This window comes from Mytilus californianus, unplaced genomic scaffold (assembly GCF_021869535.1).
Source record: "Mytilus californianus isolate M0D057914Y unplaced genomic scaffold, xbMytCali1.0.p SCAF_7, whole genome shotgun sequence".
Classification (NCBI taxonomy): domain Eukaryota; kingdom Metazoa; phylum Mollusca; class Bivalvia; order Mytilida; family Mytilidae; genus Mytilus; species Mytilus californianus.
The window spans coordinates 94,211,053-94,332,948 of NW_026262723.1; the positions used below are offsets into that span (position 1 = coordinate 94,211,053).

The 121,896-nt window shown below is 31.8% G+C and overlaps 2 protein-coding genes and 1 long non-coding RNA gene across 4 annotated transcripts; 2 read left to right on the plus strand and 1 right to left on the minus strand.

Moving 5' to 3' along the window:
• Nucleotides 1–30,205: 30,205 nt before the first annotated feature.
• On the minus strand, nt 30,206–69,039 carry LOC127708692 (bifunctional apoptosis regulator-like). The gene is made up of 8 exons (XM_052213807.1): nt 68,894–69,039; nt 66,434–66,742; nt 63,922–64,132; nt 62,321–62,474; nt 60,873–61,021; nt 55,738–55,896; nt 34,016–34,212; nt 30,206–31,019 (listed from the first exon to the last, which is right to left on the minus strand). Exons 2-8 carry the CDS (start codon nt 66,721–66,723, stop codon nt 30,848–30,850), a joined length of 1,332 nt encoding a protein of 443 aa, XP_052069767.1. The 5' UTR covers nt 66,724–66,742; nt 68,894–69,039; the 3' UTR covers nt 30,206–30,847.
• A 174-nt stretch (nt 69,040–69,213) lies between these two features.
• On the plus strand, nt 69,214–121,329 carry LOC127708671 (poly(A)-specific ribonuclease PARN-like). Of its 2 annotated transcripts, XM_052213772.1 has the most exons (23): nt 69,214–69,239; nt 70,899–70,976; nt 71,870–71,943; nt 78,925–78,992; nt 79,984–80,065; nt 81,229–81,289; nt 81,846–82,029; nt 82,904–83,008; nt 83,723–83,846; nt 86,066–86,122; nt 89,626–89,703; nt 90,033–90,076; nt 92,087–92,129; nt 93,010–93,085; nt 93,366–93,473; nt 99,493–99,562; nt 99,903–99,958; nt 102,480–102,566; nt 103,745–103,819; nt 104,570–104,720; nt 106,172–106,189; nt 120,457–120,587; nt 121,132–121,329. In XM_052213772.1, the coding sequence occupies exons 1-23, from the start codon at nt 69,221–69,223 to the stop codon at nt 121,185–121,187; spliced, it is 1,845 nt and encodes a 614-aa protein (XP_052069732.1). In that variant the 5' UTR covers nt 69,214–69,220; the 3' UTR covers nt 121,188–121,329. The 2 variants fall into 2 exon arrangements, with proteins under 2 accessions (XP_052069732.1, XP_052069733.1); XM_052213773.1 differs by lacking the exon at nt 106,172–106,189 and having other exon boundaries at nt 69,215–69,239.
• Nucleotides 75,961–77,053, plus strand: LOC127708768 (uncharacterized). The gene is made up of 2 exons (XR_007985377.1): nt 75,961–76,006; nt 76,173–77,053. It is a non-coding gene; the product is annotated as an uncharacterized LOC127708768 (long non-coding RNA).
• Nucleotides 121,330–121,896: the final 567 nt, after the last annotated feature.

Genomic DNA, 121,896 nt, shown 5'->3' on the forward strand with positions numbered 1-121,896 from the left:
AGTGGTAGGTGTGATATTTTCCTATTTTCTCTAATCTTCCTGGCCGGTGTGATATATATTAAGGTTTGACGAAAAAGATATTGTATAGCCTTTTTCCTTCAATTCTATGTTTTAACAACACGTTTGGTCGAACAATGAAAAAAAACGCAAACGGAAATCATTAACTCTATAAATGTCCCCTTTTTACATTCTAAAAATTCCCTTAACCACGCAGAATTTGTCCATTAATTTCCTTAATGGTGTTTGAAATTAAAACAAACATATTAGAAATTATTTTATTTTGATTTTGATTACTTTTTGAAAATTGAAATTTATTCTAGTCCACATACTAAAAAAGTTTAACAAAAATACCAAACTACAAGGTAAATTCAAAAAGGGGAAGTCTAGTAAAATTGACAAAATCAAACGTTATCAACCAAAGGAAAAAGTGAAAAACAACTGTCATATTCCTGACTTGGTACAGGCATTTTCAAAGAAAATAAATAGTGCGGATATCTCTCGATCTTAGGGTGAATAAAGGGGGGGGGCAATAAAGGTTCATGTCAACATTGTAATCCCTATATAGATATAAGAAGATGTGGTATGAGTGCCAATGAGACAACTCTCCATCCAAGTCAAAATTTATAAAAGTAAACCATTATAGGTAAAAGTACGGTCTACAACACGGAGCCTTGGCTCACACCGAACAGCAAGCTATAAAGGGCCCCAAAAATTACTAGTGTAAAACCATTCAAACGGGAAAACCTACGGTCTAATCCATATAAAAAACGAGAAACGAGAAACACTTATGAACCACATCAACAAACGACAACTACTGAACATCGGATTCCTGACTTAGGACAGGTGCAAACCATTGCAGCGGGTTTAAACGGTTTAATGGTACCAAACATTCACCCTTATCTGAAACAATAGTGTAACATCACAACATAGAAAGACACACTATAAAATATGAATTGAAATGACTTAACTCAATCAAAAGACATATTAACACCAGTGAGCATACACTGTACAAATTAATTTGATCTATGATACAATGTAAATACAAAATAAATAAACTAAGGGAAGAATAATTAAAGTAACATGTTATACAGCTGTGAAATGTTAAACAATTTAAGAAAAACAATATGCTTGAACAAAAATATCAGCCATTTGCAATTACTTTAAACACAGGTAAATGAAAATAATTTTGTTGTTAGGTATACGTGTACAGTTCAAATGGAGAAAGGAAATATATTTACAAAATAAATAATTTTGATGTTCATAGTACGAAGAAGTGAAAATTTATAGTAATACCAAACACTTATCAAAGCTGGTATATAGACCAGATATAACCCTGAATAACATTCAATAACAAAAAAGCATTACAATAAGTATCAACAGGTCAAATAAACAAGAACGTACGATTTGAGAGTACTCGCAGTTACTGACAGCTAGTTAAAAGCCAAAAACAATTAATAATAAAAAATCATGCATCAGAGACTAAAATCAACTAAAACAAAAGAAGACATGACTTGTGCAATGCCAACAAAATAATGTATCGTCAGGCAGTAGGATAGTTAGGAGTTAACCTCTTTATAGATCAAAATGAACGTGGGTGTGTCTTTATACATCCCGTTTGAAAAGAGTACAAATTTAGTTATGTTTTAATTTGCTGATGACAAAATCGATATTAGTACCAATGTAAACTATATTCAAAGATCTAATTACAACATTGGTAAGATAACCTTTACTAATAAGTTTGTTTAAAGGTTCGATGAGTTTACACGGATCACATAGTGATTTCCGCACTTTATGTACAATATTACCGTAAAATTTAGGATGTGAAATACCCTTTTTAATCAGTTTTCTACAGGTACAGCCAAATTTACTAATCAAATATTTGTATCTATGCAAGAATTTAGTAAAAGTTTTACGTAATTTATGGTAACGAAATCCCTGACTTAATAATTTACCAGTGATGCATTGATTACGTTCGTTAAAATCTATGACATAACTACACACACGGGCATAACGAACTAGTTGGGATATATAAACACCGTATGATGGAGCCAAAGGAACATCGCCGTCTAAAAAAGGAAAATTAACAATAGGGAATGGAAAGTCGTCTCAAAGTAAATTTTAGTATGGAGTTTTCCATTAGAGATTGAAATGTCCAAATCTAGAAAAGGAAAACTACTGCTGTTTATGTTAGATTTAGTTAAAGTAAGTTCTTTTGGGTAAATTTCGGTAGTATATTTAGAGAACTCTGGATTATTTAATGAAAAATATCATCTATATAACGGAAGGTAATTTTGAATGTATCAACCAAATGTAACAATGACGTGTCTTTACTGAGTTTGGTCATAAACTGAGATTCATAGCAATACAGGAATAAATTTGCTATTTAAGGGGCGCAGTTAGTGCCCATAGGAATACCTACTAATTGTCGATACACTTTATCGCCGAAACGTACATATATGTTGTCCAGGAGAAAATTTAAAGCTTCAATCATATCTTCACATTTCCAGTAAGTGTATCTCGCATACTTTCCTTTTTCTTTACAGAAAAAGGCTTTAAACGAGTTACAGCAAATAAATTTGTCATGAGATTTTTCAAAAGACCATTTAATTAAATATGAAAACTTTTTCTTGATAAGATTGTGTGGAAGTGTAGTATAGAGAGTAGAAAAATCATAACTGTCAACTGAATTAAAAGGACCATCAAAAGCATGTATTTTATCTAAAACCTCTAAAGAATTTTTAATACTCCAAAAATAATTAATACCATTATTTTCATAAGCTTTATTACAAAAGTTAATAATAAGTTCTTTGATAGTAGTAAGGGAGGTAGTTAGAAGCACTGGTAGATTGGTAGTAGAACACTTACTAGATGCGGAGATGAAACGAAATTTAAATGGTTTTTTGTGCAATTTAGGTAACCAGTACATAGTAGGGACTTTCAAATGTTCGGAAGAGGCTTTAAGCTGGGTAGTGGCAGTGATATGCTTGTTTACAATTTGACTCTCTGTGGAGCGTACGGACCTGAATGTAGATGAATTTATAATTTCGTTTTGGAGAACTTCCGTGTAGTATATGCGGTATACCACCACTACATTATTTGCATCTTTGTCTGCCGGTACGAACACAAACCGCTTTGCGAGTACTTGGAGTTTATTTTTTATTCTAGAAATGGGAATATCATGGACTCTATTACTTATTTTTTTTGTATTCAAAATGAGATATACGAATATTAACATTATTCATAATTTTATTCAAATAACTGTCTAGAGATTTTTTATCAGATTTTTCACGTTTACACCAATTTTTACAGTAGACAGACAGAGCGTCTTTAATGACCTGACGACACTGTTTCTAATCTATTTTAGATGGAGGACGATATTTCGGTCCTTTCTTAAGAAAAGTTATGACCTCACGGTCTTCGACGATGTTGAGGTCTCCTGTAAGGACATGACCATAGGGAACATATCTAAAACTAGATGTTCCCTATACATACTTTTTATGTATGCATGACTCAGCAAAAATTTAAATTGTAAAGGTTCACATCTAAGTTACCACTGGTTTATTATGAACAAAGCGACAGTTTTGATCATTAGCACTTACAATTACATTAATAAGTAATTGATAACTATTACCTCCCCATAAACCATCACGTCAAAAGAAGACTATTTAGACTCTTATTTTGATCCAATGTCAAGATTTTTTAAATTTTTAATTGTGTCCTGTCGTGCAACACTTTGTTTATCTCGAAACAGCGTACTTTTATCGCTAACAAATTGCATACACCATTCTAATAATTTAGTTAATAGTTACATTTACAACATTTTTATTTGTCTTACATTAAACAGTTATCGTTAGCAATTTATAGTTCAAACAAGGAAGATCGTATTTGAATCGAAAATTGCATACAACTGACAAAATTAGTCTCAGAAATTGATAATTAAAGTGTTTTGTATGTTCAGTTACTTAAAGCCCTACATTGGTACAGCAGCAGTTTGTGCAAAGTTTAAATGGCGATAACATTTTATCGTGTAGTTAGTACTTGGTTCTCTCTGTTGATTTTTAATTAATTCAATAATTGAAACATTCTGTCTGTAAACGTTCTGTTGGATTACGTATTATAGTTCGTCATTTCAAACTTGACGTCAATGGCCTGACACTATGATTGTTTTTGCAAACGAAATATTTGTCCTGAAGAAAGATTTTCCTGGATAAGTATAAAAAAAATTGAGCATGTTTCATTTCATTGATTATTTTCTAAAAAAAAATGAAAAATAGGATGTGTGGATACGATATATATATTATAATTTTTTCCATTACTGGAAATCAGTTTACGTCTTAAATTTTTTATATGAATAAATAAAAGTGAACATGTCAATGAGACACCTAAAAATAAAAACACTTTAAGAGGAGGTTGTTTTCTTTCGAGTTATACCATAGTATTAATCCGTTTTCACGATTATTCATATTTAAAGGAATACTTATGTTCAGAACAAATAAAATTAACAGCATATAACTTTTTAATTCTATAACCTTGTATGTATATTAGAGTTAACTAACAGCTTCATTTTTCATAAAAACAAATGTTTAGTCAGGATTTTTTTTATGCCATTGATAAATAAGGGTAGCAACAAGTCAGCGTTGGTATCAATGCAAGCGCAAAAAATAAAAGAGCATACTTAGATTGATAAAGTTCTAAGCATATATTATGTTACTGCTTTGAAACCAATTAAAAGTCATGTAGATCAGTTCTACATATCTCGTTTTTCTCAAAATGGGGTTTATTTATTTTCATTTTTTCAATATTCAAATACGTTACTATCGCTTATTTGGTGGACGTGATTTTCAACAACAATCGGCATTCCCAGGTGAACCAATTTTGCTCCTCTTCTTGTCGACTTGTTCCTTTATTCATATGAACCTGATTTCATGCAGGAGCTTCTTAGGAATAGAGAAATGAAGCTAACATTATCCTTTATCTTCTCTTTCCGCAATATAGATGATGTCCTCTCAATAAATAAGTTTGGTGACTATGTTGAACGCATCTATCCCATCGAATTTGAAATATCAAGGCTACAACAAATGCAGTTACTGAAGGTCGGTTGAGAACAAAACTTTGCGACAAAAGAGATGATTTCAGCTTCCCAATTGTAAACTTTCGATTTCTATGTATGTAGCAACATTCTAGCATTGCCTGCATATGGAGTATATATATCTCACGGTTGATACGATACTCCAGGCGTTTTCTATCGTGGTTTCTTTGATAGAGGGTTGCTACTCACAAGGAAGCAATTAAACCAAGAGTTCCCTTCGAAAATTTTACGGACGACATCACGAGTGTCACATGTGGAATATTATTGTTTGTCTTTTAGTCCTTTTCCTGATTTGGGACAGGCACATACAGAGTGTGGCGGGGTTAAACATTTTTGCGAGCGCCCAACCCTCCCCTTCCCTGGTATAGAAGTGCAAGTGCATAACGTAAGAGCAAACTGTAAAAATCAGTTGACAAATGTTATTCAGTCCAACAAAAGAGATAACTTTGGACGCATGTCTTCAATAGAAAATATAGGGTTTACCAATCTAAGGCCAGCAAATTGTCGATCTCTCTGATTTTATGAAATTGTGTTACTATAAAACATTTAAAACGACATCTAAATATTGAAAATGGCATATAAAACAGCAACAGTTACTATAACGCTACACGTTGTACTTTATATTTGGTGTTATTTTATTTTTTTCTTCTCCTCAGTTACAAAATAATCAATGATCCATACGTCATGAAACTACTCCAAATTGTAGTCGTCGATATTATAGTGCAGAACGACATTGGCTTCTATTAAATTGTTCCTTTGATGCCAGTAAACGAATTTCATATTAGTATATTTTGTTTAACCGATGATTCTGTATTATAATTGAAGTCCATCACGCATTGAATTATTGTTTATTAATGATAAGTGTTTGGTTTGTTCTTCCAGATGTTTTTTTAGTAAGTGAAAGCGTCAATATTTTAATCAAAGCATTATTAAAAAGAGACGCCATTTGGAATGTCAGACATAGATTTGTAGTATTTTCCCTGTTTGCTGTCTGCTTTCATCACTTTTGATAAAAATATTTGTTACAAAAGATTAAATAACTCGCATACATAAGTCTGTATATAGGACTATAAAAATAGCATTTCATTTCGTTATGAAGAATTTAAAAACCTTTCTAAGAGATATTTAAAAAAAAATCAAATTTGTAATTATATTTTTTTTTTTCAATTCTTATTTCAGACGGGAAATAAACACAAATTTGACAAGGTATATAATAATATTAGCTATCTTGGTGGGTGTTGAAAATTCATACACCCTGAGGCGCAACATTACTGCCGTGAAAATGCGGATATTGTTCTATTGAAATGTTCTGTTATAAAAACAAAAGGCAGAAGATACAAAAGGAAGTTTAGACTCTAAACTTGTATACTTTTAGTCCAGCTTGGGAACGTTTGTATAAGGCTTTCCATTTTCAAATAGTTTGACCACTAGCATCACTGAAGAGATAATAATTGTCAAAATGGTCATCTAGTGCAGTAAAATTGGTACCGTTTGATGCCATTACTATCACCTGAACGAAACCTCTGATGGTGGACTTTTAGTCCTCGAGGGTATCACCATAGTCCAGTAGATCAATACTTTGTAATGGCATGAACATACGGGTATTGGTTTATTGAAATTGGCTGTTATAAAACTAAGGAAAACATTTGAAATTCAGTAATGTATATCCCCAAGAATGAAATCATGTCGGTTTCCCGACCGACTCTTAAGTAGGATTTACCTTTAAGGAATTTTTCTGTCATACTAGTATCTACCTTCAATTGGCAGCGATTCTGTCGAAAAGAACATTTTAGTGAGCCGAACGCATTGAATAAGTACCATAAAAGGATGCCTTCCGTCATTTTTGGTTTCAATTTGTTTTCAATTGACTTAGTGAATAAATCTACATGCATTTCAAATAGGTTCCAATGCAAAACTAGCCCCCTAACCCTTACCCCAAAATCGTTTGGATAATATTGATATGTCCGAATACTGTTACCAAAACTACAATCAAAAATATAAACACAAAGAGATGTTTAGTTATTTCAGCTTTAGAGAAGATAGTTTAGCATAAACATCACTTTGAAGTTATCTTTTTGTAATATCAGGCAGATATTGAATTGTTATGCTGTAATCAATGACAATATAAACTTATCTAATACAGATGGGGAGTATCACTTTAAAATATATATATTATTAATAACGATTGGTTTAATTTATTCTTAATTCCCCTTTTTCTTTCATTGTTTACAATCTTATCATCTGAAAATACGTCCGTCATTAATGGAACACTATGCTTAATGGAAACAGCATTAAAAATAAATGATACATTAGCACATAAAACGATGCAGGAGATAATTACATATTTTTATTTTTGTCTACTTTTTGTACTTTAGTTTTTGATGCCAATTCACTTTATATTCTCGTAGCTATTACATTGTTCATATATTGAGTCTGACCATGAACAAAATCTGCGAAATATTTTAGAGAATAACACAAGCACAGTATTTTGTCGAAAACACATTATTAAGAGATCCGCATGTAAACAGTCAACTAGTTAAAATATTTCTATAATAATATTGATGAATATAAATTAAAATAATAAAAGCATGGATATATCTCTTTATGCGACTTATATGTGATATGTATGAAATCAAAAATTGTTTAATCATTTGTCGGTTATACAAATTTTCCGTATATTAGACAACGAAACATTAAGTATAATGAAAAAAATGAACTGAATAATACATAAAAATGAATAACAGGAATCGCTAAAATTACCGCACAGTACAATAGATCATGACAACCACCGACACCCAATTCCAATCATAAACAAACAACAACAAACAAAACGTGGTCCAAATAGGCTGACTTGATATATACTCTCAAATCGTACTTTCGTGTTAATTTGACCTGTTGATACAATTGGTAATGTATTTTTGTTATTTAATGTTTACTTATTCAGTGTTATATCTAGTCTCACTATTCTTAATATATAACACCTTTGATAAGTGTTTAGTATGACGATAAATTTTCACTTTTGTTCTCGTACTAGGAACAACAAAATTATTTATTTTGTAAAAATTTATTCCGTACTCCATGTATACCTTGCAACAAATTTATTTTTATTTACCTGTGTACGTTATTTCATTTGGCGGCATTTTGTCCAAGGTTATGGTTGTCTTTCTGATATTGTTAAACATCTAATCCCCTTGTTTTGTTAATTTTGTATTAACATTGTGTCATAGATCAAATTTCTTCGTTCAGTGTATGTTCACTTGTTTTTGTTAATATGTCTTTTGATTGAGTTAAGCCATTTCAATTGATATTTTATAGTGTGTCTTTCTATGTTGATGTTACACTATTGTTTCAGGTAGGGTGAAGGTTGGCGCCTATTATAACCTTTAAACCCGCTGCATTTTTTTGCACCTGTCCTAAGTCAGGAACCTGATGTGCAGTGGTTGTCGTTTGTTGATGTGGTTCATAAGTGTTTCTCGTTTCTCGTTTTTTATATCGATTAGACCGTTGGTTTTCCTGTTTGAATGGTTTTACACTAGTCATTTTTGGGGCCCTTTATAGCTTGCTGTTCGGTGTGAGCCAAGGCTCCGTGTTGAAGGCCGTACTTTGACCTATAATGGTTTACTTTTACAAATTGTGACTTGGATGGAGAGTTGTCTCATTGGCACTCATACCACATCTTCTTATATCTATGACTTGATATAGGCACACAATTTGTATTACAATAGTTTTACGTGTGACAAACATCCCTTTTGACTTTTCAGGCCAAATGTCTTAAAACTAAAATACACACAATTAAAACATGCACAGTGAAGCTACCAACAGAATGACCGATAACTCGAAAAAGTAGGATCAACATTTGCTACTGGAAGCTTGCGGTTGTTTGGAAACAGTCGGTAAACAAAAACAAAATAATTAGAAATAACACTCCAAACAGATTTCATAAAGTTTAATCATGAAATTTAACTGAAATCGACAACATTTGTGGGAGGTTGATAATTATTTTAAATCGCCACACCATCGGAAGAAATAACCATTTTCACGGAATTATTGATACTATAGGGTGAGAAATATCGTCATATATTATATATTACGAGAAACATTATAATTCAAGATAATATTCTGAAAACAACTTTATTCTTTTATAGTATTCAAAAGTCTTTTGTATCTGTAACCATGTAAAAGTAACTGTTGTATTAGTGTAAGGTTACGTTAATTAAAATCAGCTTCATTGGAACATATTCTAATCTAATAGTATAGGTTTTGAAATGTACATATGACGCAGCAAGAGGAACATCGGCGTCCCCCTAAAATAGAAAGTTTTGATTCAATTTTTCCAATTCGTACCAATACCCAATACAGTTTTGTCTAAAAATGGACAATATTGACTGTTATAGTTAGCTTTAATAAGCTATTAATACATTCAGCATATTCAATAAACTCAGGATTATAAACAGTATACTTTATTGTTAAAAATGTCGATTAATTTGTCAGAATTTTAAATTTTCCCTTTGTAAGGTTTTGCATGAAAAGATTCATAACAGTAAAGAAAAAAATCTGCAATTAGAATAGCGCAGTTAGTACCAATAGGAATTCCGATAATTTGACAATACAAATCTGCCGTAACGAACAAAAATATTGTCAAGCAAAAAATTTAAAGCCTTAATCATGTTTGAGCTTGTCCAGAAACATCGAATTTAAATAAGAAGATGTGGTATGAGTGCCAATGAGACAAGTGTCCATCCAAGTCACAATGTGTAAAAAGTAAACAATTACAAGTCAAAGTACGGCCCTCAACACGGAGCCTTGGCTCACACCGAACATCAAGCTATAAAGGTTCCCAAAAAGACTAGTGCAAAACAATTCAAACAGGAAAACCAACGGTCTAATCTATATAAAAAACGAGAAACACTTATGAACCACACCAACAAACGACAACCACTGAACAACAGGCTCCTGACATAGGACAGATGCATAAAAAAGCAATTTACAACATTTTAAATCTAAAGAAAGACCGTTTATCTATTTTTTTTTTTACATCAGATGAATTCATAACCCGATTCATCAAAAGCCCTTTCTGTTAATTTACGGTATGCTAGAATATGTCAACGTAGTTAAATGCGTGATCAATAGAATTTAGTTTTTGTATGACTGCATATCATTTTATTACACTCCCAAAATAATTGACGCCTGCTCTTTATTACAATATTTGATATTAAGATTTGTAATGTTATTAAATTCACTCATAAGAAGGGCAGACAATCTAATAGAGGTACACTTGCTAGAAGCAGAGTTAAAGCAGGATTTAAAATATAAAAAAGTAGATGTGGTATGCTTGCTGATGAGACAACTATCCGACAGAAAGGTAAATAACTACAGGTCATCACACGGCTTCAACAATGAGCAAAGCCCAATAGTTTAAGTCTTCGAAGTGATAAAATCTAAAACAATTCAAACGAGAAAACCAATGGTCTGATTTTGATAAAATGTTTAACAAAAAACATATATAACAGACAGCAAATTACAGCTCTTGGCTTGGGACAGGACTGTGTTAAACATGTTTTTTAGATGTTTCATGTAATTTAAGTAACCAGTACATAGTAAGGACACTGTGATTTTGACTTGATGCTTCCAGGTGTTCTAATGAAGCCAGTATTTGAATAAGATTGAGCCATTGTTTAGAGAGACACGAATTTACAGAAGGGATTATCAAAAACATCTTGTGAGCTTACCGTTAAATACAAACAGCAGGGATCATTGTTTTTAAAATAACAAAGATACCATTAAACCAACATTACAGCTCTCCTTATTTTTTTATAAATTTAACTAATAAACAATCGCATATTTATATTAGCATCATTTGTCATCTAAGTTTGGATGAACCGTTCGCCAAAATAGAAAGCAATCAAAAGTATAACATGAAATTTTATTTCATTTCCGAGAAGTATACCACTGACTCTAATTACTTGATGAGGTCATAAAAGGTCACTTTGTAGTATTGGTAAATTAACGAAATTGATTCAAAAGCATTATTATTGGATATTTTTGCAATAATTAACATAGATACGGGGTGGCTTAAATTTTTTGTTGGACAGTAATGAGACTATTAAAGTTCATGTAAAAAAGATGAAACCAATAATCAATAATTTCCAGTTTGAAAATATTATATAAAAAAAATGGTGTCGTAGTGCTACTAACTCATTGCCCAATACCCTACCTCTCCCTTTACTGACACACATGAACAAGTATTTATCATAAAACCCATAATATGCTAGAAATAAAGGATGAAAACTCACTTAAAGAGAAAGGATGAGGACACGTTTCTTAGTTTTTTATGTATGTTTTTTTGTACTTTTTCATTTCGTTCGTTCGTTTTCTTGTCCTTTCTCTCTTCTTTTGAAAAAAATATCGTAAAGGATTCCAAGCGGAACCCTGTGCCATGACTGCCAGTACTACTGTTATTGTTAACGTATAATTTTGACTGCCAGAAACTAATATAAAGATGTGGTATGATTGCCAATGAGACAACTTTTCACCAATCCACAAAGAACGAGAATACAAGCAACTACAGGTCACCGTAAGGCCTCCCCCAATTAGCAAAGCCCATATCATATAGTCAGCTTTGAAAGGCCCCGGCATGAAAAAATGTAAAAAAATTCACAAGAGAAAACCACTAGCCTGATATATGCTAAAAACAAAAAACGAGAAACAAATACTATAGTATGGCCGACAGCAAAAAAATGAAAACAAGATTTTTTTTATTCCATGCGTCCGAAGCCGCTTTTCTTGATTTACCTTCATCAGGAACGCTCAAAGCTAAATATTTGAAAGCCAAGAATTATAAGAATCGAAATAGTTGAAGAGCTATATAACCAAAAAGTATCTAAAAACATAGCCAAATCCATCTAAGGTAAAATTTGCCAGCAACTAACGTCAACTACTGAATGACAGGTTCCTGACTAGGGACAGACACATTAAAAATGTTTGTGAACACTCCAATCCAAATCCTTACCTGGTACAGTAGTGTAACAGCACAACATAAGAACAAACTGTAAAAATAAGTTGGCTTGACTCAACTTTATAACAAAATGACAACAAAAAACATAGTACCGACCTACGACAACTCGCCTGAAGTAACTGAAAGCTAGATCAAAGTCAATTGCAACTAATAAATAAAGAATGTTTCCCCGAACTAAAATATCAACCAGTACATATCCAACAAATTTAGTGTAACGATGTTATAAACAGGCTGAGAAAAGCATATCATAGTGCAATGCCAAAATAAACAGGTAACTATCGACATGATGTATGACTAGAAGTGTTTATAACTGTATAACTAATTTTTAGTTATGGTTTAATTTATTAAAAAAAAATCAATGTAAGTACCGAAAAAGAAATGTTCAAAGATCTTACTACGGTGTTAATCTCTTCAGTCAGAAATATATACAAAAATTGGAAAATTAAAAAGTTTTCTAAGGGTGATATCTCTTGCCGCTTATGAAGAAGCTTCTGTTCGAGTTTGTAAACGTCCATAAAGGTTTGACATAGTTATTCAAGTTTTAAAATCTTTAACCACAGACTGCAACAAAAAGTTTACTGCAAAAATAAAAAAAAAAAAAAGAACAAGTAAAACAAGTCCATTCATAAGTTCGGTACAATGAAAACGGACAACTAGATAAAAATTTTAATTTTACTCTAGATTTTATCTCTTTATTATGAAGAAGCTACTGTTAAAATTTTCTGAAATTCCATGAAGGTCTGAAATTTTTTTATTGATGTTTTAAACACACTCTAACCCTAGACTGTAACTTAATATTTACCCCTAAAATATAAGTCCATTTATAAGTTTAATACGGGAAAATAAAAAAAAAATAAAAAAATAAAAAACGTCAAAAACCGTAGATTCGCAAAATTCCATGAAGATATGACAAAGTTATTTAAAATGTCTTTTAATCAAACTTTAACCCTAGACTGAAAGTAAATATTGACTGCCAAAAAACTAAGTTAACTTGAAATATAAAAATTATTTTCAAAATTTTGCTTTCGATCATGAAAAAGCTTCTGTCCAAGTTTTTAAAAATTTCCATGAAGGATTCACAAAGTTATTGATGTCTTTGAATCAAAACGTCAACTTAAAACACCAAAAGTCAACAAAAAGTCTATATATCAGTAAAATACGGAAAAATTAGAGAAAACGTTTTCACAATATTGCTCTGCATGTTGTCTCTTTGTCATGATTTTTTTTTTTAACCAACTTGAAGTTTTGAAAAGTTCCAGGTTGGGCAAAAGTAATTGATGTCTAAAAATTTAAGCACAGTTAGCAAAATAAAATGTATATATGAAGGACAAACGGAAGAAATAACTGCCAAAAATTACTAAATATTGTCGTCTACATTAATATGTAACGCTAAATGACAAAAACTGAAAATTAAAATTGAAAATATAAACTTGACAGTTTTTCTATTTCTGCTGTCACCGAAGCTTTTTGTTTTAGTCGATAATGTTAAGAAAAATTTTATTTTGATTACTTATAATATGATAATTTGTTTTTCATGAAACATATGATATATATAGAATAATACATGGCAAAATCCGTATCGCATGCTGTTTCACCACGAGAAACCAATATCAGTCCCGAGGGCACAAGGTCCCGAGGGCTGATATTGGTCGAGTGGTGATACAGCATGCGATACGGATTTTGCCATGTATTGATCTGTTTATCATATATTTTAACAAAATCAGATTCATAATATATAAGGGGACAACCATTTGATTCTGAGGTGGGGGCCTGGTAGATTTTAGAAATAAATATTCTGGCCCCCATTTAGGTAAAAATAAATAATCTTGTCTTATCACACATGAAAATAAATATTCTGGCCCCAAATACATTTTTGTAATCATTTACAAAGGTATCCAATGTTAACAGAAAATCCGGAAAGAAGTATTGTCAGTGGTTGTTTTGAGGGATACGCAGTGAACACCCCCCCCTCCTTTTGACCTGAATAAATATAATTTTGTTTATGAAATCTTCAACAACAAAAAAATTGACTAGCTACGCTCGCCAGAAATTTTACCATTTTGGATAATAACACCCCTCTTTTCTTGGATTTACCTTCGATTGTAATGGGATTATATTTTCGTATTAATAGAATATATATATTCGAGACTTCATTTTGACTGCTCTATTTGTTTGAAGTTGTATGTGCATCCTATGAAAAGGTGATATGTATTACAAAAGATAAATTACTTTAGGGGGTGCATGAAAAGTTGATGCTGAGGGGTGGCAAAGAGGGGCAGATTTTGAGTCAATTTGGGGATGACTATTCTGGAAATAAATATTCTGGTCCTGGTCTGATTGAACATAAATAATCTGGCCGCCTTTATGTTTGATTTGCCAGCCCCACTCAAAACTAGATGGTCGTCCCCTAACAGGCTGGCGTTTATTTAATATGGTTACATTTCGTGTCATGCCAGGAAATACGACAACTGGACGTCATATGTCCAACTTTGAAGTCATTCGATATATGAAGTCACGCTCTGATGACATAACTTTGGAGGCCTATTGAAGCCTCGGAAAAAGATTAAACTATATAATCTTTGGTCTTTTATTTGTAAGAGGCGCGGTAATGAGTAAGTGATTGCATAAATTTAATATATGGACACATGTGTCCATCCGGCAGCATGAAGAGGGTCAACATCATTGTCGTCTTCTGAAATCTAAAGCGGATAACAACTGAGGAGTTGGGGTAAGATACGGGTTTAGCTATGCGATACGGGGTATGCGATACAGGGTAGATGATACAGACTGGATAAAAGAACCTTTATTAGATATACAAAACTTCTGTATTTAGTACTAAATATATGATAAATATTTATAGAGATTTCTAAATGGTATAAATTTGAATTTGAATTAACTGACATCCGTGTTATTTAAAATATTTATACAAGCGAACAGGATTTTAGTCAATAATGCTTAATGATAAAATGTCATTTTGAAACAGATAATGACTTTACTCTGATGAATCATAAAATATTTACATTGTTTTGAAATACATTTTGTTGTTATCCATTTTAATTAAAATTGGAATTTGCAACATCAATGTAAAAACTAAACTCCGTTACAGGCGAAAAAGGTTTGGTCTAGTCATATTTCAAAGCGTTCCAATCTATATGAAATGTAGTGTATATGTTTGATGCTTTGGTATATATTTTGATTTAAAGAGTTTAAGAAATTATGCAACACGTTTTTCTTGTCTCGCCTACGACGAAATCTGGGATCGCAAGCCTACTTTCCGTCAAAACATTAAGCTTTACTATAATTTACCAATATCATCAAAATTGCTGTTTTAACCATTTAACGAATTTATAATTTGGACATCTGTTCGGTATTATCCAATAATAATCTAGTGAAAGCCATATAGTACATAATACAGCGACTTTTAGAAAATTTTGGAACCCGTGACTTTTAGAAATAAAATAGCGTAAATTCAGGGGAAATTGACGCTATCTCCTTAAATATTAGTCATTTAAACACAATGCATGTATTAAAATCCAACCCACATCAACTAATTATTTGCATGGCATACTCTTCGCGTCAAAGATACTGAACAAAAACATTATTTCAAACTCTAAATCATCCCGGACTTTTTAATAAGTTGTGAATAAATTAAACAGACACTATCAATAAAATATTATTTTTAACAAGGGGTGTCGTAGATCATGTATGTATTTGCCACGAAAATGAGAAAGGACAATATGTGTTGTGGTGGTAACCTTTTAAATTCAAATTAATTACAAATTCTATTAGAAAGTTATGTTTAATTTATATAATTATATATATTAATACCGGCTCCTGGATATGTGTTGTGGTGGCAACCTTTTAAAATCAAATTAATTGCAAATTCTATTACAAAGTTAATATGTTTAATTTATAAAATTGTATATATTACTACCAGCTCCTGGATTCCTTTGGGTTAAAATTTACAAAATTGTGACGAAAAATTATACATAGCCGTTTTACAATGTCTCTAGGCGTAATAAAGTAGCAAATAGCATATTATATCCTAGTAGTTTAGACCTTTTGAAATCAAATTCATTACATAGCCTTTATGAAGTACTTTATAAAATCACTTACTATGTGTTCATCTACTTACTCGTTAATATAATGCTTGATGGCTACGAGGTAGCAACCCAACGACACAAAAAAAAAAGTTATCTAGATCATCTTTAAACAGGCGCGCAAAAAAGTGCTAAATATGGATACCTTAAAAACCGGAATATAAGTCGTTTTATAGAAAGTTTCCATGTGGGTTATATAATTAAAACATCAACAATCTGCCATCAACACCAAATTCCCTGAAACTAAAGCTAAATTTTGACATATAACAAAAGAAAGCCCCTGACGAGAATCTCGCCCAGTGGAACGCCTAATGCTACATGACAGAACTTCAAAGAAATCTGTACAGGAGTAGCTATCTCTAATATAGTATGCTAAACATAGTACATAATATTATACTAGAAAAACAATTGCTCAATGTAGTTAACATGCTTACATGAAATCATATCGTCATATATTATATTATAATATTGATGGCTTTATTTCAGAGTAAACTTAAATCAGTACATTAACAGTGCAGGAATGCACGTACTATGCCGGGAACATGCAAAGAATTTAATGCGAAAATCAGAAACTTTTCAGTCTTGTTTCAAACTATAAATTGTCGAATTAAATATGTTTATTCACCAAAAAAAAAAAAAAAATACCAGACGCAATGATTTAACAATTATGAAATAGTTACAAATAATAATGTGTTAGCATGCTTTCATAAAAGTATCCCAAACCCCATTGCTTAATTGAAAATCCCATTTTAATATTTGCATCCCTCTTGAACTCCATTTAAATTCATTTTGGAGCGCAAAAGTTCCCCTGACCCTGCTAGTCTTGAGAGCAATTGCTCAAATATTCTGCTAGAAGTAAAATATTCGTGCTATGTCTTTGAATTATTACTTTTTGTAGAAATTATCACAAAGTATCTACCAAAACCATATTGTTTTGTAGAACGTGTCAAAAGCAAAACACATATACACATGCGACATTTCGGTCAATGCTAATAAAATTATAACGTTGCATCGACATTTTGACTATAGTGGTTACATTTTAGGAGGAACCGTCAAATTGATTGAAATTGATGAATAATTGAAGACTTAAGTTAAGCTTTAAAACAATCAAATTTCGGAAAAAACATTTCTTTTTATAGTATATTGTGATGTTTGTCGAACTATCCTTAGACACGTAAACTGTTGAATACAATTAAAATGGTATATGATATGTGAAAAATTAATACGTGATCGTAAAGTATAATAAACTCACATTTTTATGTTGTGAAAATATTACAATATCGAACTATTGGCTGTTATATCTATGTCTTCGAATTTTCAAATCTTACAGTATTACAGAATTTCGAAAATGGCCGATAGACTTCGAACTTACTTCACAATTATACTTTCAACTTTAACGTCACGACTATCCTCTTTAGCAAGTTTTATCGAGTGCAAACACTCGTATTCTTTTCATGATTCGTTAAATAAATTTACAAGAAATGTGTCGATATCTTGATTTACATGTACTTTAGTATAGATATTGCTTATCTTCACTCTTGAAGTACTCAATTTACAATATTTAGTTGGATGATAGCGACCCTTTTACAAACCAAACGACACTGACAACTAACCGATAGGACTTATCCATACAAATGACATAGCTGTCGTATGAAATTCATTTATAACACGGCGTCAAACACTAAATAGAAGTGAAAAGCAGAATGCAATGCTACATACTTTTCAACAAAACACATTCTTTTTTTTATGTTTTCCGAACATAATTTGATCATTCAATGAAATGATAACTTTATAAAAGAGATAATTGAATTAAATGAGACAAAAAAAGTTAAATAACAAAAAACTCCAAGGAAAATTCAAAACGGAAAGTCCTTTATCAAACGGCAAAATCAAAAGCTCAAACAAATCAAACGAATGGAAAACAACTGTCATATTCCTCCTGACTTGGTACAGGCATTTCCTTATGTAAAAAATAGTGGATTAAACCTGGTTTTAAAGCTAGCTAAACCTCTCACTCAAGAGACAGAAATCATCAGAAATCTATCTATCGAAATAGTCAGTGCGAGAAGAGAAAATGCACACAAAATGTCTTATATCGAGGCCAACAACGATTTATTTTATATATGTAGCGATCTACGCAAATATTGGACAATACGTGGTACATAATTGTGAATAATCATTTGTTCAAATATTGTTAAAGCTATACTAATTAAAATTTTCGTTTAATTTTGTGAGGGAAATGTAAAATATTATGGATGACCTATAAAAAACAAATTTATGTTTTGTAAATACTGACCGACGATCAGGTCAATATAATGTCCGAACAAACGATTGTAACGTAGGCATGAAAACTAATAGGCAAAAATGTATGACCAATATCCAGCAAAGAGGATAAAACATGTCATGAAAAAATAGATTATAGATGAACTAAAATGAATTAAAGTTATGGGGTTATATCACTGTGTAGCATCAACACCGGATATAGGTACGCCCGAAGCAAAGAAACAATGATAGCAAAAAGTACCTATTCTAATCCCCGTACAATAAACAACAATTCGCCGCTATCCGCCATAGTTTATCCGCTCTATTTACATAAATTTCTCTGTGTAAAAAATTATTTATTTCGAAAAACAGTGTTGTTCCAGCTTAAATGTGATATACCTTTGTTCTACGAAAACGTCAAATGAATAGTTGGATGAATGTGTTTTTATCAAGTTTGAACTCTTCATATTGCTTCGTTGAACAGGTACCACCCTATCCGATTCTGACGATTTGAAGAGAGAGAGACAGCCAATTAAGGATCATAATCAGCCCTTAATAGTAGCTACATTAATAGGAATCAGTATCACAAAACTTTACTTGTCAACAAAACGTAGAATAGGACGAAAACAAGAAGAATTTGACCTTACCTGACTTCACATTTGTTTTTTCCACCGCTTCGGAGGTACCTATATCCGGTGGTGATGCTACACAGTGTATATGTAAAATCAGAAAGACAGTCATGAACCTAACAAACCAAAAGATATCTAGAGGTTAACATATTACATTAAGCATCAGACAAATGCTATATCATGACTGATCATAGATATGTACTAACAGCTTAAATGAACAAGGATTCAATATGATGAAAAGTACAGAAGTATTTTCAGCTTCAATTTAATGGTTGAAATAAGCCAGGGTATTGATCTTACCTGTTGGTCTTGGTTTTTTTTTCCCAGTTATAGTTTCCGAGATAAGAGGCAAAAACACGAAAAAATCGGTGTAAATTTATGAGCAATAACTCATATAAAATGTCATCCAATAGTTTCATCCAATGGTTTCAGTAATATTCGTAATTTTGTAGGTATTGCTGATAATTTTTGGTGTTTTTGGTTTCTACCTATCTATTATATTTGTTCAAAATAAAAAAAAAAAAAAAAAAAAAAAAAACTGGTCAAAAGTAGTCATATAAGGGCAATAACTATTAAAAAGTGTATAATAATATAATAATTGTGTTGTAAAAGGAAAGTATGAAAAATTAATACGTGATCGTAAAGTATAATAAACTCACATTTTTATGTTGTGAAAATATTACAATATCGAACTATTGGCTGTTATATCTATGTCTTCGAATTTTCAAATCTTACAGTATTACAGAATTTCGAAAATGGCCGATAGACTTCGAACTTACTTCACAATTATACTTTCAACTTTAACGTCACGACTATCCTCTTTAACAAGTTTTATCGAGTGCAAACACTCGTATTCTTTTGATGATTCGTTAAATAAATTTACAAGAAATGCGTCGATATCTTGATTTACATGTACTTTAGTATAGATATTGCTTATCTTCACTCTTGAAGTACTCAATTTACAATATTTAGTTGGATGATAGCGACCCTTTTACAAACCAAACGACACTGACAACCAACCGATAGGATTTCTTCATACAAATGACATAGCTGCCGTATGAAATTCATTTATAACACGCCGACAAACACTAAACAGAATGAACAGCAGACTTAGTTCTATAATTAATGCAATGTTACAGACTTGTCAACTGTTGAACAAAACACATTCTTTTTTTAATGTTTTCCGAACATAATTTGTTTTTGATCATTCAATGAAATAATAACTTTATAAAAAGAGATAATTGAATTAAATGAGACAAAAAAAGTAAAATAACAAAAAACTCCAAGGAAAATTCAAAACGGAAAGTCCTTTATCAAACGGCAAAATCAAAAGCTCAAACAACTGTCATACAGTGTTCCTCCTGATTTGGTACAGACATTTCCTTATGTAGAAAATAGTGGATTAAACCTGGTTTTATAGCTAGCTAAACCTCTCACTCAAGAGACAGAAATCATCAGAAATCTATCTATCTAAATAGTCCGTGCGAGAAGAGAAAATGCACACAAACTGTCTTATATTGAGACCAACAATGATTTATTTTATATATGTTGCGGTCATCGCAAATATTGGACAATAAGTAGTACTTAATTGTGAATAATCATTTGTTCAAATATTGTTAAAGCTATACTAATTAAAATTTTCGTTTAATTTTGTGAGGGAAATGTAAAATATTATGGATGACCTATAAAAAACAAATTTATGTTTTGTAAATACTGACCGACGATCAGGTCAATATAATGTCCGAACAAACGGTTGTAACGTAGGCATGAAAACTAATAGGCAAAAATGTATGACCAATATCCAGCAAAGAGGATAAAACATGTCATGAAAAAATAGATTATTATAGATGAATTAAAATGAATTAAAGTTATGGGGTTATATCACTGTGTAGCATCAACACCGGATATAGGTACGCCCGAAGCAAAGAAACAATGATAGCAAAAAGTACCTATTCTAATCCCCGTACAATAAACAACAATTCGCCGCTATCCGCCATAGTTTATCCGCTCTATTTACATAAATTTCTCTGTGTAAAAAATTATTTATTTCGAAAAACAGTGTTGTTCCAGCTTAAATGTGATATACCTTTGTTCTACGAAAACGTCAAATGAATAGTTGGATGAATGTGTTTTTATCAAGTTTGAACTCTTCATATTGCTTCGTTGAACAGGTACCACCCTATCCGATTCTGACGATTTGAAGAGAGAGAGACAGCCAATTAAGGATCATAATCAGCCCTTAATAGTAGCTACATTAATAGGAATCAGTATCACAAAACTTTACTTGTCAACAAAACGTAGAATAGGACGAAAACAAGAAGAATTTGACCTTACCTGACTTCACATTTGTTTTTTCCACCGCTTCGGAGGTACCTATATCCGGTGGTGATGCTACACAGTGTATATGTAAAATCAGAAAGACAGTCATGAACCTAACAAACCAAAAGATATCTAGAGGTTAACATATTACATTAAGCATCAAACAAATGCTATATCATGACTGATCATAGATATGTACTAACAGCTTAAATGAACAAGGATTCAATATGATGAAAAGTACAGAAGTATTTTCAGCTTCAATTTAATGGTTGAAATAAGCCAGGGTATTGATCTTACCTGTTGGTCTTGGTTTTTTTTCCCAGTTATAGTTTCCGAGATAAGAGGCAAAAACACGAAAAAATCGGTGTAAATTTATGAGCAATAACTCATATAAAATGTCATCCAATAGTTTCATCCAATGGTTTCAGTAATATTCGTAATTTTGTAGGTATTGCTGATAATTTTTGGTGTTTTTGGTTTCTACCTATCTATTATATTTGTTCAAAATAAAAAAAAACAACAAAAAAAACTGGTCAAAAGTAGTCATATAAGGGCAATAACTATTAATTGTGTTGTAAAAGGAAAGTATGTAGATCTTGACATTCTGAGTCTTCTTGTCCTGTCAAATGTTTCTATATTTTATGATTTTCAAGATATTAGTGCGTTTTACTGTTTTGTTTTTTCTTAGCAGGAACACAAAAGAGTGAACTCTATACAAGATACCTAAGGATCCTTCAGTCGATTTTTGGTTGAATTTTGTTTCATCTTTTCTGAATTTGACAACAAACCTCTCTATTCACCATATAAGAGAATAAGAAAAATATTCATACTTTCTATTCATCTGACAAAAAATTAAACAAAATAATAAAACAGAAAAAGGCATTTGGTTTGCAATGTTAAAGAAGCATATCTTTACCGTACATATTCTTTGTATCAACATTAAAGAAATATTAACATACCTGTATTGATGTAAAAAAAATAGTTGTCTTATATATATAATATGTTGGAGATCTGAAACAAGGATTTTGGCAATCTTCAAACAATTTTGTATATATACAAATCTATTTTTCTCATAGAGGGATATATTCTCTCTTCCGTTTGTTGAATTCTTGTTCAACTAAAACTGAAACAAAACTGAAAGAAGAGGCTCTCAAGAGCCTGTATCGCTCACCTGTAATTTTTTGCTTAAATCTTTCATCAATGATTATTTTTGCTTTTCAATATATATATTAATGAGTGGCTTAAAAATGCCATTTAAATGTTCTTTGTATCTGTCATATTTTTTTCAAAAGCAAAAAAATGCATTTCACCCCTATGTTCCATTTTAGCCATAGTGGCTATGTTTCTTGACGTACAAAGAAATTAAATACAAAATTTATACAAGATACTCTGAAACTCATTCAGCCCAAGTTTGGCTAAAATTGATTCAGCAGTTTCAAAGGAGAAGATTTTCTAAAGTAAGCAAACTAGATTAGATGAACAAATTGTGAAAAATTGTCTTTAAAGGACAATAACTCCTTAAGGGGTCAATTGACAATTTTGGTCATATGAAACTTATTTGTAGATCTTACTTTGCTAAACATTTTTGCTGTTTACAGTTTATCTTTATCTATAATAATATTCAAGATAATAACCGAAAAATGCAAAATTTCCTTAAAATCATCAAATCAGGGGCAATAACCTAAAAATCAGATACCTGATTTGGCTGATAATTTCAGGGTAGGTAGACCTTGCATAATGAATACTTTAAGTTCTTTTCTATTTTGCTCTAAATGCTTTAGTTTTTGAGATATAAGCCAAAAACTGCATTTTACCCCTATGTTCTATTTTTAGCCATGGTGGCCATATTTTTTGACGAAACAGAAAATAAAACACATACTTTATTCTAGATACCCTAAGGATCATTCATCTTAAGTTTGGTTGGAATTGGTTCAGTAGTTTCAAAGAAGAAGAAATTTTAAAGTTAGAAAACATGATAAATAAATTGTGTAAAATTGTCCTTGGGCAATAACTCCTTAAGGGGGTCAATTGACAATTTTGGTCATATAAACTTATTTGTAGATCTTACTTTGCTGAACATTTTTGCTGTTTACAGTTTATCTTTATCTATAATAATATTCAAGATAATAACCAATAAAATGCTTCGCTGAGCGCAGCTGGATATGACTGCAGAGGTCCAACCCTGAACAGTTGGGGCGAAAATGGACACAATATTCGTGCTTGATACAGGTCTGAATTCGGATTGTAATTAAATATTTGACACACAATAGGTTTCTGACACCGAATAACTGTAGTCAAAGAACTTAGAATTGGTTATATGATTTGAATTTATATTCAATTTTTTGCTTTTGCGCAATACACTATGCTGTTGCAAATTGACCCCCCAATCCCAATAAAAAAAAAATGAATTTACCCCCCCCTTTTTTTTTGCTTTTGTGAAATACACTATGCTGTTGCGTATTGACCCCCCAAAAAAATTTTTTTTTTACCCCCTCCCCTTTTTTGTCAAAAAAAAATATTTTAAGAAATTTTCTTTTTAATTTCTGAAATCTGAAATGAAAAAAAAAATTGCCCCTCCCCAATTTCTTTTTTACCCCCTCCCCCCCCCCCCCCCTTTTCCAAAAAAAAATTCTTTCCCTCAAGATATGGTCATAATCTCAATTCAAATTTCAAATGGAGTTTGCAACCATAATTACCAATTTCAATACATCAAAGTCTTAAATAGATAATTTAAAGGAATGTAAGGGAGATAATCCAACATTGTACAACATTGTACAATTTTGTTTTTGGATTACCTCCCTTACACTGTTTTTAAATTGTTCATTAACCAGGAAACCCTTGTTTATCCCCCTTTTTTGCCCCTTATTCCTAAACAGTTTCAGCCATAACCCCCCAAAGCCAATCCTAACCATCCCTTTGTGGTATGGAAACTTGTGGTATAATTTCAGAGAGATCCATACACTTAAACACAAGTTATTGTCTGGAAGTTACAAAAATGCTTATTTTTGGCCCCTAATTCCATAACTGTTGGTACCATAACCCCCAAAATCAATCCCAACCTTCCTTTTGTGGTATTGAACCTTATGGTAAAATTCATAGAGATCCATTAACTAAAACTAAAGTTATTGTGCGAAAACAAATGTGTCTTCAGACGACGACGAGGACGCCAACGTCATACCAATAGACGACCGAAAAATTTTTGCGGTGGTATAAAAACTGCAAAATTTCCTTATAATTACCAAAATAGTGGCAGCAACCCAACAATGGGTTGTTAGATTCATCTGAAAATTTCAGGGCTGATAGAACTTGACCTAATGAACATTTTTACCCCATGTCAGATTTGATCTAAATGCTTTGGTTTTTGAGATATAAACCAAAAACTGCATTTTACCTATGTTCTATTTTTAGCCATGGCGGCCATGTTTTTTGACGAAACAGAAAATAAAACACAAACTTTATTCTAGATACCCTAAGGATCATTCAGCTTAAGTTTGGTTGGAATTGGTTCAGTAGTTTCAGAGGAGAAGATGTTTGAAATAGTTTACACCGAACTGACGGACGACGACGACAGACGACGACAGATGCTAAGTGATGACAAAAGCTCACAGTTCCTTCGGAACGGTGAGCTAAAAAGGGGAAAAATAAATAAAAAAAAAAAGATTTGTTTTCAGATGTATATATTTGGCTCAATCTTCATCATGACATACAAAATATTTGATGAAATACATGATGCATGAACCACACAGTTATAACAAAAATAATAGTACAAAACAAATGTAAATATTCAGATTATGTTTAAGACAATCAATAGAGATTTAAGCCCAAAAAATGAAGAAACTTAAAGGGTGCCACAATAATTTGAACCAAAGGAACTGCTGCAGGATTACTAGGTCTAACAGTCTCCTTTTTGTCAAAACTGATATCACAACTTTGATCGTGCAGGTAATTTTTCTGCCATTTGTATCAGAATAATTAATATTTTTGCCAAAGATTTTGTAGGAATACAATTCTGATAGATATCAGGTGATAGCAGATCACTCACATGACCTTCTTTGCAGATAAGAATAATAAAGTTTGATGGAATGGATGAAACATCACTTATCACAGAGTTTTGAAAAGGTATTAGACAAGGAAATGACATATACTTTTTCAAGAATGCCTTTCTTTCTTAAATCAAAGTGCTTATGCACTGGAAAATTATGCTCTGCTTTACAAAAACAATGAATATGTGTTTCCAAGCTGTATGTACTAGTTAATCTATCTATATGCCAAAAATCATGCATTCATATTCAATTCAAATTTCGATTGGTAACAGAGCTTACTTTAAACAGGAGTCAAACAAGAGAATACACACAGTGTATCTTACTAGGTTGGCTGATTAAGATGTTGAAAGATTATGTGGTCAATGTCAAACTACATGCATCATTGCAAATAAAGTATTAGGATTTACTTGAAACAGAGACATATAATACAATATATGTCTCTGCTTGAAATAAATACATTAAAACCGAACTAGCCATCATACTAAATGTGACTCAATAAATGTGTATCATAAAAATGCCAAAGGTCAGGTGATCCATGTCAGATGAATACATTAAGATTTAAATGATTAAATAGAAAAAAAGAAGTGAACCCTACACACGGTGCATTACATTTGCGCACAAAAATCATTACGTTTGGGCGCAGCTATTGATTACATTTGCACGCATATTTTTACAGGTAAACTCAGGTAAATACAGGTAGATTATACTTATTTATTTATTTAGTTATTATTTTCGAGCAGGATAAGTTCGTTTTATAACGAACAAGCACTTAGGCTTGGAAATATAAACAGATAAAATGTAAAAACGTATCAAATATAAAGATTAAAAGTACTGATTTTACATGTTGTAACGTTCTGAATATTTAAAGTCAATTGCTTTAAGAAAACATAAAACACAAAAATACTATTAGCACATGGATATGCTGAATAAGATTGCTCATTGTAGTGCACATGGAATGATTCCGGGCCGTTTGTAGTATGCCTGGATTCTGCTGACGGTATAGTGATGCCCAAAGACTTGGAGGAAATAGAGAATCTGCTGAAATACCTTTGCAATTATTTATGGTCCATCGCCATGAAATATCTCTTGACTTAAGTGTTCTGTCGATACGGTAAGTAAATCCATCATAAACCAATGTTGTTTTCCTCTGACTTGTTTCTGACAAATGAAACTCCATGTTTGTGCCTTGACGCAACTTTACAAACTGACTTAAATAATACTAAAGCGATCACTATTCGCTAAAATTAGAAAACAGAGTACAATATATTCTGAAATATTCGCAATTAAGTTATATTTATGCCTTAATTTACAAGTATGTTCAAAATTCATCATAACTATAGTCATACTTATTATGAATTATCTTTATTTTACCTGTGTTACCTGTAAATGAATGTGCGCAAGTGTATTCAAAAGCTGCGTGCAAATGTAATGCGCCCCCTACACGTTGATTAAAGTCCAAATATTGTTGACTTCTTACTTATTGAAAACTGTACTGATCAGCAAGTCATAAAAATTTGAATAAACTTTATCAAGTCAATGAAGCAAGATAATAAGGCTGCAGACTTCTAATATGTCCTTCTGAAATGTTCAGTTTAAAACAATTCATGCAACTGCCATCCAACCTCCAGAAAAGAATATATATTTCTTGTCTCACAGACAGCTTGAAATCAGTAGTCTCTGAATTGACTTTTTATTTGTGTAGTTCTTTTGTTTTGTCTAGATGTGTAAACCTGTCCTACAATATCATATCAACATAAAGGGAGATGTCGATCTTTAAAAGGGATTTAGCTATGAATATAAATTAGACAGAGTTTGACAAAACATTTTTATAGCACACACAAAAACATTATAATAAGAAAACAGAGTTTGATTCTTAAACATCCCTGATAAATTTTTTCAACACCTGAGAAAGCATCATACATCAAATTATTTATGTATTTATGTATTAGAACTGGGGTGTTGGGCAATCTTAATCCTAATCCTAGTTTATCCACACATTTTCCTTTCTGAGAGTGCTTGTAATATGTCAAACTTATCAACCACTTTCATGAATTTGTTCCATTGTTTAACTTGTTAGCCATTTTCAGTATTAGATTTTATTAGGGAAAATGAGAACACAAACTGTATTCTATTTTTGTTGCTTATGATTATATTGATTACATATTCAATAAATCAATGGCTTTCTATCATTTTTATCTTTAAGTATTCCTGAAAATTAACCCAGAAACACACAAAATTTGAAAAGTTTGACTTTTGATGGAACTAAAGGATAATAATTACAACATCAACCATACATGTATTAACAACCAAGTTCCTTGATTGGAGTCAATTCTTCTTTCATTTCATTATAAAAAGAAAGAGGTCAGCAGTTGAAAACATGTCCCTTAGGTGAAAAATTCACCTGAATCAACCTACCGAATATATCACCTATGGTATACTGATTTCAATATTGGCTGGTTAAAAGATGTTTAGTTACAACATACATGGTTTTTGATGTAAAACAAGTCAAATATAAAATTGAACTTGTAATATGAAAATATAGCAAAAGATGAAAATAATGTATTAAAGATTTTAGCATAAGACTAAATGAAAACTAAAGATGTACAGTCATGTCTTCCACCAATGATACATGTCTATGAATGATTCACATTTACAAATAAATGAGACTGCAGCTGTCATTTTTGTTTACCGGTATTAATATAAAAATTAACTACAAAATAAATCATACTGAGTATTATAACCAATTCTACTAAAAAATAGGGTTACTTTAAAAAAAATTGATTGATTAAAAGCTCCTAAACATCCAGCAGCAAATACTACAGACATAATCAGCAATTTTTTTTTTAATGTCCTATGAACATCCCTGCTTTGTACTAAACTGATGTTCTGAGTACGATTTGCAAGGCAGTTGTCTGCAACATAGGATCCTACACACCCTAAGTTGAATAGACGTTCCTCTTACCCCTAAATCATATGTGCTTGGCAGAGATGCAGCAAATACCAATAGGGTTTCTGTTTTGATCCAACAGACATTTAAAACGAATCCTCCTGTACTTGATGCATGTATGCTACCATGGGACTATCATGGCAGTGGGCAACATTTTGTACTTTTAATTAAATAAATGGGGAATGTGTCCATGGGACACAGATGATGCCCCTGCTTGCATATCATATAAAGTTATAAAGAGACATAACTGAAGAACCGTATAAGTGACGCTACCCAAATTTGTACTTGATCTGAGTTTTGTGGTAATAAGTATTGTGTATAATTTTCATAACATTTGGTTGAGGCAAACTTAAGTTAGAGAATGGAAACGAAAAATTCAGCAATTTTTCCATTTATAAACGGGCATAACTCTAGAACGGTAAAAGTGACACCACCAAAATTCAAACTTGATCTGTATTTTGTGGTAGTAAGCATTGTGTATAAGTTTCAAAACAATTGGTTAAGGCAAACTAAAGTTAGAGAACAGAAACGAAAAATTAAGCAATTTTTCCATTTGTAAAGGGGCATAACTCTAGAATGGTTACAGTGACGCCACCAAAATTCAAACCTGATCTGTGTTTTGTTGTAATAAGCATTGTGTTTAAGTTTCATAAAATTTAGTTGAGGCAAACTTAAGTTAAAGAACGGAAACCAACTTTGGGATGTACGGACAGATGTACGTAAGGATGGACAAGGGTAAAATTTAATGCCCCCTCCGCTACGAGGGGGAATAAAAAGCAGAAAGAATTATAAATCTATAAATTATCATATTTCAAATGATAACAATACATTAATTAGAACAATAATAAATTTTAAGTACTATCTATGTATTGTTTTGGGCCCACAAACTAGGAAAAGTCCAGATTGCACTAAATTATACCTATCCTAAACAACTGATTGTGTCATATCTGCCAAATCTGCTATGTTTATACTTTTACTGTCACATTTTCATTTACATTTTTACACTAATTGAAAATAACCCTCTATAAATGTTGGGCACACAAAGAGCTTTTCTGGATTTACCTTCATCAGGAATGCTTGAAGCTTAGCATTTGAAAGCATGAAATGTGTAAACAGATAAAAACATGGAGAGCTATATGACCTAAAAATAGCTGAATTCCTCTACGGTCAACTTTGCTTTAGGGAGTTGGAAGCTTAGTTTCCTAATAATATCTTAAATCGTCGATGGGGAATATTAGAATAGAATGTTATAAATCATTTCAGTACCAAACACTGAATACCCTCGGGGACTAACAGTCTACCAGCACTGGTATCGACCCAGTGCAATTAATTGTCAGTAACACTTTATAAATTCTTGTGCATCCAAATGTTAGGAGATATATGACCAAAAGAGACCTACAAATAATAGACAAACTCATCTTGGGTCAACTTTGCCTGAGGGAGTTGAAGTGGCTATAATACTCATTATGTAACAGACAAATCATTACTGAAAAATATTTTTGTTTCTGATTCTCAAAGCAATACATCTCTTTCCTATATATCAATTCACTACCAACATATGATAAATCTTTGAAACACAGCCTATCATTGTTATTAGTTAATAGATAAAATATTCTTAACAACAAAAATAAATAAATGAGTAAATAAACACTTTACATTTCTTTTGATATCTGGACATACTTTTCTACTTTGAGTTTATTAAGCATGCCAGTCAATGTACATCACATTTACAATTGCATTTGATTACTTGGAATATAACACTGGTATAAATAAACATTGGATAAAATATTAGATGTTTCTTCCATTTGCTATCCTTATCTCATAATGCCAAAAATATGAAAAGAGAATAAAACAATAACAAAAGAAAAAATAACCAACAGGCCATACCAAATCATTTTGTGTTCTTAGAATTTTCTATGTAAAAATAGAGATGTGCAACTAATCCTTTAACATTGATCAATTGTCAATTCTTTGATGGTGAAAGGGCTCATCATATGACTGAGGAAACGCAATTCTTAAAAAAAAAAAAAAAAAAAAAAAAATAAATAAGCAACCCATCCCATCCAACAAAAAGATTTTCAGAAAACATAAACAATTTTATAAGCACTATTTTCATTACATAAAGAAGTATTTATTAGAAGAGAAGCATTATGTTATCATTATCTTTATGTGCAACTGTTTATCATATAATTTTGTACCCGATGTTTAGCCTCACAGGCTGGTTTTAGTATCTACTGTTATATTTCTGATCAGCAAAGTGTACATACATTTAATATTTTTTTCAGTTTAACTCTTGACTTCTTCCTAATGACCCATAACATAAAATTTCAAATTGAATTTTTCAATAAAATATTTAGGAGTAAGTGAGTTCAAAGAACAGCACATAAATTTGGTATGGTCTAATGAAGCACTTGGTATAACATAACATGGAAATATCACAGTTTCAGCCTTTCATAATTTTGTACAATTTTTCAAGGTTCGAATATGGTGAGAAATACAAGGCTACATAGAAGAAAAAATCACAGATCCAATTAGGAACAATTGGCCATACTATAATACAAACAACCATTCCAAGGACTCCTTTACCATGACTTTTCAATACTTGCATAGTATCTCTGTAAAATAAAGAAAATGTTATACAAATAAGAAGAAAATATAGAGCTAATTCTTTATGACAATGCTAACCAACAATAAAATGACAGTCACTATAGTGTTTTCAATAATTGGGTATGACATAATGTCCTCTGCCTGTAGCAGAAAAAATGTGAACTAGCATTATAAGTTATACAAAAATCAGAATTTGTTATTTGTAACTTGTCATTGATGACCTTCCTACTAAAAATAAGAACAATAACTGCAAGCACAACAAAATAAAGATCAGATCATTTTCACAAACTGTGTAAGTCTAAGTCTAATTCCATCAACATAAAGTCAGCAAACAAACCACAACCTGTATCTGTAAAATCTTTATCATATTACATACTCAGAATTGAAGCAATAGGGCCACACTTAAAAATATTTTGGTTTGCCCAAACCCTACCCAAAGGTAAAGACAGTGGGTAGGTAGGTAGGCATTTTCTTTTTTTTTTCGGCAAAAAGAAATTGAAGTGTTAGATGTTTTCTAGTCTTCATGCCTATCTGTTTAAAAAAAAACTTTTTTACATCAGGACAATAAAAGATTTTGAGTAGGCAGCTATTTTCTGGGTAGGTAGGGTTAGGGCAAACAAACATATTCTTTTTTATGGCCTAGTTCTTGCAAGATATTAAACACAAAAAGCTTGATAAATATATATATATATATATATATAATAATTTTCTTGGTCTAAAAAACATTATTCTGTCAAATATGTCATCCATCAACAAAATGTGTGCTCAATATATTACTTAAAATTATCCATCTGTATACTTAAATTCAGTACCATAAGAATTGGACAACTGCTATTTCAGAATAAAATAAAATATGATCCAGCAACAAAAGTTTAAGGGGCAAAAAATGTGAGGAAGTCAGACTTCAAAGAACAAATTTAAATTTTAGTCCAACTTGAGCTCCTTCAACCTCTATTTATTCAAGTAGAAACCAATATATTTGTTGTGATTTTTAATGTCAAGAATTCAAAGCAATACACTGGACTAAAGCATGTCTATAGATGCACAGCACTTGAACACAAGAGTCTCAATTATCTATATATATTGGCTGTGTGGGTACAATTGTAATGCCTCAGTGCAAGTCCTAACATGGGCTTGATTTTGCATACCAGGTAATGTATTTCACGAGACTTAAGGGTATATGACAAAATCGTCAAAAAATTTATTAGTTCACCAATTTGTACTTTTCTGAAACAATGAAACAAAATAAAAGCAGTTAATTGGTATTTGTTGAAATATACTCTCCATTGAATCATTCTAACTTGAAAACTGTAAGAATTGTGTGGACAATTCATATACCCTATGTGCAGACAGATGAAGGAAAAAACAAAAAAAACTGATGGATGGATGAAAATACAGGGGTAAAATATCAAGAAGTAAATGTCAGTATTTATGTCATCACAATTTTCAACCTGATTTCCCAGATGAATATATATAATCAATATAAAAGTTTTTTTGTGCCCAGGAAAATGACATAAAAATTTAAAAGAACAAAATTTATCAAGTAATAAACTGTAAACATAGAGATTTGTCTCGTTTGTGTGACTTTATCACAAAGTCAAACATTTGTCAACACAGCCAAAAAAAGAAACGACACACTTGAGTCTTTCTTCCCCGACAAAAGTCATAGGCGAGACGAAAACTCAGTATCTACAAATTCAAATAATGATGTTGATACCATACTAATACCACAACATCAAATGTCACGAAGTCATAAAAAACAATATGCTAAAGGCAACAAAACATTGTACATCAATTCTGTGTTTTATTGTATAAATGCTATTTCATTTGTATTTAAGTTCAACAATTTTTACCCAGTAACATATACCAGTGTTGCAGTTGAAGTGAAACATTTCAGAAAACTGACAAGAGAAATTGACATTTTATTAAGCTCATCAAAACATTTGTGGCAGATCATTTTTTTCTGAATATAGAAGTCTTCCCTCCAGACATTAAACTAATTGAAACAATTTCCCTAGAATAATAAATATTGAAAAGGTATGCAGCAAATGTATATTGGATAAGCCTACATATCTTCCCTGGTTATTCTTGAAAGGTCAAGCAAAAATAAAAAGCTGTATAGATTGATTTGATAAACTCTGGTATATTACTTATCTAACACAAAAAATAAACTATCAAAAATCCATTTAAAGAAATCAAAAAGATTTTATCTATGTGTATAAGAAATTCTAGAAATAAAAAGAAAGCCATACCAAAACTACATTACAGTGATATGATAACTAATATTTTCAGTACTGTTTATCTTATTATTATTTTATATCCTTTGTAAAGAAATACCTGTAACAAAGGAACTTTCACATATAGTGTGCCGATAATACTTGTATGACTGTCAACAAATGGACCAATACTGCAGATACTTTACTGGAAGCCACATTAATTTTTAAATCACAATCGCAACAATACCATTTCTTCTATTCATACCCTGGACTGAACCCATCCTAACATTATTTATAATCACACAGAGAGCTCACGATTCTTATCAATGACAAGGAAAACAAATAAACATAGAGTCTTGCAAACTTTCTCAATAAATGACTTTTAAATGTATCATTTTTTTTAGATTCCCTCTTAAAATACATGTGAAATGTTTCTATAATTGCATTTCATTAACACAAGCTTCTATTCCTTTATTATTATAGGGGCCTCGGTTGCCGAGTGGTCTAAGTAGTCCAACTACTGTATCACTAGCCAGTCAACACTGAGGTTGTGAGTTCGAATCCCGCACGGGCAGGTGCACTTGACTACAATCTTAATTGACTAGGATTGTCAGTTTTCCTACCAAAGGTCAGTGGTTCTCTCCAGGCACTCCGGCTTCCTCCACCAATAAAAACTGACTGCCACGAAATAGCACAATAGTGTTGAAAGTGGCGTTAAACACCAATCAATCAATCAATCAATCTTAATTATTATATATTTATTCAATCGAGGTTATATTTCAGCTTACCTCCAACCTCCAGACATCAGCCATCTGACATTTGCTGCCTCTATTACTGTCAGAGCTAAACAATTGACCAAAATGAATCTTGATGTCCAGAAATGTACACTAAGAAATTCCCAGGTAAACTGAGCAACCAAGAAGTATGGTAGAAATACTAACTTGGTGAAAAATTCTATCTTTTGGTTGGTGGACAGTGGTTCATACTGAAATATAAAAATAAGCTTAAATAGCTATGTATATACACATTTTTTTAACTGCTTTGTTTTACCACTTTCCTAGTTTGAATGGTAAAATTCATACAGTAACATACAACAGTGTTCAGGCCATATTCTGAAAGGTAAAAAACTCTTGCATAAGCATAGTAATAACAGTATACTACATGTCAAATATTATCATTCGCTTGTGCAGCTAAATAAATAAGTTACAAAAATATGGCTGTTTCTGTTTTTGGCGTAAAAAATTTAAGAACGTACAATTTTCATAATTTAGAATATGTGATTATGCTTCTTAATAGTGGGATACCTAAGCTGCTCAATTCCATCATTAATATGTCATACTTGTCCCTTGAAGATAAGTTTAGACCATAAGGATTTTATTATGACTGAATATCTGTTTTGTACAAAAGTATTCTATAAATCAATATCTTTGCTCTAAAATATGATTCATGAACAATAACTACAAAATATCAAAAACAAGTAGATGTTACAATGATATTAGTTACATTGCTATTATTTTCATGACAATGTGATCAAAACATTGTTTGTACTAAAATCACCTCTTTTAAGTAATCATCAAGCTCCCATGAAACTATTTATCTGGAAAAATGCACCAGCATTCAAGTACTACGCACTATAGACCTTGGTTTCAGTGGTGAAATTCTATGAGGTATCCATCTACAGATGACCTTTACCTGATGAAGCATAACATTTCAATGAATGAGTGATGCTAAGGGAGCTTTCTACAGTTTGACTGTAATGAAGCATACTACTGTTTGAATGAATGAAGCTTACTTTAGGGTTATCGTGACTTGATAATTCATTACGTATACTGAGGTTCTTAACCTTAATCACTCCTGTTGAACACCTGACTAGTGATAAGCTATGTTAAAACATTCACAGGAGGAGGTGCAATGTTATCAGTACAAATGAGGTAGAGGTTGAAGTGTTAACTATTGTCCAAACAGACATCAAGACTGCTGTAATATTTATATAACATCTAATACTGCACTCTTCTGGCAAATACTGGTAATTAAATGAGATTAAAAATATTTGCACTCAAGTATCTTTCAAATTATTAAAGTATTAGATGATTAGTTTATCCAGTAATTACATAACTGTTTTGAGATGGTGTTTGAAAATCTGTTTACTAACACATTTTAGCAGAATTTAAACCCGAAATACTAATTTGTTTAAAAGTTTTTTAGTCTTATTTTACAAAAATAACATCATCAAAGCAGACCATATCTTCATTCATTGCAAACAAGAATTAATTCATTGTAGAGATAAGCATAGCCCCACACAAATTCAAAGTATTGGAAAACAGGAAGTAGGTGTCTGATAGATCCGAAAAGCACAAACATGTTATAACTCATCACTGTTGAGCTGTTGACCAAATATGAAGTTATTCGGTTCAGTAAAGTATTGGAGAAATAATTGACCATTTTTTAAAAGTTCATTCAATATAAGGAAAAACTTAAAACTATTGGCAAACAGATTCTAAAAGTGCTCACACATTACAACTCATCACTGCCAAGCTGCTGACCAAATATAAAGTCATTCTGTTCTCTTTAGTTTTCCAGAAAAGTGCGATGAAAAAATATATGGACAAGCAGACCGGTTGACAAGGTGACTCTAATATAGCCCCACACTTCTAAAGTCAGGGTATAATTATGGTCAAAATACAGCCTCATGTGCATTTAATACATTAAATAGAAGCCAAAGTATATTTGACACAAAATTTTATGACAAATGAAATGGTTTTTAAGTTTACAATAGTGATTTTTCCTTTTCTAAGTAATAACATAATAAAATAACTTGTATGTAGTATTTACAAATCATAACTGGCATGCCTCTCAAGAGCATGTATAAACAAGAGTCCACACGCTGAAATGTCTCGCCTGCTTTACTGAACATTGATTTTACGTTGAAAGTTTTAAGAAGATAAAGGTTTTACTACAAGTATCACATAAACTTAACATTTTCAAAGATCCATGACAATTAGGTAAAGGACAGATAAGTCCTGTCAGACAGACATGTACACCTTAAAATTATACCATACACCAAATATAGCTGACCTATTGCTATAAGTATTTGAAAAACAGACCAAAACACAAAAACTTAACATTGACTAATGAACTATGAAAATGAGGTCAAGGTCAGATGAGACCTGTCAGTCTGACATGTACCCTTTACAATCATGCCATACACCACATAACTATTGCTATAAGTATTTGAAAAACAGACCAAAACACAAAAACTTAACATTGCCCAATAAACCATGAAAATAAGGTCAAGGTCAGATGATACTGGCTAGACAGACATGTTCACCTTACATTCATTCCATACACCAAATATTGTTGAAGAATTGCATATAGTACTTGAAAAACAAACCAAAACACAAAAACTTAACATTGACCAATGAACCATGAAAATGAGGTCAAGGTCGGATGAAACCTGCCAGTCTGACATGTACCCCTTACAATCATTTCATACACCACATATAGTTAACCTACTGCTTATAGTATCGGAGAAACGGATCTAACCACGTAACTTGAACCTTGATCACTGATCCATGAAATGAGGTCGAGGTCAGGTGAACCCTGTCTGACGGACATGTAGACGTTGCAAGGAACCCATATACCAAATATAGTTATCCTATTACTCATAATAAGTGAGAAATTCACATGACAAAAAAACTGTAATTTTTTTTCAAGCAATCGCTGAACCATGACAATGAGGTCAAGGACCATGGACATATGACAGACGGCAACTTCGTAACATAAGGTATCTGCAAATAAGGTATGAAGCATCCGTCTTTTACCTTCTGAAATATAAAGGTTTATACAAATAGTTTATGCACCTGCTGCAGCCTCCGCTGGATAGTAATACCTATGTCTTGCATACTGCGACTTTCGTCACAGACAAGACAAAAACATTATTAAGAGACCTATCACTGTCACATAAAAAGCTGCCCACTCAGTGTAATAAGCTTAAAAAGATCGGATCACTTCAAAAGTTTCAAATTGTTATCACCAATTGGTTTATTTTCATCAGGTGATTGTGTTATTAATGTTGGTAGACATATTTCCCTTCATGCTTCTAATCATTTACCATTATAGAAACATGATCAGCTTTGAAAAATGGATAAGACAATAGTAGTTCCATGTGAGACAGGATATGCTTGCCCTTCCAGATCACCTAATATCAGGTAAAAGGAGTATTATTGTTTAAGAGTTCTCTTTGAATACAGATCTTTGATTGTTGGTCAACCTGTCTTGTTGCTTTTTATCTGTCTCAATCATGTATTGTACTCTGGTAGACCTTTTTTTATTCCCCTTCCCATTGGTTCATTACTTTCTACCTAACATGAATTTGCGCTGTTAACACAACAATATATTGGGATTATAAGTGAAAAAAAAACAACATGATCTTTAATTAAAACTTTGACTATTGACAGATCAGAAAAAAAATATCCATAATGTCAGCTTATCAGATTTTTTTTACAGATTTATGTTTGTTTGTGTATTACATCTTATAGTATTAAGATATAGTTTGTATGATGCCTAACAAATATATGATTACATGTCTAGAGAAACAGAGTATATTTATATTGTTTACTGCATGTGACAGTCTAAGCTTGATGAGAGTTGAATCAGTAAGCAATAAACTGTTTATGGTTACACATATTGCTGGTTTAATTACTGATGTCTAATCTGCAAAACAAATATAAAATTAAGTACAATTAAGTTCAATTATGCAATAATGATATCTCCATACCAATTACTATGATAAACATGCTCCATCCTTATGTAACTAGCAGGGAAACAACTTATTTCAGATACCAAACAAAACTTTTAATAGTTAATTGTTTTCACTTGGTTAATGTTATATCGAGGGAAAGTGAATCGCTGCAGTACACAATCAGAATTGAATTAACAAAGTCTTCAGGGAGAGTGAGATAAAGATGAAGTAAGATTACTTTTTAACTTGTCTCCATCTATTCATTATGAATACATCACTACTTCTCTCTATGGATGTTAAGAAAGTAAATCTAATATTCCCTCATAGTATTACCAATCTGTCAACAAACTTATATTATCAGGACAAATATCGGCAATGATAGGATGTAAAAGCCAAAATGGAAAACTCCCTGAATTACGAAAACACTACATTATCTAATTAGCAAAATCTCAGAAGGATAGTAAAAATGACTTCATATAAAACTCAATTACAATACTATTATGAACTGTGATGCAACAGGATTTCTATAAGTTGACATCATTAAGCTATCTTGGTATACTAAGATTACAAAATAAGTTAAAACTGTAAGTTTAAAGAGTTTAAATTGCACTTTCAAGATATCAGACCCACTTCTATGAATAAAAAGTAAATCAAAAATATTGAACTCCAAGGTAAATACAGAAAGGAGAAGTCCATAAAAATTGACAAAATCAAATGTTAGACCAACGGAACAAATGGAAAACAAATGTCATATTCTTGACTTGAAACAGACATTTTCCCAAGAAAAATGGAGGATTAAACCTGGTTTTAAACCTAGTTAAACCTCCCACTTGTATGACAGTTATTTATGGTTTCGTGATATTATCAAAATTGGTTGAGTAACCCTAACAGACATAACAGGTTAATGTGACAATAATTTGGATCAAGCAACCACAACCGTATAAACATAGAGCACAGACATAAGCATAAAACTGACTACAAAATTCATACAAACATAAAAATAAATCTAACAAAAACCGATTTATTTGGTCTTAATGCACAGTCACCAATAAAAGATAATTTTAGAAAACTAAAAGCATTTCTGGCTGTTCAATATGAGAAGCTCATTTTCCATATTTAGAAGTAATATCTGATAGAAAGTAATTATTGTCAGTGTTACATGCAATTGTTACACGTTATCTGTACAAACAATCCATCATTTCTGATCAAATAATTCTATGAAATCATATTTTAACAATGATAGATTGTCTCCTCATAATATCTTCTTTCCAGAACAGAATAGTTATAAGTATCAAACTATTGTTTGCAATTGAAGGCTTACTTTTTGAACAACAACAAAATAAATCAACACGTTTTTAAGTGCATACCTTTACTCAAGTGATACACGTAAAGCTAGTCACAGCCTTTCTGTATTCAGTTTTTTTTTCCAGAACATCTTTTAATAAAATGCTTCGCTGGGGCGCAGCTTGATACGACCGCAGAGGTCGAACCCTGAACAGTTGGGGCAAGTATGGACACAAAATTCAAGCTTGATACAGCTATGACTTTGGATTGTCATTAAATATTTGACACAGCATAGGTTTCTGACACAGGATGAATGTGGTGGAAGAACTGGAAAAATTTTAATTTACCTATTATGGTGGAATCTCCATAAACTAAATTGTTTGTTAATTTCAATATATCAAAGAATATGTAGAATTCAATGTTTGATGTAATGTAATAAAGTTGAAATTTGGACCGTTTTTGTTCAATGTGGACCAATTTGGTAACATGTATAAATAATCAAAAATCTAAATACATGGGAGCCCATTTAAATACATCATAAAGGTATTAAAATAGAAAGTGACATCATAGTCATGGCTAAAAATAAACAAAAATCCTTAATCAGCAACATTTAAAGTAATATCTAAAAATAAAATTCCTTTGTAACCATAAAAGCCCATTTAAATACATCATAAAGATATTAAAATAGAAAATGACATCATAGTCATGGCTAAACATAGCAAAAAACCCTTAATCAGCATCATTTAACAGTAATATCTAAAAATGGAAATTACATCATAAAGGTATTAAAATAGAAAATGACATCATAGTCATGGCTAAAAATAAACAAAATCCTTAATCAGCATCAGCAACATTTTATAGTAATATCTAAAAATAAAATTCCTTTGTAACCATAAAAGCCCATTCAAATACATCATAACAGATATTAAAATAGAAAATGACATCATAGTCATGGCTAAACATAGCAAAAACCTTAATCAGCATCATTTAACAGTAATATCTAAAAATAAAAATTTCTTTGCAACCATAAAAGTAAAATAGAAAATGACATCATAATCATAGCTAAAAATAAACAAAAATTTTTTTTATTGGCAAATTTTAAATGGAGTTTATTATACTAAAACAATAAATTTGCAACCATAAACATGATAAAACCCCATTTAAACACATCATAAAAGTATTAAATAATTCAACTACATCATAAGGCTATAAAAATAGAAAATGACTTCATAGTCAAGGCTAAAGGTAAACAAAAAACCTTCATCAGCAAAATTTTATATTGGCAAATTTCCAATGAAGTTTATTACACTAAAATTGTTGGCAAATTTCCAATGCATTTATTAACAATAAAGTTATTGGCAAATTTCCAATTTACATAATTTAAAAGCAGTGTAGATGAGATATTTAAATGAGTTTGAATTACCAACCTTACACTGCTTTTAAATAATGTTCTTTACTCAATTATTTGTCTATTAAAATGGAAACCCTTGTTTTTTAACCTTTTTTCCCCTTATTCCTTAAACATTAGAGCAATAACCACCCCCCCCCCCCCCCCCCCCAAAGCCAATTATTACTTTCCAATGTAACCTAAATTTCCAATATACATAATTTTAAATTTCAATTCCTCATGATATATAACCGTATCATTATTATTTTCTTTCATATATAAATCTGAAACAACCATCTTTAAATGGAAAATTTTAAGGAAAAAAAAATGAAAAAAAAAAATCCTACCCCCCACACATTTTTTCAACCCCCTTTTGATTCATCATCCCCCACCTCAATCACAACCTTCAATTTGTGGTATGGTACATTGCAATACAATTTCACAGAGATCCATACACTTAAAATTACCCCTTTTTTGACCCCCGCCCCCCTAATGATTCATCACCCCACCCCCCTTTCCCCCCAAACCAAGCTCAATAACAGCCTTGCCTTTGTGGTATGGTACCTTGTAATACAATTTTAGAGAGATCCATACACTTGAACACAAGTTATTGTCTAGAAACTAAAAAATGCTTATTTTAAACCACTTTTTAGGCCCCTTATTACTAAACGTTTTGGGCAATTACCACAACACTCAATTCCAGCTTTCCCTTTGTGAAATGGAACCTTGTAGTAAAATTTCAGAAAGATCCATACACTTACACACAAGTTATTGTCATGAAACTAGAAAAATGTTTGTTTTTTGCCCCCTTTTGGCCCCTTATTCCTAAAATTTTGAGGCAATTAACTCCAAAATCAATCCCAGCATTGACCCTTTGTGATATGGAATCTTGTGGTACAATGTCAAAGAGATCCATATGCTAACACATAAGTTATGTCTGGAAGTTACAAAAATGCTTATTTTCGGCCCCTTTTTGGCCCCTAATTCCTTAACTGTTGGTACCATAACCCCCAAAATCAATCCCCACCTTCCTATTGTGGTATTGAACCTTATGGTAAAATTTCATAGAGATCCATTCACTTAAACTAAAGTTAGAGTGCGAAAACCATTGTGTATTCGGATGACGACGCCGGACGACGACGACGACGACGACGACGCCAACGTCATACCAATATACGACCTCAAAATTTTTTTGCGGTCGTATAAAAACTTTGTGGCTATTTTGGATCGTTATGTGGTCCCATGGTGATACATCCCTGAATGTTGGAGGTGCTAAATCAGATTTCCATCTGTGTGAAGCCGAAGACTTTAAAACTAGTATTTGCTGCTTCTCCATATGGTGAATGGACTTTAGGGGAAATAGCACAGACTGGTTAGCTTGTGATTGAAATAACATATTTGTGAGAAAGGTGGCATTTTCTTCTTCCAAATTTTTACAAAAACTGTTGAGTGGTCATGTGGTAATGTGCACTTTCTTTCCAACTGTTACCTGTGAGCTTTTATGTTCAATTTGACTGGGAAATCATATATTCTTAACATATTACCATCATCTCAAAATGCATGCAAAGTATGAATATAACTCTTTTTTAAACATGATATGTTATTTGTTTTCTTACTTTTAATTCTTTCATTTAGACCCTTTTCATTATAAATGACTGATACAGTTCTTACACAAGAATGTATTGCTATTATTAACGTTAGTATTGCTACAGAATGACGAATAAGGCTCAACCTTTGTTTAAATAAAGGAAATCTACAATTACAAAGTTAACCTTGTCCATAATTTTACTTTATAAATCTAAGATATACCATTTAAAGCAGTTACAGAAGTAAAAGTTAACTTCATTGAGAAAAGGACTGACATGTGTGTCTCTTACTATTTAGAACATAAACTAAGACATAAAACTAAATATGAATCAGTGAAGCATAAAATGTAGGTCAAAGTGAACTACTTGTGTGGGTATTATATTTCCTCAGATAAATCCTTCCACATAAGTTATGATTGTAGATCAGCTGAATACAATTGTGTGAACTGTATTTGTATGTAAATTTTGAAATAAGTCCATGGAGCAAAACATAATATAAGATGCTTTTACATGTTATATATTTGTAGGTCATGTAATATCTTGAACTGTGTTTGCTGTAAATTTTGAAATAAGTCCATGAAACAACCCATATTATGAGAAGCTCTTACATTTTATATGGTTGTAGGATACTTAGTATCCAAGAAAAGAATCCATTACAATTAGAGTTGTATACGTTTTATTGGAGGCTGCTTTTCTTCCCTAGATCCATTTTTTTTTCATCCAGTTATACTAGAATTGCTTTAGTGAGCTAATAGCAATTCCAATTGAAGTCATATCTGCTCCAAAATCCTTAAAATTCCAATTTTGGAGCAGATATGGCTGTACAAAGAGAAAAAGAACACCAATTATTATTTATTTGACTAATTAACCCTGTCAGACAAACATGTTCAACTTACCAGATTCTATACATAAAGCATGATTGACCTGTTTACTGATAGTACCTAATCATGAAAAAATAAACATTGACCAATGAACCATGAAAATGAGGAAGAAAGAGAACAAATAAAAAAGGTCAGTTCTGGAACATTGTTTTTAATAAGTTCAAAGATAAGGCTGTGAACAAATGTAAATATAAGGCTATGGACAATTGTAAATGATTAGGCTATGAACAATTGTAAAAGATAAAGCTGTGAAAAAATGTAAAAATTAAAGCTGTGAACAATAAAAGACAGGGCTGTGAACAAATGTAAAAGACAAGGCTGTAAACAAATGTAAAAGACAAGGCTATGAACAAATGTAAAAGATAAGGCTGTGAACAAATGTAACAGATAAAGCTGTGAACAAATTAAAAAGATAAGGGTGAACAAATGTAAAAGACAAGGCTATGAACAAATGTAAAGGACAAGGCTGTGAACAAGTGTAAAGGATAAAGCTGTGAACAAATGTAAAAGTTTAAGGCTGTGAACAAATGTAATAGATAAAGCTGTGAACAAATGTAAAATATAAGGCTGCAAGACTCCTATCCCACTTTAACTGTTTTTCAATCAAGGAAAAAAAAGTAATTTTAGGCATCATTTTGTTTTATTATTGCAACATCTTGGCACATTTATGTTTTAACAATTACATATTAGGCATGAAGATGGCTGAGTTAATTTGGACAGTTAATTCGCTAATGGCTTTTGATGTATGAATACCAATGAACTAATACACTCTGTCAGATAATTGTCATATTAAATTCACAAATTTTCCCCATAGGACTGAAATAGAGATCTGAGTCAATAATGATTGACCAAAAAAGATTAAATGTAATTATTTCTTACTGATAAATCTCCTTTAGGATAAATAAAATTCATTAAAACTTTCTCATCATCTCTCACAAAATGCACTTTGTCCTTTTCATAAGCTACAAAATAATGATAAAATCTAAGAGGTTATTTCTTATAGAGATACCTTTTATGTAAGTAAAACTACTTACTTCATTAAGTTGTGTAACGGAACTTTTATTCAAAACTGATTATGCTTCATGAACGTCAATTTCCAATGTTATAGAACAATGGGGAATTTACAGAATTGAAAATCTTGAAAATTCTGAAAATTATACATTCTTCTTAATTTTGCATTGTTGCATTGGTTTCAATCTCTGAAATATTCCTACAATTTTAATTCTGCAGATTTTATTCTTCCCTACCAATTGTTCTCTTTCAGTTTTCATTCTTTCTGTATATAAAATGGCAATCCATACAGTGATATTTGCATTTCACTCAAAATACTTCAATGCAAATGTATCTATTTTATTCTAAACAAAAGATTGAAATACATTTTGTAAGGAATGTGTTTTCAATATCTTTTTTTAATTCAAATCACAACTTCTAGAAAAAAAAATCTCAAAAACAATTTAGAACACAAACAGTTCATTTTTTTTTCCAATTTCATCATGTAAATGAAACAAATTAAAACATTTAGACTTGGCTGGATTCAAGGATTCTTGTTTTGAATTGCTAAATTGCTATTTAAAATTCTATTTCACCAGTTGGAAATGTCATAGCTTAAGGACAGCTCCTTGCTGACTTAATCTGATAGATTATAACTAACTTGCTATTTTGGATTAAATGATTTTCTCTTCAAATTTTCGTTCATGCACTTCGTAACATTTTGATAAATTGGTAATGTGTCAATAATATCAACCAACTGCAGCTTTAACTGTTGTCATGATAACAAACCACTATACATGGTCCCATTTTGGAATCATGGGGAATATGGATTGCATGTGATTGTGAAGAAATCCTTGTAAACACATTGTTTAAGTAATGCCAGAGCTTTTTTAACAAGAGTGCACAAGCTGAAATGTCTCACCTGCTTAACTGACCATGATTGATTAAATTTTGATAGTCTTAAAGACAAAGTTGTCTACAAGTATTAAATTAACTTAACATTATCAATGATCCATAACAATGAGGTCAAGGTTAGGTAAACCAAGCCAGACAGACATGTACACTTTTTTTACAATTATTCCATACATTCCATGCACTGAATAAATTTGACATATTGCTTATAGTATCCATGAAATAGACTTAACAAGGAAAAATTAACATTTACCAATGAACCATGAAAATGAGGTCAAGGAAAGATGATACCTGGCAGACAGACATGTACACCTTACAATCATTCAATATACCAAATATAGTTTACCTATTGCTTATAGTATTTGAAAAACAGGTAACTTTGACATTGTGATCACTGATCCATGAAATAAGGTTGAGGTCAGGTGAACCCTGTCTGGAGGACATGTAGACCTACCAAGGAACTCATTTACCAAATATAGTTATCCTATTACTCATAATAAGTGAGAAATTCACATGCCAAAAAAAAAATAAACACTTTTTCTAAGCAGTCACTGAACCATAAAAATGAGGTCAAGTACAAGGGACATATAACTGAGGTAATTAGTAACATAAGGCATCTGTATACCAGGTATGGGGCCTTCGGGAGTATACCCTCTGAAATATAAAGCTTCATACAAATAGTTAATGCTGTTGTCGCTCCTACTGGATTGTAATCCCTATTTCTTGCATTCTGCAACTTTCATCGCAGGTAGGACAATACAACCTGGCAATGAAACTTAATCATGATTAGAGGATTTTTAATCCCTGTTGATTTAAAGAAAATATTTGGTTTATAAATTTAGAAGTTATAAATGGTATTTTGCCTTCCAACATACTTGTAATCAAACTCAATTATAAAGCTGGAAATGTTTGTAAATTAGAGTAACACATACTTTTCTATTTACTTCTTACCATTGCTCTGCACTGCAGAGAATCGGTATTTATACCAGTATACTTCCCAACAGGGGAAATAACTTGTATCCAATTGAATTTCAAAATCAGATTCAGGCTTTCGGAAGTCAGTTTAAAGAAAAGACTATTTATAATGACTTGTCAAAGTACTAAATTGTTAAACTGTATCAAAATAATAATAAAACAAACCATCAGATAAAATTGGTGTAAAGTTCTATCATATAACTTATAATTTGATAAAGTTAAATCTTTTTTTGAAACTGAATTGTTAAAAATTTTAGTACCAATAGTTGCAGAAATTTATGGTAAAAGTGCAAGAACTGAAAGATTGCCAGATATTTCTACAACAATACAACAAATTGACTGTTTTTATTTACATTCCTTAACTTCTGAACTGAAATGAACTTAATGTAGATGTATGTTTTAATTCAACATAAACAATTTTATCAAGTACCACCCTGCAGTAATCTTCCCCAAATGAAAAGAAAATATACATTATTATCATCTTAACAAACTTTTAATCCATTAACATGTAAAAACAAATAGATAAAACTGACAATCTAGAATGCATGTTGCAACAGTGACATTATAATAAAGACTTTGAAGGCCACCTTATAATGTACCAGTTTTGAGTATCACACTGATCTTATATCTGTAATTTAAACAGCTTAAAAAAATTATATTCCAATATCATTGATTGGTTGTTGTTTGCTTTACATCAAACAGAAAAAATTATTTCAATATATGACTTATAATTCATACAAGAAAGGAAATTGTACTTTTTTTTTCAAATCATTTATATCAAAAGGAAAATAAATAAAATTGAGAATGGAAATGGGGAATGTGTCAAAGAGACAACAACCCGACCATAGAACAGACAACAGCAGAAGGTCACCAACAGGTCTTCAATGCAGCGAGAAATTCCCGCACCCGGAGGCGTCCCTCAGCTGGCCCCTAAACAAATATATATACTAGTTCAGTGATAATGAACGCCATACTAAACTCCAAATTGTACACAAGAAACTAAAATTAAAAATAATACAAGACTGACAAAGGCTAGAGGCTCCTGACTTGGGACAGGCGCAAAAATGCGGCGGGGTTAAACATGTTTATGAGATCTCAATCCTCCCCCTATACCTCTAGCCAATGTAGAAAAGTAAACGCATAACAATACGCACATTAAAATTCAGTTCAAGAGAAGTCCGAGTCTGATGTCAGAAGATGTAACCAAAGAAAATAAACAAAATGACAATAATACATAAATAACAACAGACTACTAGCAGTTAACTGACATGCCAGCTCCAGACTTCAATTAAACTGATTGAAAGATTATGTCTTCATCATATGAATATCAGGCACAATCCTTCCCGTTAGGGGTTTATATCTTCTTAAAACATCATTTTACATATACTGGTCAGAGAGAAGTTCTTGCCATGCTTAAAAATCTTGCCATTCTATTTTTCAAGAAATGTGTGCCATTATCTTGAATTCAATCTCCAAATCTGGGTATTGATGAAGATTTAGTTATCCAATTTTAAAGCAAATAATCTATATCTTCTTGGCAAAAATAACACTCTGACCAGTACAATGAAGAACAAAAGCAAAAGGATTAAGGATGTATTCTTCTGACGTTTTAGTCTCGTTGAAATCTCGTTCTGGAATTATTTCCAAAATATGTGATACAAGTGGAAAATATAAATGAATTTAAAAAATGTTATAATCAAACTTAACTCTGTGAAAAAATTGTGTATTTATAATGAGTAGTTTTTGAGAAATAAATTTTTCAAATTTTATTACCAATCAAGTCAGTCTTTTTAGCCAAAATTTTGAGAAAATGGGTGAGGGGTACAAGAAATGATTTTACCAGAATCATGTACATCCCATATCACAGTTTTCTTTTCAAATTTCTTAGATATGTATTTTTTCAATCATTTATAACAAAGAAGTTGAAACAATATGCATTTTGTTCTTAAAACAGAGAAAAATCACAAATTTACAAAATTGACAGCATGATAAATTTGACACAAAAAAGCATCAAAATATGATAAAACTTTCTTATATTAACACCTACCTATAGTTTTTTTAAGTTAAATTTATTCAAATTGGTCCACTTCATCTTTATTGAAAGTATGAAAAAAAGTTTAATTGTGGAACTGTGATTTTTTTCACGATAATAGCCCAAAAATAGGTAAAAATTGATGAAAAATGGGAAAATCATCAAAATTGGGTACTTTCAAAGGGCCATAGCAAAAAAAGAAGTGCACCACCATATGATTTTTTCTTCACCAATTATTTTTTTACAGTCATATAACCCAAAAATCAGGTTAAGAAAAAAAGTTTAATTCTAGAAATTTTTGGCTCCTCAGAGGTGTACATCCTTAAGCTAGATTTGCTAAACTGTAATTGACCCTGTTATGAGAGATCCATTTATTACTTGTCTCCCTTTGGAGGTACATAAATTTTCATTGACAATGGAAACCTAGCAGAAAGAGCAAATTTATCTGTGCATAATGTGGTTAGCCTTCAAAATTTTCAAACCTTTTTTATTACATTTAACTTTTTGTTAAGCTAAAAACTTTTAGCTATTTTTCACTAAAAATTGGCTAATATGTTGATATATCACTTTCAACTTATCATGCTTTTTGTCTGTTATGAACCCATTTACGATTGACAAAGGCAAGCAATTAGTGTTAAAGTGTGTTATAACAGAATCAAATCGGTAATTGGCAAATGGCCTTTTGAAAGTTTACTATAACTTATAAGTATTATACAGCACTGCCATATGTCAGTACACTGTAAAAACATTATACAGCACTGCATTATGTAAGTACCCTGTAAAAACATTATACAGCACTGCATTATGTCAGTACCCTGTAAAAACATTATACAGCACTGCATTATGTCAGTACCCTATAAAACATTATACAGCACTACATTATGTCAGTACACTGTAAAAACATTACACAGCACTGCATTATGTCAGTACCCTGTAAAAACATTATACAGCACTGCATTATGTCAGTACCCTGTAAAAACATTATACAGCACTGCATTATGTCAGTACACTGTAAAAATATTATACAGCACTGCATTATGTCAGTATCCTGTAAAAACATTATACAGCACTGCATTATGTCAGTACACTGCAAAAACATTATACAGCACTGCATTATGTCAGTACCATGTATAAACATTATACAGCACTGCATTATGTCAGTATCCTGTAAAAACACATTATTATATCACAACTGTTAGTAATATTGTTAAATTCAGGTCAAGATTTTACAAAATAGGTAAATGTTGGAACAAAAAAAACCCTCATAAATAAAAACAAAAACAAGAGAGGACTATCATATGAATGTAGAAAATAAGCTTAACATAGCACCCTCCTCTGGGTGTGGGTTTTTTCAATGTGTTGAAGACCCATTGGTGGCTTTGGGCTGTTTTCTGCTCTTTGGTCGGGTTGTTGTCTCTTTGACATATTCCCCGTTTCCATTCTCAATTTTATTTTTGACTCTCAATCTTTGGTATAAATGAAGACAGTACATGATCATCAATATATCAAAGAGTTTAACTTTAGACAGAACATTAGAATAACCCTTGACAAGTACCCTGATTATCAGTCATTTAAAAAAAAATACTATTCATCCTTTTATGTGTGTATTGTCACACAAGTATTGCAGAAAGTGCTTGATATGCAAACACTATTCTGCATAATATACTATGTCTTTTATTCTAACATTTTTTAACCACCACAATAAGAAAACTATTGCTCCATTAGATAATAATCTGCTATACATCAATGAATGATGAAAATTGCTTTAAACTGCTGCCAAGAGATTACATGACCTAAACCTAGATGATCCAAATTGTCAGCTCAACAATTACACCCATTGTTTTAAAAATTACTTATACTTTTTTGCTCTAAAAAAAAATTCAAAAATATATATCATACAAAAGTAAATTTATATATTAAACTCTTTATTCATTAACAGCTTTGACCTTTATTGACTTAACTAATCAGATGTGCTAACAGATGTTGCAGAGATACAAACAATGATAATCTCCCTTGATAAAAATGATGGTAATATATTATCAACTACAGATTGAAATAAACCATTAATTTCCCCATAGGCGACAATGATAGCCTTTTTCGAGATACAGACTTTAGAAAGTTGATTTTTTTAAACGAAACCTTGCTAGAATTAAAGAAAAGTTATTAGGACAGTATTTTTTGGTCCAAAAAATATAGGTTCGCGTTGCTTTTCTTAGCGTAATTTGTACTTATCTCCAATGCCTATCAATTTTGCACTTAAAATACGTGTCTCATCCTAGCGTTTAAAAGACATCTCAGTTCCTTTAGGGCTAAGGAAAATAATTTATTTGGCCTTTGGTATAATGCAGAATGCACGAAGTCTCTAATAACAAAAAATAACGGGCGCACATATCAACCAATCAGGATTAGCTATACTCTTAATTCTGAATACCATGCTCATAAAATGGCTGCGCCCATAAAATCTAATGGTTTATTGTAACCTACAGCCAAGCAGTAACACAGCATGCTGAATGTAGAAAAGGTTCTCTAATTCATCAATGATTTATCTTATGATGCTTTAATACATTATTATGGAAGTTTTATTATTACACAAAATAATTGATAACATTTTATTCTGATTGAAATATAAATTATTACTTAAACTGTACATTGCATCAGTAATTTATCCCAATAAAATCTTTTTTAAATAAATAAATGTCAAAAATATTTCTTTGATCACTTCCAAACATATTTAACAAAATGTATATGCAAATATAATCAAATGCAAGAGGCTGTCAAAATGACAGCTAAATGGGATTTTATTACATTATTTAGTGTTATTGTTAAAGCAATGAAGGGGCAATAACTCCTGAACAACAATATTAAAAATCGTAATCTAATTATACCTCCATTTTGTCAGTCGTAACAACATATCAAAAATTGGAAAGCATTGCTTAAAGTTTCATAATCTATAACCTATTCCAATAAACCAAGGACATAACTCCTAAATGGTAAAAGTGAAAATTGCCAATATCAAACATGACTTCTAGTTTTCCATCAGTTACAACATTTTAAAATTTGAAAAGATGTTATTGTATGGTTCCTAAGTTTCATGGAAATGAAATAATAAAAGTGCCATTTGTCAGTCAACAAAAGTGAACATAGTCAATATCGAATTTGACCTCCATTTAGTCTTCAGTATACATAACAACATATCAAAATTTGATAAGCATTGGCTGAACATTACATATGTTATCCCAAGGAAACAACAAAACTTGCATTTTCCAATTCATCAAGGCCCATAACTCCTGAATGGTAAAAGTAAAAATTGTCAATATCTTACTTGTCCCCAATTGTGTCATCAGTAACAACGCTAACATATTTTAAAATTTAAAAAGCAATGAACTGCATAGAAACAATATAACGTGTCATTTTCCAATCAATTAAGGACCATTTCCCTATAACAGCAAAATTGAAAATTGTTGATACAAATGTATCAAAATTGACCTCTGCTTTGTCATTAGCATTGGTCTATAGGTTCATAAGTTATTGCAGGGAAACAACTGGAGCCACATGGGGCTGTACAACCCAAAATTAATAATTGAAAAACCTGCTTCAGAGATATGTTTCATCTGTTTTACATAAAATATGACTTTTGAAGAGTATTTAGTATTCTGGACATACTTGGCATTAAACTACAAAGATGTTTTCAAGCAAATGAACTGACTGTGCTTGAATACCATCTTTATAGTTGTTGTAACAACATACCAAATATTCATGGACTATTATAGGTTTGTATTTCCTAAATGTACCTAATTAGAAAACAAAACTTTGTTGATAGCCCCATCACCAACAGAGCCCAAAATTCACCGGTAAAACTATTGTCTTTCTATGAATGATTTTTGTTTTCAAATAAAGTGTGGTTCCTGTATTTTCAGGATTATTAGTTTAACAGCTTTTTTATTGAGATCTATTCTGTCAAAAATGAATTTATCCATGTTAACTATTATGTAATATTCCAATATCTTTGCTAATATATATTTTAACTATGTAATTGTTTAATTGTTTTGTATTTTATTACATCTAGGAGGTTTTCAACAGATATTTACAATGCATTGAAAAAAGGTTTTAGAAGATATTTAAGCATATAAAACTGTCAAAGGGCATAACTCAAAGGGCATAACTCCCACAACAATGATCAATTAATTTATCATTGAAGAGTGGAAAATCATTTGCAAATCCATAATAGTGTCTGAATCTTTCACCTACCCCTGACCTTGACATATCAAATGGCCCTTAACTTCCAATATAATATCAAAGACTCATGTAAATATATGCGAATCTAAGTTTGCTTTTTTATCAATAATGATTCAGTCACATTGGCATATTTGTAGATCCTTTATTGCTATTTTTTGTTTGTTTACAGCCTCTGTTAATTGATAGATTTTTTCTTGGAGATTAAATAAAAACTATTTATTAAACTGTTGACACAGAGATATGTCTCACCTTTTTGTTATTTTGATAGCATAATGCAAATATTGAATCCAGATGTCAATATTTAAACATGGAAACTATGAAAAACATTCAAAGTCAATGGACCATGATTTATGGTGCAGGACCAAATAACCCAATGGAAATGAGAAATGCCTATGCTTTTAAAAAACTGAATATCAAATACCATTGACTTATCATAAGTGGTTCCCTATACACAAACTAAACACACACTTTAATTTGTAAACAATGTAAAAGTTTCAAAGTCAATGAACCATGCTGAGGGGGTAGGGCCATATAATCACAATGGAAAAGAGATTTGCAAATGCTAAAACAACTGCATACCAAATATCATTGACTAAACATTAGCGTTTCCTCTTAAACTGATCTAATCACAAACTTAACATGTAAACTATGCAAAACATTTAAAGTCAATAGACCATGACTGAGGGGGCAAGGCCAAATAATCTCCAAGGAAATGAGATGTGCCACTACTTATGCATCTACATACCAAATATCATTGACCTACCACAAGTGGTTTTCTTAAACTGACCTAATCACAAACTAATACATGTGACCTATGGTTGTTAATTTCTGTGTCATTTGGTCTCTTGTAGAGATTTGTCTCATTGGCAATCATACCACATCTTCTTATTTTTAAATGTAGGCAAAAGTTTCAAAGTCAATAGACCATGACTGAAAGGGGCCAAATAAATCTCCATGGAAATGAGATGTGCCAATGCTAATACAACTGCATACAAAATATCATTGACCTACCACTAGTGGTTCCCCATAAACTGACCTAATCACAAACTAATACATTGTTGACACTGCCGCCGCCGACACCATCAGAAACAGCATACCTAAGTCTCACTTTTTTACTCCATCGAGGCGAGACAAAAGTTGTTAATTAAGGGCAATAATTCCTGTAACAAATCAATTGATAGTTTCATACTGAATTTTTGTAGATCTTGTTTTACTGATGTTTTTGATGTTTACAATCTCTTTCTAACTCAGTATTATAATTTAGAAATAGTCAATAAAGTAAAAACTGGTAAAAATTGTAATTTATGGACAATAACTCCTATAAGAAACACTCTGATAATTTTAACAGTAGATGAGGAGTAGAGATATTTTGACATTCTTCAAATTTTTGAACCTGATAGATTTTCTTTATAAAGATATAAAAATAAGAGGATGTGGTATGATTGCCAGTGACCAAATGATGTAGAAGATAACAACTATAGGTCACCATAAAGCCTTTAACAATGAGTAAAACCCATACTGCATAATAAGCTATAAAAGGCCCCTAAATTACAAATGTAAAACAATTCAAACGAGAAACTAATGGCCCGATTTATGTACAAAACAATAAAGGAAAAACAAATATGATATACAGCAACAAACAACAACCACTGTATTACTTGCTCCTGACTTGGGATGGGCACATACAGAATGTAGTGCGGTTAAACATGTTTGCTGGCGACAAATCCTCCCCCTAACTTGGGACAGTGGTGTAACAGTACAACATAAGAACAAACTATAAAAATCAGTTGAAAAGAGGTTTATCTATTATGTTTTTCAAGATATAAGACAAATACTTGTCATTTATACCCTCTTGTTTTATTTCTAGTGAATTAACCATGTTGTGAACTGGCTGGGACAAAATACACTAACTTCATACTTTTATACCCTTATGATTATTCCGCATAAGTTTGATTGCAATTGGTTCAGTGGTTTCAAAGAAGATAAAAGTGTTACTAAAAAAATTTTTTTTGACTTCATTGGAAGAAAAAAAGTGATTTCAATATAGCCCCCCATACTAGAGTGGGATATTATTATCAAATCCTTTCAGACTTTGTCCCTATCAGTTAAGAATTGCAGGAAAAGAAAAATCACTTTTGAAAATAGTGATGAAAAAACAAAATATTTGCACAAAATAGGATTTGAAGTACATTCAACCAGGCAAAAGATGGATTTGATATTGTTATTCTAAAAGTTCACAATGGTTAAGTCAGAAAAGAAAAAAATATTATATTAGCAGTGTCTGACAATACATGTAACAGTACTAAACAACCTTACAGAAAAGTGCATTATAACCATGCACTTTAATCATGTGATTTATTCATGTTTAATATCATCTTAGACTTTCTTTATCCATCAAATAAACATTGCAATTCATTTCTAAAGAATTACACAACGTTTTTTGTCAAATTTATTTCTCACAGTAAATATTGAATATGAACAGATTATGCTCTAAATTCCCATGATTTACTTATAATCATCTAGCAATTTAATGATTTTCAAAGGATGTCAAATAAATGAACCTATTTCATATCATTTACAGTAAGAAAATGAACAGTTAGAAATGCGACTAAAATATACAACAAAAGTACATGAGAACTTGAGTCATGGTAGAAAATTGATGTAAGAAATCTTCACAAAATATATCATATAAAAGCAAACATGTGCATAAAACAGTTTAATGAAGCATCTTTTTGCTCTATGCAGTGGATACAAACTTTTTTGTGAATATTTGTTTTTAAACCAGAAATAGTATGAAGATTTCCATTTGGGCATTATAAGTGAGATGAGTGTCTGCAATCAGACATTGAACAGCTATAGAACATTGTGACCTTACTCCATAATATTTGATAAATATAAAGTCAGTCGGCTGGCGAGTTTTAGCGATTTTCAAAATATTTTAGCGACTTTTATTGCAATTTTCTAGCCATATTATGTCCGGTTTATAAACAAAATAGCTTTCATACTAAAAATCACATTGAATAGCTAGTGTATTATCTTCTTGGTACAATTCTAAGGTAAAAAGGATCACAGTACAAAGGGCAACAACTCAATCTTAAAACTGTGAAATTGGCTTTTGAATAATATGTATATGGGCAAATTAAAATTAAAATGTTATAATTGCAAAGAATAAGAACAAAGATTTACATAAAACTTACTAAATCAGAATAGAAACAGGACTTCTGTATGACAGAAAAGAGTACAATCAATGAAAGAAAACATAGATGTAAGATAAAAAAAGAAGATTATTATTTTAAAGAAAAAAAATGATGGTGTAATGTTTAGGTTACCAATCCTGCCTGACATGTACAGTGTGCAAATAGTAGGAACATGAAAAAATGAAACTGTTACTTACCATATTAAGGTTAGAGACATAATATTCTTCAGGACATGTATAATGTAAAAATAGTAGGAACATGATACAATTCTAATGAAACTGTAACTTACCATACTAAGGTTAGTGACATACTCCTCTGCTGGACATGTAAAGTGTACAAATGGCAGGAACATGTTGTAGTAATCATACCAGTAAAAATACAGGATTGTAAGTCTGGGGTAATCTTTGATTCCATATAATAGAAACAGTGCATACCCAGGGTGTATTGACTGAAATATTTTAATACATATGTTTGTAACTTTAATTTTTTTTGGCATAACATCAGGAAAACTTGCATTACAAGTAATTATTAGACTGGCATCATTTTGTACTTTGTCTGAATCAAGTTCCCCATAAGTTTTACCAAGGGGTTTACATTTATTTAAATAGCTCATTTTGTATTGGATTTGATATGTGAAAGCTTAATCAATCTTGTTAAGGAGTGCAATGTCAATTGCCCACTTAGTTTCTCTAGACAAAACTGACAAGCCAGTGAATGATGAAATAAAGGTCAGTGTAACAGGCTTTTTAGAAAAATGGTTATTTTACTCCCCTAGATGCATCTTTACACCAAATTATATGGCTGTAGGTGCTATATATATATATCAGAACTAAACTAAAATACAAGATATTGTGGCATGAAAAGTATGTAAGAATTGTCTATGTTTTAAGACCATCTTACATCTCCAAAATGCTTTATTCCTCCAAGTCTATTGTCACCAATGAGTATTTGACTACTAACAAAAAAAGTCAATAAAGAATGAAATTTAGGCTAATGTTACCTACTTGATCACAATCAGACAGGTGGATCTTTATGCAAAAACCTCCTGTCCATTAACTAGTCTATATTTATAAATGCTAATGTTACATGAAAGTCATATAGCTGTCAACACAGCAGCCTTTCCCCATAAAGGCCATTCCTATCAGGTCAAAGTTGTTTTCGATCATTTATAAGGCATATATTTATATAAAACTTAATCAGACCCAGTGAAGCATGAAACTTTGGTCATGTGACCTACATCTGCTGAAGCATTGACAGTACAAAATAAAGGAGATGTGGTATAATTGCCAATGAGACAACTATCCAATAGAGTCCAAATGAAGCCGATTTAAGCAACTATATGTCATCGTAAGACCTGCAATAATGAGCAACCAATAGTCAGCTCATATATAAAAGGCCCAGGTATGAACCCTGAACAGTTTAGCAAGTTTGAACACAACATTTAAGCTTAAAACAGCTCTGAATTTGGATTGTGATTGAATATTTATAATAGATTATTATCTAATTAATAATGAAAATGATATTTGCAAATCTGAACCCCAAACAAGATCATGTAAAAATTAAACATTCTATATGTGCCTGTCCCAAGTCAGGAGCCTGTTATTTAGTGGTTATGGTTGGTTGCTGTCTGTCATATTTGTTTGTCTTTTATTGCTTTGTTATAAATCAGGTTTTTGGGTATTTCATTAGAAAAGTTTCACACACACACAACAAAAATAAAATACCAGATAACAACTGTGACATCTACCTTCATAACGCACATGACTTAAAAAAAATTTGATGTTATCATTACAGGTTCATGGAATAAGTTTGAGTTATTTCCCTTTGAACAGAAATATGGTTTAACATAGTTATGATTTCACTAAAAATAGTTCTCTAAATTAGATATGATGTAACACAATGTATATCTATTTTCAAATTATAATCAAATATAATTAATAGTTCCAAATATTTTTTCTTTCATTTGTCACAAACTAATATAGATCTGCAACTTATCTATCAACTTTATCTACACAATGTAATGTAATGAAATATATCCTTTAATAAAAATAGATTATTATCTAATTAAAGAAGTTCACTTCATAAAAAAAAAATATATAGCATTCAGAAAATTAGTTTATACAGAATAACAAACAAACCTACCACAAAATTCTTCAAACAACTTACCAAAGAAAAGAAAAAAAATCCAAAATGTCATTTATCATTAATACAATGTCTTTTAAAAATCTTTTAAAAAATGAGTTATTTCCCTTTGTACAGAAATGGATTAATTCATCAAAGATTGAATTCTTGGGAAAGGGCTATAACTGAACAACGAGAAAAGCTAAAATCGTGAAAATTGAACTTGACCTTCATTTAGTCACAGGAAACAACATATCTAAATTTGAAAAATTCCTTCAAAGCGTTTTCATGTAAATGAACGGACACTGTTCGGCAGCCGCCCACCCACCCGCCGTACATCCCAATATCAATAACCGATTTTTACTTCGAAAATCCAGTTAAAAACCTGATTTAAAAGACAAACAAATATGACAGACAGCAACCAACCATAACCACTAAATAACAGGCTCCTGACTTGGGACAGGTACATATAGAATGTTGCTGGGTTAAGCATGTTTATTTATGTTTATATATCTCTTTATATATAGATATAAGAAGATGTGGTATGATTGCCAATGAGACAACTATCCAACATGATAGCCGATTTAAGCAACTATATGTCATCATAAGACCTGCAATAATGAGCAACCAATACCGTATAGTCAGCTCATGTATAAAAGGCCCAGATATGACAAACTGTGAAACTGTTCTAATGAAATAACCAAAAACCTGATTTATAACAAAGCAATAAAAGACAAACAAATATGACAGACAGCAACCAACCATAACCACTAAATAACAGGCTCCTGGCTTGGGACAGGCACATATAGAATGTTGCTGGGTTAAACATGTTTGTGAGTGCTAACAAACTCTTTAAGCTGCATTTGCATACCAAATATTTAAGTCACTGTCAACTATTTTCTTCAAGCTTGTAATATGGTCATTGGGCATTGGATAATACAAAAAAAGGTACTAAAGGTAATACATAAAAAATGATAACAGAAATCAACATAAATACTGCACAGTACAACTGTACAACATACAACAACAAAAAAAATCTCTTCCGAAAAAAAAACAGATAAACAAACAAAGACAAAAACACAAACAAAAATACACATGTTCTAAATAGCCTGACTTGTTACTGGCAAATACTGGGTGGGGTTAAACTACTTTTAGTGCGCAAAAAGTGGCTTATTGTAATTTGGAAGGGTTCTCCAATTTTTAACTTCAACTTCAAAAAGAAAACCAACTAGTTAGGACTGGAGAAAGGAGGAGGTGTGCTAAGGGCCATTTTCGGCCTACAAAAATTAAGTAATACAAAACCAGGTGATTTAAGCTCAAACATAATTAACAACATATATACAAACATTGCGGTAAATTATAAAGTCAGTACTTGCATGCGTCTATATTTGGGGGTACAAAAACCAATTAAAAAATTACCAAAACCAATGTTTTTTCACAGAAACAAGTAATAGAGCCTACTTTGTGACATCAAAGCTGCAAATATTGTGACTTCATAGATAAGGAAACTTTTAGTTTTAGCTTTTCCATTACCTTAGCTTTAAAATAAATGGGGAATGTGTCTATGGGACACAGATGATGCCCCCGCTTGCATATAGCGTTATAAAGGGACAAACCTCAAGAACTGTAAAAGTGACGCTACCCAAAGTTGTACTTGATCTGAGTTTTGTGGTAAAAAGCATTGTGTATACGTTTCATAACATATAGTTGAGGCAAACTTAAGTTAGAGAACGGAAACGAAAAATTCAGCAATTTTTCCATTTGTAAAAGGGCATCACTCTAGAACGGTAAAAGTGACACCACCAAAATTCAAACAAGATCTGTGTTTTGTGGAAATTAGCATTGTGCATAAGTTTCATAACATATGGCTGAGGCAAACTAAAGTTAGAGAACAGAAACGAATGTTTAAGCAATTTTTCCATTTGTAAAGGGGCATAACTCTAGAACAGTAAAAGTGACACCACCAAAACTCAAACTTGATCTGTGTTTTGTTGTATTAAGCATTGTGTATAAGTTTCATAACATTTGGTTGAGGCAAACTAAAGTTAGAGAACGGAAACAAAACATTCAGCAATTTTTCCATTTGTAAAGGAGCATAACTCTAGAACGGTAAAAGTGACGCCACCAAAAATCAAACTGGATTTGTGTTTTGTGGTAATGATGCAAACTAAAGTTAGAGAACGGCGGGGGTATAAAAATTGATGGTAAAGTGAAAATATAGGCCAATAAACTGCTCTGCTGAGCGCAGCTGGATACGACCGCAGAGGTCCAACCCTGAACAGTTGGGGCAAAAATGGACAAAATATTCAAGCTTGATACAGGTCTGAATTTGGATTGTAATTAAACATTTGACACATTATAGGTTTCTGACACAGAATAAATGTAGTCAAAGAACTTGAATTTGGTTATATGATTTGAATTTATATTCAATTGAAGATTTCTTGCTGCTGTGCAAAACACTGTGCTGTTGTGCAATACTTAGTAAATCTGTTTTCAGACTATATACAAAGAATTATCAAAATAATTTGTGACCCCCAATTTTTTGGGGAGAAATTTGATAATTTTTTAAATCTTGAGGAAAAAAAATTACCCCCCCCCCCCCCCTCCAAAATTTTTTTTTTACCCCCCTCCAAAAAAAATTTTTTAAAGAAATTTTCTTTTTGTAAAATGTGGTACAATTTAAGAGACATCCATACACTTGAACACAAGTTATTGTCTGAAAACTAGAAAATTGCTTGTTTTGGCCCCTTTTTGGCCCCTAATTCCTGAATGGTTTGGGCAATTACCCCCAAAAATGTATCCCAACCTTCTACTTGCAGTATTGAACCTTGTGGTACAATTTCAGAGCAATCAAAATACTTATACACAAGTTATTGTCCTGAAACTAGAAAAATGCTTGTTTTGGGCCCCTTTTTGGCCCCTAATTCCTAAACGGGCTGGACCATCACCCCCAAAAACAATCCCAACCTTCCTTTTGTGGTATTGAACCTTAAGGTTAAATTTCATAGAGAACACTTAAACTTAAGTTATTGTCCAGAAACCAAATGTCTTCGGACGATGACGACAACGCTGACGACGATGTGATAGCATTATATGAATGCAAAATTTTTTTGTAGTCGTATAAAAAAGATCCTGATACCTAGTCTTTTCATAAAGTTAGAAAATTTTAAAAGTAGACTTCTCTAAATATTGAAATATCTGTCTAGTTTGTTGGAGAAATAAATCTGAGTTCAGACAACATAGTTTTTTCAACCTAATACTTCCATAAATCTGAAATTCAATAACAAGAAAAATATTGTTTACCTTATACTCCCATAAATCTGAAGGATGTTTCATTCCCGTTTCTCTCAGGCTATCTATAGCTGTTAAAATGGCTGCCTTATGTAATGGTACAGAAATGTTCAATATAGATGTCAGCCCTTCTTCATTTAATGCTACTAACAATCGTCCATCTAAAATTTAAAGAATCAGAACTATCATGAAACCTTACAATTGGAATGACTGAAAATCAACATAAAAAAATACACCATGATGTCTCCCCAACTGCAATGCTTGTATATATTGTATTTAAAAGGGCAATGAACAGAGCCTGTCAAATGCACATGTTCATAAATGCACAATATTTTTTGAAGGAACAGGCACCATTCTTAAAACATTAGATTGCTGGAGTGTACCATGATGTCAAGGTCATATCGCATATGTCAGAAGCATATATAAATATATAAATATACACATTACAAACATTGTACATTAAAAATATTGTTCACTGGCATCACAACTGGGTGGTGAAAATGGGATCAAGACTATATAATATATGTTAGCTAGAGGAGTATATGCTTCACATTACCAATCTATACAGCAAACAGTGTATGCAGTAATGATAAGTTATTGTGAAACAGGATTCATCCTCAAAACTTAACCTTGTCAAGGCCATTTGACATATATGAGACAGAATTATACATCTACCAATATATCCACACACCAATTTTACTAACCTATCAGTATCATTGTCCTTGAGGAACAGCTCTCACCCCGAAAACTTAAACCTGATCACTGGAGGGCTAATATGAAGTCGAGGCCAATTGACATAATAATGTGAACAAGACATATCTTATTTTTTATATTTATATATTATACTCCTACCCACCAATCCACACATCAATAGTGTTTACATATCAAGAATTGATACTAATGAACATGTCTCAACCTAAAAAATTAACCTGACCATTGGAGGATTAATATGAGGTCAAGGCCATTTGTCATATATGAACCAGACATACACTCCTACCCACCAATCCATAAACCAATATAGGTGATCTATCAAGAATTGTTACTAATAATCATGTCTCAACTTAATAACTTAACCTGACCATTGGAACATGAAAAGGGCAGATGTCAGATGGACATATACCGGTAGTATAATCAACATACCATATATTATATACAATCACTCTAGAACAGACCTCATCCTGAAAACATAACATGACCACTCCAGTATGAAAATGAGGTAAAGGTCATATGACAATCACTGGCTGATATGAACAATGTCCATACAGATTATTGTCACCGTATATCCTACCAAATATTTGTCCAAAACACAAGTAGTCACCATTAAACTATCACAATCAATAAAATGTTTCAATACAGGTTGAGCAAAACAAGCTAATTTTTAAAACTCCAGTTTTTGTCTCCTGTTCAAAATTTTTCTACAGATCTTAGTGAAACAAAGAAAAACAATTTGATCAACATACCAATTGACTTATTGATAAAGTTATCCCTGTATGATTCTGTCCATGGCATACTTGATAACCATGCATTAACATCCTCTACTGTCCATTGTCTGACATGCTTCTTTGTCAGTAAATCATCATCAGTGTTTCTCCAGTACCAAACCAAGTATATAATCTACAAAAAATATACACTTTTACAGTAAAGTTTGGGTACAGTACCAAAAAATCTCCATGGAAATGAGATATGCCAATGCTAAGTAACAACTACATACCAATTATCATTGACTTCTCATAAGGCCCTTGATCTTAACTCAAACTTTTAATCATGTCAACTATGGAAAATTCACCATGACTGGCGAGGTGATGCCTAATATTCTCCATGGAAATGAGATGCTAAAAAAAATGCATACCAAATATCATTTAAGATCCCCCTTCAACTGACCTAGTCACTAACTTTAATATGTAACTATTCAAAAGTCTCAACGTCAATAGACAATAACAAAGGGACTGGGCCCAAAATTCTCCAAGGAAATCAGATTTGCCAACTTTATAACAAAAATCAATATCTACAGTTTGCTAAAAAAAAAAATTCTGAACTTACTGATAAAAATTATGACCCAAGCTGCACAAGCAAAATCATTTAAATGATTTATTATAAATTAAATGCAGAATGTGATCATGGGACACAGATGATGCCCCCGCTTGCATATAACGTCAAAAAGGGAAATAACTCAAGAACGGTATAAGTGATGCCACCCAAATTCGAACTTGATCTGAGTTTTGAGGTAATAAGCATTGTCTAACATTTGGTTGAGGCAAACTTAAGTTAGAGAATGGATATGAAAAATTCAGCAATTTTTTCATTTGTAAAGGGGCATAACTCTAGAACGGTAAAAGTGATGCCATTCAAATTCAAACTTTATCTGTGTTTTGTGCTAATACTAAAGCATTGTGTATAAGTTTCATAACATTTGGTTGAGGCAAACTAAAGTTAGAGAACAGAAACCAATTTCGGGACGTATGTACAGACGGCCAAGGGTAACACTTAATGAATAAAAAACCATTTTCAATACAAAAAATAACCAATTTTTTTACTGTTCTCTTTATTGAAAATGCACCATGGGTTATTCATATAGACAAACTTATGTTCTCTCAATTGTAGGGTTATCATTCACACTTAAACAACAAAAAGGGATTCATTAAATAATCACTGTATGACAAGTGCTTTTGTAAACAATTCATTAGTGAATTGACAACAAGGCAGCAAACAGTTATATTCATATATAAGTAAACTCAAGTTTGGTCAGTCATTATTGTGATATACATATTATTTCACTTGTTTTTTATAAGAAAGTTAGAAACCTTTTAATACTTAAGTCAAAGTCATAATTTCATTTTGTTACTTGTCTGGAAATTGATTGAAGTATTAAATTAGGCTGACGACGGATTCTTAGGTATACCTCTACTTTCATAAACTGGAAACTCTTATGTTATTGAAATTATCAGTAAAAAAAAAACATTGCAAGCTAGACTTGTTTGTGAACTGTTAATATTCTAATATTGATTATAACTAATAACATTTTTAAGCAGATTTTTAACCTGCTACCCTTTCATTTACTCACTGTAACTATTCCTAACATGCAAAGTATCCCAGAACAAAAATCTGCACCATTTCTGTTCCGGTTTCTTTCCCAGTTAAAATTGATTGAGTTAGATGGCACAGTGACTGTCATAGCTTTGTCATATTGCTCTACCAGTTTTTTCATTTCTGATGTCATAATAGTAGATTTTCTTTCCTCTATCTTTTCTTTGAAAGCTTTTTCTGTCAATGTTCTAAAAAATAAAAATGTCACAATTTTATGCCTCTTAATCATGCATGGCATAGGTTAAATTCAAATTTTGACAAGAGCTGTGCATGAACTTTCTCTCTAAAATCCTGATTCCATCAGGCTGTGTGATTTCAATGGAGAATATCTTTGAACAAGAGGCTGTCATAGTGACAGCAAACTGCATTTTCCTGCATGAAAATGATATTTGCAAATCTGGACCCCTAAACATGATCATGTAAAAAAAAAAGTTTAGATTCAGCATTTCAAAGAACCCCATATATTCAATTTTTGTTGAAATCAAACAGTTTGATTTTGGACCCCCGATTAGGACCAACTTGAAAACTGGGCTCAAAATCAAAAATCTATATACATGTTTATTAATAAACAATATAAGTTTTAGTTTTTAAAGGAGTTTGCTCCATATAAAAATATATATATAGCATTCAGAAAATTAGTTTATACAGAATAACAAACAAGCCTACCACAAAATTCTTCAAAACATTTACCTAAAGAAAAAGAAAAAAAAATAATTTCCAAAATATCAGTTATCATTAATACTATAATAATAATTAATATTAATCTATAAAACTTATCTGTAATTAATTTCAAAATATATAATAATGAGCAGTAAATTTCTAACTATATGTGTACCGTCCTACAGAGCTTACCTTCAACAACACTTAGGAAACACAAAATTTTCAAATAAATCTGTCACTCCAATTATAATTTTGTTAGTTGATAATTACCACATGTTTGTTATCTTGATAAAAGGTGGAAATTATTGCATGAATAAAACAGATACAATCATTGATAGACTATCTATCCATATACTTATTAATTGCACCATTTCTGTTCAAAGGGAAATAACTCAAAATAAATAAATCATATAATAAGCAGTGAAAAGTATCACTTTTGCTACTGAAAGGTCTACAACTCAACATCAAGAACAGCTAAAATTGTGAAAATTGAATTTGACCTTCATTTAGTCACAGGAAACAACATATCTAAATTTGAAAAGATTTCGTCAAAGCGTTTTCATGTTAATGAATGGACACTGTTTGGCAGCTGCAGAAATAACAGATGTTGGCAACTAAAGCAGTAATAGCAGATGTTGGCCACTATTGCAAGGTTCTATAAAACTATTAAATCAATCTTATATGAAAATGTGATATTCAGGTTGATGGCCCTCATTTGCCATTTATACTTTGTAACTGAAGGCAATACATTAAACCTGTTGGCATCTGTAAGAAATTAACTTTCCTGAAGAATTCAATAGAAACTAGATGTGTAGGAACGACACTAATGGCCCTGCTTGCAAAAAAAGCTTGAAGCCATTTTTAGTAGATATTTGAGAATAAAAGTCTTTATACTGTTATTTTCACATAATTAATTTTCAAAGTCCAAAGTCGGCACAAATCAGCGGAGCGGAACCAAACGTAAACTCCACCTGTAACCCATCATAGTAGACTCACATACTAAACATCAGCTCCATACATGTATGTGAAGGCGTTTAGAAAAAAGTCCATATAACTATTCGTTGCAGAATGACGGAATGACAGATAAGGGTAAAACTATATGGCCCCTATATGAACCTTGATCACTGATCAATGAAATGAGGTCAATGTCTGGTGGTCCTTGTCTGACAGACAAATTAACCTTGCAAGGATCCCATATAGGAAATATAGCCAGTCTATTACTCATTATACAAGAGAAAATCACAAGACAAAAAAAAATATACAGTTTTTTAAGCAGTCACTGAACCATGAAAATGTGGTTAAGGACAATGGACATATGACAGATGGAAACATCGTAACAAAAGGCATCTGTATACTAGGTATGAAGCATCAAGGCTTTCCACCTTCTGAAATATAAAAGCTTTATACAAAAATATAAGGCCACCACTAGAATAGCATCCCTATGTCACTCGTCCTGCAACTTATGGACAAAAACTTAAGCTGCTGACATCAAAATTTGTAAGGTAACACAATTGTAATTTTCAAAGATTTATTTATTACGAATCCAATCATTGATGAAATCTTGATAAGATATCGCCTGAAATAGCTGGTGACTATAATATGAAAACAAATTATAACCTGACAATAACTACTTTACAGTCAAAAGATAGTAGCAAAAGTGGAGGAAGTCAGGATATTTGTTTTCAAAAATATGAGATTTGAACCTCCATCTCAGGAAATTAGCTTTCAGGAAAGATTTTTTTCGATAAACAATTCTGGAAGGCTCCCATGTAAATCCCATCATCGCACATTTAAAACTTCTACTAATTTCAGTTTTTTTCAATACTCACCTAATAAGACTATTAATTTCAGGTTTTTCCCTGTACTGTTGTCTACAGACAGGACATTCTTTTTTCTTTGAAGTTGAAAACCACTGTGCCAAGCATGGACGACAAAAATTGTGACCACATCGTAATGTTGTTGGAAATATCAAAATGTCATAACAAACACCACAGTTAACATCGCTCTGTTCTAAATCATTTTCAAAATCAGCAACTGTTTCCCATTCGTCGTCCATGTCCTTATTTCCTTCCTCACTTTGGCCTTGAAGGTCTTTTTCAACAGTTCTCATCAGAGACATTACCTTCTACTTTCTGTTTCTGAAATTTAAAAAAAAAAACACATACAATATAAAAATAAAAGATGTGGTGTGATTGCCAATGAGATAAATATCCATAAACACCTTAAGGACAAGGATGTAAACAATAAAAGTTTATTACAGCCTTTAACAATGAGCAAAACCAATCACAATTTTAATAATCAGCTATAAAAGGCACCAGGATAACAATATATGTGAAACAATTCAAAAGAGATAACCAACAGCCTGATAAAAACATGATATTCATCTTATCGCATCTTACAGTGTGTACATTTTATAACTTGTACAGTTTGCTAGAATTTGTTCTAATGAAGCTGACTTAATCGAGCATAATGTTCCATTAACAAAAAAGTTACTTTTACAGTTGTTATCAGCTTATCTGTAAATATAAAAATTTTCAAAAACAAAAACTCTCATCCTACCTTTTATTGTAATGTCGTAAATAGAACTAGAACATTGAAAAATGATCTATTTAAACATGTTAAAGTTCTTACATCTTTCAACAGCAATGGCTACAGGTGTGATTTACTAATTAATTTAGTTAAAACGGTTTGGTTTTACAATGGTCGGAGGATTTAAATTACTTGCTGGCCTCTCACAAATACTGCTGGTTTCAATTTTTTTTCTTAAATTTTATGATTAGAATCCTTTTGCTGTTAGTAGTCTTTTTGATTATTATGTTTCTCTTCAACAACTGTTTTCAATCAACAGCTGTGGTTACCTTATCTAGCTTCCTGTAGTAGTGAGCACAGTTAGATAGGCAAAGGAGGGGGTGATCACAAACAATTTATTTAACCCTCTACATTTTGAGTCTGTACAAAGTCAGACTATCTTAATTGTTAAAATTGAGAATGGAAATGGGGAATGTGTCAAAGACAAAGAGACAACAACCTGACCAAAGAGCAGAAAACAGCCGAAGGCCATCAACGGGTCTTCAACACAGCGAGAAAATCCCGCATCCCGAGGCGGGCTTCAGCTGGCCCCTAAACAAAAATGTGTACTAGTTCAATGAAAATGGACATCACACTAAACTCCAAAACATATGAATGAACTAAAATTAAAAAACATACAAGACTAACAAGACTAACAAAGGCCAGGGGCTCCTGACTTGGGACAGACGCAAAAATGCGGCGGGGTTAAAAATGTTTTGTGAGATCTCAACCCACCCCCTATACCTCTAGCCAATGTAGAACAAACAAACACACAGCAATACGCACAGTGAAACTCAGTTCAAAAGAAGTCTGAGTCCGATGTCAGAATAGATAACAAAAGAAACTAAGCAAAATTACAATGATTCATAAATTAACAAAGCACTACTAGCAGTTACTGACATGCCAGCTCCAGACCTCAATTAAACTGATTGAAAGATTATGTCGTTATCATATGAAAATCAAGCACAATCCCTCCCGTTAGGGATTTAGTATCATATTATCATAAAATCTAAATATCATTATTTTCTGTCTATAAAGAAATAACATCAAAAATGTGGTGCACACTGACTAAGCTGTGTAGCGTGTTATTTAAAAGTGTGCACCACATTTTTGAGGTTTTTTCAAAAAGACAGAAAAAATATTGGAAATTAATTTAAATAAACAGATCTCCCTCTGACATGTAAAGTTCTGATTTTGGTGATACTTTTTGTCCCTCAATTTTGGAATTAATTTTGGCCTCGAGCATTACTGAAGAGACATTTAATGTTGAAATGTGCATCAAGTGCATTAAAATTGGTATAGTTAATGTTATCAGGTTATCAAAAACAGAAATTTCAAAAAACAGGGAAGTTTTTAATTTTCTGAAGCTTCAAATGCATTTGAATTTTATTTATCTAGTTGTTGTCAGGAGCACAGGTTTGTCTGTATTTAGAGTAAATTTTATAGTGTAAAGGCTGTCAGATTTTTATTTGAATAGAAGCAGAAATAGTCATTTTAAGAAATTACGAGAAATCCTATGTATGTTTCCTAGCAACTGTTCTGTTTCAATGATGTTTTCCAGTATTTTTCAAAACATTTTCATCTTCATTATGAAAATTTATCCCCAAATTCAATATCGCTGCAATAATCGTGAAGGTGCCTATCACTTCTGCAAGAGTAACTCCTGATGATCCTTAATTTAAAAAAAATCATGTTTGTATTTAGTATCAGAATAGAATTACATTTCTGAATGCTCTAATCGTGTTTCATAAAGATGTTTACTCAATGTATAAATGTATGTTCAGTAGAAATGGGTCTCTTATTGTAGATTATTTTCTCGGTTCTTGATTTGAGTGTTGTTGTTTTCTGTTTCCAAACAAACCGAAAGTATAAAGCAGCCGCTTATAGCATATAAATTTACGATATGTAGGCTATATTCATTCGATAATCATAATTTATCAGACACTTAATTTCAGAAATAATTTCAATATTTGCTTATGTCATAATTGTTTCTAGGGCTTATTGAATTAAACATGTGAACAATTTTGTGTGTGTTATAAGCGACAAAAATGGAAGTCACAAGAAAAAGTGAGAGGGCTTTTCAAATCTATATTTTATAAGTCCAAGTAATCAATAGATGTCCCTGCCAAGCCTGTTTGTAAAAATCCTCCAAAATTTAAGTGTTGTTTTAACATCAGATAATTATGTATTGTTAATGTCTGAAAAGTATGTGAAATATCTTGTGATCATTATAATTTCTGTCCGACTATCTTTTAAAAAAAAAAATTTCCGAATAATAGGCTGATTACAAGCATATCAATCGAGTAGCAGATACAGACAATATACAATATAAAAATTGTTATAAATACTACTGGTTTGTTTGGTTCTTTTCGTATGGGTGTCCGGTAGCTTGTCATATGCATGTTGATGTATGAAAGATCAGCATTGATGAGATCTAGAAATAAGTCATATAACTACTTATTGGAGTTATTTCCCTTCAGTCACTATTTTTATCCTTTTATTTTTTGCGTTATTTTGGATACTATCTTGAAGACTTCGTGATAGAAACTGCACAACAAAAATGTTTGATTTGCAAATAGTGCAGCCATATGGGATCCCTTTACCCAGGAAAATATAGATAAAATAGAGCGGGTTCAAAGAAAAGCAGCTTGCTACATTTTCAACAATTACAGTAACGAATTAAGTGTCACTAGCATGATAAATAGGCTTAACTGGATACCTCTATACCAACAAAGAGTAAACATCAGATTATGCTTATTCTACAACATTGTTAATGAACTTTTAGCAATTCCAACAGAAACCTACCTGGTTCCACTATACAGACCATCTAGACACTACAATACTATGGCATACACTATCTTCAGCCTAAGACCTGACTTCTTCAAATTCTCATTCATCCCAGGAGTAGTAATATAAAAATAAGTAGATGTGGTATGATTGCTATCCACCAAAGTTCAAATGAAGTGGATGTAACAATAGCCTGACTGGAATAAATTACTGGACTCTACAGTGAATGCTCCCACTATAGAAGCTTTCAAGACACTGATTGCATAGATGATGGATTGTTTTTATCCTCCAACTACTGTACAGCATGCACTGTTTTTGATTTTTGATCTTTATTGTAAATAGACATTACCAGCACCTATGCACACACTAGTATTGAGTACTCATTAATGAGTTTAATTACTATATCAAAGAAGAAGAAGAAGAAGAAGAAGGGGAACCTATCAAACTGAATTTGTGGATTTATCTACAAATGACAATATTTGATTAGTTTAAGCATTTCTTGAAAACTCTTCTAGATAGAGAGAAACTATGAACATCCAAACAAAATCTATATGATATTAATATGTAACAAAATTGTCAGACTGTCAGATGTCAGACTTCTTATTCAAGGGTAATCGTCCTTAAAATATTCTCCATCTGGATCAAACTTAGTCACAATCTTACCTTTTGTGTTAAAGATTACTGCCACTGTTTATAATGTTTTTGATGTTACATATTTTTAACAGGTGAGCTATTCCAGCTGCTAGGAACATCTAGTTATTAAATTCCTTGCAGGTGAACTGGTTCAGTGCAGGAATACATACATTTTCTGAGTTTCAAATGTTCATACCTTTGGAACCTTAGCATTTTAAACTTATTACCTGTTAAATTATATTGGAAATTCCTCATTAAACTGAAATTCAGTATGATATAAATTCTATTTTGGAGATTCTTTTTCAGATTTTAAAGAAGTTTTGCCAGAAGTTGATAAAGCAATAAAAGAATGTTGTTTCATTGCAATAGATGGTGAATTTTCAGGTAGATATATAATCAATATAAAAATACATTCTTGTAGTTATCCTTAAGTATTTAAATAAATTCATTTTGCTGGTATATGTTTATATTATGTTAATGTACTAAAATATATGATGTTAAAATTAAATTAACTTTAGGTCTAAATAGACTTTTTTTTTAGTTGTCTAATGCTAAAACATAAGTCATGTGCTTTGCTAAATTTTCTTACAACAAAATTTGGTTGACCAAAATAAAAAATCATTTAAATGACCATACAATACTGCGGTTTAGTGCTTGTGATTTACTTTAGCCATGTTAGCCACTAACCATATATGCATTGTTCTAATAAAAGTTATATTTGTTCTACAATCATTTGCAGAAAATATGTTCATGATGCTACTACACAGGGGCTCTAAGAGTCTTTCACAAGAAATCTTACAACAAAAAATAATCATACATATACTGAAATGTTGACTTGAGAGTATTTTTCTTGTACGTTTTTTTGTGAAATTGATTGCATGGCTTTTAACATTGTCTTTTGGGCTAGTTTGTTGAACAGTTTTTTGGTGTTTAACATTAATATTAAGTACACAGTCATCAAAATTATAAAACAAACGCAATACATTTTGTAGATTATAATTTGCATAGTCATGTAAAAGAATGTTTCAATAGTAAGAGCAGAAAATACATGATACATGTACATGTAGATCAAAAGTGAACAGTCAGAATTGAGGTTTTTGGATTCTCAAACTAGTTAATATGATGCTTATTGACTTAGTCATGTTTGAGTAGAAAAAATCCCAGAAATCACCTAGAAAAAGAAGACAAAATGGAATTTCAGTCAGAAAGATCTGTATTAACAGAGAAGTCAGTACACGTATTACCAGTCAATGATTTGCATATTGTATTTTGTAAAGGTTTGGATGCAGCAAACCACAGCCACATTGCACCCTTTGATACACATGAAGAGAGATATGGTAAAGTAAAAAAGGTAACAGTATTATGCAAATGTTGTCATCTATATAAACATATATTTTTAGTGTTTTAAGTCAGATTTAACCAATGAGCATCTTGAATTTTCTACAAAATTATCTATCATTAAAGGCAATATTGCAAAATTATATTTTAAAAAAGTTGGGACTCTTTTTTATAGCTCCGTTTTTAGCTCACTTGGCCCAAAGGGCCAAGTGAGCTTTTCTCATCACTTGGCGTCAGTCGTCCGTCATCGTTAGCTTTTTACAAAAATCTTCTCCTCTGAAACCACTGGGCCAAATTTAACCAAACTTGGCCACAATCATCATTAGGGTATCTAGTTTAAAAAATGTGTCCGATGACCCTGCCAACCAACCAAGATGGCCACCATGGCTAAAAATAGAACATAGGGGTAAAATGTAGATTTTGGCTTATATCTCTGAAACCAAAGCATTTAGAGTAAATCTGACATGGGTAAAACTGATTATCAGGTCAAGATCTATCTTCTAAAATTTTCAGACAAATCTGACAACCTGTTGTTGGGTTGCTGCCCCTGAATTGGTAATTTTAAGGAAATTTTGCAGTTTTTGTTATTATCTTGAATATTATTATAGATAGAGACAAACTGTAAACAGCAATAATGTTCAGCAAAGTAAGATCTACAGTACGCACAGAGAGTTTGTAATCGCGAACTCTAATCACGGATTATACTCCCAATTTCCTCCAAAGATTCTCTCCCAACACCGCGTGGCTGTTAATTGGTTTATTGCCCATCGGATGGACTGAAAATTAATGACGCGTGACAACATAATCGGATTAGCCAGATTTATTACCTTTGTACATTTAATCGATCTTGATTGCACCTGTGTGCTTTAAAACACGGTATTAAAATTTCCTTTCTTTGACAGATAAAAATGTGACATTTTCATTCAAAATAAGATAATTATTCTTGTATGTATTTGCCCCATGTCATTGTCATTTGAAATAATTTTTGTTTTTTCAACAAAGACAATTTTACTACAATTAGAATCTTTTATGACCTACTCAGTGAGCAATATCCGGTTCATTAATTGTTCAATATATAAATATCAACTGGCTTAAAACAAAATGATGTTTTTACGGTAATTTGTCCAATCTAAACCCAAGAGTTAATTTATCGGATCAACAAGTGAACTCTGTTACTTTCAATTTATTTTGCAATGTAAAATATTATGTTTCACTACCTCGGTAGATTACCGACTTGAAATATTTGAACTCAGAAAAGAAACTGTAAAGTGACAACTCTGTTGAACGAAGGGAAAACGTTTTGTATGCAATGTGCCCTATATTCATAAAAACACAACACTGAGAGACGTTCCCCGCCCAGACACAACACAATAGTCACAACCTAATTTAATTATATGAAGAAAAAAATATCATGTGTTGTTTATCTCTGTTATGATCTGTTATTCTGTCCTTTATTATTTAAAATAAAATTGGATGGGCACAATCCGTATTTTACTGCTCGTTAAGAGTCCTTGGCGAAATAAAAAAAAGAAGTATTTCAACAATTAATACTATAGAATATTTAAATGAAATTATATCGTGTTCTACAAGAAAAAAATATGTGAAAAAAATGTGGATTGGATTTTTACGATCTACACATTTTCACAGAGGATCTCTACCAACGCCAACAGGAACTGAACGACATGCATCCTGTTTTCATCTACCATTTATGTATATTGTTGACCATGGACGTATAAATAATGTCCAGGTTTATGTTCTGTGTTGACTGAGAAACGTAAAATTAAAAGGCTGGTGTTCGTTTATTCAGAAAAATATTATATTTTAGATTCCGGTTAATCAATTGTAAAAGGCCCTTCTAGAGCCTCAATCTTAAGGCATACACATGTCAATCATTCCAAAGCAAATTTAAACCCCGAATGAATTTTCCCACGGTCATCCAGAAAGGTCACCTGAGTTTACTGTTACGTGATAATATTTCCCGCCAAATAAAAATCTCGTGGTCAAAATTGATGTCACTATTTTTAGCATTCAATATTGTGAGCGAAGTCAAGTTCAAAGTTCAACCACGGACTGTTGATCACTGAGATGTGTATCGTCTTCCCACGGCAATTAATTTCTTTTAAAAAATTTAAAAATCACTGTCCTTTATACAACACACAAGTTTACATTCATTGTGCGTAAATGAATATTATGCAACGACGAGTTGATGCAGCTATATATAGAAGTATTCCTGTTGTAGCCGAAATGTAATTATTTATCCTAAAGTAATGCCAACAAATCTTAAAGAGAAAATGCCGTAGACTTATTAAGCATAACGAATGGTGAATAGTATTTTCTTTTTTACTTGCATATACAAATTTTCTTTAAACTGCTCACTTTTATATTCAGCGTTAGTTTCCGTTTATTTTTACGCAAGTATGTCTCTTTTCGTAAATAAAATAATTTACCGATGAACTTAAACAAGGTCAAAATCTAGTATAGTTTTTGTTATAAAACTTTAATGCAATGGAAAGAATTAACAACAACATTCTGCTTTTAAATCTTTAATTTGTTTCAAGCAATTATGTAATTGTAAAATGAAAATGGCGTGGACTTATTAGCATAACGAATAGTGAATAATATTTTCTTTTTTACTTGTATACAAAACTTTGAGACATGTAATTTTCCTTTAAACTGCCCACATTTATTCAGCGTTAGTCTCCGTTTATTTTTACACAAGTATATCTCTTTTGAATTAAATATTAATTTACTGACCAGAAAAAAAAACGAGGTAAAAATCAAATATAGTTTTTGTCGAGCCTGCGACTTTTGTCGCAGAAAGCTCGACATAGGGATAGTGATCCGGCGGCGGCGGCGGCGTTAGCTCACTTCTTAAAAGCTTTATATTTTAGAAGGTGGAAGGTCTGGATGCTTCATACTTTGTATATGGATGCCTCATGTTACGAAGTTTCTGTCAGTCACATGTCCAATGTCCTTGACCTCATTTTCATGGTTCAGTGACTACTTGAAAAAAAAGTTCAGATTTTTTGTAATGTTAGATTCTCTCTTATTATAAGTAATAGGATAACTCTATTTGGTATGTGCGTACCTTGCAAGGTCCTCATGCCCGTCAGACAGTTTTCACTTGACCTCGACCTCATTTCATGGATCAGTGAACAAGGTTAAGTTTTGGTGGTCAAGTCCATATCTCAGATACTATAAGCAATAGGTCTAGTATATTCGGTGTATGGAAGGACTGTAAGGTGTACATGTCCAACTGGCAGGTGTCATCTGACCTTGACCTCATTTTCATGGTTCAGTGGTTATAGTTAAGTTTTTGTGTTTTGGTCTGTTTTTCCTATACTGTATGCCATAGGTCTACTATATTTGGTGTATGGAATGATTGTAAGGTGTACATGTCTAGCGGGCAGGTGTCATCTAACCTTGACCTCATTTTCATGGTTCAGTGGTCAAAGTTAAGTTTTTGAGTTTTGGTCTTTTTTTCTAATACTATATGCAATAGTTCAACTATATTTGGTATGTGCGTACCTTGCAAGGTCCTCATGCCCGTCAGACAGTTTTCACTTGACCTCGACCTCATTTCATGGATCAGTGAACAAGGTTAAGTTTTGGTGGTCAAGTCCATATCTCAGATACTATAAGCAATAGGTCTAGTATATTCGGTGTATGGAAGGACTGTAAGGTGTACATGTCCAACTGGCAGGTGTCATCTGACCTTGACCTCATTTTCATGGTTCAGTGGTTATAGTTAAGTTTTTTTGTTTTGGTCTGTTTTTCTTATACTGTATGCAATAGGCCTACTATAGTTGGTGTATGGAATGATTGTAAGGTGTACATGTCTAGCGGGCGGGTGTCATCTGACCTTGACCTCATTTTCATGGTTCAGTGGTCAAAGTTAATTTTTAGCTCACCTGGCCCGAAGGGCCAAGTGAGCTTTTCTCATCACTTGGCGTCCGTCGTCCGGCGTCGTCCGGCGTCGTCGTCCGTCGTCGGCGTTAACTTTTTACATTTTGAACTTCTTCTAGAGAACCACTGAATGGAATGAAACCAAACATGGCATGAATCTTCCTTATGAGGTGCTGACCAAGTGTTGTTACTTTGTAGCCTATCCATCATCCAAGATGGCCGCCAGCGGGGGACTTAGTTTAACATAGGACCCTATGGGAAATGCATACAAATGACTTCTTTTAGAGAACCACTGAATGGAATGAAACCAAACATGGCATGAATGTTCCTTATGAGATGCTCACCAAGTGTTGTTACTTTGTAGCCGATCCATCATCCAAAATGGCCGCCAGCGGGGGACTTAGTTTAACAAAGGACCTATGGGAAATACATACAAATGTCTTCTTTTAGAGAACCACTGAATGGAATGAAACCAAACATGGCATGAATCTTCCTTATGAGATGCTGACCAAGTGTTGTTACTTTGTAGCCGATCCATCATCCAAGATGGCCGCCAGTGGGGGACTTAGTTTTACATAGGACCCTTTGGGAAATACATAAAAATGTCTTCTTATAGAGAACCAATAAATGGAATGGAACCAAACATGGCATGAATGTTCCTTATGTGATGTTGACCAAGTGTTGTTACTTTGCAGCCGATCCATCATCCAAGATGGCCGAAAGCGGGGGACTTAGTTTAACATAGGACCCTATGAGAAATACATACAATTGTCTTCTTTTAGAGAACCACTGAATGGAATTGAACCAAACATGGCATGAATGTTCCTTATGAGTTGCTGACCAAGTGTTGTTACTTTTTCAGTCGATCCATCATCCAAGATGGCCTCTAGGGGGGGGGGGGGCTTAGTTTAACATAGGACCCTATGGGAAATACATACAAATGTCTTCTTTTAGAGTACCACTAAATGGAATGAAACCAAACATGGCATGAATGTTCCTTATGAAGTGCTGACCAAGTGTTGCTACTTTGTTGCCGATTTACTGTTCAAGATGGCCACCAGGATATTTTATAAAATAACGGGACCAATATTAATCAAAATTTGGCCTCAATCATTATTTGGGTATCTGTTATGATTTTTATCTATCTTTACATGATTTCTAAAACAAAGTAGAGTCAGGTGAGCGACACAGGCTCTTGAGAGCCTCTAGTTTGAGTTTTGTTCTTTTTTTCTAATACTATATGCAATAGTTCAACTGTATTTGGTGTATGGAAATATTTTATGATCTATTTGTCAGTCACACAGTTTTTTTTTTACCTTGACCTCATTTTCAAGGTTCATTGCTCAGTGTTAAGTTTTTGTGTTTTGGTCTGTTTTTCTTAAACTAAAAGCAATAGGTCAACTATATTTGTTGTATGGAAGAATTGTTAGCTGTACATGCCTGCCTAGCATGGTTCATCTGACCGTGACCTCATTTTCATGGTTCATTGGTCAATGTTTAGTTTACTTGGTTAATAATAAGTTTATGTCACAGTTGTAATAAAGCTTTATATTTAGGACTATCAACATAATATCAATGATAAGTAAAGAAGGCGAGACATTTCAGTGTGTGCACTCTTGTTTTTTAATAAAACTATTTTTAAATGTACAGTGAAATTGAAAGAAACAACAACGTTTTGCTTTTAAATCTTTTATTTGTTTCAAGCAATCAGAAATATAACCTGATTATCAATAGACAGGAAATACAATTGTTTAATTACATAAGTAATCTCACATACCTTGACTGTCGTGTGCCGGTATAGATCAGAAGGATTAGGGCAATTAATTACCAGGTGTGACACCGCGTCACACCGGACTGGGAGAGATGTCGCTAATACAATAAACAAAAGGTAGCGAATTTACGCGGAAGTCGGAGGGAATACTCCCAAATTTCTCCGAGAATTTAGGGAGGGATGTCGGAGTTTCCTGGTGTCACACCAAGAAAAAACTTGGTGTTCGGAGTTTGGGAAGCCTTTCGCGAAATGTGTACTGTACAAATAAGTTGTCATGACCAAAATTGTCAGTCGACCCCTTTAGGAGTTATTGCCCTTAATAGTAAATTTTTAACAATTTTTCGTAAATTTTTGTAATCTTTTACAAATATCTTCTTCTCTGAAACTACTGAGACAAATTTAACCATACTAGGCCATAATCATTATTAGGGTATCTAGTTAGAAAAATTTGTCCGATGACCCCGCCTTCCAACCATCATGGCCGACTTGGTTAAAAATAGAACATAGGGGTAAAATGCAGTTTTTGGTTTATATCTCTGAAACTAAAGCATTTAGAGCAAATCTGACAGGTGGCAAAAATGTTCATCAGATTTAGATTTATCTACCCTGAAATTTTCAGACGAATCCGACAACCCGTTGTTGGGTTGCTGCCCCTGAGTTAGTAATTTTACAAAAATTTTGCTGTTTTTTGTTATTATCTTAGATATCATTATAATATCTAATATCTAATACTATTAATTATGATTTTAACCTTATTTTACATGATTTCCAAAGTATCAGTAAATACAGGTGAAAAACACAGGCTCTTGAGAGCCTCTAGTTTTAAGTACTTATCAAAACAGTTATTGTAGTTAGTGTGTGCTTTGAAATTTCGGAAGTGATGTGTTTTGTTTTTTCAACAAAAACTGTTTTATTAGAATCACTTCCAGATCAGTTGAAAGACAGAAAATTGATTGTAATTGATCAAATTGCTAGTTGTTTCATTGTTTTGTTTATCTTTTGTCTTTTAAGTTTCTGTAAGAAATTTTAATCTGTATGTTATATTAAGTTGTGACTTGACAACTATGTCACATTTGCTGTGTGGATAAGAGGACATATATCTGTTAATTTTTTGGGTGGGGCTATGATTTTACCACCCTGGTTTTCATGCCAAAATGATTTAGAATAAAAATACTTTTGAAAATGATATTCTTGTCTTGAAAATAATACAATACATTTAAATTTTATTCTTTAAAAAAAAATCTTTTCAATTGATTTTCTTGAGATTTTAAAGAAGGATTATTCAATAATAAATTTGTAAAATAATGATTATTTCAGAGTTGTAGTGATTTCCTGATGTTCCAAGTTGGCATTTGCACTTTTAAATACAACCAGAAAACAGAAAGGTAATGAATATGATACATCTTTTACAGAAGTGACAAAGAAAGAAATTCAACCATTGACAAAAACACAAGAGTACTGAAAAGGACACATATTTGGATAGTCATTGCAGTATCATATATCATTTTAGTAATAAACATGATAAATTGAAAATTAATTCATAAAATCAAAGTTTGAATCAAATTTCAATTTAGGGCTGTTCCATAAAATCATATAAAGGACTAAGAGAAGGAATTTTGAAATCTCAACTTTTGGTGTGTGTTTTTGTACAGTGAAAGTGTAAGAGAAATTCAAAATTAGATAACTAATGTAAGGATGCATAAATGAGAATGTAGCAGCATACCACAAAAAAATAAACCACATTGACCTACATTTTATGCTTCACTGACTTATATTATGTTAAACATCCAAGTTCAGATCTCATATATTTCATGCCTGCAATATCATAACATTTTGTAAGGCTATATGACAGGGAGTGTAGCAGCATATTACAACCAATATGTTACTCTGGTCCTACATTTGACTATGCATATTTAAGTTTTAAATTCTGATTTTCTTTAATTTTGCTTTGATCTTTTCGTGATAATTTTCCAGCTCAAGTTTTATGACTAAGAATGGTTTTTCTCTGTTGAGAATGGAGCAAACATGATGATGACATAAGCCAATGTCAGTGGCTTTGCCTAGGAAAATAGTGATAAACTGATTATCTTTGGTCTTTTTACTCTAGGAAGCTGCATCTTCATTTCAATGGTCAATAAATAATAACTATTTTGTAAATCATACCCAAAACCTTCTAGAGCAGGATTATAATGATGCAAAGTGACATTGATTCAAAGTATGACTGTAGAAAAAAGGGAGGGTCTTTATAGGATGTTATCCAGATTTTTTGGGGAAATACTGAAACCACTAGGAATGTAAATTATTTGATTATTGCAAAATGGGATATTTTGAAAAAAAAAGAAGTAAAATATAGAAGTTTATTCCTTTATGTTGTAGGTATGAAGCCAGACCATTCAATTTCTATGTATTTCCTCGACCACACTCTCGAGTAGCTCCAGATCTCAGATTCCTATGCCAAGTATGTTGTGTATAAATCACATTTTTATAGCAATTTAACTGTAAAAGATCAAATATATTCAGCATATGGTACGACAAAAAGTTTCTGTTTCATTGAGGTTAATGAGATAAATAACAAAGTAGTTAAGTTATTGAACATTTGCACAAGAAATAATTGTCAAGGATTTCAGCATTTTTAGATGAATTTTCTTTCCTGAACAACTGAAAAATTGAAATTGACCTACTGAAATGTGTGGTAGTATAACTTCACCAGAACATTTTTTGTACTGTCCATAATCAAAGTCAATGTACCTGTGCGCAGAGTTTTTATCTGGTGAATGGCTATTTAAAACATCTTTTTTCGAACTAAGGAACTACTTTGGTCTTCATGTTATCCTAATCCAAACACATTAGAAAAATAAATTGATGTAATCTGACGACAATTACCAACTGATCAAGTTAAAAGCCAGTAAGTCAACTTCTTTATTTTGCATTTGGACTGCAGACATTTCTTGCTTGATGTGATCTTCATCTGGATGTTTGTTTTTATAGAATGAATACTGGGCTGTGTTATGCTCTTTGGTCGGGTTGTTGTCTCTTTGACACATTCCCCATTTTCATTCTCAATTCTATTGATATTCAAACTAAGCTAATGTCATAGAAGTAGATATCTATAGTCTGCATGTTTGGTTAATATTATTTTTTAAATGTAATAAAACAACAACATTTCGAAGGATTATGTGTTATTTTTATTAGATTGAAATATTTCAGTGTGTAGTCATGTTATTATCAGGACCTGAATCATGTTGATCAAATAAAAGTACCTTGTAATCCTATGAAGTGTTGTCATTTTTGATATATAGCTTGTGTTTCGAACAGTTTAATATAATGATGGACCAAATTTTCTCGTTTGAATTGTTTTACATTTGTCATTTTGGGGTCTTTTATAGCTGACTATGCGGTATGGGTTTTGCTCATTGTTGAAGGCCGTACAGTGACCTATAATTGTTAACTTCTGTGTCATTTGGTCTCTTGTGGAGAGTTGTCTCGTTTGCTATTATACCACATCTTCATTTTATACAAACAGTAATTAATATAACAATCTGCAGTTTTGTAAAAAAAGTTATATGATTGCAAGACATGTTTTGAAGTCAAAGTAAATAATTACAAGTTTAATTTTTGTAGGCATCTAGTATAGATTTCTTAGCATCACAAGGTTTTAACTTCAATAAAGTCTTCCTAGAAGGTATGTACTGTATATTATAACTTTAAATCCTATTCTAAAATTTCTTAGAACTAAAAGTAAATTGATTTTCTGTTCCTCACCATTCAGTTTGATGCACATCATATAGTGAAAAAACCTCCTTGGTAGTATCTTGATTGCATGCTCACCTGGAGGGCAGGAGAATGTGGGTCCAATCCCAAGCTGGGTCAAACAAAGACTGGAAAATTGGAATTTGCTGCTACTCAGAGAGAGAATGATGTGTATGTAGTGTAACATGTCTTCCAGTGGACTGAAACTTTGTGAACTAGCAACTTTAAAATCAAGCTCAGCGTGCTGGTTAATTACAAAGCAGGGTTCATATTCATATCACATCAATATGTTCTAGTCTTGATATGTAATATTTTCCACTGGACGAAGATGTAGTGCTATTTGGTTTCCTGGTGGTCACTTAACAGCCTTGTGCTGTCACAGTTTCAAATAATATAGCTAATAAAACTCTAATAGGTATATTTTTTAAACAAATCTCTTGTTTCTATTATATAAGAAAGCCATAAAAAATGTAATTTATTTTTCGTAGGTATATCATATCTGACACCAGAACAGGAGGGAAATTTAAGAGATGTCCTACAACAGAAACATAGAGAGGTTTCACTGTTTTCATCACCAGCCTTTACTACTCCTGGTACAGATGAACAGGCAGGGGTAACTAAAGGTCCTATACATATACCAGATGAACAGAAAGAATTCATTAGAAAGAATTGGTAGGTTTAATATGAGAAGGTCACAGTTCTACTATTTTTTTTTCAGTTTTTGAGTTGTTGCCCTTTAGATATCCATTTGAAATTTTTGTCATTGGGTCGTTGTCTCATTGATGTATACCCCATAACTCCTAATATTCTTATTGAAAAATATTCCAGTTGTCATAGAGAAATATTTTTCCGAAGGAAACATAGGAAGCATGGATGGCTTCAAACTAACATGGAGTTTCACCAAGTGATGTTAAAACAATTTCAGAATTTCCATGACCAAATAAGAAGTACATCTCATACATGATTGCATATACTTTACACAGCTTTTCCATGATATATATTTGACAGATGCAAACAATTTTCTTATTGATGCTAATACTGTTTTCAAAATAATAGTCTAACTGTTAACCATCGCTTAGTAAACAGTCATTATGACTTTTATAGATTAGATTGTTTATTCTTGTTTCAGTGTCATGATAGTGCCAGGTACTTATAAGGCTTCTAGAATTTATCCTGTAGTTGGCTTTTTCAGCTGACTATATAAAAAAAAGGAGATGTGGTATGATTGCCATTGAGACAACTATCTACCATAGTTCAAATAAAGTTTATGTAAGCAACTATAGGCAACAGTACAGCCTTCAACAATGAGAAAAACTCATACCGTATGGTCGGCAATAAAAAGCCCGGACATGAAAAATATGAAACAGTTCAAACGAGAAAACTAACGGTCTAATTTATAATAAAATGATTTATGAAAAACATATATGACAAACAAGAACCAACGACCATTATGGTCCATTAATGTTTTAAAATTCTCACTTGAACAATACTATGTGTTAATGTTGTTATTGATGATGATTGCATTTGGTTTTTTTTCTTGTTTCAGTGAGTTCATACAGAATTTTATGGATGAACCAGTAAAAGACACATTGAATTTACCACCTAGTAATGGTTTTCAGAGAAAGTTACTATACCAAACTATTAGACAAAAGTAAATATCACTTTGATTTTACATGGCTTATTTGTGGGTAAAAACTCAGGGAAGAAATATATTTAAGAAAGTACATGACAATAAAAATAAAACTTTATAAATTTTATGTGTCTGAAGCACTTTTTGATTTACCTTCACTAAAAAATTCTCAAACCCAAAACTTTAAACACCAAGGATGGATAACTAATAGAATACGTAAGTAGCTTGTTAACTAAAGGGACGGAAAAAGAATATTCTAATTCCTCTATTAAAGGTGAACTTTGCCTGAGCTCGAGGGAGTTTGAATCTCTATTATAGGTGAACTATGCCTGAGCTGGAGGGAGTTGGAACCTCTATTACAGGTGAATTATGCCTGAGCTCGAGGGAGTTGGAACCTCTATTACAGGTGAACTATGCCTGAGCTAGAGGGAGTTGGAACCTTTATTACAGGTGAACTATGCCTGAGCTCGAGGGAGTTGGAACTCTATTACAGGTGAACTATGCCTGAGCTTGAGGGAGTTGGAACCTCTATTACAGGTGAACTATGCCTGAGCTCGAGGGAGTTGGAACCTCTATTACAGGTAAACTATGCCTGAGCTCAAGGGAGTTGGAACCTCTATTTAAGGTGAACTTTGCCTGAGCTCGAGGGAGTTATATTTCTTTAAATGCTGTGTTGAATAAAAGTTAATTTAAAAACTGCTTTTAAATGTTCAAGTTAAGTTGATTTTGTTTCAGATTTACAGGTGTTCACTTAGAAACAAAAACGGGAGAGAAAAAGGAGAGATATATCGTAGTAACGAGAGTTAAGAGTGAAGATGAATTAAAGAAGAAAGAAAAGGAGAAACAAGCTGCAGAAATTGTAAGAAAACATGACATCATTACTGTATATCTGTTTAAGTGTAATTATAGAAATACTACAGGTTTTGTGTTTTTATGCCTCTTCTACTAAGGCCACAAAAAAAAATACTAGATTCTCAGGCCCAGCCGCATCCCTAAAAACACTCCCGCGTCGACAATTTTTATTTTCTTCAAAATATGGAATTTTTTCATATCAGGTCCGATATTAATTTTGTGTTTATGAATAACTTAACAGAGTCGTCTGTGCGCTTTCTGAAAATGTAAAGGTTATGTTTCTATTGAGGCTGTTAATTAACATTGACTAGACATTGTAGAGTGGAACGAGATGACTTTAATTTCTTGCCAAATCTCACATAGGAGCAAAGTTTTGATGCCATGATCAAATTTTCCTCAGAATGTAACTTTTCGGAATTGATTTTGTCCTTAAAAAATGGACAAGTAGGTCCAGATAGATGGACATTTACAGAGCATTTACAGAAGCTGAACACACATAGTGACCCATATTAAAATATGCGCTCAAATTTTCAGGTCATGAACATTTTATAGCTGAAACACGTATATCTAGTACATTAAAACTCATACCAAGAGTTCTTCATCTTGAAAATACACATTTGTGCCTTGGAAGGGTAAGCAGATCATGATTGATAAGATATATCTAGACAGCTGAAGCATTAGATTTGATGAAATTTCTTGAAAAAAAGAAAGACAACTTTCTTCTTCTGAAAAAAAAAAAAAAAGGGTCTCCCTCCCTCATCCATATTTTAAAAAAGTGGCCTGAGAACCTAGGTGTTTTTCTTTGTATGGCCTAAGTGCCTTAGTGGCTTGGTCATTTTATGTTTTCCATGTCTGTCCTTCCATCTGCTGAAATCAAACAGTTGTCGGAACTTAACAAAATTACTTCATATTTGATCTGCATTTTGACAGTGAATTTGTTAAGTGTGAGCACTTTTACTGATCTGTCAGTTACCTACTGCCTCTTTGCCAATACTTTGAATTTTTCAAAATGTTGAACAAATTAAAAAAATTTCGTCAATTGCTTTTGAACATAATGACTTCTTTCAAGTTCAAAAGTGATGAGTTGTAACTTGTGTGGGCTTTCATGATTTGGCAGCAGATGGGGGTACTCACATCATACCAACACATCTTGTCTTAAGAACAAATAAATTTTAAAGGCAACAGTTTGGTTTATTTACACACACAATATAACAACTGTTTATGTATCGTGAATATTTATGAGGTTACATATCATTGAGTTTATGTTAATGATACAAGTTATCATTATTGTCTGCACATTAACTTGATTATTGAGAGTCATAAATAGAAAATTATAAATTGCTGTCAATTAAAGGGTATTATTAAATACTTAAGTTATGACTAAAAACTTCAGGCATAAAAAAATAATGCTAAATATGAAATGTCACTTATATGCAAAACTTGGATCTTCCTTACATTCTTCATGAGAATTAGAAAATAGCAAAAATAAAATTGCAGCGAAACCAAGAAGAATATGCTGATCATGAAAAAAAAAAGTATCATCATAATTAAGTAGGTTTACAATAACCAGAAGCCATCTCAAGTTCAATATAGAGTCTTCAACAATAGACAGGTGTCTATATAATATCTAAATCACACTGAGTCGTAAAAAGTCTGGAATTAATTTATCAGAGACTATCTAAGATCTGCCATTAAAGCAGAAATCCAGAAACAAACAAAAATGAAAATATTACAAAAGACAACCTCTGACAATGTTACTGACACAATTATAGCACAAAATATTCGTTATTGTTCCAGTTCATATACATAGGTTATTGATTAATGAAAGAAGATATGGGATCCTCTTTAAAAGGGACACTTGTAAACTTTTTATCACTTGTTGAACAACTAGAATGCTCAATTAGATCCGACTACAGTTTTAAAACATTCAAAATCAAACATAGTGAAAATAATATGATACGTCAAAGCTATAATATTAGCTGTATTTGGCAACACCTTTCAGAATTCTGGTCTTCAATGCTCTTCAACTTTGTGCTTTGTTCAGCCTTTTTAACTTTTTTATTTTCGAGCATCACTGATGAGTCTTTTGTAGACGAAGCACATGTCTGGCTTACAAAATTTTAATCCTGGTATCATTGATGAGTTTATATATTTTTTCTCACTGTCAGAGTGTGCATGGACCGAAGAGTTATATAAGCACAAGTTATTTATATCATTATATTACAGGCTGAAATAGATGATGCTGTGGGGTTTACACAAGTTATAAAGATGATTTCTCAAAGTGTAAGTCAATTATCCAGAATATTTATGGCATTTTGTAGTAAGTTGAATATTTTGGTTTTTTATTACAGGAATAGAGGAATAGAATTAATAAAATAGAAAGTGTATAATGTAAATTATAAATACAATGTAAATGTAACACTTTTTGTACATGTATATGTGTTGCCTATTTTAAGTAATAATTACATTAGGTACAAATGTTGTGTAGACAATATCATGAAAGGTGTTTTTTGTGCCCCTTTTTGAGGGGGCATTAAGTTTTACCTTTGTCCATCTGTACGTCCCAAAACTACTTTCTGTTCTCTAACTTTAGTTTGCCTCAACCAAAAGTTATGTAACTTATACACAATGCTTATTACCACCAAACACAGATCAAGATAGAATATGGGTGGCATCATTTACAGTTCTCTAGTTATGTCCCTTTATAAATTGAAAAATTGCAAAATTGGCAACACTTACTTTACTTTGCCACTCCCAAATTTCTTTAAACTTATACACCTTGCTTATTACCACTAAACACAGATCAAATTCCAATTTTGGTGGCGCCACTTTCACTATTCTTGAGTTATGTTTCTTTATAAACGGAAAAATTGCTTCATTTCCCGTACGTTTATCAGCAGGTTCATTTGCGTGCTATGGACACAATTTTTGTCGAGCCTGGGACTTCTGTCGCAGAAAGCTCCACATAGGGATAGTGGGCAGTGGCAGCAGCGGTGGTGGCGTTATCTAACTTCTTAAAAGCTTAATATTTTAGAAGGTAGAAGACCTGGATGCTGCATACTTTGTATATAGATGCCTTATGATATGAAGTTTCAGTCTGTCATATTTCCATAGTCTTTCACCTCATTTTTATGGTTCAGTGACTACTTGAAAAAAAAGTTAAGATTTTTTGTAATGCTAATTTCTCTCTTATAATGAGTAGTAGGATAACTATATTTGGTATGTGTGTACCTTGCAAAGTCCTCATGCCTGTCAGACAGTTTTCACTTGACCTCGACCTCATTTCATGGATCAGTGAACAAGGTTAAGTTTTTGCGGTCAAGTCCATATCTCAGATACTATAAGCAATAGGTCTACTATATTTGGTGTATTTAATGATTGTAAGGTGTACATGTCCAACTGGCAGGTGTCATCTGACCTTGACCTCATTTTCATTGTTCAGTGGTTAAAGTTAAGTTTTTGTGTTTTGGTCTGTTTTTTATACTTTTTAAACACTTATCATGTTGAAAAAACTACAGCATTCCTTGATATTTCCTTTTATAATCAGTATAGCATGTATAATAATCTTTATTTGTATTTAATTTATTAATTGTTTTGCATGTTTACATAAAAAAATCTAAAAATCAAGAACAATACCAATTTATTGACATGATTGACCTACAATTTGTAAATATATTGTTCTAACAATAAACTATAATCATAGGCCCAGGTTATTCCTTTCACTTAACTAATAATGTCAATGAAGTAAAAGAATGTCCCTTGATTAAATAGCCAAAGGCAATTTTTATTTTAAACCATCATATGCATGTTAGAATATGTTCAGATGTAAAAATGGAATCTTGAAAGTTACTTCAAAGTTCACATGAGGTAACTAAGAAAAATTAAAATTTAAATTAACTTTTTTAGTAGAAACTTGTAATTTATAAAAAAAAAATTTGAAGAATTAAAAAATATATTCATTTGTATCTATATATATATATCTTTATAAATTTTTCCCAATAAAAATAAGAAATGCAATCAAAAATCTAATGATGATTAAATGTAAGAATGCCGTTTGAAATTTGAAAACTTAAAACATAGCTTGTACAAATAATTTCACTGCTAAAAAGTGCATGTATATATAAAAGTTTTATTCTATTCTTTCCTGTTGTCATTTTAATGATGTTATTCTAAATGTTAGAGCTTTTACGTGTCTTTGGACAAAAGTAATTGATATGTAATTAATTACATTGGCAATGTAATTGAAATGTAATTAATTTCATTTGAAAATCAATGTAATTGTGATGCAAATAATTACATTTAAAAATCAATGTAATTGAAATGTAATTAATTACTTTGGCATGTAATTGACCCCAGGTCTGCAATAGGCCAACTATATTTGATGCATGGAATGATTTTAAGGTGTACATGTCTGTCTGGCAGGGTTCACCTGACCTTGACCTCATTTTCATGGTTCATTGGTCAATATAAAATTTCCATGGTTTGGTCTGTGTCTTTTATATTATAAGCAATAGGTCATCTTTATTTGGTGTGTGGAATGATTGTATTAAAGGTGTACGTGTATGTCCGGCTTGGTTTATCTGACTTTGACCTCATTTTCTTGGATCATAAATGTTAATGTGATACTTTTAGTAAAACTTTATATTTAGGACTAGCAACATAAAATCAATGGTCAGTATAGTAGGCGAGACATTTCAGCGGGTGCACTCTTGTTCTTTTATTTCACAGATATCAAATTTCCATGAAATATTGCCGTAATATAACCAATTTCTGAATTTCTAGTAATGGCCATTTGCTTTTTTCATACATTCATACATCACAGATCTATTTCATAAATATTTAATTGATGGTATCGCTGAAAGAAGATATGCTACATACACCATTTTTTGATATTCAGATGCAGTTCAACAAGAGCTACATGAAAATGCAAATAAAAGTTCATAAAAATCTAAATATATTGCCCAATTATGTGTAGATTTTCTCCTATAAATCTAAAGAAATAACTTAAAACTGATCTTTCTGAAATGGTTGTTCTCTTACTGTGTGATTTTTTTTAGTGATTCTACAAGCTTATTTTACCAAATTTTACTACTTTATTAAAAGATTTGACCATTAGTTCTCTTTAGTTATTTCTCCAGTTGGAGTTGTGTCTAAGTGAGCAAAAAAATGAAGTATGTGCAAATAACACTTTTAGTATACCATAAGAGTTTCATATTTGAATATGAAACAACATGTGGTTCAAGTGACACAGTTAAAAGAACTTTATTGTGGTTTCTCTACTTGTTGCACTCTGTACTCTGATTCATATAGGTATTGCCAATACATTATCCTCCAATTGTTGCTTTTCCCTGGAAAAGTTTGACGTCACAAAGCAAATATCTATGTCACAATGTCCTATGACAAGTTTTTCCCCAAATGAGTCCAGGTCAAATGGGGCAGTTCATTCATAAAATCGAAATTGGAATCTTGTGTATGAAAATCTGCTTGTTACCACTCTGACTATTTAAATTTCAGCAAAGGAGAAAAAATATGGAATGACAAAATTTGATTAGCACTGGACAACAGCAATGAAAACTTCAGATTTAAATCTGGATTGAATTTGACAATAGTTGTGTAGGGACTGTAGAAATAATAGGACTTTTAGAAAATGTAAAAATAATAAAAGCACATTAACCAATTATTGGACACATCCAAGTACTTTAGTGTAAATTGATTTTACCCAGTTAGTTATTACAAAAAAATTCTGTTAATATTTGCTTTAAAGTTTATGATATTATTTATTACAGGGGAAGCTGTTACTGGGACATAATATGTTATTAGATATTATCCATATATTGCATCAATTTTATTACCCATTACCAGATGTAAGTTTATGATATTAGATAATTGGTCTTATGAAAATCAGACAGCCAGGTTTTATACGACCGTTTGAGAATTAATTAAAAAATTCTTGAATGATTTGAGAAAATCATTCTTATATATTTTAGGGTCTGAAAAGATGGAATGAAAATCACACAATTGTTAGTAGTACATTTATTCTAAGATAATTTATCATAGAAGTCCAGGAAGATCCAAATAAATACAAGAATCTAAAGATAATATTTACACTGTTTAATCTAAATATTTCATGGATATACATGTACCTTGCACTTGAAATAACTTTACCTAAGTATTTTCTTTTTTGTTCTTTTAGAGTTATGAAGATTTTAAAGCAATGACCCACTGTGCTTTCCCAAGGTTTGTATAATAAATAATGGAGACTAACAATCTTTTTATTTTGCCATAAATAATGTTTTGTTCAATTTGCTCAGAAATTAAATGTGAAATAGGGTTCTATAAAATTCTATCAACTTGTTTTTTAAAAAAATCTCTAAAAGCAATGGCTACATGCTGGAAGTTTGTTTTGAATCAAATATATAGGGAGATAACACATACATTGATAGATGTGGACATGATGGAGTATAAGTTCATGAGATTGCAACACAAAAAGACCGGTGGCCAACAAAGTCTTTAATGAGCAAAAAATCTATTCAGTATGTCCAGGACATATGGCCCTGCTTTTAGACAAGTCATGAATAAGCATAACAGAGACTTGCCCTGCAGACTGGACTAAAATGGCATTTTATACATGCATGCAAATTTAATGAAGACTTTTCAAAAAGTAGTGTCTAAAACAAGGAAGAAACCCCCTCATTGAAGGTCAAGGTCAAAAACTTAGTTCAACTGTAGAAAAATTGTTTCCACTTTAAAACCCCTTGGAGTTGGGTAATGAAAATTGATAATTAATGATAATTCACCACTACTGCTACTGAAAGGTGTGTTAGATAGAAGGAAGAAAGCCATACATTAAAAGTAATGAACAAAACCTTAATTCAACTTAGCCATTACTAAAATTGTTCCAGCTATAAAACCTATTTCAGGATGGGGTCTAATTAGTGGTGCATCAAAAAATGTCTGCCCTCCATGGGTATATGCTATGTTTAAATCAAATAACCTATAACAATGTACTTGTTTGTTTGCTGTTAAAAGGGATAAAAAATGTGAAGATTATTAAAAGCGAAAAACTTGGTTTGTCTTTTAATAAATTGTTAAGATGAAAGTTGTCAAGATATATATACAGCACACCTTTTACGAATTGACATATTTAATGCACGAAAAGCGTAGCTTTGAGTCAATTACATATGTTAATGAGTAAGGCGTGGCTATATATGATTTGTAAAATTTATGGGCGATGACATATGTCAATGGTTAAATGCTGACCAATAAAACTTTACTGTGAATTAAATATGTCTATCAAGTAGTGGCGTGATTATTATGTCTCATTTTCAGAAAATTAACGCACAGCAGTTGTCATAAGAATTTGTATTTCAGATACAGGTATATGTAAAAGAATTGTTGCAGTGAGATTTGCATAGAAGTTTACATACTCAAGAGCCATTTATTTGTTATTGAATAGTTTTATCTCCCCAAAAATTATTGAGGGGGATAGATTTATATAAATTTTATACGATGTTTATCTGCCTTCAAACCTCAAAAATTACTTTTAGATTCAAAGGTGTTAAACATTGTGATGAGAAGGAAATATTTTTTAAAACCAATTATGAAGGTAAATAGATTCCTCCATTCCCATCCAAATGGAAAAAGATCGGTTAATTGACTTGTTGTTGATTGTGTAAGGTCTAGGGACAAATATTTGAGCATGCTGAATATACGGAGATAGACCTTCATAAAAAAGTATATGACTAAACATTCACTGACATATATTTATGGAATATTAATTCTGACATGATAAGAACAGGTCTCCAACTAAATTTTAGGACAGTAGGAAAATTTATGGTCACTTTTATTACATTTTGTTTTATTCTTTCATTATTTACTAGTCCAAGGAGGCGTAGCCAAACAGTGCATTAACAACTTCTGAGATGGGAGTTAGAGCACTTGTTTAAGCTCCTCCCATCCTTTACTATTCCTATGACAAGCGGTCAACGGCGTGATTCAATAGTGCTCTAATTAAAAATCTATTCAGTAAATGCACTTCTCTAAAAATAACAGAAATGAACTCATTCAAAGACCAAAGGAAAAATTACCATTCATGTTACAAGTAAAAGAATGAAGACTGAAAAAAGCTCAGTTGTGGCTTAAAATAAACAGGATAAAGGATGAATGAAAAAAAAAGTATTTTAGAGGATAATTTGTTTAAGAAAAGTTCTGTGCCTAGAAATTTATAGTCTTTCTTTTTTTATATAGAATTGTCGATACAAAACTGATGGGGAGCATGAACCCCTTTAAGGTAAGCAATTATACAGTAGATACAAAACTGATGGGGGTATGAACCCCTTTATGGTAGGCAATTGTACAGTAGAGAAGTAAAACAATTTTGTTTAAAATTGCAAATGTTTTCCTGTGCAAATCTTTTCATGGTTCTCCTTTTTTAAGGCAGTGTAAAGCATTATTTATTGACATGAATTTATGCATTACCTGTATTTGGTCCAAGAAAATCAATAGCCAATAAACATTATGTTGATTACTTGTATTTCATGCTTTTTTTTTTGTCTTCCTGGTTGAATAAATAAAAATATATGATGGATTGATTTAGATGCATATATATTTTTTTATTAAATCTCAATTTTTATATGACATCAGAAAAGTCTTTAACATGATAATTGTTGGCATAATGTTTTTAATACTTTTTTCACAATAACTTTTTAGAGAAGAGAGTACTGAGGAGATAAAGATTTTAATTGAAATTACTTCCAGGGTCAAAGGTTATAATCACAATAGCTATATGCATATATATATATATATATATATATATATATATATATATATATATGATGTTTAAGAAATTATTAGTTTCTGTATGATATCTATCAATATATCCAATCTTTTCTGAACTAAGGATTAAAATGGTTTTAATGAAGATGATGACCTATATTGATTTAGGGTTCAGTAGGTTAAAGATGAAGGTCACAGCAGCTCATATATAAGACTGAAATTTTCAAGAAAGTTTGGTTTCTGGCAACTATTTATGTTCAGAATTAACTATAGTTAATATGGTATTGTTTTTTCTTTTGATTCCTTACATGAATTCTTTTCTAACTTACACCGATACCAATAAATTTAATTTTGCATTTCATAGTACTAACTTTTACTTTTAACTTGTTTTGCAGGAAAAAATTCCAAGTACTGCATTAGGTGATTTGCAGAAGTTTTTAGAATTTCCTCCATTTTGTAAGCCTGAGGTTGGTACGTAAATCATCATTGTTTATTCTAAATATCTTAAAAATTTTATAGGAAAGGTTACAATTTAAACCATCAGGGATACATTTCAATATAGTTACTATTAAAATAGAAGCCAAAATATTACGTACTTTAAAATACATGTATTAGTATTTTAATTGAAAGGGAGACTTTTTAAAAATCCAACAACAGTGTATGGGTTTTCATTTTAAGCTTTGAAAGTTTTTTAATTTGTAAATTGTTTTATGTTTAGTTAATTTTACATGTGTTTTATGAAATATTACAGATTTAGCTGAAGGTTTTAGTAGCTATAACACACCAGACCAACATCATGAGGCAGGTTTTGATGCTTACCTCACAGGACTGTGCTATATAAGTATGACTAACTATCTGGGTAAGTCAAATTAATCTGTATCTCAAGGTTGCTTCAAGTTTTCTCTCAAAATATAACTTCTGAATTGTTCATTTTTGTCGAGCCTTCGACTTTAGTCGAAAAAGCGAGACATAGCGATCCTACATTCCGTCGGTGTCGTCGGCGGCGGCGTCCACAAATATTCACTCTGCGGTTAAAGTTTTTGAAATTTTAATAACTTTCTTAAACTACCTTGGATTTCTACCAAACTTGAACAGAAGCTTGTTTATGATCATAAGATAGTATCCAGAAGTAAATTTTGTAAAAATAAAATTCCATTTTTTCCGTATTTTACTTATAAATGGACTTAGTTTTTCTGCCGGGAAATATTACATTCACTCTGTGGTTAAAGTTTTTAAAATTTTAATAACTTTCTTAAACTATCCTGGGTTTCTACCAAACTTGGACAGAAGCTTGTTTATGATCATAAGATAGTATCCAGAAGGAAATTTTGTAAAATAATAAATCCATTTCTTCCGTATTTTACTTTTAAATGGACTTAGATTTTCTGCCAGGAAACAACACATTCACTCTGTGGTTAAAGTTTTTAAAATTTTAATAACTTTCTTATACTATTTTGGATTTGTACCAAACTTGGACAGAAGCTTGTTTATGATCAAAAGCTAGTATCTAGAAGGAAATTTTGTAAAATAATAAATCCATTTTTTCCGTATTTTACTTTTAAATGGACTTAGATTTCCTGTCAGGAAACAACACATTCACTCTGTGGTTAAAGTTTTTTAAATTTTAAAAAACTTCTTATACTATTTTGGATTTGCACCAAACTTTAACAGAAGCTTGTTTATGATCAAATGCTAGTATCTTGAAGGAAATTTTGTTTTCTTCAAGTTAACATTACATTCAGTCTGCAGATAAAGTTTTTAAACATTTATTAGATTCATAAACTATCCTGGATTTTTACCAAACTTGGACAGAAACTTCTTACAATCAAAAGATAGTATCAAGAGGAATATTTTTATTGATTTACTTCCTCATTTTTGTTGAGCCTGCGATTAACAGAAAAAGTAGGCGAGACACTGGGTTCCGCGGAACCCTTACGAATTTTTATTCCTTAACTTCCTCCTGCTGTTAAGGAGCACATTGTTTGAAAAGGATTTCATCATATGAATCCATTAGTGATATTTACTGCAAAACAGATAACTTTTGTTCAAGATAGAATGATGAAAGGGATAAAATGTTGAATACAACTGACAAGGAAAAATTATATTGATTTAATCTTTATTCAATTCATATCCAAATTAAAATTTTTGTCAACAGAAACATTAAATAAAGGAATCAAGATATGAAAAACTCTGAATAAATTCTATATTGTAAGTGATGAATTTCTTCTTAAAATGCAGACCTGTTTAATGATTATGTTAAAGCATTTAGTCTTTTACAGTTTAAGATATCAAATAATCTGAATGGAATAGCAGTTGTCTCAAATACTAATTTCATTCAGTGCAACTTCTTACATTTTCAGACTTTATATCAGTAAATTTTCTACTCTAACTTTTGAAGGAAGAAAGTAAACTAAAACAAAACTCCCTGTTTATACCAAGTGATCCTATATACCGAAAAGAGACTGTACAATTAAGACAATGAAAGATATAATTAAAAGTGAACAAGAGGACATCTTGACAAGTGGCAATTAAAAATTAGGGGAAGTGAAAGAAGATAACAAGTCTAAAAAAAATGAAAATCTTGTTCTATATACTTTTCTATGATTATTTTTATATGATAGATAAATGAAACAGTTCTATCAGATTTTCAGTCAAATTTTTGACTCCATTTAGATAACTATATTAATCACATGAATTGGGAAGCTTTTTTTATTGAAATAAAGATATGGTGTAAAATACAAACACAGCCTTTTGAACAAGATTGAGTGATAAGTTTCATGTGCATGATGAATTGGGATGTTTATATATACTTTTAGTTATCAAGGTTAGATTCTTGATGCAGAATTAATCAAATTTGGCTTTTTTATGCTCCCAACGCAGGGGGGCATTAAGTGTTACCCTTGTCCGTCTGTACGTGCGTCCAAAAATTAGTTTCTGTTCCCTTACTTTAGTTTGCGTCGACCAAATGTTATGACACTTATACACAATTCTTATTCTCAAGTTAGAATTTGGGTGGCGTCACTTTTACAGTTCTCTAGTTATGTCCCTTTATTACGTTATACGCAAGCCTTTGTCATGTGAATTTCTCACTCATTATGAGTAATAGGATAACTATATTTGGTATATGGGTTCCTTGCAACGTCTACATGTCCGTCAGACAGGGTTAACCTGACCTCTACCTCAATTCATGGATCAGTGATCAAGGTTAAAGTTACGCGATAAGGTCCGTTTCTCAGATACTACAAGCAGCAGGTCAACTATATGTGGTGTATGGAATGATTGTAAGGGGTACATGTCAGACTGGCAGGTTTCATCTGACCTTGACCTCATTTTCATGGTTCATTGGTCAATGTTAAGTTTTTCGGTTTTGGTCTGTTTTTCAAGTACTATAAGCAATAGGTCAACTACATTTGGTTTATGGAATGATTGTAAGGTGTACATGTCTGTCTAGCCGGTGTCAACTGACCTTGACCTCATTTTCATGGTTCATTGGTCAATGTTAAGTTTTTTATGTTTTGGTCTGTTTTTCAAATCAATAGGTCAACCATAATTGGTATATGGAATGATTGTAAGGTGTATATGTCTGTCTAGCCAGTATCAACTGACATTGACCTCATTTCCATGGTTCATTGGTTAACATTTAGTTTTTGTGTTTTGGTCTGTTTTTCAATTACCATAAGCAATGGGTCAACTATATTTGGTGTATGGAATAATTGTAAGGTATACATGTCTGTGTGACAGTTTTTATCTGACATTGACCTCATTGTCATGGATCTTTAAAAATGTTAAGTTTATGTCATACTTGTAGAAAAACCTTTATCTTTAAGACTTTTAACATAAAATCAATAGTCAGTAAAACAGGGGAGACATTTCAGCGTGTGCACTCTTGTTGTAATTTGGTCTGTTTTCCAATTACCATAAACAATAGGTCATCTATATTTGGTGAATGGAATAATTGTAAAGTGTTCATGTCTATCTGTCTTAAGTTTATATGATACTTGTAGTAAAACCTTTATCTTTAAGATTTTCAACATAAAATCTTTGGTCAGTAAAATAGGCGATACATTTCAGCGTGTGTTCTCATCATTAGGTTTCTCATATAGATTGTTTTATTCCATGAGGAACTTGTTGAAAAAATGGAACTAAGCAGTTTAGATCTATGTTTTACATTCTTCCTATAGAAATTAACATGAAAACTTGTTATAAAGAGAAATTTAAATCATTGTAAATCTAAGCAAGAATCAGAAGAATACATTTGAATAAGTGTTATTTATTTGTAAGTAATTTTGTTTCTTAATAAAAGACATATATCAATTCAATATATTTCATACTTCATTTTTATACGACCGCAAAAAAATTTTTGTGGTCGTATATTGGTATGACGTTGGCGGCGTCGTCGTCGTCGTCCAGCGTCGTCGTCCGAAGACCCATTAGTTTTCGCACTCTAACTTTAGTTTAAGTGAATGGATCTCTATGAAATTTTACCATAAGGATCAATACAACAAAAGGAAGGTGGGGATTGATTTTGGGGGTTATGGTACCAACAGTTAAGGAATTAGGGGCCAAAAAGGGGCCAAAAATAAGCATTTTCTAGTTTCCAGACAATAACTGTGGAACGGTGTATGGATCTCTCTGAAATTATACTACAAGTTTCCATACGACAAAGGGATGGTTAGGATTTGCTTTGAGGGGTTATGGCTCAAACCGTTTAAGAATTAGGGGCAAAAAAGGGGGAAAAACAAGGTTGTCCTGGTTAATGGACAAATACTTTAGTACAAAACATAATTTAAAGCAGTGTAAGGGAGATAAATCAAATACATCATTGAAATTATCTCCCTTACACTGCTTTTAAATTATGTATAAAGTAATGGTTAATGAACAATTAAGATAATTTAAAACAGTGTAAGGGAGGTAATCCAAATACAACGTTTTGGTTACTTCCCTTACACTGCTTTTAAATTATGTTTTGTAAAACAGAAAATGGGTAAAAAGAAATTGCGGGGGGTCAATTTTTTTCTCATTTCAGATTTCAGAAATTAAAAAGAATTATTCTTCAAATATTATTTTTTTTTCAAATTTCAAATATTGAAAAATTTCAAGAAGTAATCTTTAATTGCACAGTATGGCGCATTAGATTTGTAAAATCTTTGACCACATTTATTTATTTGTTATGCCGAATCTAACGATGTATTTAGATTTTTAATTTTGGATCCAGTTTTCAAATTGGTCTACATTAAGGTCCAAAGGGTCCAAAATTAAAATTTGTTTGATTTTAACAAAAATTGAATATATGGGGTTCTTTGATATGCTGAATCTAAACATGTATTTAGATTTTTGATTTTTGGACCCCGCTATCAAATTGGTTCTTATTGAGGTCAAAAGGGTCCAAAATTAAACTTTGTTTGATTTCATCAAAAATTGAATTATTGGGGTTCTTTGATATGCCAAATCTAACCGTGTATTTAGATTTTTAATTTTGGGTCCCGTTTTTTAAATTGGTCTACATTAAGGTCCAAAGGGTCCAAAATTAAACTTAGTTTGATTTTAACAAAAATTGAATTCTTGGGGTACTTTGATATGCTGAATCTAAACATGTGTTTAGATTTTTGATTATGGGCCCAGTTTTCAAGTTGGTCCAAACTGGGGTCCAAAATTAAACTTAGTTTGATTTCAACAAAAATTGAATATATGGGGTTCTTTGATATGCTGAATCTTACCATGTATTTAGATTTTTTATTTGTGGGCCCGCTATCAAATTGGTTCATATTGAGGTCAAAAGGGTCCAAAATTAAACTTTGTTTGATTTCATCAAAAATTGAATTATTGGGGTTCTTTGATATGCCAAATCTAACCGTGTATTTAGATTTTTAATTTTGGGTCCCGTTTTTTAAATTGGTCTACATTAAGGTCCAAAGGGTCCAAAATTAAACTTAGTTTGATTTTAACAAAAATTTAATTTTTGGGGTTCTTTGATATGCTGAATCTAAACATGTGTTTAGATTTTTGATTATGAGCCCAGTTTTCAAGTTGGTCCAAGTTGGGGTCCAACAAAATTAAACTTTGTTTGATTTCAACAAAAATTGAATATATGGGGTTCTTTGATATGCTGAATCTAAACATGTATTTAGATTTTAGATTTTTGGCCAAGTTTTCAAGTTGGTCCAAATTGGGGTCCAAAATTAAACTTTGTTTGATTTCAACAAAAATTGAATATATGGGGTTCTTTGATATGCTGAATCTTACCTTGTATTTAGATTTTTTATTTGTGGGCCCGCTATCAAATTGGTTCATATTGAGGTCAAAAGGGTCCAAAATCAAACTTTGTTTGATTTCATCAAAAATTGAATTATTGGGGTTCTTTGATATGCCAAATCTAACCGTGTTTTTAGATTTTTAATTTTGGGTCCCGTTTTTTAAATTGGTCTACATTAAGGTCCAAATTGGGGTCCAAAATTAAACTTAGTTTGATTTTAACAAAAAATGAATTCTTGGGGTACTTTGATATGCTGAATCTAAACATGTGTTTAGATTTTTGATTATGGGACCAGTTTTCAAGTTTGTCCAAGTTGGGGTCCAAAATTAAACTTTGTTTGATTTCAACAAAAATTGAATATATGGGGTTCTTTGATATGCTGAATCTAACCATGTATTTTGATTTTGGACATTGGACCATAATAGGTAAATTAAAAAAATTGAAGTTCTTAGACCACATTCTTTCTGTGTCAGAAACCTATGCTGTGTCAAATATTTAATCACAATCCAAATTCAGAGCTGTATCAAGCTTGAATGTTGTGTCCATACTTGCCCCAACTGTTCAGGGTTCGACCTCTGCGGTCGTATCAAGCTGCGCCCAGCGAAGCATTTTATTATATTTTCAGGTAGTTTACAGAAAAATGCATCTGGTAGAGTTTCTCCGACTTCATCATCGTTAGATCCATATGTAAATAAGTAAGTAGTAAATACACACATATGTAGACCAATATAGTTACAAAAGATTAATCAGACGTATACAATTCTTATTAATTAACAGTACAAGTACTGATGTCTGTATCTGCATTTTAGTCTTAAACAGAACAGAAGTGTGATTTAAAAAGCAGTAAAATGAACCAGACTCAAGAACTGAGTATGGTTAAGATGCACCCAGAGAGCAAGCATTTCTGCTCAAAATGTATCAGTGTATTTTCACTTCTATGTAATAAAATTGTCTATATAATAAAAAAAAAAGGAAAAAAAAGTTATTGAAAATGGCCATAGGTTTATCATATAACACACAATTATTTGCTTACAGATTGTTTTTAATGAGAATGTCTGATGCTCCATATATTGACCTTACAGGTCCTGATTGTAAGTATTGTGAATTGTCTAACGACAAATGTTATAATTTACATAGTCCTAAATCATAATATGAATTTTGTCTGGCATTTCAATCAAGTGTAAACACAACTCAATTGAAAGTCTGAAAGCTGTCATATTAAGAAGGATTTTTAGTCAGTTTGTCTGGTGTCTGAATATATTTATTCAATGATGTCTGCTAGAGTTACAGCCCTTTATACTTTATAAGACTATACACATGATAATACTCTTTTGTGGACTTTTGTATATGAGGGAACATTTGATAATGACATGGAGAGATCATTATATATCTAAAGAAGTTATGAACCCTTTTTAGCTCACCTGGCCCAAAGGGCCAAGTGAGCTTTTCTCATCACTTGGCGTCCGTCGTCCGTCGTCGTCGTCGTTAGCTTTTTACAAAAATCTTCTCCTCTGAAACCACTGGGCCAAATTTAACCAAACTTGGCCACAATCATCATTAGGGTATCTAGTTTAAAAAATGTGTCCGATGACCTCGCCAACCAACCAAGATGGCCGCCATGGCTAAAAATAGAACATAGGGGGTAAAATGTAGATTTTGGCTTATATCTCTGAAACCAAAGCATTTAGAGTAAATCTGACAAGGTAAAACTGATTATCAGGTCAAGATCTATCTGCCCTGAAATTTTCAGACAAATCTGACAACCTGTTGTTGGGTTGCTGCCCCTGAATTGGTAATTTTAAGGAAATTTTGCAGTTTTTGGTTATTATCTTGAATATTATTATAGATAGAGATAAACTGTAAACAGCAATAATGTTCAGCAAAGTAAGATCTACAAATAAGTTGTCATGACCAAAATTGTCAGTCGACCCCATTAGGAGTTATTGCCCTTAATAGTCAATTTTTTACAATTTTTTGTTAATTTTTGTAATCTTTTACAAAAATCTTCTTCTCTGAAACTACTGAGACAAATTTAACCATACTTGGCCATAATCATTATTAGGGTATATAGTTTAAAAATTTGTCCGATGACCCCGCCTTCCAACCATCATGGCCGACTTGGTTAAAAATAGAACATAGGGGTAAAATGCAGTTTTTGGTTTATATCTCTGAAACTAAAGCATTTAGAGCAAATCTGACAGGTGGCAAAAATGTTCATCAGATTTAGATTTATCTGCCCTGAAATTTTCAGACGAATCCGCCAACCCGTTGTTGGGTTGGTGCCCCTGAGTTAGTAATTTTACAAAAATTTTGCAGTTTTTTGTTATTATCTTAGATATCATTATAATATCTAATATCTAATACTATTAATTATGATTTTTACCTTATTTTACATGATTTCCAAAGCATCAGTAAATACAGGTGAGCGACACAGGCTCTTGAGAGCCTCTAGTGTATGTCTTGAGGAGAGTTATGACATTTTTATGCCCCCGCCGTTGCGGAGGGGGCATTAAGTTTTACCCTTGTCCGTCTGTACGTCCGTACGTACGTCCCAAAATTGGTTTCCGTTCTCTAACTTTAGTTTGCCTCAACCAAATGTTACGAAACTTATACACAATGCTTATAATCACAAAACACAGATCAAGTTTGAATTTTGGTGGCGTCACTTTTGCCGTTCTAGAGTTATGCCCTTCTACAAATGGAAAAATTGCTGAATTTTTCGTTTCCATTCTCTTACTTTAGTTTGCCTCAACCAAATGTTATGAAACTTATACACAATTCTTATTACCACAAAACACAGATCAAGTTTGAATTTGGTGGCGTCACTTTTGCTGTTCTATAGTTATGCCCCTCTACAAATGGAAAAATTACTGAATTTTTCGTTTCCGTTCTCTTACTTTAGTTTGCCTCAACCAAATGTTATGAAACGTATACACAATGCTTATTACCACAAAACTCAGATCAAGTACACATTTGGGTAGCGTCACTTTTACAGTTCTCGAGTTATATCCCTGTATAACATTATATGCAAGCAGGTGCATCATCTGTGTTCCATGGACACATTCCCCATTTATTCAACATAGAAGAGAAGTAATATCTGGCTGAACATTACAGTCATGATAAGAAATAAAAACCTGATAAAATAAAGCAACCTTTAAATGGCTTGTTAAAAGATAGATTTAAAAGTCTTATTTGACAGGTTAGTTGACAGGTTAGTGTTCTGCATTGTGAGAACGAGAACTATAATTTAATTATTGAAGAAAAAAATCTTTTTGGGTCATTTCTTATCCTTCCAATGCCAGTAGAATTGAAATAGTAATGTATGTGTATATGTGTTATACATGTAGTATATAAAGGTTATGTGACCTTGACTTTACTGTTTAAAAAGGCTAACAAAGTTTTCATGTCTAGAGGAAGTAAAGTTGTGTTTGAATAATGTTTTTGCAAATATTCAGCCAGATATCAATCATATATTCAGTCATTTCAACAACCAGCCATCCCATCTCAATAACTTTGATGTTCTAGTACACCTCTTTATTTATAAAATGTCATTCATACCAATGCTTGCATAGGTCACCTCTAGTATAATGCTATATTTTATTTTGTTTGCAGTAAAGCTTAAACGAGAGCATGTATTTAATATAAATTTTCCTAAGGAATGGAAAAATGAAGATCTTAATCAGCTGTTTTCTCCATTTGGTAAGTTTCTGTCATCTTATTTATATAATGTTATTCATGTGTTTGTTGATGATTTGATGATGAATTCATTTTAAAAAAGACATACTGCACATGGACTCTGCCCAAAGGAAGGTAGGACCTTGGCTAATAATGATTTCATGGTTCAGCTAGCAAACAAGCTAACCAAAGATACTACCGTTACCTACACAAGTCCATGTGCTGTAAGTGACATTTAAAAAAAAATAATTCAATTATTATCAGTATTCTTTGTCTTGCCTTGACGAAGCCGAAAAAACAAAACTTATGCATGCTGTATCTTGCGGCAGCATCAACAACAAACAAAAATGAATTAGTTTGTGATAAGTTAAGTTTAAGGGGAACCACTAGTGGTAGGTCAATGATATTTGGTATGCATTTGCATTAGCATTGGCATTTCTCATTTCTGTGGAGACAATTTGGCTATGCTCCCTTCAGTGATGGTCTATTGTCTTTGAAAGTTTTGCTAAGTTTGCATGTAAAAGTTTGTGATGAGTTAAGTTTAAGATGAACCACTAAGTCGATGATATGCAGTAGGTATTTGGCCTTGCACCTTTATTCATGGTTCATTGGCAGTAAATGGCACACCATAGATAAATTATTCAACTTCTAGTCAGATCACTATTTAAAGAGCAGTTCAGACTGATTAAAGAAAACTGAATGGTCCTCAGTTTGCTTCAATCATTTTAACACATTTTGTAGAAAAAAATCTGCTATATGATCCTCAGGGTCTTTATGAAATAGATGATGATGATGATAGATGGCTGCTTAATGTCCAGTGGCAAATAAAATGCATATTCAGGACGAGAACGTGTTGATATAATATAAATATTAACACTGCTTTGTACTAGACCAATACGCTGAGGTGGATTTTTAACATGCTAGTTCACAAGGTAACAGTCTGCAGGAAGACATGTCACCTTACCCAGACACATTGTTCTGACTCTGAACTGACCAGTCTTTGCTCTTACTCCTTAATGCCACGTGCTGAGCGGAGAAGCAGCAAATATCAATTTTAAAGTCTTTGGTTTGACCCTGCCAGGTTCGAACCCACGACCTCCCACACTTGAGGCGAAGACAGAGGCAGTTTATGAAATAGATAATCACTGAATATGATTTAGGTAGTTGTTGCCTGTCTAAATATACTTGATTGTCTCTTGCAGGTAATATTCAAATCTCTTGGTTAAATGACACATCAGCATATGTATCATTATACAGAAAAGAAGAAGCTAAAAATGGTAAGTTTTTAGACAAATTATTGGCAGATCTAATATGAGAACTTCAAAGGGTCTTTACTTTTACAAGAATAATGAGATATGAGGAAACCAGATTTGTTGTATTTTGCATTAAGAACCATATTTGAGAGTTTATTATATGAAGAACATTTGTTGGAGAAGAAAATCCAATTTCTTAGATATTTCAAAAAGAACTTGAAATTATATTGCATATCATGGTTAAAAAATAAACTTTAATGACTAAAAAGAAGATTCAAGAATTAATTGCTGATGTTTTAAAAGTTATGAACGAATAGTCAAATAGATATCATTTTGTCCAAAAAAAAAAAAGATACAAATACTAGAACTTGCATATTCAGTTATACAGTACATGTGATTTTGGTAACAAATTCCTTTGGAATTATTGCAATGTGAACAATTTTCAATATCTGAATTTCGATGGTAGTTATTTGTCTATATTTAATATATTTTGGAAGTAGAACATTCTGCATTCTGTCATTAAAAATATTAATCCGTAGTTATCTTCTGTAAAATAATTGTCTAATCTACATGAAATTGGTTTAGATGAATTAAACATATGAAAATAAATTTATTCTCATAGTCCAAAAGTGAAGATTGAATTTTATTTATTTGTGTTGAACCTTTAGAAATAATATTTACTCTTTGTATTGAATATGTTAAAAGGAAATATACCCAGTAGACTTATTTTAAAAAATAGATTTTTTTTTTTTTTTATCCAATATATTGTTTCAGTGATGAAAACTCTATGTAAAGACAATACAGTATACCAAATTAGAGGCTACAATGATCACAAATCTGGGAATAGTGGCAATGTGAGAAAACGACCAATGTCGGCTCCAGATTGTTTACCTCCATCTAAGAAACAAAAATCGCTTAATGTTGAGTAAGTTTATTTATCTGATTGTCTGTCAGTTTTTTCAAATAATTGAACAGCTGATACCTGAATTAATATTTTTTTTTATTATAATCAATTATTCTTGACTTTTAATATAGTAGGAATACTGTACTGAAATTATTGATCCATTTATCGTAGGGAATGCATAAAATAATTGTCGTCTGTGATGTATGACTCAGAATGTGAGACAAAGGGATACTAATCCCACAGTGGTGGAGGTGGCGTCTTTTTATAAAGATTTATATTTCAGAAGAAAGAAGACCTGCATACGTTATTTGTTGTATACAGATGCATTATGTTCTGAAGTTCCCTCTGGCATATGTCTGTTATCCTTGACCTCATTTTCATGGTTCAGCAACTGTATAGTTTTTTATCATGTTATTTTTTAGTAGTATGTCAACTATATTGGGTATATAAAATGATAATGTAAGATGTACATTAGATACTTTTCTCAGATACTATTTGTAATAGCTTAACTATATTTGGTGTATAGATTGATTGTTAAGTGAACTTGTCTGATAGACAGGGTTCTTCTTACCTTGACCTCATTTTCATGGTTCTTTGGTCAATGATTTTGAGATCTGTTTCTCTGATATAATAGTAATAGGCGTATTGAATGATAGTAAGATGTACATCTCCATCTGTCAGGGTTTATCTGACCTTATTTTCATGGATCATTGAGAATGTTTAGTTTCTGTTATATTTGTATTTACAACATAAAATTCAATAATAATTTGTAATGTAGGTGAAACACTTCAGCATGTGCATTCTTGTGTTTTATATTCAAACAGGATGAAGATGACACATCTTTAGGGTTGCATGTCAAAAGATTCCTAAATAATCGCACATTCTGACTTCTTGCTCACCCAAAAATTACACAAAAAAACAAATAAAGGCTGTTTGAAAAAATTTCTGTGATTTATTTTAAAGGCATTAATATTCAAGTTTTTTGGTAAGTTGGGTAATTCAGAAAGATTTGAATAAAATGAACGATATACAAATAAGTCAATTGTGGGGTGTAAAAAGAAACTGCCTTCAAGACCTTGTAGATTACTTTCTGGTACAGCCCTAAGATGCTTGCATGTTCACATTATATTAACAGTTGCTATCACTATCATAAATACCATACTAGTATTTTTTATCTGATCAGTTTTTCATTTATTCACAGCAGATCACTTTTAAATGGGGAATTAGTTGTATATTTATAACTGGATGTTTTAATCTCTGAAGATTTATCCATGTCTTCAGCTGAAAATACAGTCCTACAAAAAAATATACCAGATAAAAAGAATGCCTTATTCTTGACTTTGTACAAAAACTATCAAATAAAATTTGAGTAGTTAAAAGGAACCCGTCCTCAGTGGTGAAAGTAAATATAAGTCAATAAGATATGTTCATGACTTTTGACAGATACATGTATTGTATAAATCTAATTTCAGGGAAAGTTCTAGTGAAAGGTAAATTTGAGTGTTTCAGAATTATTTTATAGCAATTTAGTATTTATGTTTGCTTAATTCCTTGCTTAGATTTTAGTGTGCTTATAACTATTGTAATGTAAGCTTTGTGTTTTATATTCTACAATATGCTATTGTACATTATCTTTATTCTTCATCTCAATTTTCATAATTTGAAAGACTAATTGTTTGAATTGTTCTAGGTAGAGACCATCCAGTTAAATTAGTTCAATGTAGGGTAACAATTTAATTGAGGATGGAAAAATTATTTTAAATGTAGTAAAAAATTTTAAAAGAGAAAAAAAGGATTTTTTTTACAAACTTTTCCTGTGTCATACAATATGCATATATAGTATTTAAAAGTTGCAGTTTCAGAAATCTTATTGTAAAATAAATGAATAATGAATTCCAAAGAACAAACAAATGTGCTTCCTGAATGATATGAATGGACAAAATAATCAACCAGAAATACAATTTTGTTGAATGTATAAATAAATAAACGATGTGAAAATATGAGGAAATTTTGTTTGTTTCTGTGATTTTAATACAACTTCCTCTTTTAAAAGTATGTTAATTTTTTTTTCTATTTGAATATAATGATAGAATTTGAGTGAGCACTTAAGAGGGTACCCAACACTTTGACTAAAAAAGATTTGGCTCATTTAATTTTCATAAAATTTTGATAAAATATTGACTTTGACCTGTTGACAAATATATAAAAATTTTAAGACATTTGAACCACACAAATTACAGGAATAATTTCATTGGTTATATAGCAGTTTGATAAACACTAATTTTGATCATTGAGAAGTTTGATTTCTTTTCACTAAGAGTATGTGATTAAAATGTTCAACTGAATTTTAAAGAGTTAACTCCCTTAGGTATTTTTCCCCCTTTAAGTGCAGAAAATAAACTGATCACTTTAGTGCAGAAAAAAATCTGAACACTTTCAAGCAGAAATATCAGTCCTGCTGTCCCTATGATGTCAACAAAATTGATTTATATGACTTAATATATCCATTTTTGTCCCCCGCGCAATGCGTTGCAGGGGACATAGAAATACAGGGTATCGGTCTGTATGTCTGTCTGTCAGGTCTTGTTAGTGCTCTCACGTATACAATTCTTGTCAGATTTTTATGGAACTTATATCATAGGTTTATATCAGCAATGTCTTTGACGAGTTTAAAAATCAGTGCTGATCAAATATTTTTTGAAAGAGTTATGCCCCTTGGAATTATTGATTACATGGAAAATTGCATAGGTAGGGCTCTCGTGTTTAATTCTTGCCAGAATTTTATGAAACTTATATTATAGGTTTATATCAGCAATGTCTTTTACACTTTCAAAAATAAGTCAAACATTTTTAACGAGTTATGCCCCTTGGAAATATAAATTATAATGGAAATCACATTGCATTTGCTCTGAAGCCTTCATATCTATAAGATATTAATAAAAAGTTTTAAAGAACAAAAAAAAATGCTTTTTTAGTTATTGCCCTTGTACCTTGGATAGATAAGATATGTGCAATGCAGGGGGACATTGGAACTCTGTTCTTTTATACTCATAGTTTCGGAGAAAATTCAAAACATAAGTCACAGCCTTGTCTTAAATAAATTTTTAACACATCAACATCAGTAGCTTATATCGAAATATTAAGGATCAGATCTCAATAGCCTTATCATATTTTTTCTTTAAAAGTGTTTTTTTTTTGCTAAAATTGTTTAAAATTTGCCAAAAACATGCATATGATATTTTATAATTTTTCAGAACTCAAGTTTGTCAGAGTTCTCCCCCTTTTCACTGCAAGACAATTTCATACAATTTACTGACAGCAGAGAGTGTTGAAGTAATTAGTAATAGTTATAGAAATGCTGATACATCTTTATTTTGTTATATTGTTCTTTATATCATTACATAAATCTAAATATTGATGAGAAGATATTGTGCTTATTTTTTTTTTCAACAGTTATTTTTCCTCTTATTTTGCAATACAAATATAGAAAAATGTCTTTTTTTGGTGTTTAATTTCATGTTTTGTTTTTGTTTTTTTTTTTGTTTGTTTTTTTTGTTTGTTTTTTTTTGGGGGGAGGGGTGTCTTGTCATAAAACAAAGAGAAGACATGCTTACATTTCTTTTGTCAGCATTATCAGCATCATCTACAATTATTCAAGTCTGTAATGAGGTCAGTTTAAAAGGAATGCTGTTAAGTATATTATAAGACAATTTTATAGAGTATGAATTTGTATAATCATCAATACATTTTCTTTGAATTAAGCCATAAAAATGATGCCAATGACTAGTGAAATTGATTGTGGATGTCTGAAATTTACAGCTAAGAAGTGTGACCAACTTGTAAAATATTTCAGTTTATGAAAATTTTCTGTTTTCCCATAGTTAAGAATTTTAGGTCAAATTTTCTTAAAGACTAGTTCAATCCTTTATTTTTCAGGCAGATCTTGTATTTTGAGAGACAAGGTTTATATTATCCCAAGCTTTGTCTGGCCAGCGACTGCTTGTAAGCAGATTCCTCATATATCCATTGTCCTTGACCTATTTTCATGGTTCAGTGACTGCTAGAAAAATTTTTTTTTGTTTTTTTGTCATGTGAATTTCTCACTCATTATAAGTAATAGGATAACTATATTTGGTAAATGGGTTCCTTGCAATGTCTACATGTCTGTCAGACAGGGTTCACCTGACCTCGACTTCATTTCACGGATCAGTGACCCAGGTTAAAGTTATGTGGTCAAGATCCGTATCTCAGATACTGTAAGCAATAGGTCAACTATATTTGGTGTATGGAATGATTTAAAGGGGTACATGCCAGTCTAGCCGGTATCATCTGACCTTGAATTTATTTTCATGGTTCATTGGTCAATATTAAGTTTTTTGTGATTTGGTCTTTTTTTCAAGTACTATAAGCAATAGGTCAGCTATATTTGGTGTATGGAATGATTGTAAGGTGTGTATGTTGGTCTAGCCGGTATAATCTGACCTTGACTTAATTTTCATGGTTCATTGGTTAATGTTAAAATTTTATGTTTTGGTCAGTTTTACAAATACTAACAGCAATAGGTCAATGGAATAATTTTCAGGTGTACATATCTGTCTGGCAGGTATCATCTGACCTTGACCTCATTTTCATGGTTCATTGGTCAATGTTTAGATTTGTGTTTTGGTCTGTTTTCCAATTACCATAAGCAATAGGTCATCTATATTTAGTGAATGGAATAATTGTAAAGTATACATGTCTGTCTGACAGCATTGATCTAACCTTGACCTCATTGTCAGGGATCTTTCAAAAATGTTAAGTTTATGTGATACTTGTAGTAAAACCTTTATGGTTAAGACTTTCAACATAAAATCAGTGGTCAGTAAAGCAGGTGAGACATTTCAGCGTGTGCACTCTTGTTATTCTTTTAGAAGAATGAATAATTAAAAGAAACCTTTCCTGTGGAGAAAATGAAACCACTTTTGATTTTGTTGTCACTAAGTTAAAAATCAAGATCCCTGCAGATTAGAGAAACCTTACTATAAATTAGCAGAGGGTGAACAGTTTTTGATTCATCCATCCATCGGTCAGTCAATCTGTCTGTCCTCTTGTCTCTTAGTCATTTTCATTTGTTGTTTTTATTTTTTGATTTAAGGTCACTTGGTCAAAGGTCAAGGTCATGGTAGCCATAAATTGACTCACAATATGTAGGAAATTGGGATTTCTGGATAAATCTTGAATCAATTTTTATACGACCGCAAAAAAATTTTGTGGTCGTATATTGGTATGACGTTGGCGTCGTCGTCGTCCGGCGTCGTCGTCCGAAGACACATTGGTTTTCGCACTCTAACTTTAGTTTAAGTGAATGGATCTCTATGAAATTTCACCATAAGGTTCAATACCACAAAAGGAAGGTGGGGATTGATTTTGGGGGTTATGGTACCAACAGTTAAGGAATAAGGGGCCAAAAAGGGGCCAAAAATAAGCATTTTTGTAACTTCCAGACATAACTTGTGTGTTAGTGTATGGATCTCTCTGACATTGTACCACAAGGTTCCATATCACAAAGGGAATGCTGGGATTGATTTTGGGGGTAATTGCCTCCAAATTTTAGGAATTAGGGGCCAAAAAGGGGAAAAAAAACAAGCATTTTTGTAGTTTCATGACAATAACTTGTGTGTAAGTGTATGGATCTCTCTGACATTGTACCATAAGGTTCCATATCACAAAGGGAATGCTGGGATTGATTTTGGGGGTAATTGCCTCCAAATTTTAGGAATTAGGGGCCAAAAAGGGGCAAAAAACAAGCATTTTTCTAGTTTCATGACAATAACTTGTGTGTAAGTGTATGGATCTTTATGAAATTGTACTACAAGGTTCCATATCACAAAGGGAAAGCTGGAATTGATTTTGGGGGTAATTGCCCACAACGTTTAGGAATAAGGGGCCAAAAAGGGGCCAAAAATAAGCATTTTTCTAGTTTCCAGACAATAACTTGTGTTCAAGTGTATGGATCTCTCTGAAATTGTACTGCAAGGTACCAAACCACAAAGGGAAGGCTGGGATTGATTTTGGGGGTAATTCCCTAGAAATTTGAGGAATTAGGGGCCATAAAGGGGCAAAAAAAACAAGCATTTTTCTAGTTTCAGGACAATAACTTGTGTGTAAGTGTAATGATCTTTATGAAATTGTACTGCAAGGTTCCATATCACAAAGGGAAAGCTGGGTTTGAGTTTGGGGGTAATTGCCCTAAATGTTTAGGAATTTGGGGCCAAAAAACAAGCATTTTTCTTGTTTCCAGACAATAAATTGTGTTCAAGTGTATGGATCTCTCTGAAATTGTACAGTTCATACATGTGAACCTCCCGACGGGAGTACAATAATCCCGTTTCCAGGGGTCTCCTCCCGACCTCCCGTTGAAGACAAAAAAATCCTGTGTATGAAATATTTCATGAATCAAAAATTTCAGCCCAACATATCTGGTGTAACTGACATTACCTGAAGTTATATTTTACCTGTAAATCAATTAACATGCATAATTATATGGCCTCACTTGTCACCTTGGGTGTCAAACATACTGGTAATAAACGATTTTTACCTAGGCTAACTGCCGTTGTGTAATAAAACTTTGTTTATTTAAAATGAATGTTGGGTTACTTCCCTTGATTTATCCTGTTTTAAGTTACTTTCCTTTAAATAATGTAAATTTTTAAAAGAATATAAATAAAATATAAATTGAACAAATAATCATAAAAGGATGGTAATTAAATGATTTTAAATGTTTTAGGACAAATAAAAAAAATAATAATTTGAAAATTATTTGAGGGTTCTATACTTCCTTTTAAGGCTTAAATTGAAATTTATATAATAACTATGACCCATGAATTTGAATGAGTTACTTATCATGCATTAAAAATCTACTTGCATAAAGATAAAAATAAAAGATCTACTTGCAAATAGATAAGCAAATGTTCTGATTGCAATGAATAATGGTAAAAAAAATATGACCTAAAAAATTTAAAGAACATACTGAAAAAGAAGAATGTTAGTTTGAACAAGTTGAAAGTTTAAAAAGATATAGAAAATTTATAAGTACAAAGGTACTATAAACATAATACATTCGGATGGAAAGTTGAAGAAAACACACTTTAACAGACAATTTCTACAGCACACGGTTACATTTACGACAGAATTTATGTCGATTAAAAACATCCTGATCTGAGTCCTAATCTCCAAAACTCCTGATCTTAGTTTCACAGTCCATCACATGTATGTGTACTGCTGCTACTGCAAGGTACCATACCACAAAGGGAAGGCTGGGATTGAGTTTGGGGGTGATGAATCATAAGGGGGTTCAAAAAATTTTGGGGGGGGGGGATTTTTTTTTCCTTTTTTTCTTTAAAATTTTCCATTTTAAATTGGTTATATCTGATTTATATATAAAAGCAAATAATAATGATATGGTTTGAATAGATAAATGAAAATTTTGAAGTTCTTAGACCACATTTATTCTGTGTCAGAAACCTATGCTGTGTCAAATATTTAATTACAATCCAAATTCAGTGCTGTATCAAGCTTGAATGTTGTGTCCATACTTGCCCCAACTGTTCAGGGTTCGACCTCTGCGGTCCTATCAAGCTGCGCCCCAGCGGAGCATTTTATTTTAAATTTTTTATCACACTTAGGATGATTATTCCTCTTGTATAGAGGAAGATCCTCATTGTTGATTCAAGGTCTCAGTAATTATAAATAGTTTGATGTTCTACAAGGTCTCAGTAATTATAAATAGTTTGATGTTCTACAGGGTCTCAGTAAATAGTTTGATGTTCTACAAGGTCTCAGTAATTATAAATAGTTTGATGTTCTACAGGGTCTCAGTAAATAGTTTGATGTTCTACAAGGTCTCAGTAATTATAAATAGTTTGATGTTCTACAAGGTCTCAGTAAATAGTTAGATGTTCTACAAGGTCTCAGTAAATAGTTTGATGTTCTACAAGGTCTCAGTAAATAGTTTGATGTTCTACAAGGTCTCAGTAATTATAAATAGTTAGATGTTCTACAAGGTCTCAGTAAATAGTTTGATGTTCTACAAGGTCTCAGTAAATAGTTTGATGTTCTACAAGGTCTCAGTAATTATAAATAGTTAGATGTTCTACAAGGTCTCAGTAAATAGTTTGATGTTCTACAAGGTCTCAGTAATTATAAATAGTTTGATGTTCTACAAGGTCTCAGTAATTATAAATAGTTAGATGTTCTACAAGGTCTCAGTAAATAGTTTGATGTTCTACAAGGTCTCAGTAAATAGTTTGATGTTCTACAAGGTCTCAGTAGTTATAAATAGTTTGATGTTCTACAAGGTCTCAGTAATTATAAATAGTTTGATGTTCTACAAGGTCTCAGTAAATAGTTTGATGTTCTACAAGGTCTCAGTAATTATAAATAGTTTGATGTTCTACAAGGTCTCAGTAATTATAAATAGTTTGATGTTCTACAAGGTCTCAGTAATTATAGATAGTTTGATGTTCTACAAGGTCTCAGTAAATAGTTTGATGTTCTACAAGGTCTCAGTAATTATAAATAGTTTGATGTTCTACAAGGTCTCAGTAAATAGTTTGATGTTCTACAAGGTCTCAGTAAATAGTTTGATGTTCTACAAGGTCTCAGTAATTATAGATAGTTTGATGTTCTACAAGGTCTCAGTAATTATAAATAGTTAGATGTTCTACAAGGTCTCAGTAAATAGTTAGATGTTCTACAAGGTCTCAGTAAATAGTTTGATGTTCTACAAGGTCTCAGTAATTATAAATAGTTAGATGTTCTACAAGGTCTCAGTAAATAGTTTGATGTTCTACAAGGTCTCAGTAAATAGTTTGATGTTCTACAAGGTCTCAGTAAATAGTTTGATGTTCTACAAGGTCTCAGTAGTTATAAATAGTTTGATGTTCTACAAGGTCTCAGTAATTATAAATAGTTTGATGTTCTACAAGGTCTCAGTAAATAGTTTGATGTTCTACAAGGTCTCAGTAATTATAAATAGTTTGATGTTCTACAAGGTCTCAGTAATTATAAATAGTTTGATGTTCTACAAGGTCTCAGTAATTATAGATAGTTTGATGTTCTACAAGGTCTCAGTAAATAGTTTGATGTTCTACAAGGTCTCAGTAATTATAAATAGTTTGATGTTCTACAAGGTCTCAGTAAATAGTTTGATGTTCTACAAGGTCTCAGTAAATAGTTTGATGTTCTACAAGGTCTCAGTAATTATAGATAGTTTGATGTTCTACAAGGTCTCAGTAATTATAAATAGTTTGATGTTCTACAAGGTCTCAGTAAATAGTTTTATGTTCTACAAGGTCTCAGTAATTATAAATAGTTTGATGTTCTACCATTAAGGGACTTAATTAGAACAAATACCCTTGATAATACATCAGATATCTGTTTCCGTAACAAGCAGTTATTTTTATAGTTCTCTTGTCATAAATATTTTATTTATTAAAATTTGATGTAGTAACATGTGTGTAACTAGCTTTACTTATACTATTTCAAAGACGTTTTGTAATAAGAGGTTTCACCGTCTTTTGAAGCATGTCTTCAAGTTGGTAAACTATTTTAAAAGTAACTATTTGATATCATTTTAAACATGCAATATTAAGATCAAATCTTAAAGCTACATGGTTAATGAGCTTTAAAAAGTCATTAGAAATGTTTTTAAATGTTGTTTACATGATAGGAGGTCTTAAATTTCGTAACTGTTAAATTTTCTGATTAAGTACAGGATAGAAAAAGGTGATTATTTTTTTCAACTTTTCCTGGTTCTAAGGAAGCTTGATGTAGATAGGACTTTTCAAAGGTTACATACAAGTTTCTCACAGTTTATAAAATGGAAATTTGTGGTGAAATTCTATTACATATATTTCCTTCCTCAAATATTCCAGAGTTTTTTTATGGGTATCAAGCTATTATTTGTGACTTTGTGATAAAATTAATTATATTTTGCTTAAGCTAAGTGTTCAATGTATCTGTAAACATGACTGTACATACACACCCAGTCCTTAGATAGAATAAGGAGCCAATACATAGATTTTCTTCCTTATGATGACTGGAGTTTTTAACTGTATGCTATGAGAAAATTATGTAACAATCAAAAGATTACTTTTTGAAAAAGCAATCAAATTTTACTATTATTTGCATCATTCAGAAAAAAATTGTTTAATTAAAATACATCTTATGGTTTTCTTTAATAGAAATATGTTAATGTTAATGTTAAGTTGAATAACTTCAAGACTTAAAAAGAAATTAATGGTATGAAAAAACTCTTTTGAATAAGATCAAAGAAGTATATTTCCAGCTTACCTAGTAAAAAGAGTAAAGTTCAGTGTGACATCAGGAGTGACATCATTTTGTGTTCTATTGCAATGATATGTGCATTCTAGTCTTTACTTTGCCTTAACAAAGTTTCTGCTTTGTTCATTATCAGTTTGTGAAACTAAGTGACTTGCAATCATACGTTGGTTATAGGATGCATCTAAGGGAGTATATCAGATTCCCAATTGTCTGACGTACATTTCATGCGTATTAATTTATGTAAAGTTTTTACCTCTTAACAAAAATAGGTCACTGTGACCTTTTTTTTTTTAATTCAAAGAATGTGGTAAATTTTGCATTTTGAGATACTGTGACCTAATTTTTCCCCCTACAGTCAAACAGGTAAATAGTTGAATGCTAATAGGGATTAATGTCAGCCTTAAACTTCAAAAATGTACTTGTTTTAAACCTTCCACTCCTTTTCACTCTGAAGTTGAAATAGTTTTAATGGCCATATTAAGTTGATAGAGCTTATCAAGAATTGGGAAAACTTTGAATATGGATAACCTATCCAACATTTGTTTGAAAGTATGAAAAACATTTCAATCAAAGATAATTCATGAAGTTTATGTGTCATTTTTGTCCTGCCTGTGGCTAAAGTCACAGAATGTGAGATATAGGGATTACAGTCCAGCAGCAGTGGGGGTGGAAATCATGGCATGAAGACCCGGATGCTTCAGATACCTTATGTAATGAAGTTCTGCCTGTCATATGTCCATTGTCCATTACCTCAATTTCATGGTTCAGTGGCTGCTTGAAAACAAATTTTTTGTGTGAAAAGTGAAATACTCTATTATTATGGGTAATAAGACAACCATATTTTTGGTATATGGGTTCCTTGCAAGGTCTTATTGTCCATCAGGTAGAGTTCACCTGACCTCGACCTCATTTCATGGATCAGTGATCAAGGTTTAAGTTACGTAGTCAAGTCCTTATCTCAGATACTATAAGCAGTAGGTCAACTATATTTTGTGTATGGAATAGTTGTAAGGTATACATGTCGGACTGGAAGGTTTCATCTGACCTTGACCTCAATTTCATGGCTCATTGGACAATGTTTAGTTTTTGTGGTTTGGTCTATTTCTCAGATACTAAAAGCAATAAGGCCACTATATTTGGTGTATGGAATGACTGTAAGGTGTACATTTCCGACTGGCAGGTTTTATCTGACCATGACCTCATTTTCATGGTTCAATGGTCAATGATGGGTTTTGTGTGAAAGTTTATTAGTGGCTAAAAGTAATAGGTCAATTAAATTTGGTGTATGGAATGATTGTAAGTTGTACATGTCTGTCTGGCAGGTTTCATTTGACCTTGACCTCAATTTCATGGTTCTTTGAACAATGTTTAGTTTTGATGGTTTGGTCTATTTATCAGATACTATTAGTAATAGGTCAGTTGATTTGGTGTATGGAATAATTGTAAGTTGTACATGTCTGTCTGGCAGGTTTCATATGACCTTGACCTCATTTTCATGGTTCATTGGTCAATGATAGGTTTTGTGGTTATGACAGTTTATTATATAGTATAAGCAATAGGTTTATTATTTTTGGTGTATGGAATGATTGTAAGGTGTACATGGTTGTCTGGCAGGAACTTCATTTTCATGTTTTATTGGTCAATGATGAAATTTTGTGGTGTGAACTGTTTCTCATGTTCTATAAGCAATAGGACCACTTTATTTGGTGTATGGACTGATTGATAGGAGTACATTTCTGTCTGGCATGGTTCATCTGACCATTACTTCATTTTCATGGATCATTAATAATGTTAGATTTATGTGATACTTGTAGTAAAACTTTCATATTACAGACTTTCAGCATAAATTCAATCAGAAGTAAAGCAGGTGAGACATTTCAACCTGTGCACTCTTGTTGAAATATTGTCTCTGAAAATGCAGTTCAAATGTTTTAAAATCTAAGTTATTGAAAACTCACTTGTAGTGCAATGTGCTCTGAAATTTTTGTTATTCACATTTACTTTAAAATTTACACTTCCAGACATCAGGTACAGGTGCACCTGAGATATTATCTTATGCGAAACAAAAAAGAAAAATGATATCTTGCACTGCCCATCTAAAAAAATATTTTTATCATTGCTGAAAAATCGACTTTAGATAGTTTCATACAATGTTGCATTTAAACGGGTTTAAACCATAGTCCATGTCATATGATAGTTTTAAAGTACATCCATTTAATGAACAAATCTGTATGCAAAATCAATACGTCACTGTTTAGATGTCTAATAAACTGAAAAGTAATTCTAGTAAATGCAATTAAACTGATATATTATTTCACAATCACCTAGAGCAGATGTACACATTTGCTTTATTATCACCTTATATCTATGAATTTGTAAAATCATGTATTCATGTTTCACAATGCAATCTTCTCAAAAAAAATAAATGATAAACTTGGCAAAAATATTTTTACTGAAATTTTTTTTTTTACACCATTCAGATATTTATCGTGTCTTTCAGGAACAGTGTGATTGTATATTCATTTTCGAGTAAACTAACAGTCTAATCAGAAATATCATATTACTGAAGGCATTATACTTAAGGATGGTTTTCTTTTATGATTACGAAGGGTAAACAAACAAGGAGATGCCAAGAAGACAATCAAAATTATAAGTTAAAGGATAGTCATGTCTTAAAGGAATAGGATGAAAAGACAAATTATAGTACACAAAACATCCCTGAAATTTCTAAGCAGGCTTCAACTGCACAGAGATAATGTGTTTTTTTCAAGGATTCTTACAACAATTTGCACATGCATCTGCACGGATGCATCTTTCTGCACAACGATCGATGTAAAGAATTTTACATTTCAGAGCTTCAATAAGTAGGATGCATAAAAAAAGATGATTGTTCTTCAAACTATTGTATATTTTGCAATGGTATTAAAAATTGGATTGATTCCCAAAATTGTAGGGAAATGGTTTCCACAACATTTATTTTATGAGCACAAAACAGAGGTTCTCAGTTATATTGAAAAAAAGCTATGTCTTTGAATAATATTCCCAATTGTAGTATAGGATAGGATCTATTCATGTTCAAAATAAGTAATCTAAAATATTAATTTTGTAAACAGAAAAAAACGCAAAATTATTATGCCCCCGCTGCGGCGGAGGCGGCAATAAGTGTTACCCTTGTTCGTCTACGTCTGTCCGTATGTATGTCCCAAAATTAGTTTCTGATCTCTAATTTTAGTTTGCCTCAACCAAATGTTATGAAACAGTCATGATGAAAGTCAAAGTATGCGAGACATACAGTCCAGCAGCGGCGGCGTAAACTATTTGTTTAAATCTTTATATTTCAGAAGGTAGAAGACTGGGATGCTTCATACCTTGTATGCAGATACCTTATGTTACGAAGTTTCCGTATGTCATATGTCCATTGTCCTTGATCTCATTTCCATCTTTCAGTGACTGCCTGAAAACAAATTGAGTAATAGGATAACTATATTTGGTATATGGGTTCCTTGCAATGTCTACATGTCCATCAGGTAGGATTCACCTGACCTTGACCTTATTCCATGGATTAGTGACCAAGGTTAAAGATATGTGGTCAAGTCCATATCTCAGATACTGTAAGCAATATGTCAACTATATTTGGTGTATGGAATGATTGTAAAGGGTACATATACGACTGACCGGTTTCATCTGACGTTGACCTCAGTTTCATGGTTCATTGAACAATGTTTAGTTTTAATGGTTTGGTCTATTTCTCAGATACTATAAGCAATAGGTCAACTGTATTTGGTGTATGGAATGATTGTAAGGAGTACATGTCCGACTGACAGATTTCATCTTACCTTGACATCAATTTCATGGTTCATGGTCAATGTTAAGTTTATGTGATACTTGTAGTAAAACCTTCATATTGCAGACTTTCAACATAAATTCAATGATAAGTAAAACAGGCGAGACATTTCAGCATGTGCACTCTTGTTTTATTTTTAATTTACAAATAAAAATCTCTGGGCAGTGATAAAGATAAATCCTACTGTTAATATGTTGCCATATTTCCTGCAGCTTATTTGTTAAAATTACGTCAGTTGTACTATAAATATACAAGAAGTAATTATACTTTTCCTGTTGTCGGTCTTTTCAGTACAAGTATTTATTTATATATTTTTGACTTATTTTTGCAAATTATCTGCACTTTTATACTCTATATGTTAATTTGTTTGTAATGGTGTTATTTAATAGTACATTTTAAGTGACATATGTGTATCATGCCTATATAATTCTTTGACCTGTATGCACTTTTGGGAAAACTGATATATATAGAAGAGATAACTAAATCTTTTTAACAGTAAAATTATCTGATCTTTGTCTTTAACCAGCCAATAATGTACAGTAACTGGTCTTACTGGCCAAGAATGTAAGAGAATTACTTTTTCAACAGGGAAAGCCACATCAACTATTGCAGATATCTTATCTGAATTGTCACCTAGGTTTCCAGCATTTGGATGCAGGTTGCGTAAGATGTGACTTTGTTAGCCAGTTATTGTCATGTCATAACCCTATTCTTATGCTGTAATCATCTGGTTAAGTTTTATTACTCAGGTGTTCTGCTTAATAACTAATGCTTAAATCATGACAGATCAACAGCATTGGTATTTTGACACCCTCCTTCTCTATTGATCTCTTTAAAAGCATTCATTTATATAATTGCCCCCCAGCAGTATTATTTTGGAAAAAAATCCCTAAAATAGATCTAATTAGGAAGGAGTAAGTACCTTTTTACTGTTTTATTAAACTTTTGATAAATTCCCTTAATAACTGTTGAGACAATAATTCTTAGTAGTATAAAGACATGTTAATATATTGAATAGTAATAATAAGGTATAGAAACATATGTCTTTCTAAATATAACTTTAAATCAGTAATAATAGAAATAATGACTTTCAGGAGCGCTGCTGACCATTGATACAGTGGCAACATTTTTCTTAATAACCAGTAGCGAATATTTGAATAGGGAGAGTATTGAAGTGAAGAAAAACGCTACCTGTATATCATATGTGTATTATATAATAACATTCAGACATATTCATCAATGTGATGGGACAAGACAAACTAATGTTGTTGTCAACCTTGGTTTAAAGATTATGTCTTTTATGAAGAAGTTAATTCTATGAAACACTTCATTCTAAAAAATAATATGTTTACACCAGGAGAGGTATCTTATTACTTTTCAGGAGTGAGAGTAAATGACTAATACACTTAACCTCATCTCATTACTTTGTATCTATTTCATCTATTTCTTTTTTTTTTAGAAATGTCTTACCTCAAAAATAGTCAAGTGTCACCATGCAGGAGCCACATGTTATGAAAGCTTGTTTTAAGTTTCAAGTACAAAACACATATTTCGTAGAAAACATTAAATTTTTTTTTTTTATTTTTTCAGTGCTGCACCATTTGTGTCCAGATCTATCACTCCTCCTTTATCAGAGATCATAGGTCCTGAAGTACCTTCTTATGCAGATGCTTTGAAAAAATCTGTCAAAAATGGACAATCCAACAAATCTAAGAATAAAGGTATATAGCATATAGCAATGGCTAAGATATTTTATGATTAATAGTTAACAAACCCAGACATGCTTCTTTATAGTATACAAGTTAACATGATAATAGCTAAGAAGACACATCTTTCTCATGCTGTAAGCTCTGTGTTGTGCACAAAAATATATAACACCCCATCCATATACACTCATGTGTATACTTTGTAGTGGAACTTAGTTTTGGAATGGTGTATTTAGGTAGTTCTTGCATACTTTTACAGCTTACTTTTAAGATAGATGTTCTAGCCTTGCTGTCATTGGGAAAGTTGAACTTAATCTTTTGGTATTTTATAGAGTTTTCTAGGTGAAACTACCAGTTAACAATAGTCATTCTAGTTTCTTTCACCACTGAAGAAGTATTTAAAAGTTGTGTAAAGTATCACCAAACAAGACAAACTTACATTTAGCTCGAAATGATTCCATTAATCTTACAGAAGGAAAATTAATATTTTTAGCTAGTAATATTTATTTAATTTAGTTTCATTTTTCTGGTATTTATTGCCTATTATAAAATTTTACAGAAGTTGGAGATGATGGTGATGTGAAGATGTTCGAAGAACCAGAAAATTGGGGATGATCTTTATGATAACTGCACCATTAAACTAATGATTTATAGTAAACATTGAGAGGTTGAAAAGTGCTACAGATAATTCAAGTTATTGTGTTGACCATAATAAAAAATGCAAATGAAATTAAAAAAAAATGTTGAGTTGTTTTAAGTCATTGTGTTTACCTATATTTGAATCAAGTTTATTATTTAATTGTCTGAGATCAGGATTGAAATAAAAATCAACCATGTATGATTGAAGGTAGAAATGTAACATTGACACAATGGTTGGAGCATCAGTGATATCCTGTTTGTTTTACCTGTATCAAAAATCGCTGAAGGCAAATAATTTTTTCTGCTTGTGTAGAATTACATTTATATCTCGTCAGAGTTCAGACTTTCACTGTAAATCAGAATTTGGAGTCTGTGTATTTTGAGACTCTGTCAGACAGTAATTATTAACTCATCTTGACCTCATTTTCACAGTACCAATGGGATAAAAGCATTTTTCAAGATGTACTTGAAATCATTGTCATAGTTAATTTTTCAACATTAAGCTATGAGAAGTAAAAGGTAAGCTATATCTTCTTATTTTTATATATGGTGTTTAGAATGATTGAAAGATGTCCTTGTCCTTCTGACACAGGGTTCATGTGACCTTGATCTCGTTTTCATGGTCATTTGTCAATATATAAAAATAAGAAGATGTTGTATGGTTGCCAATGAGACAACTCTCCAC

What these genes read in the sequence shown, in the direction of transcription:
- LOC127708671 (XM_052213772.1), top strand. An exon ending in TACAACCAGAAAACAGAAAG is followed by an intron (nt 78,993 to 79,983) that starts GTAATGAATATG and finishes TTTATGTTGTAG; the next exon opens with GTATGAAGCCAGACCATTCA. An exon ending in CAACAAATCTAAGAATAAAG is followed by an intron (nt 120,588 to 121,131) that starts GTATATAGCATA and finishes AAAATTTTACAG; the next exon opens with AAGTTGGAGATGATGGTGAT.
- LOC127708692 (XM_052213807.1), bottom strand. Translation starts at nt 66,723, where the DNA reads ATGTCTCTGATGAGAACTGTTGAAAAAGACCTTCAAGGCCAAAGTGAG. An exon ending in GCATGTTAGGAATAGTTACA is followed by an intron (nt 62,475 to 63,921) that starts GTGAGTAAATGA and finishes TATTTTTTGTAG; the next exon opens with ATTATATACTTGGTTTGGTA. An exon ending in CTGATGTCTGGAGGTTGGAG is followed by an intron (nt 31,020 to 34,015) that starts GTAAGCTGAAAT and finishes TTTATTTTACAG; the next exon opens with AGATACTATGCAAGTATTGA.